The sequence below is a fragment of the Brachycentrus maculatus genome, unplaced genomic scaffold, assembly GCF_059751285.1.
Source record: "Brachycentrus maculatus isolate JH-2025_06_01 unplaced genomic scaffold, ASM5975128v1 h1tg000102l, whole genome shotgun sequence".
In the NCBI taxonomy this organism is placed as follows: Eukaryota; Metazoa; Arthropoda; class Insecta; order Trichoptera; family Brachycentridae; genus Brachycentrus; species Brachycentrus maculatus.
The window spans coordinates 15,261-157,500 of record NW_028280856.1 but is presented as its reverse complement, the minus strand read 5'-3'; the positions used below and the strand labels follow the sequence as shown (position 1 = coordinate 157,500).

The following is a 142,240-nucleotide window of genomic DNA, read 5'->3' as shown; positions in this document are numbered from 1 at the left end:
ACCTTCGACAATTTAAATTCAACAATATTCAACAATTTTAAATGCTGCCAATTATTTTTCAAAGTTGTTAAGACGTTTTTATCGTTAAAATCGTTTTCCATATATTGATAACTATTTGTGGCGTAAGTACCTACCATTTTTTTTTAAATACACTAAATAAAATTACTTGTACACGACCTCCTGTTTAAATTGATTGCATATGTTTTTATGGATTGTGAAAATAACATGTTTCATTTTGTGATAAAACCATCGTCGCGAGTATTCACAGTTGGCATCGAAATTTCAATTTGTACAATTTCCCAGTAATTTCTAGGCATTCAATTGACGGCAATTCTACTTTTAACATACAATATATTTCGGTAATTTATTTTTCAAATACTGGTTTATTTATTATTTATATTTGAAGCTCTAACTTTGTGATTTTCCATTTTATAATTAAAATGTAACTTTGTTTTATTCAATTCAAACCCTTATCCGCACCCCAATGGTGCACAGGGCACTGCATTATACAAACACAGTGTAATCTTGATCTTTAACACACGAAGGAAAGGTGATCAGCCCTCTGCTTCAGGTACCATTCCATGGTTGTATTGAATGAATATTAGAGTGAAAAAATCACTTTTATTCATTTGACCACCCCTAGGAATCGAACCCGGGACCTCCAGAACGGTAGCCGAGCGTGCTGACCATTACACTACGGAGGTGGACAAAATCAAAACTTTGTTTTATGATCGCTATAAATATTTTATTTACTTAATTTAAATTAAGTTATAATAAAATATTTAAAGTGATTTTAAACAAAGTTACATTTTAATTACTGGTTTATTTATATATTGAACCGCAAAAAAGGATAATTATTACAAAAACTTTTTATTTCATACATTATCATTTTAAAATATCTTTTTCAAAATAATTTAAATACTGATACGTCTTTAATGATGACGTGTGACATTGACCATTCTACCCATGATTGACAACCACACTAATTTTCCATGATCGTATTCATAACAGACATCTATGATCGGATTTAGAAAGCTTTTTTTAGAAGCGACCCTGTTTATTGTATGCACGAACCAGCCTTTAAAAGGTCGTAAGCCATGTTAATACCCAGACTTTTATAAATCAAAGCTTTCTTAATCCAGCAAAGATGGCTCAAGTAAACTCACACGTACAAGTCATGAGATTAATGATATAACATATGTAGGAGTTATAAAACATTGAGTAATGTCGTTTTCAATCATGGGTAGAATGGTGAATGGTGCAAGTGTGTGAAGTGATCACTTAACCAGCCTGTGTATGTCTTAAGCCCAGTAAATGTCCAGATTTTTTCTTCGTATATGTTTAGATGTAAAATTTAAGGACGACTTTGTTTATTTTAATGGTTGTTTTGAATACATTATATTTATGAACATGACCCTGTACCTTTCATATAGTATATTATTAGATTAAACCCAATATTTTTAGCTTTTCCACTTTTTTATTTGACCAGCGACCGGGTTTCGTCGTTACCGACATCATCAGACTCATCGACATCACCAGTCTGATGATGTCGGTAACGACGAAACCCGGTCGCTGGTCAAATAAAAAAGTGGAAAAGCTAAAAATATTGGTTTTAATCTAATAATATATTATAAATGCAATTCCATCACGAAGTGTCAGTGGATAATATAAACCTTTCATATAGAATCGAATTATCATTTTTTGCCCAAAAAATGTTAGCTAGATATTTCTAAAACATAAGGTTTAATAAATCTGGTTTACTTCATAAAATGGATTTCACGATATAATAAAATAATAATACGAGACGTATTTTCGTAATTCTTCCCTCGGGTAAGAAGTGCCCATACTATTCCGTATTGGTGCGCCTTCCTCACAATGCCTTGGGGATTCTTTATGAGACGTTAACAATAAATACATTACTAAATTACGCTTTACGCTATTTAATCTCGAGTCGTGGGGTCTCAAATAAATCATATATGTTTTGTTGGAAATATGAGAATTATTTTTCGCCTACACGACTTTATCTAAATGTATGTTTCATTCAAATGTGGTCAGTTCATTCAATCCTTATTACTATTGAGATATTCGAAGCAATGTATAAAATTAAAATTATGATTACATTCTAAAAGATGTTGGTAGGTAGGTACCTACATATATAAAACATAATAACATTTAATAATAAAATTAATGTATATACATCGCTCACTCCTTTCAACAACGTTATATATCAAATATCGTAAATTTTCAGTTGTGCATGTTTTCGGAATGCCCATAAAATGTACTATATCCCAGCAAAAGCGCATATTTTTAACTTAATATTTACTCGCTACAGGGCAAAAAGTTCTTTTCTTTGTGTTTCAAAGAAAAGGTATTGTTTATTTTTTTTTTTTAATATCCTAAATATATTTCAAATAGAGAAAAAAACATCAGGTTTTACCTAAAAATATATGTTGCACAATAAAAAGTTCAATGAGGGACTTGATATTTATTTTTAATACATTTTATTATATTTTAAACTTTAAAGACGTTCTCCTGAAAAATCAAGTTTTTTTATATATCGCTCACTCCTTTCAAGAACGTCATAAATCGAAAAACTTGATACTTCAGGAGATCGTTTTTAAAGTTTAAAAATAAAAAAATAAATGTATTAATTATAAATATCAAGCCACTTATTGAATTTATACTGTGCTACAGATATTTTTAGGTAAAACCTTAAGGTTTTTTCTCCGTTTGAATAATATTTAGTAAATTAAAAAAAATTAAACAATACCTTTTCTTTAAAATGCAAAAACAACATTTTCTGCCCTGTAGCGGGTAAATATTAAGTTTAAAATATGCCTCTTTTGCTGAGATATAGTACATTTTTTGGGCATTCCGAAAACATGCACAACTGAAAATTGACGATTTTTGATTTATGACGTTCTTGAAAGGAGTGAGCGATATGACGTCGTTGAAAGGAGTAAGCGATATATAAAAATACTAAGAATTTGATTTTTTTAATAATACAATATGATTAAATGGACTTGGTTTTTTAGACCGGAATTCTGAAAATTGCCGTGGCAGTCAACGTGTTAATATTATTCTTAAAATACACATCCTCTCACTAGTTCATTACCAGTTCTGCTGTGATGCCTCCAATTAAGCGGAATTATCAAAACTTTGTGCCCTATTCAGAGGGAATACTCGTGATGACTGCTTATTTGCGCTCGGAATCACTGAACTCTTAACGGAACGAAACAAGGGCAAGGGATGCTTATCGGGACGACCCACCCCCTTCGAGGTCGGAGTTAGCAACTGCTAGAACAACCCCTAATCCAAACTTCCCTTCGACAATCACGCGCCATTGTATGAAGTGATAACTCGTCTTTCTTCTCAGTATTTATGTGTACCCTTCTCATACATGGCGGTCTAACCGTATCACAAACATAACTCATATCAGTTACACTAATAAATTTAAAATATTTTATTTATGACATTATTTATGGCTAGGTTGAAATATGTATCGCATCGCACATCCGGAATAAGAAGTTTCCTAGATGTTTCTATAAATATTAATATTTTTTTAGACAATAACGACATAGACGAAACGAATAGTAAAACTAAATATATATATTTTTTTAATAAACATATCGTAGTCGTACAGGAGAAAGTGACCAACTAACAAAACATAAAATGTTCAGGAGGGCCATTTAGGTCACTTTCGCTTGGCAAGAAAATAAACATCAATGCAGTTTTTCATTTTTAACAAGTCAATATATTATACTTCGGAGTTTAAAATCGCTTTCGGTATTTTTTAGGGCAATATTAAAGCTAGTAAGATATCAAATAGTCTATGATCTTGTTTTTGTAAACAAATGCACTTGGTCACTTTCTCCTGTATGACAACTATATATTGTATACATTTATTTAAATCGCAGTTTTAAACATTCAGGATTTACCTAAAAAGATCTGTTGCACAGTTAAAACTTCAATAAGTGGCTTGATATTCATTTTTAATATATTTTATTATATTTTTAAACTTTAAAAACGATCTCATGAAAAATCAAGTTTTTTGATGGTATAACGTTGTTGAAAGCAGTGAGCGATATGTCCTATATTAAAAAGTTGATTTTTTTTACATTTTTTTCATTGCTTCGAAATATCTCAATGATAATACATCAAGGATTGTGTGAACTGACCACATTTGAATGAAACATACATTTAGATCAATTCGTGTGGGCGAAAATAATTCTCATATTTCCAACAAAACATGATTTATTTGAGACCCCACGACTCGAGAATAAAATAGAGTAAAGCGTAATTTAGTAATGTATTTATTGTAAACGTCTCATAAAGAATCCCCAAGGCATTGTGAGGAAGGTGCACCAATACGGAATAGTATGGGCACTTCTTACCCGAGGGAAGAATTACGAAAATACGTCTTGTATTATTATTTTATTATATCGTGAAATTCATTTTATCAAGTAAGCCAGATTTATTAAACCTTATGTTTTAGAAATATCTAGCTTACATTTTTTGGGCAAAAAATGATAATTTGATTTTATATGAAAGGTTATAGGGTTAATTTCATAAATATAATGTATTTAAAACAAGCATTAAAATAAAAAGTCTACCTTACATTTTTTTTATATTTTAACATAGATCAAGAAGAATATGGAAGTCTGGATATTAATAGGGGTTAAGACATTTCAAAGGCTGGTTATGTGATCACTTTACAAACATGCAATTTTCACAATTTTACCCATGATTGACTTGACAACCACACTAATTAAAATTTTGGAACTCCCAAATATATCATTATCTCGTGATACCATGCATGTGAATTCACTAGAACCATCTATGTTGGATTGAGAATGTTATTATTTGGCACTTTTTTTAAAAGAGACCCACTTATTGGCATTTGTGCAATATCCGACTCGGATTATTTTACACATTGGGAAACGCCTGATTTTTGATTTTTTATGCAGCTTGTTCCAAATACTTGTTCACAAATTTGAGTTTCTCCACTTTAAATAAAAATGTATATAAAAATAACGACATATTTAATTGTGAATACCAAGTAATTTTTCCTTTTACGGATAAAATTTATTTAATTTTATTTACCGATTCGGGAAGTAGCTTTGTAATAATATCTATCCATTTTTAATTTAAGTTTTACTTGGTAAATACCGCCACTCCTTAAAATCCATTGTACCAATTTTCGCATCACACATGGTGTTTAAAAATTATGCGGAATGCATTTAAACACATCGCTTACTCCTTTCAAGAACGTCATAAATAAAAAAAACTTGATTTTTCAGGAGATCGTTTTTAAAGTTTAAAAATATAATACAATGTATGAAGAATAAATATCAAGGCACTTATTGAACTTTTTACTGTGCAATAGATCTTTTTAGGTAACACCTGAAGGTTTTTACTCCATTTGAAAAATATTTAGTACATTTAAAAAAATTATTAAACAATATATTTTCTATAAAATGCAAAAACAGCACTTTCTGCCCTGTACCGGGTAAATATTAAGTAAAAATATGTTGCTTTTGCTGGGATATAGTACATTTTCAGGGCATTCCGAAAACATGCACAACTGAAAATTGACGATTTTTTATTTATGACGTTCTTGAAAGAAGTGAGCGACATGTCACAAAAGATTTGAAGTTATGGTGGTATTAATACTTTGGTAGTAAAACTTTCTATTTTTTATATTCATTTTCATTTAGTTAGGTTCTCATTCAGTAAACAAAAACGTAACTCCCATCAAACATCGACACTTGGAGACGTGGCTTCCTGCCAAACCGCACTGATTTCCGATATTTCAGTCAGTGATTCAAGTGGGAACGAAACTAATTTCCATTTGAAAGTCGTCTCACAATGCTCGTGCACCGCTTCAAGAAGGCTTATATGAAATCATGTCACGTAATTTTCCGCCGATGTCATAAAGTGGCTCTAAAGATGTGGCGCAAACGCCAATCGACACTTTAATTAAAATCTGCGATCAACAGTCGATTATTTTTATTTACAACACTTTGAGTGTGTTGGATACTTGTTCACAAAATCGGGATTATCTCTAATTACAAGAGTTAATTTCATATTATTTTTTGACAATTCATCAAAGATGAAGAAGAGTATGGAAGTCTGGGCAATTACGGGGCTGACGACTGTCATAGGCTGGTTTAAGTGATCACTTTACACACGTGTAACATTCACCAATTCTACCCATTATTGACAACCACACTACTCGAATTCTTGGAAGTTCTATATACATATATGAACCAATTTTGAAACATTGTTCTTGAATCACTAGAACTTCACTAGAAACATCTGTTGGTGAGATGAAAGAAGGTTTTTATTGAGCAGAAACTCTTATATTAGTATGTGAGGTCCGAGTCCTGAATTATAATCACATAAATGAGTAACGCCTGAAAATATCATTATAATTTTTATTATTCAAGCTTATAATTTTACCAGATAATTTATTAACAACATTTTGAGTGTGTCCAAATACATGTTCACAAATCTGGATTATCTCCAATCCAATATTGGAGATAATCCAGATTTGTGAACAAGTATTTGGACACCATCAGAATGTTGTAAATAATAATATATATTGCTGGATCATGATGTGTCATAGATTGCACAGTCAGTGTTTTTGACGAGTTCAGCTTGCTCGCTAAATAAATTAATAAAAAATACATCAAACTTTATCGCGGTTCGCGCCCAAATGAGAGGCTGGTGATAATGAAACATCTTCGGACATATCATCCATCATTTCCTATCGGAACTGACAGCGTGGAATAAAATCGATTAACAACGCCCCATCCCTATACGCGAGGTACCTACCCGCACACCGATATACCAATGTGGGAACCGTATACCTCCCTACATGTAGAGAAACTTGCGGAGTATTCAGGAGGAAAGTTTGTGTCTAAAGTCATCTTGGTTTATAGTTACACATCCATAAACACGGGCGAATATTCAGCGAGTTTTCGACATAACGAAACTATGTTTGAGGTATTATTTATGTATTATTTTTTGATATCTCATCGAAGATGAAGAAGAGTGTGGAAGTCTGAACATTTACGGGAAACTCGTTGAATATTCGCCCGTATTTATGTATGTGTAACTATAAACCAAGATGACTTTAGACACAAACTTTCCTCCCGAATACTCCGTAAATTTATCTACATGTAGCCAGCAAATACATCTAAAATGGACTGTATTTTTGTATTCTAACTATGATTTACCCTAATAATAACAAAATACCTCAAGCATAGTTTTGTTATGTTGAAAACTCGCTGAATATTCGCCTGTGCTTATGCATCTGTAACTATAAACCAAGATGACTTTAGACACAAACTTTCCTCCTGAATACTTCGCAAGTTTTTCTATGTACCTATCTATTTTTTATTTAAATACATAAATAATACAGCATTTTGAGTGTGTCTAAATACTTGTTCACAAATTTGGATTATCTCCAATTATAAGATTTAATTTCATATTGTTTTTTAACATCTCATCAAAGATGAAGAAAACTATAGAAGTCTGGGCACGACGTTTCAAAATTGGTTCATATATATAGAACATCCAAGAATTTGAGTAGTATGGTTTTCAATTATTGATATAATTAAGAAAGATGTGTTGAGATGGTTTGGACACGTGAAACGAATGAGTGAGGATAGAACGATAAAGAAAATTTATGAGGCGAATGTAGTGGAAAAATAAGCAAAGATAGGATGTAAAGATGTGGAGGTCCTCACCATAACGTTACATTTCCATTATAAATGACTTTAAGTCATCGGGAATTCTAGCTTGTAAAATTGTTAGGTTTTCGTGCGATTTAATGATTTCATATTGGTTTAACACAGGATTTGCCACGTTTTGTCACAACTTTAATTAAGATTTCGATAGAATACAGTTAACATAACAGATTTGCATTTAAATAATTATTTGTGCAATACTGGAAATGTAAATTTTTGGGTGAACCTCCACAAATAAGTCATAACAAATACACTAGATCTATTGTCATAAAATATTGTCATTGGGAAATGTGATTTACGAAATCGGGAAATCACATAGAAGGAAGAAATGATAATTTCCTAGCAGCACTGCCTCCTAAAACATAGTGTGATTTGTGACTGTCGTATTTATTTGTTTTGAATTTGTAAAAAATTAAACATATATTAACCCGTAAGCTGCGGATCGCATCTATTGTCGTTTTTTTATAGAAGTACCGTTGACTGCGGATCGCATGCATAGTCGTTTTTCAACTTTACGTACTTATATCAACACCTATGGATAATTGTTGCACTTAAATTTGGTTCGAGGCATGGATAAATTAGTTCTCTTTGATTTATTGCCATTAAATATCAAAATTATTTTAATTTAGTGTCAACTTTATCGTGAATACTTCCGGTCGGCTCGTGCTCCGCAGATATGACAGCAGCGCCTTCTATACGGCCGCCATACTTTAGGCTGCGAGTCCGTAAATGTTAATATTTTGTGTAAATACACCATAAAAACATAATAAGTTAAGTGCATTGTGTACTGTGAACATCTATGATGGATATCCGAAAGTTTCACTACAAAAAATAGGCAAAAATATGCTTTTTTTGTCTAAAATATTGTAATGTAAAATAATCCAGCACGGGACGGAAAGTTTGACACTCGAAATCGAACAGCTTAGAGGTTAAAATTATACATAATACAGTAAACAGATCAGACTTGCATTTAAAGGATTTTTTTGCAATATTGGAAACGTAACTTTTTGGTGAGGACCTCCACAGATATGAAATAGGCAAAAAATTCTGAACATTTTAGAAGTGGAACGAAAGGTCTAGCATTGAGTTGTGAGGCAAGTGACAGTCTGTCTCCTCCTGTTGAGTTTTCTGTGGTTGTCTCATCAATAAGGTAGCTGGAGAAGTTTTCATGAATAGATTACAGTCGAACACCCTACTCTATCCACACACAATGCTGCTTAGATAAAATAAAATCCTTTTAAGCCTTGTACATACATCATTATCAATGCAAATAATAGATGAAAAATCGATTATAAAAATAAATATCTTTATTAAAATTAAACACTTGAATATACCACTTAAATGAGTTTTACAACATTTTGAGTGTCCAAATACTTGTTCACAAAATCTGGATTATCTCCAATTACAGGAGTTATTTTCATATTATTTTTTGACATCTCATCAAAGATGAAGAAGAATATGGAAGTCAAGTTTTAAGTTCTAGTGATTCATGAACAAGGTTTCTAAATTGGTTCATATATATAGAACTTCCAAGAATTTGAGTAGTGTGGTTGTCAATAATGGGTAGAATTGGTGAATGTTACACGTGTGTAAAGTGATCACTTAAACCAGCCTATGACGGTCGTAAGCCCCGTAAATGCCCAGACTTCCATATTCTTCTTCATCTTTGATGAGATGTCAAAAAATAATATAAATGAGTTTTATTTTTATTTACGACTAGTTTCGAAAACGACAGATGTTTTCATCTTCTGGTACAAATTATAATCATATCATTCCACAAAGTTAATGCCGAATCGATAAATAATAATTATCTTCGCCAAGAGTAGTTAAATATTTTTTTTTTTTCATTTATAAATATTTGTATGTAATTTATATTTAAGCACTAACCTCGTGATTATCCATTTTATGATTAAAATGTACCCAGACTTCAATATTCATCTTTATATATATAAATATATTGGCATTGGAAATCCATATGCAAACGCGCAGGACTTCGGATATACTAGTATATATTTTTAAATATCTTAAAGTCGGCAAGGTTCCAGCGGAAGGTTTATGTATCTCCTGAAAAAGCTGTATTTTTCCTTTAATACCAATAAATTCCCCGGCTATGAAAACATTCAAAATACTTACGGGGTTTTTTTAAGCCTTGCATAACTCCGCATGTTATCTTACGGGCTCTGCCAGTGAAAGGTTAGCGACTGAAAAATGGCCAAAAAGATAAACTACAGCCTTCAAATAAAAGTGGATTCCTTTTAACGTTCACATGTTTTTCTTGTATTATGAACAATTGCTTCATGTTCCGCGTCTTTATCTTTTTTCTGCGCCGAAATTCTTTTACATTTATTCGTTTTCATTGTCAAATTTGTCATTTTAATAGGTTATGATCACTCAGCGGTAGGGAATACACTCACAAAATATACAAAACTGATCCTGAACATATGCATATCAGATGGCACTGCCATTGCTGAAAAAAAATCTTTTAAGCAGGTTTTTAACTGTCACAGGTACAAAAAGTGTTCAAAAAATAAAATAAAACAATACCTACGTTATTTGTAAAAAGACGTGTGAATTCGAATATATACTCGTATATGTATGTGTGTGTGCGTGTGTGTAGATGTAAACTTTCAAACCTTCTTGAAATACTTATCCGCACCCGATGGTGCATAGGGCACTGACTGCATCACATGCATAAACGCAGCGTTATCTTGATCGTTAACACATGAAGGAAAGGTCATCAGCCCTCCGCTTCAGGCCTACCAGTCCAGGGTAATATTGAACAAACATTAGAGTGAAAAATCACTTAACAAGCTAGTCTTAAATTTGACCTTTCTTAAAAAAAATTGTACAACTCAAAATTGCAACATTATAGTATTTAGTTTTGTTACCTTAATAAAATTTGGGTCACATTGCAATGCTTTGTTTTTAGGATAAAATTCAATATTTCTAATCAATAACTTTAGAAGATATAATATTTGAAACAAACGGACATTAATATTTATTTTATACAAGGATATTACTGTCCGTTCATATTTATTTGACCTCTGATTTATTTACAGTATATTCATATTTATTTTATTTTATTTTCTTTATGTTCATATTTATTTTACCTCTGATTTATATTTAGTTAGCTAACATAACAACTCGATGTAAAATAACTGTAGATTCACTGTTATTAGATTTAATTAGATAAGCTACTGACATTTATTGGAGGAACACATTTTTATTAATTTTTTAAATTCTTATAAAATAAAAAAAAACTAGTCGTTTTTTTTATTCTATAAGAACTAAAACAATAGTTTTTTTTTTCTACAAACATATTAACTGTTACTGCTAACGGTACTGGAACACTTTTGATTAGGAAGACGGAAACGCGCAAATGAAGACAATCTTTTATTTATTAAAAAATCACAAAGTTATAAGAACATAGGGTCACAAATATATCGAAAATTACAAACTTATTAAGGCGAGAAGAACAAAGCGACACCAATATAAAAACAGAGCGAGCGCGGCGTATACACGTTTTGAATATTATTTAATCTGAGCACAAGGATCGCTTCAGAAAGGGTGGATGCTAAAAAGGCACGACTGGCGGCAGAAGAAAAAGTACCGTTAGCAGTAACATTAACCTTATTTATTATTATTGTCCGCCTCCGTAGTGTAATGGTCAGCATGCTCGCCTACCGTTCTGGAGGTCCCGGGTTCGATTCCCAGGGGGGTTTAATAAATATAAGTGATTTTTCCACTCTAATATTTATTCAATATTACACTGGACTGGTACCTGAAGTGGAGGGCTGATCACCTTTCCTTCGTGTGTAATCGATCGAGATAACACTGCGTTTATATGAAGCAGTGCCCTATGCACCATTGGGGTGCGGTAAGAGATTTATTATTATTATTTTGTTATTATTGTTAACCTGTTTATTATTTTGCTAACCATTTGTGATCCCTCTATGTGGCGCCTCATGTATTAATTACTTGAAAGTGTAGTTAGAATAGCAATCAAGTGATCCTCTTAACATATTCCTCGCCTGGAGTGTAATTTCAGGTGTCTACTGTGTGACAATGTAAATCTCCTTTGAAGCAACTTCAATACACGAGGGAATGGGAGGGCATACAAATGACCGTTTAATGCGAAACTTTACTCATTAAATTCACTAATTGGTGGCAAGCTTTCCATGCAACGATCGCGCCTCGAAAGGTGACGTGTGGTTCATGCAATCATCGCTATTGAACTATGTTTGTTTAAAAAAACTAGGTGTAGTATATATAATAAACATATATGTGTGTTCGTCCGGCTCCGTAGTGTAATGGTCAGCACGCTCGGCTACCGTTCTGGAGGTCCCGGGTTCGATTCCCAAGGGGGGTAAAATAAATAAAAGTGATTTTTTCACTGTCGTAGATCACCTTTCCTTCATGTGTAAACGATCAAGATAACACTGCGTTTATATGACGCAGTGCCCTATGCACCATTGGGGTGCGGATAAGGGTTATTATTGTTTATTTATATGTGTGTGATTAGGCCATTTTTGTCTAGGTGTCACAGGTGTAGATTATCTTTCTGTCTTTTATTTATTTTGATACTTAAAATTTTGTTAATAAATTATCTGGTCAAATTATAAGCTAAAATACATAATAGAAATGAAAATAATGTTTTCTGGCGTTTCTCATGCCGCTCACTCCTTTCAAGAACGTCATAAATCAAAAATCGTCAATTTTCAGTTTTCATGTTTTCGGAATGCCCATAAAATGTACTATATCCCAGAAAAAGCAACATATTTTTAACTTAATATTTACCCGCTACAGGGGAGAAAGTGTTGTTTTTGCATTTTGAAGAAAAGGTATTGTTTAATTATTTTTTGAAATATACTAAATATTTTTTAAATTGAGAAAAGAATCTTCAGGTTTTACCTAAAAAGATATGATGCACATTAAAAAGTTCAATAAGTGGCTTGATATTTATTTTTAACACATTGTATTATATTTTTATACTTTAAAAACGTTCTCCTGAAAAAAATGTTTTTTGATTTATGACGTTCTTGAAAGGAGTGAGCGATATGTGTGTGATTAGGCCATTTTTGTCTACCTAGGTTTCTAAATTGGTTTATATATATAGAACTTCCGAGAATTTGAGTAGTGTGGTTGTCAATAATGGGTAGAATTGGTGAATGTTACACGTGTGTAAAGTGATCACTTAAACCAGCCTATGACGGTCGTCAGCCCCGTAAATGCCCAGACTTCCATATTCTTCTTCATCTTTGATGAGATGTCAAAAAATTCAGTAGGTTTTTTCAGTATCAATCACAAGTCAACTTTTCTCATGTTTACTATTCAGTAGATTTTTTCAATGTCGATCACAAGTCAACTTTTGCCATGTTTACCAAGTTTTTTTCAGAAGGAATTAAACATAAATTGTCTCCCGAAATGGCCGATGTAAAAAAGACAGGGATCTCAAATAAAATCGTAAATTGTCATTTAGTGGAGTTTTTCAATGTCGATCACAAGTATTGATTTAGCGTTTAATTTGTAGAACTCCATTTTAATTTTTGTATTAATTTTAAAATCAAACACAGATTTTTTTGAGTCTACTAAGTTGTATTTTATTTAAAAAAAACACGTAAAAATTAATATTGTTACAATTGCTTCGACTAGCTATCGCATTTTCAAACGAATGTCTTCATTCGTTTGAAAATGCCATAACTATGCGAAACAATTGTAACAATATGAATTTTTATGTAATTTTGTTATTATTAATAAAATACAATTTAGAAGACTCAAACAAATCTGTGTTGGATTTAAAAATTAAAACAAACATTTTTCTCATGTTAACCATTCAGTAGATATTTTCAATGTCGATCACAAGTCAACGTTTGCTTATGTTTACCATTCAGTAGTTAATTTCAATATCGATCACAAGTCAACTTTTCTCCTGTCTACCAGGTTTTTCGTTAGAGATTAAATATAAAGCATCTCCCGAAACGGCCGATGTAAAAAAGACAGGAATCACAAATAAAATCGTAAATCGCCATTTTCTGGCCCAAGTCCCTGACGCAAATTGACAGCGATTTTGGTGAATAATGGTTACATTCTCTCTCTAACCCTTTACGACCCTCCATCGATCCGATTTCACGTTACTTCTGGCACACTTAACCCCAGATTCTTCAAAGGTCGCCGAAAGGTTTAAATCATTACGCTTTGATTCAGATAGACGCTGATTTACATCAGAATACCACATTAATATCGCGCAAACCTTAATTTCGTATTGTTCGAAATTGGTGGCCCGAAATTCCAACATTTTTGCGGCGCGTACGCGAAAATAGTTCCCGAAGTTGTTTACAGTTATCCGGAAGAACCGGAATTTCTCATTAATAAGGAAGTTATATTGCTCACTCCTTTCAAGAACGTCATTAATCAAAAAACTTGATTTTTCAGGAGAACGTTTTTAAAGTTTGAAAATATAACACAATGTATTATAAAATAAATATCAAGTCGCTTATTGAACTTTTTACTGTGCAACAGATCTTTTTAGGTAAAACCTGGCGGTTTTTTCTACATTTGAAAATATTTAGTATTTAAAAAAATATACATTTAACAATAGGTACCTTTTCTTCAAAATGCAAAAACAACATTTTCTGCCCTGTAGCGGGTAAATATTAAGTTAAAAATATGCCTCTTTTGCTGGGATATAGTAGATTTTATGGACATTCCGAAAACATGCACAACTGAAAATTGACGATTTTTGATTTATGACGTTCTTATACGTTATAAAAGGAGTGAGCGATATGTGTCGCCCACTTTCAAAATCTGCTAGATCCAATTTTATAAAATTTTAAAATAAATACTCTATCGGAATGCCAATTGTAGGTTTTATTGTTAAAAATATTTATGTACATGAAAACCCTGCTAAAAAATATTTAAAAATAGCGTTGTTTTTCAAATTCCGATATACATGTATTAATAAAACTTGCCTTCTGACCCATATCGGCCAATCAGAGAGCGAGGATAGGTCAAAAATTAAGATGACGTCATTATCGGTTTGTGTCTTGTGTTTTTTTTAAACCATCTCAAGACACCTTTCTTAATTTTATCGATAATGCTTATCTCAGCCTTACATTCCTTGCTTATTTCGCCATTCGAACATCTATCATGCATCGTTTTCTTTCGTCCCTCTTTTGCCAACTCCATGCTTCACTTCCATAAATTAGGGTTGGAACCAGGACTTCGTTGCGTACCGGCAGTACACATTTTATGACCTCTTCTGGTTTTAAGTTCTCAAAATGGCAATCGACCCTTTTCGTTTTCAGGGTCGATATAAATTAATTATTGTCGTCTTTATGTGAGATGTTTACGTCCCACCCTTTACGAAGGCATCCATTATTACACAATTTTCATTCGTATTCCATATATGGCCATCGCCATCGCGTGAAAAGGCACCAAGTATTGTTCTGGGGCGCTCGTGTCGTGAAACACAAAAGGGACCACTCCTTTTGTGTGCAGACAAACAAATGATTGTGATTGGATCCTTTGTTCGCGCCTAATTAAATGGTTTCTACGAAATTCAATTTGATGATAATGAAAAAATATTGTTTTATGAGTTTTGTTTGGTCGATAATGTCATATTTGAGCTTGAGGTATAATAAAAAAAAAGTTTTTGAAAACTAGGTTTGTTTTTTAAATACATTCAAACACATTCACAGTAAAATATGTATTCAACTGTAAAAAAAAACATTTCAAGAAAAAAAAAATCACGATTTTATTCTCATCCACATATTCAACTCTTAAAAAGCGTTTCAAGAAAAATTTGTTTAATTTTTTTATTCTTTCTAACCTTAGCTAACCTTACCTCATCAAAGATGAATAATATGGAAATCTGGGCATTTACGGGGCTGACTTCCAAGAATTTGAGTAGTGTGGTTGTCAATGATGGGTAGAATCGGTAAATGTTACACGTGTGTAAAGTGATCACTTAAACCAGCCTATGACGGTCGTCAGCCCCGTAAATGCCCGGACTTCCATATTCTTCTTCATCTTTGGTGAGATGTCAAAAAATAATATGAAAAATAACTCCTATAATTGTAGATAATCCAGATTTGTGAACAAATATTTGGACACACTCAAAATATGGTTAAAATTTAAATTAAATTTAAAATTTTGCCTAAAACATTTACATTGAAAAAATAAGGATTTCTTATATTGAAAAAAAAAGGAAATAAATGTATCGTTTTTAAAAGAAGAGTTATTGAAAGGTAAGGAGTTAAAAAAAATATGAAAATATTCTTTAATTTATGTTCTGAAAAAAATCCAATTTCTATTTTTTTTATTTTTTAATTAATGACAAATATTTGTTTTTTTATATTATTTTCACAAATAATTCAATTTCATACTATTTCCGTGAGCCTAAGCGGCTCATTATTAGAAATAGGTATCAAATTGCGGTAGAGGAGTTCGAACTCTGACTTAAGAGTCCGCGACACTAACCACGGGACCACAACCCGACACTTATTCCAACATGTATTCCGAAAAGCATTCAACCTCTAGCGCGGCCGTTAGCGTTCTGAATTTGAACTTTATGTCCTCAGCCTAAAGGTATTTCTTTGATGTCTAAGTTTTATTGGTCAAACGGTTGGACGATTTTTAGGTACCATATAATAAAATGTAATAATAATTAATTGTTACCATTATCACCACAATTCGGTTACTGGTGATATTATCTGTGGATATTGTTTTACTTAAACGATTTCGTTTTAATCGCCACCAATCGGTAAAAGGTATGATAATTTCAACCCCTACTAAATTACCTCCGAATGCCCTCATTGTTAGTTCGAGACCCGATCCTGAAGGGACGAAATTAATGTTTTTTTCAGTCAAAGAATTGGCCTTTCCATATCAGCTGTATGTAAAACTTATCGTTTGTATCTAATGAATTTTGTACACCATTTAAAAATGTGGTTTAACAACGGGAAAAATTTGAATTCCTAAATGTTGCTTTTATTAACAAAGTGAAGTTGAAATGTAATAATTTTGTCTCTGATAAGTATCTGGAAACGAGAAAAATTACATCTCAAGTAGCCGCAATAGCTACCGTAGCGACACGACCGCCGCGTAAGACGATCTGCGCACAATTGGCGCAGTAAACACTTTCAGCACACGCTGAAAGTGATAACAAAATAGGTTTGAAAACGGCCATATACTCCATGAACATGGATGAGAAGACGAAGAAGACTTTGATTTAATTCCATGCGGACTAATTGTGGGTTATTTACAGTTCAGTATACGTACATATATCGCTCACTCCTTTCAAGAACGTCATAAATCAAAAATCGTCAATTTTCAGTTGTGCATGTTTTCAGAATGCCCAGAAAATGTGCTATATCCCAGCAAAAGAGGCATATTTTAACTTAATATTTACCCGCTACAGGGCAGAAAATGTTGTTTTTGCATTTTGAAGAAAAGGTATTGTTTGATTATTTTTTTAAAATAAAGTAGTTATTTTTCAAATGGAGAAAAAACCTTCAGGTTTAACCTAAAGAGATCTGTTGCACAGTAAAAAGTTCTACAAGTGGCTTGATATTTATTTTTAATAAATTGTATTATATTTATTAACTTTAAAAACGTTCTCCTGAAAAATCAACTTTTTTGATTTATGACGTTCTTGAAAGGAGTGAGCGATATGTCAAGTATGTTGTGAAGAGGATACTCTTCACTTGATATCCCCTTCCCACGTCCGAACATCGTGTGTGTCGATATCCCGGCGTATTTTGTTCCTTTGTTGGGTTAAGGTTTTGGGTAGGAAATTTTCCGACCGCATTCCACCCGAACCAGCGTAATATTACAGCAACTAATTTAGGTATTTACATAAAAGGATCTTGTATCGTTCCTTAATATAATACCTGTCGGTGAGAGGATTAACCGAACTATGTAATTCTATTATTCGGTATAATGATTTACAGTGCGTTCTATGTGTGGTAGATAACAAGGCGTTCGGCGGATAAAGCCTTAGGTAATAAATCGTAGTCATACAGGAGAAAGTGACCAAGTGCATTTTTTACAAAAACGTAATCATCGACTTTTTGATATCTTACTAGCTTAATATTTCCCTGAAAAAATCCCAAAGGATTTTAAACATGGAAGTATAATATATTGACTTATTAAAAATGACTTTTATTTTTTTAAAGATAAATATTTCTGTTTTATATTATTTACTCAAATATATCGATTTCATACTATTTCTGTGAGCCTGAGCGGCTCATTATTAGAAATATGTATCAAATTGTGGTAGAGTAGGTTCGAACCAAGAAACTCTGGCTTAAGAGTCCGCGACACTAACCACGGGACCAAAACCCGACACATATGAATATGAGTATTTTATAAAACATTTGTATGTGAGTTGAAGACATCGTAGTCATACAAGTGCATTTTTTATACAAACGTAATCATTGACTATTTGATATCTTACTAGCTTAATATTGACCCGAAAAAATTCCCAAAGGATTCTAAACTTGGAAGTATAATACATTGACTTGTTAAAAATGACTAACTGCATTGATGTTTATTTTCTTGCCAAGCAAAAGTGACTTAAATTGGCCCTCCTGAACACTTTTATGTTTTGTTAGTTGGTCACTTTCTCCTGTACGACTACGAAATGTACGTATTTTCGGTTATACTTGTAATGTTATACATTTAATTTTCTTCTAACCCTTATCCGCTCCCAATGGTGCATAGGGCACTGCGTCATATTGACGCTGTGTTATCTTGATCGATACTTACATGTAGGCAAGGCGATCATCACTCATGCGCTTCAGGAACCAGTCCATGATAATATTAAATAAATATTACAGTCAATCACTAATATAAATTTTTTAACCCCCCTGGGAATCGAACTCGGGACCACCAGTTACATTGTCTGCCTCCGTAGTCAACATGTCTTTGGCGGTCTGCCCGGGAACCGTCTGCCTTGGGGTTGGCCGTCCAGTGTAATGTGAAGTTTGGATGGTTCCGTTCTTCCACATGCGCATACCATTGTCTCCTTCGTTGCCTTTCCCACCTAACGACATCCTCGATTTCGCATATCGCTGTTATCCTGGTGTTTCTTATTCAATGTCTCTTGACAGAATAAGGAATTCTGTCAGGAGACATTGAATCTTGATTCCTGAAAGACTCTTGCCAGACATGGTACTAAGGGTCTTCATTTCTGACATTCTTTACTCTTTTTTTGTACATTTTTTATTTAAAAACAATTCAATAAAACACAAATTTTGATCCATATAAATTTATTATCTTAGCCTAAATATTTTATTATTATTTTATTATCAATTTATATCATTCATACGATATATATGTACACTTAATAATTTGTTAGGGAACTCCTTTCTTCAAATGATAATTACATAAATAAACCTTATGGGCGTTTGTGCACTACGTTTGTGAATTTTACCGTCCGGCACGTCAGTTTAAAACGATGATTGGCTTGTATTGGCTTGTGCTTTTGTCCATCTTTCTTCGGATCGGTGCGTGAACACGTTGCGCGTAAATTTGATGACGCTAAACTGTCGTAGTCGCTTTAATTTTTCAAAACCGGACTGCCGGACGCTGAAATTCCGTGTCGTGCAACAAGCGGCCTTTCTCAGTAAAACATTTAAAATTGATTTATTATATTCGCAAATTGCAACGTACGATTTATTTATTTTTATTTTGGAAAATGCATGCCATCGCCAATGCCAGTTTAGTTTACTGTTTAAAAAACGCATAATCTGGAAAAAAAATGTTTTGTCGGCTTTGAAAAAAAACGCTTTGGGGCGATCCAACGGTACCCTAACCACTGCTTAAAAATACCAATTTAAAATACCATTTTTAGATCTTTTATATACTTATTTCGAGGACATTTAACAGAATATAAACAACAGAACAGTGACATTTTTTTTGCCGGAAAAGGGTTGTCAAAATGTTTTTAATGAGTTTTTAGTCGTAAATCTCAATTTTTAAAAAATTTAGTTAAAAAAATGTTTTTATGTTATTTAATAAAAAAAAAATGAATTTCATCAATTAACTAGTATTACACCCGGCTACGTCCATGAAATATATTGTTGTATTTTAAATACTCGTTTTTTGTTGTTGTATTTCGACGTGCGTATTGTTCTAAATTTTGGAAAAATATCGTTGACATTAATTCGTAATTTTTACGAAAAATTTAACATTCAAATCATTTATGCACCAGTCAGTACCTACAAACTTTCTTCTTCAAACCCTTATCCGCACCCCAATGGTGCATAGGGCACAGCATTATATAAACGCAGTGTTATCTTGATCGTTAACACACGAAGGAAAGGTGATCAGCCCTCAGCTTCAGGTACCAGTCCAGGGTAATATTGGATCAATATTAGGGTGAAAAAATCACTTATATCGAACCCGGGACCTCCAGAACGGTAGCCGAACACGCTGACCACTTTCATGTTTACTTAATTATATAGATGGCACTTAGATATCGAAGTCACAATTATGATTTCTTAACTGTTAAACACGGCGGCACAAGATGTGTCGACCTTTCTGTAATATCATCAAATTAGAGAATTCTTATGCAGCACAAAATATCAAAATGTTAAAATAGGTGGTATCTATAATGTTGATTGATAAGTTGGAAAATTTCTATGTACATAGGGTAGCCAGGTTGCAATTTTTAACAAACTCTCAAAATATAAAATAGTTGAATTATAAATTAAAAATCAATTTATAAATGATAAATTTACAATCGGGGACTTTATTTACGTACATTTATCTATAACATAAATCAGCTTCTGATCGATCTAAAAAACATGACATCCTTTATAAAACAAACATACATAAGTATACATATATAATTAAAATAATCATAAAATAAATAAAAAAATTAAAAAAACAAAATAATAATAAACTTTCAGGTATACACTATAGATTGATTGTGTCGCCCACTTTCAAAATCCGCCAAATCCATGTAAGTCGATTTTACAAAAAATGCAAAATTCTCCGGGTAACATTTATGTTTCAAAGATTTGTCTATCTTTAGATAAAATATTATGAAATAGACTATTTTTCTATTTTTTGGAGACACAAACCGATAATGACGTCATATTAATTTTTTACCTATCCCCGCTCTCTGATTGGTCGATATGGATCAGAAGGCCAGTTTCATGAATATAGCGGAATTTGAAATACAACGCTGTTTTATAGTATTTTTTAGTAGGGTTTACAAGTATATAAAATAAAATTAAAAACTAGAAAAACTCTTATCCGCACGCAATGGTGCATAGGGCACTGCATCATATAAACGCAGTGTTATCTTGATCGTTTACACATGAAGGAAAGGTGATCAGCCCTCCGCTTCAGGTTCCAGTCCAGGGTAATATTGAATAAATATTACAGTGAAAAAAAAATCACTTGTATTTATTTTACCCCCCTTGGGAATCAAACCCGGGACCTCCAGAACGGTAGCCGAGCGTACTGACCATTACACTACGGAGGCGGACAAAATATTTTATAAATATTTTAAACGATCAAAACCCGCAATTCGCATTCTGACAGGGTATTTATTTTAAAATTTTATTAAATTGGATCTGGCGGATTTTTAAAGTAGGCGACACAATGTACAGGAATATATTTATGAAATTTATTTTTCTTAATATCTTAAAATATTATCTCGATTTTTATACATTTTAATAGATAAAACTTAACACGAATTATAACGTTATGATATTTTAGTCATTATAATTTAATTTTAGCACTTATACACTTTTTGGTCTCAGGATTACGAAAAACCTAATACAAATAAACCATTTTTTAAATGGTTTTTAAATCAATTATGAATTGCTCTTAAAATCAAAACTGTGAGGTGACGTTATCTTTTTCTTCATTATGTCTGCTCAGTTATTGTAATAATCTCGTAGAACTTCATTCGATCTCTTGTTCCAATTCAACTGATATTTTTTGCACTGCTGAAAGAGAAAAAAATATTTATATTTGTACAAGCTGAAACTTGTTCGTTCACAAGTTTTCAGATAAAATGTTAAGAATTTTTTCATAAATAAGAGTTGAAGCTAAATCGCCTTAATAAAATACAAAATTCACTGTGAAAAGGCCTTAAGCATACTTTTTATAAATCTTATTTCGATATTTGAACTAATCATTGTTATCAAAATCCTTTTTCCATAATAATGTATTTTAACATATCGCTCACTCCTTTCAACAACGTCATACATCAAAAATCATCAATTTTCAGTTTCGCATGTTTTCAGAATGCCCAGAAAATGTACTATATCCCAGCAAAAGCGTCATATTCTTAACTTAATATTTACCGCTACAGGGTAGAAAGTGTTGTTTTTGCATTTTGAAGAAAAGGTATTATTATTATTTTTTTTAATATAAGTACTAAATATTTTTCAAATGGAGAAAAAACTTTCAAGTTTTACGTAAAAAGATCTGTTGCACAGTTAAAAGTTCAATAAGTGGCTTGATATTTATTTTTAATACATTGTGATGTATTTTTAAACATTAAAAACATTCTCCTGAAAAATCAAGTTTTTCGATTTATGACGTTCTTGAAAGGAGTGAGCGATATGGTTTAATGAACTTCTTCAGACCCTTATTCAAACCCAATGGTGCATAGGCAATTGCATCATTTTAACGCATGTTATCTTGGTCGTAAACACATTAAGGAAAGGTGATCAGCCATCAGATACCAGTCCAGGATAATATTGATTACATAAACATAAGAGTGAAAAATCACTTTTATTTATTTCACCCCACCCTGGGAATTGAACCCGGGACCTCCAGTACGGCGGTAGCCGAGCGTGCTGACCATTATAACACTACGGATGGTGACAAAATTAATGACGATAAATATTTTTTGACATCTCAACATAGATGAAGAAGAATATGGAAGTCATGGCATTCACGGGACTTACGACCGTCGTAGGCTGGTCTAAGTGATCACCTGTAACATTCACCAATTTCACCCATGATTGACAAACACACTACTTAAATTCTTAGAACTTCTATGTTGAGATGTCAAAAAATTATATAAAAAATAACTCATCGGAGATTGTCCAGATTTGTGAAGTATTTGGACACACTCAAAATGTTGATTGTAAATAACTTTGAAAAAAAAAAGACTTTAAATTAAAGATATTAATTTTCCAATTACTATCATTAATTAGCCAATTAATGATTTTTTTAATTACCTAACGTCCAAGTGACTATGAAATCTAGCTACGGCTTATGCAAGACCGCTTATCATGACCCTACTCGGCTGTCCAAATTTAAAACACAGTAAGGGACATTTTTTTTGTAGTACGTTCTTTTGCATTCATGGACTAAGTAGAATCTACTTAGTCCAAAAATGCAAAAAAAACGTACTACAAAAAAAATGTCCCTTACTGTGTTTTGAATTTGGACAGCCGTACTCAGGCTTAAACTTTTTATGTTTCATAGCCTGTGCCTACTCGTGAGTGGATTTACTGTTTATGTTTAAAGTTACTATAATTTCATGTAATTCATGAGTGAAAATTCTACGCAAAAACACTCGCTATCTCACTAGAGGCATGAGTTTGTACATTTCATTGATTCTAAGTTAGCAGTGAAGTTAATTAGGTGTATGATTTTTATAATCATGCTGTAGTAATATGCGTTGTGCACTGCCAGTTTAGCTTCCGCTGACAGGTTTATTTAATAGGTTTGATAAAAACCTGTCAGCGGAAGCTAAACTGGTAGTGCACAACGGAGTCCTGGTTCCAACTCTAATGTATGGAAGTGAAACAGGAGTTGGCAAAAGAAGGAAGAAAGTAGACTGAATGCAGTCGAAATGGGATATTTCAGAAGAATGTGCGACAAAACGATGTATGATAGATGTGCGAATAGTTAAATAAGGAAGGAATGCAAATGAATAGAATGCGAATGATATAAGCATTATCGATTACATTAAGAAAGGTGTGTTGAGATGGTTTGGACATGTAGAACGAATGAGTTAGGAAAGAACGGTAAAAAAAAATTATGAGGCGAATGTTAATGGGAAAAGAAGCAGAGGAAGACCGAGAAAAACTTGGCACGATTAAGTATGCCAAATACTTGAAAGTTGTCAGGTTAGGAGTCGTAACAATCGGCGGGTATGTATGAGGAGATGCATGAACGTGGTAGAGGCGAGGAATGTTTGCAAAGACAGAGTGGTGTGGCGTTCTATTCTCTCTGGCTACCCCTGCGGGGAAGCGGCGTGATGGTTAGTTAGTTATTAATATGCGTAGGTGGCTTTATCGCATATCGATATGTATCGAGCATTTATAATGTATCGATCTATCGATGGAGCTTTAATTAATGAACACGCACTTGCTTTCTTTTGCTTTGCCACTTTTCCATGGCCTCCTTGTGCTTCATAAACTCCCTGCACCAATCCAAGTAGACTCTGTGGTAGGATCCATTTAGCGACGGGGGACTGCACCTACAACAAGTAATGTCAGTAGTAATTTTGTGAAAATAATTGTTACCCTGGACTGGTCTCTGAAGCGCAGGAGTGATGACCTTGCCTTCAAATAAGTAACGATCAAGATAATACTGCGTTAATACGATGCAGTGCCCTATGCACCATTGGGTGCGGATAAGGGTCAGAGGAATATTAGTATATAACCACTCACCGAGATTTTTATGTCTACCGGTTTCGAGACAAACCCGTCTCTTCGTCAGGACAGTCACTACATGCAAACAATACTACCCATCATCATAGCACTATTCATACAAATACAACTGCACAGTGCATATCAGACCTCGGCTCTTAATGCATGTTTGTGCTGCAACCCCTAGTGCATGTTGGTCTCCGGGTCGACTAACATCGCATGTGATATACATTTTGTGTAGTTGTAAGTGTGTGAATAGTGCTATGGTGGTGACGGGTAGTATTGTTTGCATGCTGTTGTAGTGATTGTCCTGACGAAGAGACGGATACGTTTTGAAACCGGTAGACATAAAAATCTCGGTGAGTGGTTATATACTAATATTACTTACATTTTTGTAAAAAAAATAAAAGTAAAGTTTAAATATTAATAAAATTGAGAATAAAATAATATCAAGTAATGACGAGTTATTTAATTTGACATCTTAATGTAACGTAGAAGAATATGGAAGTCTGGGTATTTACAGGGCTTACGAACTGTCATAGGCTGGTTAAAGTGAACTACAGTAAACCCCCTTTAACGTTTGCACCAGTTTTTTTTTCCTATAACAGTGTTCCCCGTTAACGCAGTAGCAAGACTACGTCATACAAAATCGTCGTACGAATCGAGTCATTTCTACTGGTTAAAGTGTACAAATACTAAAAAATGTAAAAATCATTAACCCCCTATTACGTTCCCCCCAATAACGCGGAACCTATGTCGACGTTATAGGGGTGTTTTTACTGTAGTGTGCTTCTGTGGAGTACTAGTGCTATTTTTTAAAACTATATATATGAGTTCCACTTATTTGAGAAGTGAGATTGTCAATCAATGGTAGAATGGTGAATGTAACACGTATATAAAGTGAGCAATTAAACCAGCCTTTGACAGTTCGTAAGCCCTGTAAATATCCAGATGTCCATATTCTTCTTCATATACATATGACTAGATCAAAAATATGAATATAACTCTAAGGGCGTTTGTGCACTACGCAGAATTTTGCCGTCCGGCACGTCAGTTAGCGTTTTAAAACGATGATTGGCTTGTGCTTTTGTCCATTTTTCTTCGGATCGGTGCTCTTGATCGGTGCGTGAACACGTTGCGCGTAAATTCGATCACGCTAAACTATCGTAGTCGCTTGTATTTTTCAAAACCGGACTGCAGGACGGTAAAATTCCGTGAAGCGTTCTGAGTCTCCACTTTTTTCCAAACGGTTTCACCAAACCCAGATTTGTGAACAAGTACTTGGACACATCCAACATGTTATATAAAATTTGCTTAAAAAAAACGTCAATGGTTTTGTTGAATATAAAAGCAATTTGACCCGCGATTGAAAAACTACTATGACTGCATTTACGGGCGTTTTACTAGGAAAGTAATTAAACTTTACAAAGTGTGGTCTTTCTCAATAAACTAGCAGTGATGGTTTCTTTTGAATATTTAGATTCATAATATTTGAATAGCAATGCATTTAAGTTAAATTGGCTTTCAGCACAGCAAAATTAGTAGCATAAAGAATGCAATATAGTGCCAGCTCTACAAAGAGTAAGTATTACTTGGTAAATACCACAATTTTTTAATTTCCATGCATTCCGCATCATTTTTAAACATTGGAAATCTTCCTCTTCTGTTTCTTTTTAAAGATCTTCAGGATCTGTTTGTGCCTTCACCTGTCGCTCTTGGGATGTTGACTCCCAGTTGTCTTTTCACGTTTTTAGAGGTCTGCTTCCTTCAGGGTTTCCTCGAAGGGCGATACGTGGAAGTCTGTCTTCTGACAATCTGTTTACATGCTCACTCCAGTGTCGCCTTCGTTGTCGTCCCCACCTTACGATATCTTTCATCTTACACATGCCCTGGATATCAGTGTTTCTTACGCGGTCTCGCAAAATGTTTCCGGTTATAGATCGGAGAGTTTTCATCTCAGAGATTCGAACCCGAGGTTTTGTTCTAGAAGTATCTGCTCTTGCCTCAATTCCATAAGTGGCTATTGGTCGAACACATGTTTTGTATATTTTCATTTTACTTTCCATTATGTGTTTGTTCCTCCACACTGAATTTCTGAGGCATCCGGATATAGCTGCAGCCTTATTGATATGTTTTAGAGTCTCGCCAGAGAGATCCCCTTAGCTTCAAACGTCAACTCTAAGATTCCGTTGTTTGTAACTAATTTGCATTTTGCTGGACTCTTTGGTATGGTAATGCTTTTAGTTTTGTCAAAAGAAATGATACGGATTAAATTTAATTAAATTATATTCTCAATATTATTATCATACGTATTTAAAGCATTTATTTTGTGGTAAGTCATTTTTACTTTTAGTAATATTAGTATAAAACCACTCATTGAGATTTTTGTCTACCGGTTTCGAGACGTACCCGTTTCTTCGTCAGGATAATCACTACCACAGCATGCAAACAATTCTACCCATCACCACCATAGCACCATTCACACACTTTTTAAAGTGAATTTTAATTCACAAAATGTTTGCATGCTGTTGTAGTGATTGTCCTGACGAAGAGACAAGCACGTCTCGAAACCGGTATACATAAAATTCTCGAAGAGTGGTTATATTACTTTCATTTTTGTAAAAAAATATATAAGTAAATTAAATTAAACTTATTCTGTTATCCTACCTGTTGCTGTCGACGATGACGTTGTACAAGGCCACAAGCCGCTTCCCCTGGCGGCACTCGAATAGCCCCCTGTCTTGGTGCGTCAGTCCTACGACCACCAAGCCACGTCCTGCGGTGAGGATGTACTTCCCGGACCTGTTCATTTAGAGCAAAAACACTTAGCCAACAGTGAAAGGAGAAGGAGTCTCTAAAGACTGACTGTCGGTGCCCAAAAACTTACACAAACACTCTCGCACACAAAAGGCGCATAACGCACACGGGCACACAACGCATGAACATGCTCTAAACGCACGCAAAACACACAAATACACGCTACATACATAAACACACACACGCGCGCACGCGCACAACGCACACACGTACACACACACACACGCGCACACAAACAAGGCACACAACGCACACAAGAATCAACACATACAACGCACATATTGCACACAACACAACAACGCATACCACACTCACACGCACACGCACACGCACATGCACACGCACACGCACGCGCACACGCACGCGCACACGCACGCGCACACGCACGCGCACACGCACACGCACACACACGCACACACACGCAAACACTTGCACACACTCGCACACACCAATAGGGCACAAAACGCACACACCAATAGGGCACAAAACGCACACAAGACACGACGCACACAACTCATAGTGCACACACACAACACAAACAACGCACACCAAATCACGCGCTCACGTCCATATACACACGCGCATACATACATACATACACGAACTACGATTTTCTGTTTTGTGTATTATATAATAAATTTAGAATTTCCTCTTTGATTAACAACTTAGACAAAAAGGTTTTTTTTAATAAATTGTTTCGGCAAATGTTACAAATATTTGAACCACGTAAGCGTATGTACCATACACATCCTCTCAACAAGATCTCAATTCAAACTGGAATTTTATTATTAAGGAACTAAAGGGAAGCTTCTCAAAGGATTCCGCCCCTGCACATTTCTACCCTGTCCGAAATCATTCAATTATCATCCCTTCCATACGTGGATTTTCCGAGATTTCCACACAAAAACTATTTCCTGCTCGCTCCCATTTCTTACCGGAAAAAGGTAAATTACTTTTGGAAAAATGATACGATGATGGATTTTGACGTTAATCTAAAGATAACCTGATTTAAAAATAACTAAAAATGACAATATCAATATAACAACATTTTAAGTGTGTCCAAATACTCATTTTACAAATCTGGATTATCTTCAATTATAGTTATTTTTCATATAGTTTCTGCTCAATAAAAAGCCAATGTCGTCTCACCAATAGATGTCACTAGAGTATTCTAGTCATTCAAGCGCAATGTTTCGAAATTAGATCATGTATCCACAAAGTTTTCCTTCCTGCAAAATCTATTTTTTATACGATACCCTCCCCCTCACACACACACTCCACTCTTTTTTTTTTTAACTTTTAATGTTTTAATAGTTATTTTAACATTAATGTAGAATTGTTTAATTGGCTTTATTTTTATTAATGTAACTATTTTTTATTATATACTTTTTTTAAATGTAAAGCTGTGCAATTCCCGAATAATAAAATAAAATAAATAAAAACGTATTTAGAACATCCAAGAATTTGAGTAGTGTGGTTGTAAATCATGGGTAGAATTGGTAAATGTAACCCTTGTGTAAATGTATCACTTACACCGGCCTATGACTGTTGTAAGCCCCGTAAATGTGCCCAGACTTCCATATTCTTCATCTTTGTAAAGATATGAAAAATAACTCCTGTAATTGAAGATAATCCAGATTTGCAACAAGTATTTGGACACACTCAAAATGTTGAAAAAAACAAAACGGTTTCATTTTATAAAGTTTATAAAATGTGACAAAGTATATGCGAAAAACATTCAAGAAACTAATTAGTAGATATTAAAACTTATTGTAATGGATAGGTAGCCTATAAAATTTTAAATAGTTAAACTTTTTTTTATTTATAAACATTTGGAAGCTACTGAAGATTTTCGACCAAAGTTTCTTAGAGCCCTTGTGCACTACACGGAATTTTACTGTCCGGCAGTCCGATTAGTATGAAAAAACGGATGATTGGCTTGTGCACTTGTCCGTCTTTCTCTAGATGTTTTGAAAAATGAAAGCGACTACACCAGTTTAGCGTGATCGAATTTAGGCGCAACGTGTTCACGCATCGATCAAGAGCTCCGCTCCGAAGAAAGATGGACAGAAGCATAAGCCAATCCAATCCAATCATCGTTTTAAAATGCTAACTGACGTGCCGTATGGTGAAATTCGGTGCGCGTGAACTCCATCACGCTAAACTGTCATAGTCGCTTTATTTGAAAAAAAAAACTGCCGGACGGTAAATTCCGTGTAGTGCACAAGCGTCCTTAGAATTACATAATCTTCACAATCCAAATATTCATGCTCGCGATTCAAGTCACTTCAAGAACGTTACTTGTAGAGCATGTCTCGAATATGTATGTAGTTCAACCTACTAAGATGCTTCTATGTGAAGTGATTGTTGAGTGCGGCTAAAGAGGCATTGTTATTTTGGACCCATATTGCTTAAGAACTTTAAGCCAAGGTCTTGACTATCGTTAGATCGTCCCCATAAAATAATAAAGGTTTTCTATTGGTGTATAAACAAGGGTAAAAAAATAAGTTTTTTCATGTTTTAAAATGAATAATCATAAAATAAATGCTTTAAATATTTATTTTAACAAAAATAATATTCATGGTAAAATATTATTTGTTTTTTTTTATCTAATTGTTAAATAATTGGTTTATACAAGTGTTTTATTTTAATGTTTATAATGTTTTTAAAGTTAATAATGGAAAATCGTAAGTTTAATGACTAAAATTTTAACCAAAATAGTATCCATAACAAGATATTATTTACAACATTTTGCATGTGTCCAAATACTTGTTCACAAATCTGGATTATCTCCAATTATAGGAGTAATTTTCAGATTATTTTTTTACATCTCATTAAAGATGAAGAAGAATATGGAAGTCTGGGCATTTACGGGGTTGACGACCGTCATAGGCTGGTTTAAGTGATCACTTTACACACGTGTAACATTCACCAATTCTACCCATTATTGACAACCACACTACTCAAATTCTTGGAAGTCAGCCCCGTAAATGCTAAGACTTCCATATTCTTCATCTTTGATGAGATATCAAAAAATAATTTCAAAAATACTCCTATAGTAGGAGATAATTCAGATTTGTGAACAAGTATTTGGACACACTCAAAATGTTTGAAAAAATATATCTTGTAATGAATATAATTTTTGTTAAAATTTGAGTCATAAAATTAATGATTTTCCATTTTTAACTTTAAAAACATATAAACATTAAAATAAAACACTTGTATAAACCAATTATTTAAGATAACATAATAATATTTAGATTAAAAATGCTAAATAATACTTTGCCATGAACATTATTTATAATGATTAAAGAAAACACTTGTTTTTTACCACTTGAGTTTTATTATGGACTACATGTTTCAGAAGTTAAACTTCCATCATGCAGGTCTGTATGTCTGTATTTTAGTTATTATACAGACCTGAATGATGGAAGTTTAACTTCTGAAACATGTAATCTATAATAAAACTCAAGTGGTAAAAAACAAGTGTTTTCTTTAATCATTGTAACATGTCTTACCACAAAGTTAATGCCGAAACAATAAATAAAATAACATTATTTATGTTAAAATTAATATTTAAAGCACAAAATTTGTGGTTATTCATTTTATAACATAAAGAAATTCATGTTTATAAAACACTTGTATAAAACCACTGACTTCAGTTAATTTATATAAACACCAATAGTTTTGAGAACTTTATGGCAATTTTTAGCAATTTTTAAATAATCATTTTTAATATTTTTTCCTACCTTTCAATGATGTCTTGCCTTCCCCTATCTCTGTCGTATTTCGTCCACGTAAAGTCTTCATTGTTGAACACCTCGGGTAAGTTCAAATAATTCCCCAAGTGAACACTCTGCCCAAACGTCGTGGACACTTGTTTTGGTCTAATAAGTTCGTCACATCCCGACTTCGAAGTATCTGCTACGTCTTGTAATAATCTTAAAAAAAAACATGTTTTATGAAAATATGCAGCAATAAGAAATCATATTTACCTTTCTCGAAACAAGTCATGTTTATATTATTTTTAACATCTCATTAAAGATGAAGAAGATTATGGAAGTCTGGGCATTTACGGGGCTGACGACCGTCATAAGCTGGTTTAAGTGATCACTTTACACACGTGTAAAATTCACCAATTCTACCCATTATTGGCAACCACACTTTTCAATTTCGAATTTGTTTCTGCTCAATAAAAAGATTCTTTTCATCTCACCAATAGATGTCTCTAGTGAAGTTCTAGTGATTCAAGAACAATGTTTCAAAATTGGTTCATAAATATGGAAATTTCAAGAATTTGAGTAGTGCGGTTGTCAATAATGGGTAGAATTGGTGAATGTTACTCGTGTGTAAAGTGATCAGTTAAACCAGCCTATGACGGACGTCAGCCCCGTAAATATGCAGACTTCCATATTCTTCTTCATCTTTGATGATATGTCAAAAATAATATGAAAATAACTCATATAATGTGAGATAATCCAGATTTTGTGAACAAGTATTTTGACACACTCAAAATGTTTTTAGTCATGTTTACATTAATAAACTCGAAAGTGGTGTTATACTTGTATTTTATTTTTATATTTACATTATCATGTCATTCTCCAAAGTTAAAGCCAAATAAAAAATAAACCTGTATTATTAATTGATATGGTTTTATCTTTGGGGAATGATATGATAATTTTAATAAAATAAAATAAAAATTTTAGCATAAGACTACTTTTGAGTTTATTAATGTAAACATGACTTGTTTAGAGAACAGGTATTCTCATCAACAGATGAAAATACAAACTGAAGATAAGTTTGATAAAAGTATCTTTACTTCTTGAAAAAAGTTGGGTTTTCATTACCATAAAGTGACTGCGAATCAATTAATGAATTTTTATTAATTGATTCCGCAGTCAATTTATGGTACTATAAATCCATTTTTAATTGAAATTTTACTTGGTAAATACCATTATATCTTAAAATCATTCGATACATTCCAAATCATTTTGGATTTTAAGAAAGAGTGGTATTTACCAAGTAAAACTTAAATTTAAAACAATCAATTAAATTAGGTAAAGAACTCTTTTATCGGCATTCACGGGACTCTTGATCTATCAACGACTGGTTTAGTCAGAGTTATTGAAAAAAAACTTCTAACACACTCAAAGAATTCCAGATAAATATGTGTCACTGGAATTTTCATTATCTCTGAATAGCATATGATTCATGTAATTTTTACCTTGATTCATATGGAAGGCAAGCATCATCATCACTACTCCATCCGCAGTAAGGATCTCTGATGCACCTGACGCAACCATCGTACTGGTGACGACAGACCCCTTCGAACTGCACCTGGACCACTTTACTGTCCGACGTGACATAGATACTGCCACGGGAACGAGATATTGCCATGGCGATCACTGGTTCGCCGTCCGGGAACACCTTCCACACGTCTTGAAGGAAGCTGTCGCTTTTGCCCTCAGACGTGTACTGGACGACTTTGAAAATTCGACCGTCATCTAAAAAATAATCATGGTTAAAAACAGGTCTTAGCTTCCCTTGGTTAAATTAACAAGACGCGTTACTTTTGGCCACATATAATATACAAGAGCTCTGATAAGAATAAGCTAGCTAAATGCAACTTTAAGCCTTGGGTTGCTCAGACTTCCACCTTTTTTTCGTATAGACTTTGAAAATTCGACCACCATCTATAAAATACTCATAAGTAAAAATATGAGTCTCCAATCTCTTAGCTTCTCTTGGTCACATTGAAAGAAGACGCGTTGCCTTGGGCCACATTGAGATAAAAAGTACACCGATAGAAAAATTCAGGCAAATGCCACGTCTGAAGCCATGGGACTCTTAGACATCCATATTCTTCAAATTGACTTGACTGAAAATTTGACAGTCATGTAAAAAATAATCACTTTTAAAAAGAGAGGTCTTTAATCTCTTAACCTCCCTTGGTCAAATTTAAAATAAGACGCGTTGATTTAAGCATGTTTTCTAAGGATGGAAAGACTGATAAAGAAATACATATATAAAGAAAGGAGAGTCAAAGGAGCACTGCAATCAGTTATAGCAAACAATGTAGTAAAAATAATAGTTTTAGATTATTAACGAAAGCTAAGCTGGCAGTACTCAATAGAGTCCTTGTACAAACATGAACCCTGTAGTGAAACGGCGTATTCGTTGGTTAGTTTTTAGTAAAAACGCTTTAAATAATAATACTGTAGTTTTTTACTATGAAGTTTGAAGTGTTAAGTATGAAAAATGTATATATACAAGTAATTTACATATTCGAGTACATTTATGTTTATATTTAAAAAATAATTTAAATAACCTGATTTAATTCCCTTATACCCTATGACTATTTATTTCGTATACCCACACATAGGCCATGCCTTTGTGGGATCTTTTTCTGTATTCATTTTTATATTTTATTAATATTTTTTTTTATTTGAATTTATGTAATGTAATGCAAAAGAATTTGAAATAAAGAAAGAAAATAATAAGATTGAAAAATTTTAGGAATTAAGCTTTTTTGAACGCCACAAATTTGTCTTTGTATGTATATGGGGAATTGAACATTTTAATATTAAAATTTAATAAAAAATATTTATTTTATAATTAAATAAAACAAGAATGAAAAATCGTAGGCCATTTCGTTAGGTGGTGTGATCAATAAATCAAACAAAGTAGGATGATAATTAAAAATATAAAACCATAACAAGTAAATATACATTCCGGAAAATAAATACGACATAAAAAAAACTGGCATATTGAAAAGCCACAGACAACAGAGTGTGTAAGTCTACAAATATGGCCACCTATGGTATGTACAGGGTGTTTTGTATAATGGAATCCGATTTTTTAATGATAAAAAAATGCAATATTTTCCATATACAAAATAAAATATAAAAACAAATGCTACTTTTATTTGTTAAGGGAGTATTTTACATTAAATTGCAACTTATTTTTCTCTAAAAACACAATTTTGTAATAAAATTTTAAGATTTTCTTCTAAATAAATATATTGTTTTGATAAGAAAACAACTCATGAAAGGTAAGGAGTTAAAAAAAATAAAAATACTTAATGATTAATTAATATATCTTCTAAAATATAGCCTATATATATAAGTATAGCCCTTAGTGCGGTCGCACGCGTTGTGATTCGAACGCTTGAGACCTTAGCCTATTGAGACCTATACCTAATATAATTGTCACAAGCATTGTTCTACCCAGGAACAAAAAGTTTTTGAAGTGAGACTTCTTAGGTGGACCTCATTATTATGCAATAAAGTTTAACAACATATCTCCACATTCCATAAGGTCATTAAAAATATAAACTTAATATAAAAGAGCTATTCATAAATGTATAATAGATCTGAAATAGGTCGCATCTCATCGTATTTAATTGCGTGTCTTTCATTTTGTAAATAAATATTGTAAAATATGCCATCGGCACGGGAAAACCCAGTGAAGTCACATTCTTGAGAATTGTAGTTACGAGTATGATAAAAGTAAAATAAAATAAATAAATAAATTTCATAAATATTTTTTGCGAATACTTTGTGGTATATTTTATAAAACTTTATATATGAAACTAAAACTTTGTTTTTAACCACTTTTATTATTGGTACTTTTCTCCAACCGGTTTCGACAATTACCTTATCTTCAGGGATATACATGTACTCTACTTGTACATGTATATCCCTGAACATAATAAGGTTCTTATGGAAACCGGTTAGAGAAAAGAACTAACAAAAAATGGTTTAAAATAAAGTTTTAGTTTTATTTATAATGTTTTTTTTATTCTTTTTTTAAGAATTTGTTTTGTATTTTTTATTTTATTCAATCGCCTATAACTGTTTTGTGGATAGTTATTTCATAATCATCATTTATTAATTTGGCGTTTTATTTGTAGAACTTCATTTTAATTAACATATTAATTTTAAATCAAACACAGATTTTTCGAGTCTACTAAGTTATATTTTACTAATAAAAACACATAAAAATACAATATTGTGACAATTGTTTCGCCTTGTTAGGGCAAATTCGTTCGATAATGCCCTAACAAGGCGAAACAATTGTCTCAATATTAATTTTTTATGTGTTTTTTTTTAATTTTTTTTGGTACCTGACGCGGAGGGCTGATAACCTTTCCTTCATGTGTAAACGATCAAGATAACACTGCGTTTATATAACGCAGTGCCCTATGCACCATCGGGGTGCGGATAAGGGTTTTATATTTATATATATATATTTTTTTTTAAATACAACTTAGTGAACTCAAAAAATCTGTGTTTGGTTTAAAATTAATACATAAATTTCATGATCACCCGGTATCATGTCGCATCCTATGGGTATGTTTCATATTATGTTAGCTCTGCGTAGAGCAAATAATAAACGCGCGTTATTTATTTTTAACTGTTGAATTCCATTACAGGAACGCCTCATATCAATTATTTGTATGTACAACATGCCCACATATCGCTCACTCCTTTCAAGAACGTCATAAATCAAAAATCGTCAATTTTCAGTTGTGCATGTTTTCGGAATGCCCAGAAAATGTACTATATCCCAGCAAAAGCGGCATATTTTTAACTTTATATTTACCCGCTACAGGGCAGAAAGTGTTGTTTTTGCATTTTGAAGAAAAGGTATTATTTAAGTATTTTTTTAAATATACTAAATATTTTTCAAATGGAGAAAAAACCTTCAGGTTTTACCTAAAAAGATCTGTTGCACAGTAAAATGTTCAATAAGTGGCTTGATATTTATTTATTATACATTGTATTATTGTGTTAAACTTTAAAAACGTTCTACTAAAAAATCAAGTTTTTTGATTTATGACGTTCTTGAAAGGAGTAAGCGATATGTGAGTGTACATATTGGGATTACAGCCGGTAGAAATAATAAAATTGTATTGGTTTTACTCGTTATTTTCGTCCGGATATGAATCTAACGAAAAATGGCGAATTGGTAAATATAAATTTTTAGCGACTTCCAAACGATATTTATTATTTTAACCTTCCCCTCCCGGTGAAATATATTTATTACTACTCGACTTTTAAAATGAGAATATTAATATAAAATATAGGGTTATCCAATAAGAGGTTTCATTTAGATATTTGAAAAAAACTAGTAAATTTTAAGATAAATCAATGAATATTTATTGCATTGTTAAGAGAAAGGTATGCGATTAACGATGGAAAACGATATCAGCCAAACGGCCGCCACGGCTACGGCTGCAGCACCATATCCCTTTCATGAAATTTTCCATGACCAATTCGCACATTTGCGGCTGTATGTCCTCGATAACTTCACAAATTCTATCTTTAAGGTCTTCAATCAATTGTGAAGCATTGGCATAGACCTTATCTTTCACGTGGCCCCAAAGAAAAAAGTCTCAAGGTGTTAAATCGCAGGATCTCGGGGGCCAACTGTGACCACGAGAAATAACACGGCCAGAAAATTTTTGTTGCAAAATTGCGATTGTTTTGTTGCTTGTGTGGCACGTAGTGCCGTTTTGTTGAAAATAAACGTCATCCACATCAATATCTTCCAATTCCGGCCATAAAAAATCATTAATCATAGCTCGGTAGCGCAATCCATTCACCGTAACAGTTGCACCAGCCTCACCAGATCGACGAGGAATCGACAAACCTGGGTTTTCGTCAACACTGCGGGCTACAGCAGCAATATTCTCAATTGTTCTTGAGCGATGCACATGGTTTGGATTCTTCACTTATCACTAAGTTGTCCCAACAGCTCAAAATTTTTAACAAGTTTCACTATTGCTGGCCGAGAAGGCGCTTCACGACGACCAAAAAGTGCTTTAGTTTCGCGAACTGTGACTGCAAAATTTTCACCATTTCTGTAGTGAATTTTAACAATTTCAATGCGTTGTTGATGCGTGTATCGTTGCATTTTTATAAATTGCGTAGTTTTTACTTGTCAAATGTCAAAAGATGACAGCTTCAAAAGTGGCAGCTGCCCAGATAGCCGCCTATTCAAAATGAAACCTCTTATTGGAAAACCCTATATAATAGATACGGCCTCAGAATTTTTGTATTCCTCTGTAATATTGTGGCAACCCACACATCGACTATGGCAACTCAAATCGAGTGAAATAGCGAGCTCCCTACACGAAGCCCGCAACGAACGGAAGCGAGCCCGTTACACTTCGTCGCCGCTCGTCCTCAGATCGACACGTACTTCAACTGTTCTCATATTAGAATCACGCGATTATTCTTAAGTATTTTCTTGATTGTAATTTTATAGAACTGAATAAATTTGTGTTAAAAGTAATCCGCTTTCATCTTGCTTCCCTTCTGATAAATTAAAGTGGTATTCAACTAGAAACCATAATATAATTACGTATTTCGTGAAAGTCTTATAATATAATGTTATTCATTTGCAGTGACGGAAATAAATAATTTGTGAAAAAATCGGGGATAAAATAACCAACACACAAACGTTTTTCAATGTGTGCGTGTTTGCCGTGGTTTGTGTAAATGCGGTTGTCGTGGCGTGTTTACAGCGTCAGTAGTGCGCAGATCGTCTTGCAAAGCAGTCGTGTCGCTACGCTAGCAATTGCGGCTACTTGCGATGTATTTTTTTTCTCCTTTTTAGATTACAAAATTGTTATATTTTAACTTTAAGTATGGCCAATAAAAGCAACAGTTAGGAATATTCACATTTTTCCCATTTTTAAACCACATTTTCATATGGTCTAAAATACAAATCACCGGTGTACGCAGAAATTTTAGCATTGTAAGGGAAAGGGTTATAAATTTAATCTCTAGGCATAATATAAAAATAGAAGAACTTACTTGTAGCTGCGTAAAATATGGTGTAGTTATTGAGATTATTAGACACTTTATCGACAGTTAAACCCGTAAATATGACATCTTTCTGTATATAAACCGGTCCGTCAAAATCAGGATTTATCGATTCATACATCAATGGGTGAGATCTGAAACAAACAAATAAATAAAATATCAGTTTAATTGAAATCAAACATCTTAAGGTAGAGACTGACCGGAGCATTTCGTCGTAACATAACGTCATAGCATCGCTCGCGGCGAGCATCAGCGAGCATCCAAAACTATGGATGAAGCGCTCGGCTCGTTGTGCTGACTATACGAATGCTCGCATCGTAACGTGTTACGTTACGACCAAACGGCTCCGGCCAGTCTCCACCCTTATATCTTTTTTTTCGAAACATATTACATACATAAGTTATATATACATATAATATTCCCGATGAGTAATTTCTATTTCTCATTTTGGGACATGGGATTAAGGTTAACAAGACTGGAACACAGATAATAAAGTTACAAAAAAGTTTTTATTTCAATAACCAAAATGAATACATGGCATAATATAAAAACAATAAACAGGTATAATAAATAGGCATAAGAAGCATATTTAAAAGAAATAAATGAGAATAACATAAGGTAAGAAGCATATTTAAAATAAACAAATGAGAAAATATAAAAATGAGAAAATGTAACAAATTGGAAAATATAAAAAACACAAAGTAAAAACAAAATAAGAAAATATGACTAATCACTACATATATCATTCTTTAAAGTACCTTCTCAGATCATTGATTTTGGATCCCCGAATGGGTTTTATTTTATCTAAATGTAAACTTTATATAAACATGTCCCTTCTGTTTGTTTGTTTGTACTTGATGTATTGCTATGTTAAGCATAGGAAATGTTACTTCTAACCCCGGTTCTCCTATATATTAAAAAAAAGGACGAAAAACCACTTAGGATTTTCCTTAATCAATAGGTAGTACGACATAAAATCCTGAACAGTGTTGCTAAAATTAATTATTCCCTCAATAGTATTTTCCTTCGGATCGATCAATCATTTATTTTACTCTCAAGAAGCATTAATTACCGTTTGTCGGGCATAAATAATGCGATTGTAACTAGGAAAGTAATATATTACCAGTTAACCTTCCTTACCCGGTGTATATAAAAATTGCGTTTGTTCCAAAGGGGGGTATTTGAGAGATATACGAGATGCGCCACAACTTTTCATATATTTATTTTAATTCCCCAGTGGCATTCAAATAAATGTTGTAAACAGTTGTGACGCGCAGTAGTTAAAGTGAAATAAATTAAATGTCTCGGGTAAATATAAATAATATATGGTGACGCGGATAGATTGGACTGCGAATACAGAGGGGGGTGCATTCGCAGTCCATATTATCAAATAATACGAAATATGTAGTTCGCGACAAACGATGCATTGCATTCAACAGCATGGTCACAGATCGACTGCAAGAATTGTGGAAAAATTTTCGAAAAAATGCAGTTCATAATTGCTGTCTCACTTCCAAACAGTTATATATCTCGGTAATTATAAATAGCACACGGTGAGGTGGACAGTTCAACCATTGATCAGGTATCGATGGATTTGGCTGTAGATCGCGGAAATGTTTATAAAAAAATTAATTGAAGATCATACGTTTTGAATATTTTTAAATTACGAAATATTACTGTAATTTTGAATTTTAAATACATAAGTTTTGCTTGGTAAATATCACTATTTAAACAGTGGTATTTACACCACGTAAAGCATTATTCAAAAATGGATAGATATTGTCACAAAGTGACTGCCTAGTCATTTAATGAAAGCATTATTATAAAGATTACAAAAAACATGAATCAAACTTTTTTTCATCTCAACATTTATGAAAAAATAATATAGAAGTCTTGGGATTATTTACAGGGCTTACGACCGTCATAAGCCTGACTTGGGCTTCACCTATGATGGTTGTAAGCCCAGACTTTCAAATTCTTCTTCATCTATATTGAAATGTAAAAAATAACTTAGAATTGGAGATAATCCAGATTTGTGAACAAGTAATTAGATACTCTAAAAATGTTGTGAATCAAACTCCTATAACGATGATAAAGTTTTCGAGTGAAACGTTGTTTTAGGGGGATTTTAATACCCCGTCTTGGGCTAGGGTAGGTTTTAAATTGATAAATCATCAAGAAAAAGGATTTTCATCCATTCCAAACTTCCGTGCGAAGTAAATCAGGCAAAACCGATCAATGTCCAGTAAGAAAGTTGGAATTTATTGTTATTATGGTGATATAAAACGAATCGTACAATGGGTATTCAACCAAACTAGGATAGTGACGCGCATTACCGACTAATGACAAAGTTCGATCATTGATTGTTAGCTTTTACCGTGAGAATTCCGGTCATTCGTTTCATCTAAAAATGATCAGAAATGATTGATTTACGAGGGTATTAATTTTAATTTTTATTAGTATGTTAACTGTACTCAGCTATGAGTTGCTGTGGCTCAGTATGGTTTAATGAATAAAAAGAAAATAATTACATTTTTCAAATACGTTTGATTTCACAATGCTTGCTTATCTGAATCTTTTTAATATTAAAAATCTATGCAACAAAGCAATCGACAAGATTGATCAAATGTTACGAGTCAGCAGTGTCAAAAAGCACGCTGTTTGCAATACATAATGTTAAATGTCGCGTGTGATGCTATTACGTTTAACAGATGGCATTGCCATTTCGGTAAAAAAACAGGTTAAAAAAACATTTGCACTCGTCATCCGTTACACAAATGCAACGTTGCCCCATCAATTTTTCAAAATGATTTCCAAAAAAAAAAACACTGTCCTCTTCTATAATGGATACATATGTACGTATCTTTCCATCCTTAGTTTTTTTTCTATTTAACTAACGCTAAAGGCATTAAGAAAAAAATATATAACGTAGTGTCTTATTCAAGAGACAGCTTGATCTGATTTGAATCGTATCAAAAGTAAAGATAATGGAATACTTACTTCAAGAAGTTGACCACGGAATCCGGCAGCTTAGTGGTATCCTTGACGCACATCCCCGGTCTCGGGTTCGGGACTCTGTCGTCCTGAACAGGGAACCTAGACCTTCCTCCAAAGTTCCACTCAGCAAAAGGGCCGTGGAAAGGACGATCCAACGAGGTAGACGAGTAGGAGCAGATCACAGATCCCTTCATAACGGATCCAGAACCGGATGTGAAAACCGCGTACAGACGAGAATCTTCGGGAAGTCTGTAGACGCTTTCTATAAAAAAAAACATGTTCAAAATATACAGTAATATCTCGCTTAACGCTACCCCTATTTACACTTTTTTATTTTATTTTAATTTTCATTTATTTTTTTATTTTATTTATATACATTTATTTAAATCACAATTTATACATATTTAGAACTTTTTTTTTGCAGACCCGCCAAGCCACCTTCTGTGTCTTGTCGGTGGAGTTCCTTTTTAAAACATTTTTTTTTTGTTTTTAACGATTTAAACCTAATATAGACACAAAAAAGAGAAAAAAATTAAGAATATAAACATTTTAAAATTTTCATAAATTTAACTCTTGATCATTTACCCATGCCTTTATTTTGCCTTTGTTCCATATTTTATTTTGACCTCTAACCTCCGTCGGCAACAAATTAAAAATGTTCGAAACGATATATTGCAGTGTTCGACTCCCATATTTATTGTTAATTCTTGGGACTATCGATGCTGTTTTAATATCGCGGTTCAGTGATTCACCGAACAACCGAAAAACGCAGTCTTTGGATTTTGGCCTTTGCGGTTGATCACGAGTTGCTGAAATAGGACACCAAAAACCCGGTTGATAACGAATCTCTAAAATAGGACGCCAACGTGGCGTATGCGGTTGGTAACGAGTGACTAAAATAGGATACCAACGTGGCGTATCCGGTTGATAACGAGCAGCTTAATTAAATAGGACACAAACGTAGCATAAGCGGTTGACATAGAGTGGCTAAAATAGGCTGCCTACGTTGCGTATGCGGTTGATAACGAGCAACTTAATTAAATAGGACGCAAACGTAGCACAAGCGGTTGACATAGAGTGGCTAAAATAGGCTGCCTACGTTGCGTATGCGGTTGATAACGAGCAACTTAATTAAATAGGACGCAAACGTACCATAAGCGGTTGACATAGAGTGGCTAAAATAGGCTGCCTACATTGCGTATGCGGTTGATAACGAGCAACTTTATTAAATAGGACGCAAACGTACCATAAGCGGTTGACATAGAGTGGCTAAAATAGGCTGCCTACGTTGCGTATGCGGTTGATAACGAGCAGCTTAATTAAATAGGACGCAAACGTAGCACAAGCGGTTGACATAGAGTGGCTAAAATAGGCTGCCTACGTTGCGTATGCGGTTGATAACGAGCAACTTAATTAAATAGGACGCAAACGAAGCACAAGCGGTTGACATAGAGTGGCTAAAATAGGCTGCCTACGTTGCGTATGCGGTTGATAACGAGCAGCTTAATTAAATAGGACGCAAACGTAGCACAAGCGGTTGACATAGAGTGGCTAAAATAGGCTGCCTACGTTGCGTATGCGGTTGATAACGAGCAACTTAATTAAATAGGACGCAAACGTAGCACAAGCGGTTGACATAGAGTGGCTAAAATAGGCTGCCTACGTTGCGTATGCGGTTGATAACGAGCAACTTAATTAAATAGGACGCAAACGTAGCACAAGCGGTTGACATAGAGTGGCTAAAATAGGCTGCCTACGTTGCGTATGCGGTTGATAACGAGCAACTTAATTAAATAGGACGCAAACGTAGCATAAGCGGTTGACATAGAGTGGCTAAAATAGGCTGCCTACATTGCGTATGCGGTTGATAACGAGCAGCTAAAATAGGACTCCAACGTGGCATCCGCGGTTGATACGAACAGCTTAAATAAGATGCCAAAATGGCATATGCGATGGTAAAATTGCTATTTCTTGTCACAAATTATAATAATGTACCCTCACCGAGTTTTTCCATATCAGGACACATTTTCCAATATTTATTTTTTAACTTATGATGAATGAAATTTGTGTATGGAATTAGACATGGCCGAATGATACGATCTATATCAGATCTACGAACTTCCATCGTCAATTATACATGATAAAATAAATAATTGTTTTTTTTGCAAAAAAAAAACATGTGGCTTCAGGCGTTCGTTTGCGTCGAAATCGTGCGGTCGTCAAAGTGTTAAAGCCCAGATTAACAAGAATAAAGGGGTCCTTTGAAGTAAGGACCATTACGCACCCAACTGGTCGTAATGCGGCGTCGAGCAGGTGATCCTCGCCTTGGCGTACGTGGTCCAGTGCCGCTTGTCCCTCGAGCCACCCCTGTCGGCCGAGCACACCCGAGCGGCCACGGAAACGGCCGAGTGGCGCTCGAACCCGGCCGACTCCAGACTGAGCTTGCACGGGTCCTTCTCCCGCATGAACAGATACGTATAGTCGCCGAATTGCTGGATGGATATGAATTCTGGATCTGAAACAAAGACATCCTGTATGATATACCCACACATGCATATAAATAGATATGTATATGTACGTACCATACTACATATCGCTCACTCCTTTCAAGAACGTCGTAAATAAAAATAAAACGATTTTTCAGGAGAACGTTTTTAAAGTTAAAAAATATAATACAATGTATTAAAAATAAATATCAAGCCACATATTTAACTTTTTACTGTGCAACGGATCTTTTTAGGTAAAACCTGAATGTTTTTTCTCCATTTGAAAAATATTTTTTCAAACTCTTATCCGCACCCCAATGGTGCATAGGGCACTGTATTATACAAACACAGTGTTATCTTGATCGTTAACACACGAAAGAAAGGTGATCAGCCCTCCGCTTCAGGTACCAGTCCAGGGTAATATTTAATCAATATTGGAGTGAAAAAATATTTATTTTACATGCACATCTGAAAATTTACGATTTTTGATCTATGGCGTTCTTGAAAGGAGTGAGCGATATAATATTGTAGCGTGCGAATGACTGGGCACCGTAATCGAATTATTCGACTGTCGCGATAAACTAAACTAGCATTTCGATAATCGATAATAGTCATTCATTTAGAAAGAGGAAATTTCAATCCCAGCTATCTTGGATTGAAAATTAAATATCACATTTTGAAATAATCAATTTGATTACTTACAATAAAGGAAATGAAAAATCATTTATAATTTGAGAGAATGATAAAAGAACATGGCAAAAAAGGTTTAGAAATAATTCGTTTTGACAATTCGCTCACTCCTTTCAAGAACGTCATAAATCAAAAATCGTCAATTTTCAGTTGTGCATGTTTTCGGGATGCCCAGAAAATGTGCTAAATCCCAGCAAAAGAGGCGTATTTTTAACTAAATATTTACCCGCTACAGGGCAAAAAATGTTGTTTTTGCATTTTGAAGAAAAGATATTGTTTAATTATTTAATTTAAAATACAAAACATTTTTCAAATGGATAAAAAACCTTCAGGTTTTACCTAAAAAGATCTGTTGCACAGTAAAAAGTTCAATAAGTGGCATGATATTTTGTAATACATTGTATTATATTTTAAACTTCAAAAACGTTCTCCTAAAGAATTAAGTTTTTTATTTATGACGTTCATGAAAGGAGTGAGCGAATTGCCATGCAAAAGACACAATTTTAAGAAATATTGGTATGTACTAAATAAAACATAAATTAAAAATGATACTCAAACCGTTTTTAACCACATTTATTATTGGTACTTTTCTCCAACAGGTTTCGACAAAAACTTGTTATCTTCAGGGATGGAAAAGTTCATTCATGTTTACCTAACAACTAATAATGACAGGCGTCTTGGCGTACTCGGCTAGACGCTCGACAACAGAACTAGCGTCACGGGTTCGATTCTTAGCATATTGAAAAATGAATTTAGGGTGTTTGTGATGTATTTTCAAATTAACATTCCCTATACCTACTACTTAAGTAACTTTGTCCGCCTCTATAGTGTGATGGTTAGAGCGCTAGGCTACCATTTTGAAGGTCCCGGGTTGGATTTCTAAGAGTGTCAAAATAAAAATTACTGATTTTTCAGTCTAATATTTATTTAATATGACTCTGGACTGGTACCTGAAGCGGAAGGCTCATCACCTTTCCTTCGTGTATTTAACGATCAAGATAACACTGCTTCTAAACAATGCAGTGCCCTATGCACCATTAGGGTGCGGATAAGGTTTAGAAGAAGAAGATGACTACTTAAGTGTTTATGGGTTATTCTAAAAAAAGTAATAAAATGTTATCAAACTCATAAGAGAAGAAAATACATTTCAAAATGACAAGGATTCTGTAAATAATAGAATTTAAGAGAAGTGTACGAACAAAAGAAAATGATAAAGGACGATTAAGTATGAAAGTTGAGGAAGTAATATTTCAAACGTTTCTCTTTTGTCTATTTCTATTAGTTTTAAAATAAACCAATTTTAGTTTTTTATGTCTTTGTGGTCCCAAATCGGCACCCCATCGGGTCGATGCGCTGGTAACTTGACTGTTAATCATACGAAAGGAAAGTGATCAGTCCAGCGCTCTACGTATATCCATCGATAAACGTATTGAATACACATATTTGATTAGATTTGTATGACGTAAGCGAAGGATCTCGGGGAGAAGGACGTTACTGCGTTATGGGAAAGGAAATGTAGAAGTTAAAGTGGGTAGCAAACCAGAATAGCATGAATAGCTAGTTCACTCGGGATTACGCACATTTAGTATATTTCATAATATGTACGATGCATATATTATGTATGCAAAAAACGCATCAAAGACACCACTCTATTTAAAAAACTTTTAAACGTAAGGCCTTTAACTCTTACCACTCCTATGTTGAGCCACACTCGACAGTTATTAAGCTAACACTTGTGTCGAATTTGGCACGATGTCATATTGCCCTTATTTATTTAATAAAAAACCCTTACCGCACCACAATGGTGCATAGGGCACTGCTTCATATAAACGCAGTGTTATTTCGATCGATTACACATGAAGGAAAGGTGATCAGCCCTCCACTTCAGGTACCAGTCCAGTGTAATATTGAATAAATATTAGAGTGAAAAAATCACTTATATTTATTTTTACCCCCCTTGGGAATCGAACCCGGGATCTCCAGAACGGTAGCCGAGCGTGCTGACCATTACACTACGGAGGCGGATGAAGTGTAATGGCCCAATTTTTACATAAAATAATATATAAATGAAAAAAAATATCTAAAATAATAAAACAATAAAACAGTTCGGCTGTCCAAACTTGAAACGCAGTTAGGGAATTTTTTTTTAGAAACATTTTTTTTGCATTTTTGGACTAAGTAGATTCTACTCAGTCCTAAAATGCAAAAAACGTACTACAAAAATGTCCCTTACTGTGTTTTAAGCTTGGACAGCCGAGTTGTATAAGCTAAATATTGAGTTCATTTATATAAACACGACTAGTTTTGAGAACTATAGATGCTATAATCAACACGTGAAAATACAAAGTTGCCTGTTGAGGAGGACATCTGTATTTCTCGAAACTAGTCGTGTTTACATTAATAAATTAAAAAATTATTTCATAAAACCGTTTCATTCTTATATTCAAATCATCATTTTATTTCACAAAGTAAATGCTCAATCAATGAATAATATATTTTTTAAATAATCAAATAACAAGATGAAAAAATCTTAAACTGTACAATTTTCTGATACAAAACTAATACCGTATGAAACCCTTTTTTTAGACCTATTTTTGGCACCAAAACTCATTGACATTATTGTATTTTGTAATTGAGAGTATGTTGAAATATAAATAATTTAAACGAAATTTAGACAATTACAGCTAGATAACAATACAGTATTGATAAATGAAATAAGGAAGAGAATTAATGGTTAAACAGTTGATCACAAAATTCAAGATCACTTGCTTAACAAAATCAAATGAAGTTCAATCAATCCAAAAAGTTGTTTATTCTGACAGTATCCGTTTATCAAATAATCACTCGGCTGTTTCATAACCGGTTATCATAGCACGAACATTACCTCACTCTGTCACTAGCATCACTAAGGTTTTGTGCACTGTGGGATTTGGACAGATGTAAAAAGTTAAATTTACCGAGGGAATCGTTTTGAAACTTTTGTTTTAAATTAGTCATGTGGTCCTTTTATTTGTGGAAATATAACTAAGCGTTTTATAAAATAATTAAATCTTTCGCGCCATTTTCAGTTCAAACTATGCGAAAACCGCCATAGGCTGATTTAAGTGATCACTTTACATTCACATTCACACTTTTGTTCCTGCCTGGGAGTCGTCTAGCTTGGGGTTGGCCGTGCAATGCAACGTGGGGAAGTCTGGATGGTTTAATTTTATTTTCAATATAGTGTGTCGAAATTTTCGTTCACAAATTCTGGATTTTGCTTCAATTCACGAGTTTATTTACTTCAAGATTTTTTATGAATGCCTAAACAAACATTTTCATATCATTGTAGTATAGCCACCCCGATTTACGTAATGTTATGTTGATAGCACGTACCTCGTTAAGCCAAAGGTTGCGTATCTCGGGGCGCTATATTTGCTATTACATTTCCGTCATTCACAATCAAAGATTCACAATGGATATTTTACAACGATACCTACCGCTATTATTTCGTGCTTGATTTCTAGAATAATCGTGAATAAAGTTCTAGTGATTTTTTTATTCATTTAATATATTTACATTTTTATTTTTAACATAATACATTTGAATCATTTATACATATGGAGAACTTTTATATTTCGATTCGCTGTGCCTCTCCATAAAAGAGTCTGTTCTCTTGTGCTTGGAGAGGGACTTACACTCGTGGTTTGATGTTTTATAATAAAAGATATAATAGTTTTTTTTATATTTTTTTTAAGATTTAAATGTATAGAGCTTTAATTTTTTTTCTTAAGGATTTTTATATCATCTTTTTTTTGAATAATGAATAATAGTGAATAGTGATTCATGAATAATGTTTCAAAAAAATTAATTCATATATTTAGAACTTCCAAGAATTGGAGTAGTGTGGTTGTCAATAATGGGTAAAATTGGTGAATGTTACACGTTTGTAAAGTGATCATTTAAACCAGCCTATGACGGTCGTCAGCCCCGTAAATACCCAGACTTCCATATTCTTCTCCATCTTGATGGGATGTCAAAAAATAATTAACTGTGTAGGGTTAGAATTCATTGAAACGTGAAAATACGTGCTAATATAAAATACATCATAACGTATTTTTAATTATTCAATAACGGTTTTATCTGAAATTCTAAACTAGTATTGTTCATAAACACGATAAAATAATGTATTAAATCGTTTTAAAACTTTATGCTTTGTCAAAATTAAGTAGTTAACGTTTTAGGAGTTCAGTTAATTTCGAAAATTCGATGTAGATAGTGTCTTATACGCCTGAAAACTAGGCGTAATTTATTTAATATTTTTTTGTTTGTTTATATTTGTAGATAGCGGTCAGTTGATAACATACACCAAATATCTCAAATTATTTTTTGACATCTCATCAAAGATGAAGAAGAATATGGAAGTCTGGGCATTTACGGGGCTGACGACCGTCATAGGCTGGTTTAAGTGATCTTTTTACACACGTGTAACATTCACCAATTCTACCTATTATTGACAACCACACTACTCAAATTCTTGGAAGTTCTATATATATGAACCAATTTAGAAACCTTGTTCTTGAATCACTAGAACTTCACTAGAGACATCTATTGGTGAGATGTAAAGAAGCTTTTTTATTAAGCAGAAACTCTTATATTAGTATGTGAGATCCGAATCCTGGATTATAATCACACACATGAGAAACGCCAGAAAATACCATTTTAATTTTTATTATTAAGCTTATAATTTGACCAGATAATTTATTTACAACATTTTGAGTGTGTCCAAATACTTGTTCTTGTTCCTGTAATTGGAGATAATCCAGATTTTGTGAACAAGTATTTGGACACACTCAAAATGTTGTAAATATCTCAAAATTGACAAAAATGTAGTTAGAGCACTTTACGTAGGGCACGTCGATTTGTAATAAGCTTCCATTCATTCGCGGTCAATTGATCAAAGTTCCACACATTTCTCGGGATAATGTACACTCCTTCATTTCCGTTCTCGCTGTTCCCAGCTAATCGCAACTTATTACGCGAGCCAAGAATTTCATTTTGACCCGATTTTATTTGCTATAAACATGAACAAAGGAGGTACCCTTTTGTTGCGCCGGCGTTCATTTTGTCATGAAAACGTCCAGCATTTTATACGTTTGATGAGAATTTTCATATTTTGTGCAAAGCGAATATTAAAATATCAGGCATTTCACATTCCGCATTAAAATCTTAAATACGTTAATTTAAGCATGGACAACTAAGCTATTTTTTTACGTTTCACCATGTATGGCTGTCATTTTTTTCAAATTTTACTATCAGGCACTCGATAATTCTCCGTACGGATGACATATCAAAATAAATTGTAGGTTAAAATAAAAAAAAATTATTGTCACAATGGGATGTTCGATAATGGGCAGAATAGTAAACGTTACACATGTTTACATAGATACATGATCACTTTAGCAAGCTAAATGCCTGGTTGTTAGGGCGTTTGTACACTACCCTGAATTACACGGAATTTTACCATCGTTAGCGTTTTAAAACGATGATTGGCTTGGATTGGCTTGTGTTTTTGTCCATATTTCTTCGGATCGGTGCTTTTGATCGGTGCGTGAACACGTTGCGCGTAAATTAGATCTCGTAATCTGTCGTAGTCGCTTTCATTTTTCAAAACCGGACTACTGGACGGTAAAATTCCGTGTATTGCACAAACGCCCTTAGGCAGCTAAATTCCTGAGATGCTCAGACTTCTTTGTTCTTTCGTATAAAAATGTATTTTATGTGTTTTTTGTTTTACAATAAAATTGTTACATCTAGTCACATGTTATGAGAACCTAAAATGTTTGAAAAACAAAGAAAATATTTACACATTTTCATGAGTTGATGAGAACATCTTAAGCTCTCGAAACTTGTCATGTTTACACTAATAAACTCAAAACAAAATGGCGTTAGACAAGTGTTTTTTTTAATTTTATTTTTATATTTATTAAACAATCATGTCGTTTCACATAGTAATGGCACTTAATATAAAATATATGATATAAAATAAAAGAATATATTTAAAAAGTGTATAAAATAATTTAAAATATACTGAAAACTAAAAAAATATTTCAGTTTTGTAAATGATTTGTTTAATTTTAATACATTAATAAAACAACTCGTTCAGTTGTTTTTTTTTCAATAAACGTTAAATGCACCTTTTTTTCTGGAAACATAAAAATAATTGTAGAGACTTATTATGGGAAAAGAACAAGAGTGGCTAATTATTTATTTGCTTCGTGTATTTTGCACGAATTAAGTATGAAAATCTGGCATCTAGTCAAATTAGTTGAAAATTTAATTTCGAGATGCTCTGAAGATATTTTCTCGAGTGGTAAAAGAGAAATCAAACCTAATTGACATTCTAGAAGCAGGTAGAGAGTGTTTTTTTAGAGGTTTGGTTTTTAATCTGGCAACATTGTTTCTACAGACTGTCAATTTGACAGTTGACAGTTGATTTGTTGTCAGTACGTTTTGCTATTTTACCATGAATAGACTAAATGACCATTATGCGCGTCGTAGGTTTGATGAATGGGCCGAAAACAATATTCATCTTGATCCTCTTTTTCAACGCATAATTTTGTTCACTGATGAGTTACATTTTTAGTTAAATAGCTATGTCAATAAGCAAAATAGCCGAATTTGGAGTGGAGAAAACCCGGAAGCCTTTATCGAGACACCCTTACATCTATTAAAAGTCACTGTTTAGTGAGCTTTATGGGCAGGTGGAATCTTTGGCCTATTTTTTAAGACGATGCCGGCCAGAATGTTACCGTTAATGGAGAGCGCTATAGAACCATGATTACTGACTTCTTCGTATCTCAGTTGAATGGCATTGATGTGGCAGAGCTCTGGTTTCAAAAATATGGCGCAACATGCCGCACTGCGGGTGGGGGGTTATTGCGAGAAATTTGATTTTTATACCTCTAAAATAAACATCCTATGCTTTAGTAAGTAACAACACTGAGGGATAAAACACTGCTTTTTGGTATTTAATTAACTTTTAAAAGAAATTCAACGTCTTGTCAAAATAAAATTACGCATTTTCCAGTGAGGCTTTAAGTGCAAAATCAAAAACAAAGTTTTTTTTCCTCAAAGTAGGTACCTTGGCACATTGAATCCGGAATAATTCTTGAGGAAAAGGTTCAAGTTGTAATTTAGTCTTCAAGTGCCTACCTCATTTACAAATTTAAATAAAGAAAATTTTCGATGGTAATGTAAGTACCTATATATCAATGTTTTTACGGGGCAAATTGTATAATTTTTTAACGTAAGATTCAAAGGTAAATTTTGAACATTCGTATAACAAGTACCTACATAATTTCAAATTTAAATATTGAAAATGGTCTATGATAATGTAAGTACTTTAACCGTGTTTTTACGGGGCACATTATATATTTTTTTAACGTAAGATTCGAAGGTAAATTTTGAACATTCTTTTAACACGTACCTACATTCTTTTCAAATTTAAATATCGAAAATTGTCTATGACAATGTAAGTAAGTACTTTTACAGTGTTTTAAAGGGGCACACTGAATAATTACTATGAGTTAAATTACGAGTGCAGCCGTTTTATTACACCAAAAACATATTGAAAATTGTCTCGGCAAAGAACGTGCCAAATCTTGTGTTGTTTTTTGCTAGATATGTATTTACATTTTTCTTGAATTTTGCGAACTTTCCGTTTATGGAAACTAAGGCGGGAGTCATTCCAGACTCCGGTAAGGAGCCACGTTTCTCATCCATGTAAGGTAATAGGCGTAGTGCAAGCACCGAGAGAGGGGGATATCTCCTTTACAAAGTATAATCTCCTGTTAACAGTAGCGTTTGAAATTGAAAATTGCCGACGATTTTTGATGTCACGATATACATATACGAACAAATTAAACATACATCTGTATAAAGGTAGGTACCTGTAAACTTTTCATGGGAAATATAATGTCTTTATTTATAAATATTCATAATTTCAATATTCAACAATTTTTACCTATTTAAATACATTAACTGTTTAACCCTTAATAACTAAACATTCGTCTGGCGGACTACGCAATTAAAAACTTAAAACTTAATCAAAAGTATTTATTAAAAATAAGAACCGGTTACATGGCACTCAAGTTTGGTTTATTAGGAATGAATGTAAGAGATATTTAACGATAAATCACTATTCCGCACAGCTACTATATATGTCAATATTGTACGATCCACAAATGGCATTGTATCTACAGATATAGTTTAGTTATCTAGGGTTAATAACACGTCCAATTTGATTTGAAAGGCATCCAAATTTGGTTTGCAAAGCGTCCTATTTGATTTGTAAGTTATTAATTTAATTTTGTTTGTTCATGTCCAATTTGATTTGTAAAGCGTCCAATAGGTTTTGTAAAACATTCAATTTGATTTGTAATTCATTCAATTTGGTTAGTAACATGTCCAATTTGATTTGTAAATCATCCAATAAGGTTTGTAAAACGTCTAATTTGATTTGTAAACCATCCAATAGGGTTTGTAAAAAGTTCAATTTGATTAATTAGGCATCCAATTTGGTTTGTAAAACGTCTAATTTGATTTTTAAGCCATCCAATTGATATTTTAAAACAGTTCAAATTTATTTGTAAGGCATCCAATTTGGTTTGTAGAATGTCCAGTTCGGTTTGTAATTCATTAAAGTTGGTTAGTAAAACGTCCAATTTGATTTATGAGGCAAGCAATTCGATTTCTTTAACGTCCAACTTGACTTGTAAGGCATCCAATTTAGTTTGTAAAACGTTCAATTTGATTTGTAAGGCATCCAATCAATATTGTAAAACATTCCAAATTATTTTGTAAGGCGTCCAATTTGGTTTGTAGAATGTGCAATTTATAATTCATTAAACTTCGTTAGTTAAACGTCCAATTTGATTTGTGAGGCATCCAATTTGGTTTGCAAAACGTCCAATTTGATTTGTAAGGCATCCAATTTGGTTTGTAAAACATCCATTTGAAGTGAAAAATCAGTTTATACCAGATTAGACTGATATTTTAATACTCAGGATTATTAGATAAAAAAAAACATTCCTCTTGATTACTGTGGTGTTACTTTTATTTTTTTATTCTAAAAGAATCTATTTTATCCTATTCCCATTCTTTATGTTGATTCCGAGCCATTTCGCTGGTGGCAACAAAAGCCACGAAAATACTGCCCTATTATTAAGCTGTAGTGGGGAAGACAGGGCTGGGGGTTAAAGCGTAACGGATTGTTAGTTTCTGCGTTCCTTACCCCTAATTGGCAAGGCGCTGATCAAAGGGAATTATTTTTTTTTCTTCACATTACGACCCCAAATTGGGAAATTGTACGAGAAAAGGGAAGATGGAATTTGAGCGCGAAATGAAAAATGTTTGTATTACTTGCGTTTGGGGTGAATCGCTGATGTCTCAAAAGAAGATAATCTTATAAGACGAGATATTTTTGGGACTAAGCACTTTTTATTCCGTGTATTTTATAATTGTGAGAGTGACTATTGATGGCGTAAAGCTGTCCAATATACGATATGCGGACGACAAAACACTTTTGGCCAAATACCCAAAAGAGATGGTATATCCCCTTAAACGAGTAGAGATTGAGAGCAAGGTACTGGGTCTGGAGATTTACCAGAACCAAACCAAGATCATGATCATTGATCGATCTAAGATGTTTGGTGATCTCGGAAACTTACTCGAAGGTTTAGAGATAATAAACGAGTTTCATTGCCTTAGATCTCGAATCATCAACGAAGAAACTTGTGAAGGAGATTTCAAACGTCGTATAGCCATTGCCAAAAGTGCCATGTTTAAGTTAGACAAAATCTAGAAAGACTGGGCTGTGAGTAACAACACCATGATAAAGCTTGTTAGAAGTTTGGTCCACTCCATTGCTCTCTATGCTGCTGAAACATGGATCATAAAAGCAGCAGAAAGAAAAATTGACGGTTTAGAAATATAGTGTTGGAGGCGAATGCCATGGTGGGCTAAACGCACTAACGAGTCCATTCTCAAGGAACTACACTTGGAAGGCTTGACTTTGCTTAATGTCTGCACACGACGGATTTTTCAGTTCGTTGGACACTTTGCACGTGGCAATGAGGATAGCCTGAAACGGCTGGTTGTGATCGGTAGGCTGGAGAGAGAGAGAGAGGGATAGGAAGATCCTCACACGATGGACCGATCAAGTTCTAATAACCATAATATCTCTATGAATATAATAATTACAAGGCTAAGATTTTAAGTATTCCCCATTACATATTTACGCATTGATTTAAAAAATAATATTGATAATAATCAGAATTTATCGGGTACATTGGAGGTATTTTGTGAATATCGGAAACAAATTCGCGTATAAACAGACGTGAAGAGTGTGCGGGAACCGCGACACTATATACGTATCTCACCCTTGCATACTTGCATACTTGCACTGTGCAAGCGTGAGGAGCTCAAAGCTCAAGGTTCTCTAGCTCGCGGCTAGCGGGCAAGCGGCAGTAGCTTTTGGGCTTTCGATAAGAGTGGACCTATGCTTGTTCCGTGAGCGTTGCCAGATGGTTTTTTAATATTTTTCGCAAATAAATTAAAATTATTATAATTTTTTACTTCTTTTATGATTAATTAAGGGGATAAGCTATGAATGTCCGTATTTTTCCTATTTAAAGTCGCAATTTTTTTATTGTGTAGTGACTACCCAACACCAGGACGCGTGTTTTATTTTAGCACCGCAAGTATGAAAGAGTAACTAACTCCTTTCAACTCCTTTTAACTGCCTACCTGCTATTAGATATTTTCAATAGGGAATAGTAATTTACATTTGTATGGAGACCAAAAACGAGAATACGCGCTAACCAAAGGCTCATATATCTTATTGGAAATACTTAATAGATAAATTAGTTAAGCTACATTAGGCTAGTTTGGACGTCTTGTATTACAAATCTCCGATACCCTTAGGCAGTGATCGGCAAACTGTGGCTCGCGAACACATACGGCTCTTTGGCACCTCTTGAGCCACAAACGTGCGCAACTGGCACCCTGTACCAAAATGGAAATATTGGTGAAAAAGCAATATGAATCTTATTCACAGAAATACTTTTAAAGACTTGGAAAGGGAGGCATGATGATTTTCATCACCTTTTTTTTAGATGGGAATTGAATTTATTATTTACCTTTCTTATTTTGTCCGCCTCCGTGGTGTAATGGTCAGCGTGTTTAGCTACCGCGCTCGAGGTCCCAGGTTCGATTCCCAGGGGGGGGGTGAGAATAAATATTAGTGAATTTATACTCTAATATTTATTTCATATTAGGTACTCTGGACTGGTCCCTGAAGCTCAGAAGTCATCACCTTGCCGTCATATAATTAACGATGAAAATAACATTGCGTCAAAACAATGCAGTGCCCTATGCACCATTGGGTGCGGATAAGGGTTAGAGAGAGAGATTATGTAAAAGGTTTATAGATCATTAAGTGGATTTTGTTTGTTCTAACTAAATAAAGATGTTTTATTCAAATCTGTGTTGGGAAAAGAAAGGATAATCTAGTGTGGGTCAATCAGGAACTTCTTAGCATTTTCAACACCTGGAACTGTGTTCCCGAATCATATGATTAACAAAAGTACCACTTTGAAAAACTTAGAAGCAAGGACATGATTTTGTAAGGAATGTGGGTACGTCGCTGACATAGTGGTGAGAACAACATCCCGCAAACGTGTGAATACCCATGTAGTCTGGCAAGCATCATTCTAGATTTAGCATTAGTCTCTCCTATACAACAGTCACTCATTTAGAGCTACCAAGTAACTTATTTATAGAATAAACCAAAGTAAAAAAATCAATATTTTACTTTTCATCTTGGTCCACCTGGACCCATAACAATTTTCAAAACCTAAAAACTGTGTTCCTGAATTATATGATCAACACAAGCTGGAAATAATTGGAAATCAAAACTGGAAGAAAAACTAATAACTTTCTGTTCCTAAAAATTCCGCACAGTAGGTTTTTGTGTTGTGTGCTCTGTTTTACGTATGCGCGCGCGGCTTCATACTGTTTTTGGGTGATTCCATCAGTTGTTATTTGGGTTTGCTATGCAATGCATAATAAAAATAGCATTTAGAATTTTTACGGAGTGTGTGGAAGCTTTTGATGAGGGAATGTAATTAATTATGAGTATTTTAATGTTTTAGAATTTAATTAACCCTGATGATGACAAGGCTCTTGTCGAATCTGGTAGGTAAAAGTGTACTATTAATAAAAAAGTGCTAAAAACAAAGTTTTGTAATTTTATAAAGTTTATAAAATTTGCCACAAAGTATCTGCTAAAACATTCATTCAAGAAAGGAAGAAAAACTACTTACTGTCCATCCATTTGGAGTCATACTTCAAAGTTCTTAGATATCCATGGTGAGTGGTGCCATTGACAAGATCCCATCGCGCGTACAAGGGGTCTGGTGCATCAGCAGAAGTCCTGCTCGCAGCATGAAGGGTCGCTGGACCAAAGGACCCCTTAGGATTCACAGGCGATGAAGAATCAGAGACCAAAGATTCAGGAGGATTTTGGGAATTTTTCACTGGAAAATCTTCCGAGGATTTATCTTCTGGAGTGCTAGGATAGGAGTTTTGTGGGGAGTTTGGAGGGTTGGTTAAAAAGTTTGTAGTGAGGAGGGCGCAGCTGCGCGTGGAAGGGGAGGGGGCGCAGCGCCCTGTGCCTCTGCCTACACGGGCGCGATGGACGTGGCGAGGCAGATGCTTTAGATCTTTCTGTAAATAAAATGAAAAAATAGGTGTGAGACTCTCGCGCGTTAGATGTTATTTTAAGGTTCTAGAAACAGTTGGTTTTATATATAGTTCTCTTTGCATTCATTGACGTTTTTATTATTTTAATTATTTTCTTCATTGATTCGGCAGTCACTTTGTGGTTGAAAAAATCCTAAATCTATATTTTTCTATATGTATTTTCGTAAAAAAAATTCTAAATGTTGAAATGGAGATTTTTTGTCGAAATAACGGCATAGTAAAAAAAATCTCTCAAAAAACGATAAAAATTTTGTTAGTGCGATTTCGGCACGCATATTTTTTGTCAGTTAGGCAAACATTAATATAAGCCCTCCACTTGCTTTCTCAAAATAAACTATCCATTTCATATTTTAAAAAAGTCATCGGGTCTTAGATTTTTCTCAACAATTTGACTCTTTAAGTTTTTTAGGAATGTAGTCAGATTTTCATCCATTAGAACCCCCAAATGTATAAAAAATGGATTGTAATTTTAGGGCATCAAAAATTACACCCTCTAAAATTGCACGCATATACATATGATTGTCCGCCTCCGTAGTGTAATGGTTGGCAAACTTCGCTACCTGGAGGTCCCCGGTTCGATTCCCAGGGGGGAGTCATACAAATGTAAGTTTTTTTAGCTCTAATATTTATTCAATATAACCCTGGACTGGTTCTTAGAGTAGAGGGCTGATCATCTTTCCTTCGTGTGTTAACGATCAAGATAAAACAGCGTTTATATGATGAAGTACCCTATGCACCATTGGGGTAAGGATAAAGGTTTGAAAGACACTATATAATCCATTTCCTAATAAGTTTGTAGGATGCAGAACGATTTTACCCAATCGTAAATTAAAGTTGCATCGATTTTCTGACTTCATAAACATATCAGAAGGCAGTATATTTTGCACTAAAACTTGTCCATTTAACTGTTTAACGAGAATAACACATTTTCCATAGTACAGGGTATCCGATATTTATATATGATAGTGAAACATGGAACTGGCAAAGTAAGGATGAATGCAGAGTGAACGCTGTTGAAATGCGCTTCCTCAGGCGAATGTGTGGAAAAATCACTGTATGACACATCGCTCACTCCTTTCAAGAACGTCATAAATCAAAAATCGTCAATTTTCAGTTGTGCATGTTTTCGGAATGCCCAGAAAATGTGCTATATCCCAGCAAAAGAGGCATATTTTTAACTAAATATTTACCCGCTACAGGGCAGAAAGTGTTGTTTTTGCATTTTGGAGAAAAGGTATTGTTTAATTATTTTTTTTAATTTACTTAATATTTTTCAAATGGAGAAAAAACCTTCTGATTTTACCTAAAAAGATCTGTTGCACAGTAAAAAGTTTAATAAGTGGCTTGATACTGTGTTATATTTTTAAACATTAAAAACTTTCTCCTGAATAATCAAGTTTTTTTTTATTTATGACGTTCTTCAAAGGAGTGAGCAATATGCTCAAACTCTCTCAACACTTTAATATAGTTCAATTTCCTTTTTTCTCTCATTTTTCTCAAAACATTAAAAATTGCAAACGATTCCCTAATCCGAACGACCCACTGCACGAATCACATTCGGATTAGCGAGCCGGCACTGTATCTATTATATAAACCTAATTACACCCTTAAAATTGTCAATACTTACCACCCTGTATATACGCAAGAATAATACTTTTCCACATTATGAAGACGTCACAGAGATAAATAATATTTAATGGTCCTGTATGTAAAATGAAATAGAGTGTAAATAGTCGGCTTCGCTACATTAAGCGCTACAATGAATTTGGGAGCCGAGTTTTGTGACTGTCGTTGAAATTACGATACATAAAACTAATATCACCGCCTTACCCCGCTTTTCTCTATTTTCCTCCTACTATTAACTCCTTTGTGCTGAAAGGAAAAATCAGGGATGCAAAATTATACTTGCGTCTCTTAGTTTTTCAAACAAATTTTAACGGTATTTGCTTTTTATAATATTTTATGAAAATATTACTAAATAGAGGAAATTATAATGAAAAAATAACTATTACTTCTAAAAAAATAAGAGTAAAAGATTTCAGTATGAGAGATCGAGAAAGTAAGAGAGTATTTCAAAAGAATTAAAATAATTTTTAAATTGATTTGATTTGTAGAAATCTGTAATTTATATTTCTGAAATACTAAAATCGAATACTGATTTTTATGGTTTACTAAGTTGTATATATTATTTTAAAAAAAATAATATAAATGCAAAAATATTGAAACATTTTTTTCGCCTTTTCAGGGCATTATCAAACTACTATAGTTTGATAATGCCCTAACAAGGCGAAACAATTGTTACGAATAAAATTATTTTATTTTCATGTTAAAAAAACCTCATGTTAAAGTATACAACATTTTGAGTGTGTCCAAATACTTGTGAGTTATTTTCATATTATTTTTTGACATCTCATCAAAGATCACTTAGGTGTGTAAAGTGATCACTTTAACCAGCCTATGACGGTCGTCAGCCCCGTAAATGCCCAGACTTCCATATTCTTCTTCATCTTTGATGAGATCTCAAAAAATAGTAATATCATATTAGTATCCCTTGAAATCAGCGTTTGATTTTAACATTTCAAAAAATATAAAAACAACAATACAAAATTTACATAAAAAAAATTGTTTATCAAATATTTACACTGTCATTTATTGGTGCTTCAATTGGTAATACTGATGTAATCAATAGTTTGTGATGACTTAAAAATAAATCAAATGTTTATAATTTTTCAACGTAAGCTTAAAAACGTCATTGATAATATTTAATTATATGTACCGTAGAACGGGGCTACTTGAACTTTGATGCGTTACTTGAGCCCAGTACAAAAAAAAATAGATCTGTATTTGGTCTACAATAATGAAAGTATCGACATGATTCCTTGTTTCCCTGACAGGTGACACTTATGCGTTCATTATTGTAGACCAAATACAGATTTTTTTTGTACTGGGCTCAAGTAACACATCAAAGTATAATTAGCCCCGTTCTACGGTACGTAATTTAAAATACTATTATAATAACATATCACCACTATAATCAAACAATCGCAGGACATGAAAAGCGTGAATAATCATAAAACTTTGTTAATAAAAAATACCTAAGATCTATAAGAAGAAGAAAAAATAGAAGAATTTTCCGCTTATTTTTTAAAATGTAAAATTATCTTAATACATAGAAATTTTGCCGCCCTAGTGCTACCTTAATCCACTGAACAGCCCCTAGAGCTTAAGCATAAAACTTTGTTAATAAAAAATACCTAAGACCTATATCAAGAAAAAGAAAAAATAGAAGAATTTTCTACTGATTTTTAAAATGTAAAATTATCTTAATACATAGAAATTTTGCCGCCCTAGTGCTACCTTAATCCACTGAACAGCCCCTGGAGCTTAAGCTTAAAACTTTGTTAATAAAAAATACCTAAGACCTATATCAAGAAGAAGAAAAAATAGAAGAATTTTCTACTGATTTTTAAAATGTAAAATTATCTTATTACATAGAAATTTTGCCGCCCTTACTCTATTTCACTGAACAGCCCCTAGAGCTTAAGGCTACCTACCCGTTACTAAGTTCCTACTTTGTACTCTTACAATCTTCTTTGATTCCAGATTAAGTTGGAGATTAAAAACAAATGAGATTCGGAGCTATTTTAAATTCAATCCGAAGATAATAAAATGCTCAAAATTTGAGTGAGCGTTTTGCGAATCCGAATTATGTTTTATGGTTGCCTTCGAATTATCCGCTTTCGAGCATTAAAATTGCATTTTGTTGTTCTGTAAAATCCGTAATTCTTCTCTCTTGAAAAGACTAATAACCCTTTCTGTAACTTAAAACCCATCCGTAAACCCTTCTGAGATAATTGATTCAATTCATAACAGAAAAATAAAACAAAAATTTACACATTGCAGATATCTTTTTCAAGGTTTATTTGCCGTTTAAAAAGTAATTAAAAACTTGCCCAATTATATCATAAAAACAGGAAAATTATTGTAAAATAATCGTAATCTCGGTAAAAACATACAATGTTAACTCTTATTTTGTTTACAACATTTTGAGTGTGTTCAAAATGTTGTTAATAAATTATCAGGTCAAATTATAAGCTTAAATAATAAAAATTAAGATGATATTTTCTGGCGTTTCTCATGTGTGTGATTATAATACAGGATTCCGACCTCACATTCTAATATAAAAGTTTCTGCTCGATAAAAAGCTTCTTTTCATCTCACCACTAGTGGAGTTCTAGTGATTCAAGAACAATGTTTCAAAATTGGTTCATATATATATATATATATATATATATATATATATGGAACTCCAAGAATTTGAGTAGTGTGGTTGTCAATAATGGGTAGAATTGGTGAATGTTACACGTGTGTAAAGTGATCACTTAAACCAGCCTATGGCGGTCGTCAGCCCCGTAAATGCCCAGACTTCCATATTCTTCTTCATCTTTGATGAGATGTCCAAAAATAAAATCTTCTTTTATTATTTTTTTCTACTCTTTTTCATACTCAATGGTACAAAGGGCACTGCATCGTATTGGCGCAGGGTTATCTTGATCGTTAATTGTATGAAACCAAGATAATCAAACCTGCGCTTCTTTTACCAGTCCAGTGGGATATTAAATAAATATGAGGTAAAATCACTTACATATACTTATATGCACTTGCATAGTAGGAATACACAATAAAACTTATAACTTTGAAACTTAAGTGGAAACATGATAACTGGTCCTGCATAAACCGTAGCTTAATATTAGAGTCACTTGGACATAAGGTAATTTTAAAAAAAACAATACATTTAAAAATGTACTCAATGCTGTCGACTTATCGTTTTTAGTTGTTCACATGTTATCACAGAATTCAGTAAACGTTCGGCATCGCTTGAAGCCGCACATCTCTTCACACCCATTTTTTTGGTATTTTCATATGATTAATTTTTTAGAAAATACGTTAAGAAAATACTTTTATTGATATATTATTTTAACTTTTTACCTTTAAATAACTCTTTTGTTTTCAAAACTATTATATATATTTCCAAGCACTTCTTTTTTCAATAGAAAAACATGGTGTTTTAAGAAGTAAAAAAATACGATAAATATTCCTTTGGTTTGATGAAACTACTAATGGTTACTGGGCCATAATTTGTAAAAATTAAGGGTCGTTTTATATGCAAAAAATTTATAATAAAGTTCAAAATATCCCGCAAATATACACAGGTGAATAATAAAACATAATAAAATAATATCCATAATGAGACCTTGTTTTTAATTTCATGCTTTTTGGATATTCAAAATAATTTCTTAAGCATTAAGTAGAATATCGTGTTCCTTAAATAATCCGGAAATTAGCAGTCAGCGGCAGGCTTCCGAAATACTCATTTAAGGAACTGAAAGAAAACGTGCGCAGTGCCATATTTATTTCTATGTAAAATTCCATCTATTTTCTTCCTCAATTTTTTCTTGATTAGCTAAGAAATCCAAATTTAAACACGTACGCTACGAGTTCCTTAATTAAGCTAGATCAACCTTCTCCCAACACTCTTCTCACCATTAATCGTTCAATTGTGTAACACCACCTGTAGAGGTCCTTACCAAAACGTTACATTTCCATTATAAACTATTTTATTTTTTGACACCTCATCAAAGATGAAGAAAAACATCGAAAATATAGAAAAGTCTGAGCATTTACGCGGCTAACGACCTTCATAGGCTGGTTTAAGTGATAACTTTACACACGTGTAACATTCACCATTTCTACCCATTATTAAAAACCACACTACACAAATTCTTGGAAGTTCTATATATATGAACCAATTTTCAAACATTGTTCTTGAATCACTAGAACTTCACTAGAGACATCTATTGGTGAGATGAAATGAAGCTTTTTAATTAGCAGAAACTCTTATTAGTATGTGAGGTCCGAATTCTGGATTATAATCACACACATGAGAAACTCCAGAAAATATCATTTTCATCTTTTCTATTATTTAAGCTTAGAATTCGACCATATAATTTATTTACAACATTTGAGTGTGTCCAAATACTTGTTCACAAAATCTGGATTATCTCCTATTACAGGAGTTATTTTCATATTATTTTTTGACATCTCATCTTCTTCATCTTTGAGATTTTGTGAACCTGTATGAGGACACATTCAAAATGTTATAAAAATAATCGTAAGTAATCAGGAATTTTAGCTTGTAGAATCGTTACGTTTTGGTGCGATTTAATGATTTCATATTGGTATAACACAGGATTGGTCACGTTTTGTCGCAACGTTAATTAAGATTTTGATAGAATACAGTAAACAGAACAGATTTGCATTTAAAGGATTTTTTTGTGCAATATTGGAAATGTAACCTTTTGGTGAGGACCTCCATACTTAAAAATAAACATTACTTCATGACTACCGGGTTCGGAATAGGTAGTCATTTCATCATCAGGTCAAATGTAGACTTAACTGAAATTACTACGGTCTTCACAGTATTCATATAAAACAAAAAATATTATTATATTTATTATTTGAAAGAGAGAGAATGAAGGTGAGGGAGGAAATATTTAAGAAGAATAATTATAATAATAGGGTACCGTAGCAATTTCACATTAGTCTTCATTTGACCTGATGATGGAATGGTTATGTCAAAACCGGCAGTCATAAAGCAATTTTTTCAAATGGTATTACACAAAGTGAACGATGTATGATAAGGAGAGTTATATCACCATACTACAAAGTTAACAATGCTTTCAATATTAAAAATATAACCCTTTCTCTCCTGATATGATCCACTAGTACATATTGCTTCTTAAAACGTTAATATCTATATAAAACTAATAAAAACTAAATTCATTGTCTTAGTATACCTAGTCCGCCTCCGTAGTGTAATGGTCAGCACGCTCGGCTACCGTTCTGGAGGTCCCGGGTTCGATTCTCAGGGGGGGTCAAATAAATATTAGTGACTTTTTCACTGTAAAATTTATTCAATATTACCCTGGACTGGTACCTGAAGCGGAAGGCTGATCATCTTTCCTTCATGTATAAACGATCAAGAAAAAACTGCGTTTATATGAAGCAGTGCCCTATGCACCATTGGGGTGCGGATAAGGGTTTTATTATTATTATTAGTATACCTCCCTAATATATTTTTCTTTTATGATAAATAAATATTAACAATTTGCCACATAAGAATTACGTAAAATGTTATCTGGATTTAAAGAAAATTATGTTGCGATTTACGAATGCTGGGCCTTAAGCAATAAGGCAATTTAATGGGATAGATTTTTATAAAAATATTAGAAAATCATGTTTTTCTTGTCAGTATTAGGTCTCGATGCATTGCGTAACAAGAAATAAAAACTCATTCCCAACTTGTAAAAAATAAGCTACAGTATCATTAATATCTGCCCGCCAAAACAACGACCGCTTATCTTAACTTAAAAGCTTTAATTCAAAAGCTTTAAACCGTAATTGTTTCATGAATAATTAGTATAGCTTAATTATTGCAAACTTTTAGCGGAATTCTTTTCGTCTAAATTTTCCGAATTTTCTACGAAACCGTTATCCTAAATTAGTAAAACAGATACCAGGACAATAAATAAATTCCGAACTTAATTGCCTTTGAGACACCTTTTGTAAAATATTTTCCCTATAAACGGTGGATTTCTTCGCTCATTTATTAAAACAAAGGACTACCTTAATCCCCGTTCCCTAGCTAATTACGGGGATGATTTATGGGCCTAATTGATTCCATCCACTTCCCGCTAGATGGCGTTAGGTGTCAGTCATGTCAATAATTCATTTACGTTCGGATAATCAAATTAGATTAAAAATAAAAACTAACTAACCATCACGCCGCTTCCTCGCCGGGGTAGGCAGAGAGAATAGAGCGCCACACCACTCTGTCCTTGCAAACATTCTTCGCCTCTTCCACGTTCATGCATCTCCTCATACATACCCGCCGATTGTTACGACTCCGAACCTGACCACTTTCAAGTATTTGGCATACCTGATCGTGCCATGTTTTCTCAGTCTTCCTCTGCTTCTTTTCCCACTAACATTCGCCTCATAAATTTGTTTTACCGTTCTTTCCTCACTTATTCGTTCTAGATGTCCAAACCGTCTCAACACACCTTTCTTAATTTTATCGATAATGCTTATCTCAGCTTTGCATTCCTTCCTTATTTCGCTATTTGCACATCTATCATACATCGTTTTGTCGCACATTCTTCTGAGAGATCGCATTTCGACTGCATTCAGTCTACTTTCATCCTTCTTTTGCCAACTCCATGTTTCACTTCCATACATTAGAGTTGGAACCAGGACTCCGTTGTGCACTGCCAGTTTAGCTTCCGCTGAAAGGTTTTTATTTGCTATAACTGATTTCAGTGCACCATTCACTTTGTTCCCAGCATTCACTCTCCTTTCTAAGTCTTTATCAATCTTTCCATCCCTAGAAAACATACTACCCAAAAACACGAAATCATCTACCTGTTCCAAAATCTCTCCGTTTACCAATATTTCACATTCAGATCTGCATTCTTCTCTTTCAAAAACCATAATCTTAGATTTGCTAACATTCATCAATAAATCACTTTCCTTGCACACATTATACACTTTTGTCACCAACGCCTAAAAATTAATGAAGGAAAAATTAAAAAAATCATTGCGGTTAAGCTAATCTAATGTCTTATTTTTTTTTAACATCTCAACATAGATGAAGAAGAATATAGGCACAATAGAAAAGCATCATAGTAAACGCATTTAAGAAAAATAGCTTTTGATATGTGAAAAAATAAATTATTTCCTTAGAAGTCATTAGATATTAGATTAACAACATTTAGAGTGTGTCCAAATACTTAATACAAATCTGGATTATCTCCAATTATTGGAGTTATTTATTTTACTATTTTTATGACATCTCAACATAGATAAAGAAGAATATGGAAGTCTGGGCATTTACGGGGCTTATGACCGTCATAGGCTGGTGTAAGTGATCATTTTACGCAGTGTAACATTTACCAATTCTACCCGTGATGACGGTCCTTGGCCCCGTAAATGCCCGAACTTCCATATTCTTCTTCATCTTTGGTGAGATGTCCAAAAATAAAATCTTCTTTATTATTTTTTTCTACTTTTTTCATACTCAATGGTGCAAAGGGCACTGCATCGTATTGGCGCAGGGTTATCTTGATCGTTAATTGTATGAAGCCAAGATAATCGATCCTGCGCTTATTTTAACAGTCCAGTGGGATATCAAATAAATAATAATAAAATAAATAAAACCCTTATCCGCACCCCAATGGTGCATAGGGCACTGCGTCATATCAACGCAGTGTTATCTTGATCGTTTACATATGAAGGAAAGGTGATCAGCCCTCCGATTCAGGTACCAGTCCAGGGTAATATTGAATAAATATTACAGTGAAAAAAATCACTTCCATATTCTTCATCTTTGGTGAGATGTTTAAAAATAATATGAAAAATAACTCCTATAATTGTAGATAATCCAGATTTGTGAACAAGTATTTGGACGCACTTAAAATGTTGTGGATATTAAGTTATTGGAATAAAGTGATGGTAGTACGGTTATTATTTTTTCCTTTTCTTATTTTAACCGTTATTTGTACCTAATAGTGCATAGGGCACCAAATCGGGTCCTCGCGTCAACCCGATTTGGTGCATGAAAGTTAATTACACGAAGGTAGGGTAATAGTCTTGCATTTCAGAGAAATATTACTTAATTAAAATACTTCCATTTTCTTCTTCATCTTGATGAGATGTCAAAAGACATTGAAAAAAAATTAACGCTGTTTTAGATAAAAAAATTACTTAATGCTGGTCCAAAAGCTTAAAAATAATGTAATCGATTTTCGATTTGTGTCGTAGAAAAAATCAAAGTCGTAAAAATAAGTGAATTTAAGTTTTTCAAAATATTCATAGCTGATTTATATTCACACAGGGAACTATGGAGTTTCAGAAAGTATACTTGTATGAAAATTTGTACTAAACTTAGGAAAAGTTTTTCTTTGAGATTATTTTAAGTTCAAGTAATGGAACCCAAACGGAATACTAATATTTTATATTCGTAATATTTGAAATCGGTTTCCAAAATACTAACAATATTCGAAAAGGGATAAAACTTGGTATTATGGAAGTAAAATTAAAAAGATTTAAAGTCATCAAAACTTTGAGCTTTATTTTCAGAATTTAATTAAAAAATTTAACTCACTAACTTAACTAAGTAACCATCACGCCGCTTCCCCGCAGGGGTAGGTAGAAAGAATAGAACGCCACACCAATCTGTCTTTGCACGCAATCTTCGCTTCTTCCACATTCATACATGTGTATGTATTATTATTATTATTCCGACGCCTGACCTGACCACTTTCAAGTATTTAAAAAACAAGATCATGCCAAGTTTTTCTCAGTCTTCCTCTGCCTCTACAACTAACCACATTCGCCTCATTTTTTTTTTTAAATTATTTTATTATAACTCGCAAAGCGTCTATTTTAGATGCTTGTCTGCAGGTAGGATAGTAAGGATAGGGAAGGTAAATGTGAAAAATACATCACAAACACCCAGACCAATTGAAAATTAATCTTTCTTGAATTCATTTTGAAATTGGCGGTTACCGAACCTGCGACGCTAGTTTCGTAGTCGAGCGTCTACCCAACTACGCCACAGCGCCTGCGTATTTAACCATTCTTTCTTTACTCAATCGAATCAAATGCTCAAACCATTAAAAACATTTGTCACTTTTGAAAATGTTTGTACTTACATATATAATTAAATCTCTCGGACTGTGTGCGTTTGTTCCACATATGTAAAGCATGTTGTCTCCAATATCTTCAATGATTCGGATGTGGTTCCTGCATTCATAATCCTGCGAAAAAAGAAACATTTTTAAATTACAGTTTTTAATATAACAATAAAATATGTATAGTTTATTGTAACTGCAGACAGTTGGTAGAATTCCATATTGAATTGTTAGGTAACATATCCAAAATTAAACACGGTAATTGGATTGGATTCTACTTTATTTACATATGTGATATGTGACGCGTTTCGTCTGAGTCAGTGTTTGATAATGTCCTAATAAGACGAATCGCGTCACATATCAAATAAGTATGTAAATAAAGTAGAATTCAATCCATTAACCGTGTTTAATTTTGGATATATTGCCAAACAAAAATATATATTTATTATAATTTTTGTAAAGAATATATATCCACATTGGCGGACTTGAGTAATTTTTTAATCGCATTTTTGATATTTTGGAACGCAACACATAATTTTTACAATAAATAAGCTTCAATGACTGACTATTTGTTTTACTCTAGCTCTTTATATATATCGTAGTCGTACAGGAGAAAGTGCCCAACTAAGAAAATATTAAATGTTCGGGAGGGCCATTTAAGTCACTTTTGCTTGGCAAGAAAATTGAAATCAATGCAGTTAGTCATTTTTAACAAGTCAATATATTATACTTCCAAGTTTAAAATTCTTTGGGAGTTTTTCAGTGCAATATTAAGCTAGTAAGATATCAAATAGTCAATGATCTCGTTTTTGTAAAAAAAAAAATGCACTTGGTCACTTTCTCCTGTATGACTACAATATATTAATTGGGTTCTATTCTAGTTACGTCACATATTTAGGCGATTTCGCTGTGAAAGCATTTCTTTGCAAATAAATAAAAAATAAAAAATAAATAAATAAAACTTTTAGAGGAACGCAATTAGGATGAGATCTGTCACAATTTTGAGGTGTAGTAGTAGTGTGGAGTGATGAATATTATTGAACATTTTACCCCGTTTTCATATTATTCGAGACCATTTTTGACGTTTTGGAACCCAGCACATTAATTTTTAATATATCAGCTTCAGTAACTCATATAAATTTTTTTGCTAACTCTTCGTATGTGTATTTATTTTGTTCTTTGCCCAAAATGTTACATGTTTAAGCAATTCCGTAATGGTGCCATTTTTTTTCAAAAAGATATAAAAGCCGTTTACAGTAACGCGGTTTAGATGAGATCTGTCATAGATAAAGGATAGCTACCGCGGTTTATTGCTACTTTTTCCATAGATAAACGTTTAGAAGTGTAAGTCTATGACAATTGAACTATGATCTAAGTTTTTAATTTGAATTTAGCTTTTCTTGATATTTGATAAACCATAGATAACGTTCTGGAGGTCCCGGGTTCGATTCCCAAGGGGGGTAAAATAAATATAAGTGATTTTTTCACTGTAATATTTATTCAATATTACCCTGGACTGGTACCTGAAGCGGAGGGCTGATCACCTTTCCTTCATGTGTAAACGATCAAGATAACACTGCGTTTATATGACGCAGTTCCCTATGCACCATTAGGTGCGGATAAGGGTTTTATTATTATTATAGATAACTTATTATTTATCTAGTTCACAATTGGGTACTATTAGTTTATATTTTATTTATGTCTGAAGTTTCTGTTAGTTTTCATTACATATTAAGAAGAATATGGAAGTCTGGGTATTTACAGGGCTTACAATCTATCGCAGGCTGGTTTCAGCGATATCTTCATACACGTGTGTAATGTTCACCAATTCTACTCATAATTGAAATCTTCCTTCTTCACCTAACCCTTATCCGCACCCAATAGTGCATAGGGCACTGCATCGTATTGACGCAGTGTTATATTGATCGTAACTTACATGAAGGCAAGGTGACCACTCCTGCGCTTCAGGCCCAGTCCAGTGACACGTGTTTCGAAAAATTTTAATTCAAAATGGATTGGTTTTACTACAAACTGACTGCCAAATTAATTAATGATATGAATGCCTCGATTGACACCTTCTATTTTATTGCATTTTCCCAAATAATATAAATAAATATGAATATATTTTATAATTTCACTCGCCTTGTATGCAATTGAACTGTATTTTTTAGAGCAGTTTTCTTTATTAGTATTTTTTTATTCGATATTTATCCGAATACTTAAATACCATAATGATACAAAAAACTCGGAAAACTTAATTAATATCATTTGCAAAGGTAAAATATCGTTTTATCTCGTTTTGCTAAATTACTGGAATTTCAGATGAAAATATGGGGAATTTCAATTCCGTTATTTTATTCCTCTTCAAAGTTTCGGGGTATAATCATAACAAAATTATTTCAAATATTAGATCACGTTATATTTTTAATTAAATTTATAACTTTCTCGTGTATTATGAGGTTTAATTAACGGTATTCAATTAAGACCTGTCTCAAGCGGTACACAGAATCACGGCGATACTTGAAGTTTGAACAGGTTATTCACTTTAAATTGGACGATTCATAAACCAAATTGAACGCCTTACATATCAAAAAGGACGCCTTACATATGAAGTTGGACGCCGTACAAATAAAATTGGACCCTTCAAATTAAATTGGTCGTTTTACAAAACAAATCGGACTTTATATTGTATTTATAAAAAAAAGTTAGAATTTTTTAAGAAATATTCAAAGTAGTACTCATGATTCAAGGTTGTATTGAAAATCTTGTCTGAAAACTTGAGTACGCATCGCGCGCATAGACTATGACAGCGCGCCGCGCTGGTTTACCAACTTGACGACTAATGTCCATATATTTTTGAAAACGATGCCGGCCAGAATGCTACAGTAAACGGAGAGCGCTACAGGACCATGATTACTGATTTCATCGTACCTCAGTTGAATGGCATTGATGTGACAGAGCTGTGGTTTCAACAAGATGGCGCAACATGCCACACAGCGGGTACCACCATCAATTCATTGCGGGAAATTTGAATTTATATACCTCTAAAAAAAACATTATTATTTTCATCAATTAACCAGTGATTTTTATTGTGTCTGATCCTACAGTTTAATACGCTATTCCAGGGTTCTATTATCATCGTATAACAACACATTTCCAAAAAAAAACACCTTAGATTTAAAAAAATATCAACAAAAAAAGCGAGATAAAGTAAAAATAGATGAGATGTCAAAAAATAATATTAAAATAACTCCTGTAATTGGAGATAATCCAGATTTTGTGAACAAGTATTTGGACACACTCAAAATGTTGTAAATAAATTATCTGGTCAAATTATAAGCTTAATAATAAAAATGAAAATGGTATTTTTTGGCGTTTCTCATGTGTGTGATTATAATCCAGGATTCGGATCTCACATACTAATATAAGAGTTTCTGCTTAATAAAAAGCTTCTTTACATCTCACCAATAGATGTCTCTAGTGAAGTTCTAGTGATTCATGAACAAGGTTCCTAAATTGGTTCATATATATAGAACTTCCAAGAATTTGAGTAGTGTGGTTGTCAATAATGGGTAGAATTGGTGAATGTTACACGTGTGTAAAGTGATCACTTAAACCAGCCTATGACGGTCGTAAGCCCCGTAAATGCCCAGACTTCCATATTCCTCTTCATCTTTGATGAGATGTCAAAAAATAAGTAAAAATAGCGTTGAAATAAAGATAATGGTTTGAAACTCACAAAATATGAGCCTAAAAGCTGCGTTTTTTGTTGTTGACAAATTTCCATAATTTTATGCGCGTGTGTTTATCTCGTGAAACATTTCCATCTACCATTATCAGGCAGCGTTCATCCCGCTGGCTGGAGAACATTTGTTACACGGTGCGGTGACAGTGCAAAGATAAAAAAAAATATCCAAGATGGCGACGATATTCATTTGTCACCTAAATCCTCTATCCCCCTCTGCCGTCTTTACACACATTTCCCGCGGTTTCCATAAATTTCAATTTTCTGCTAACATTATTCAAATTTTAGATGATACAGTAAGTCCTCCACTTACGTGAATTTCAACTGTTTTGAAAAGTTTTTTTTTTAAATTATTTTTTGACATCTCATCAAAGATGAAGAAGATATGGAAGTCTGGGCATTTACGGGGCTGACGATCATCATAAGCTGGTTCAAGTGATCACTTTACACACGTGTACATTCACCAATTTCTACCCCTTATTGACAACCACACTACTCAAATTTTTGGAAGTTCTATATATATGAACCAATTTTTGAAACATTATCTCGAATCACTAGAACTTCACTAGAGACATCTATTGGTGAGATGAAAAAAACGTTTTATTGAGCAGAAATTCTTTTATTAGTATGTGAAGTCTGAATCCTGTATTATAATCACACACATGAGAAACGCCAGATTTTAAGTTTTTTTTAACACCCAAGATTTTTTATTTTCTTTTATTTACATAAATTGTATACATTTATTAAAAAAGAACGATTATTAACATTTTATTTTTAAATTGCAAAGACCCACCAAGCCACCTTGTGTGTCTTGTGGGTGGAGTTCTTTTTACATTTATTTTTTATTGTTTGTATCCATTTTAACGTTATCAATACACACAAAAAAGAGAGAGAAAGTTAAAAATATAAACTATTTTACACTTTTCATAGAATTAACTCTTTATCATTTACCTATTTCTTTATTTTGCGTTTATTCCATATTTTATTTTGACCTCTAACCTCCATCGGCAACAAATTAAAAATGTTTGGGACGATATATTGAAGTGTACGGCTCCCATATTTATTGTTAATTCTTGGTACTATCAAACCTTCATTGTGGGTAAATCGTATATCATGGTTGTGTACTAGGAGATATCGATACTTTTGTGGACATTTAAACAAATGTTTTGATTATCGAATTGATAATAAAATAAGACATTCGTTAATAATGGAGAAAAATCAAAATTAAAAAAAAAACCAACATAAAAAAGGTAAAAAGATGGCCGACATTGCACATGCTCATAAAACGTCTTATTCAACGATTAGAACAATTTTATTCAATAGAATGCCCGAACTGTATATGGAGAAAACCGGAAACCAAAATTTCAACAAATGTTTCCTCGTTACATCCGAGATCTCGCTTTAACTGTGCTCGTAATAACAGAGTTCGACTGTATCATAAAATGTATTAAAAGAAATATCAAGCCACTCATTGAATTGTTACTGTGCAACAGATCTTTTTAGGTGAAACCTGAAGGTTATTTCTCCATTTGAAAAATATTTAGCATATTAAAATAAATTATTAAACAATACCTTTTCTTCAAAATGCAAAAACAACACTTTCTGCTCTGTAGCGGGTAAATATTAAGTTAAACATATGCCACTTTTGCTGGAATATAGTACATTTTATGGGCATTCCGAAAACATGCACGACTGAAAATTCACGATTTTTGATTTATGACGTTCTTGAAAGGAGTGAGCGATATGTGATATGTGACGCGTTTCATCTGAGTCAGTGTTTGATAATGTCCTAATAAGACGAATCGCGTCACATATCATATAAGTATGTAAATAAAGTAGAATTCAATCCATTAACCGTGTTTAATTTTGGATATATTGCCAAACAAAAATATATATTTATTATAATTTTTGTAAAGAATATATATCCACATTGGCGGACTTGAGTAATTTTTTAATCGCATTTTTGATATTTTGGAACGCAACACATAATTTTTACAATAAATAAGCTTCAATGACTGACTATTTGTTTTACTCTAGCTCTTTATATATATCGTAGTCGTACAGGAGAAAGTGCCCAACTAAGAAAATGTTAAATGTTCGGGAGGGCCATTTAAGTCACTTTTGCTTGGCAAGAAAATTAACATCAATGCAGTTAGTCATTTTTAACAAGTCAATATATTATACTTCCAAGTTTGAATTTTTTTATATATAACATTGTTAAAAGGAGTAAGCGATATGAACAAAAAATAAATTTAAACTACCACATATTATTACATACCATATAACAACAACAATATTCGATTTACGTGATTTTTCGACTTAGGTATACGATACCTGAAGTAGAGGACTGACTGTATTACAAGGCGTCAAAGTTCACGGATACAAACTTTCATACGCGTATTAAAAAAAATATCGGACACAAAACACCCTTATATTATAATTACCACTTTTTATCATAGATTACCATTTTAGGCGTCTTATTCTGATGGATTACCTTTATTTACGAGAAGCATAACTTTACGATATTAAGTTAAAATTTACTGGGCAATTTTAATATAAAATTAAGGCGCCTACCTACTTGATGTATTGTGTAAAGAAATTTCTAGAAAATACAGGTCGAAGGTTCCTTAAACATTTTCTAACAACTTGGGTAATAAGGATTGAAAAACAAGTTTAATAAAATGCAAAAATACGCAGAATAAACGGTTATTGACCGACTTTCTTATATGTAGTAACTGGCCACATTCTTTGGGGCATTATAAAGAATTTTTTCTTTTATTTTTCAGGGCAACATTAAGAATTTGTGTCTTATTTTTGGAGGAAAATTGAGAATTATGTTTTTTTTTATTTTTCGGGGAAAAATTAAGAAATTCGTCTTATTTTTTGGGGCAATATTAACAATTTTGACTTTTATTTTCGGGGCATTGTTAAGAATTAACGTCTCTTATTTTTAGTAGCGATATTGAGAATTTTCTGTCTTTTACGTATGAACCGTTTAGATTTTCAATATTTACTTTGATTTTAAAACCCACAGTTGGAGAAGAAGAGGATTTTTCTTGGATTTTTAAAAACTTTTTTAGTTAAAAAACTTTTATATCTTTTCGCCAATTTAGTGGGCTCGGTCTACAAGTTGAGATACGGACACACGATAAAAAAATAACTCTTAATAATTAATCTTTTATAAATATTTATTTATATTATATTTAGATATCGCTCACTCCTTTCAACAACGTCCTAAATCAAAAATCGTCAATTTTCAGTTGTGCATGTTTTCGGAATGCCCAGAAAATGTACTATATCCCAGCAAAAGAGGCATATTTTTAACTTTATATTTACCCGCTATAGGGCGGAAAGTGTTGTTTTTGCGTTTTGAAGAAAAGGTTTTGTTTAATAATTTTTTTAAATATACTGAATATTTTTCAAATGGAGAAAAAACCTTCAGGTTTTACCTAACTAAAAAGATCTGCTGTACAGTAAAAAGGTCAAAAAGTGGCATGATATTTATTTTCAATATATTGTATTATATTTTTAAACTTTAAAAACGTTATCCTGAAAAATCACGTTTTTTGATTTATGAAGTCCTTGAAAGGAGTAAGCGATATTGTACCTTTGCATACATATTGTGTTACACTCGCGCACGGCACTATTTGTCACACGCATCTAACAAACATGTACTCGTATGTATGTATAATTGTAAATACATAGGTACACACACATAAACATACACACATACACACGCCACACACATTAATATGGTCCAAAACAACAAATTTACCATAATGGATGACGAAATGGAGGTCCTCAGCAAAACATTTCCACTGTAAATGATTTTTAGTTTTCAGAAATTCTAGCTTGTAAATTTTTTTGGTTTTTGTGCGATTTGATGATTTCATATTGGTTTAAAACAAGTTTGGTCACGTTTTGTCGCAACTTTGAACAGAACAGATTTGCAATATTGGAAGATTTGCAGGATATTTTTGTTCAATATTGGAAATTTAACTTTTTGGTGAGAACGTCCACAAATGTGTGTTTATGATCAGTTAGTTTATAAATAAATATTAAGACGTCCTAACTACTACAGTCTGTTCACAGTTATTTTACCTTTAGTTTTTAATTAATTTTTTGTTATTATTTATTCTGCCAAAAAAATAATTAAATAAAACTAGAGGTAATAATAAAATAATATAATAAAACCCTTATCCGCACCCCAATGGTGCATAGGGCACTGCGTCATATAAACGCAGTGCTATCTTGATCGTTTACGCATGAAGGAAAGGTGATCAGCCCTCCGCTTCAGGTACCAGTCCAGGGTAATATTGAATAAATACAACAGTGAAAAAATCACTTATATTTTTATTTCACCCCCCTTGGGAATCGAACCCGGAACCTACAGAACGGTAGCAGAGCGTGCTGACCATTACACTACGGAGGCGGACAAAATGACTGTGAACAGACTATACCTATGAATTTTTAACATGTGTTTTACGCCTTTTATACAAATTTTTTAGTTTGTAATTTGACGTTAAAAACATTGCGTCAGTGGCTTGTTTGTGTTCCGTCTACTCTAATTATTGTTGGGTAATATATCCATAATTAAACACGGTTTATTCGGTTGAATTCTACATTTATTTATTTATATTTTAATACGTGACGCGTTTCGTCTTCTTAGGACATTATCAAACACTGCAGTGTAGTAAAGCAGTGTTTGATAATGTCCTAAGAAGACGAAACGCCTCACGTATTAAAATATACATAAATAAATGTAGAATTCAACCAAATAAACCGTACTTTATTTATTGTTTCGGCATTAACTTTGTGGTAAGACATGTTACAATGATTAAAGAAAACACTTCGTTTTTTACCACTTGAGTTTTATTATAGACTACATGTTTCAGAAGTTAAACTTCCATCATTCAGGTCTGTATAATAACTGTTATTATACAGACCTGAATGATGGAAGTTTAACTTCTGAAACATGTAGTCTATAATAAAACTCAAGTGGTAAAAAACGAAGTGTTTTCTTTAATCATTGCAAATAAACCGTGTTTAATTTTAGATATATTACCCAACAATTCAATATGGAATTCTACCAACTGTCTGCAGTTACAATAAATACTCAAATTATCATCTTTGAAATTTTTTTAAAAATCAAACTTTGAACATTTCAGCTAAAAGTCCCCTTAAACGTCTTGAAGATGATAAACGATTTGGGGAAATTTTCATTTTTCATCTGCGGCTACCCGCCCCTCTCCTCTGGGACATGGCGCTCTCCCGGCGGCTCGCTACATCGGGAGGCTGTCAGCCCGCTAATCTCGGCCAACAAAGGAAGAAGAGGACTCGCGGCGGCCATCTTGAGCCGAGGGCCGCTCGAGATGTTGACACGAGGGATTAGGGGAGAGTCCTGTGCCGCTGAAACGTTTTACCTTGTAACAGATTTGAAATAAAAGCCCGATTCATGGTGCGATTCTCGAAATCGTCGGTTTGTCATAAAAGTATGCCTTATATTTACATGAAATATATGCGGGGATGTGATTAGTAGTAGATTGTAGTAGATTCTGCTTAGTTCAAAAATGCAATAAAACTTTTTTTTTAAATGTCCCTTACTGTGTTTTAACCCTTTGTGGACGGAACATTATTTTTTGGTCGGATTAGGTTTTTTAAAATATTTTATTGAAAACAAAGGATAGTAAAGATTATTTCTATTTTTTTTAACATTTACAGCCAGTTTGGACAGCCGAGTACTAGTAGTAGTAATAATTGAACAAAACAAGATTTTCACAGAATCAAATCATATAATATTTATGCTTTCTAACATCGGAATGGAGAGTGCTAGTGAACGAAACGTTGAAACGGTTACAAGGTACGACATTGTCCCCTACCTGCGGCAAGATGAGGGTTGGGGATGATGGAAAATCGAAAATCTTCAGGTCTACCGGAGAATATTCTGATGTAATCTGTAAGTCTCGGGATTAGTCTACCGGCTGACCCCAAAATGAAGTATTTCTTTTTTCTAAACTTTATAAAATTAAATAATATTGTTATAACCACTTTTTTTATTATTACAATTTAACCTACCGGTTTCAACAAGAACCTTGTCATCATCAGGGTTTATATTAATTCAAAAACATAAAAATACTCGCGCCAAAAAACTTCCACACACTCCGTAAAAATGTTATTTTTATTATTCATTGCATAGCAACCCCAAATAACAACTAATGGAATCACCCAAAAAAAATAATATGAAGCTGCGCACGCATACGTAAAGTGGAGAACACACACAAAAACCTACTGTGCAGAAATTTTAGGAACAGAAATTTTGAAAAATAGCAAAAATAGGACTGTGACTAATATAATTGATTATTAATAATATTTTAATTTTGTTTTATAGCTATTTTATTTTCCAAAATCTCTAAATTATGCAATGAGTTTACTTTTTTATTGTTGAAACCGGAAGGTTAAATTGTACTCATAAAAAAGTGGTTATAACAAAGTTATTTCATAAAGTTTATAAAATATGCCACAAAGTATCTGCGGAAAACATTCAAGAAATTTCCATTTTCATTTTTAAAAAACAGTATAAACTACACCCTATATCGATTTTTTTAGCAGTACCTGCCTTTTTATTCACAATTGATTGAGTGTTATATAACTAATCTGGGTACATTTATTTATGAGTAATTAATATTGAAATCTCAAAAAGATGAAGAAGAATATGGAAGTCTGCATATTTAGGGGAGTACTTGCAAATATACAATTCAGTACGCGACCGAGAAATTAGATTTTTTATTAAAAATATTCATTAAAAAAATATTTTCATGTTGTTTTTAACTCCTTACCTTTCAATAAGTCTATTCTTTACAAAACCATATATGTATTTGTAGGAAAAACTTCAATACAAGAACGGTGTTTCAAGCAAAATATTCAATAACGTATAAATGTTACCCGGATTTAAAGAAAATTAACTCATTCTTCTACTTTCCAAGGGCCCAATTCTGAAATTTCGTTATAGTAATAATGTAAAACGTATCAAAACACGTGTCACGTTAAAATTTATTTTAAAAAATACATTAACACATGAATTTAGTTAGTCAATAACTTTCTTTTTTTACATGTAAATATATTTTTTACACTCTCTATTTTATGCGTGTGTATATTTTTATCATCATCAAATATATTTTTCCAAGCAAGTTTATCAAAAAGAGCGTATGCTGCAAAATAGCTAAGCCAATGTTGTTTTAAGATATTTTAGTGGTTAATTCGTATTAGCAAAATTGCGTAAGACTCTGTTTATTTGTTTCAATACAAAAATACTAATCAGAAATGTGGTTGATTTATAGGCACATCGTCGCGCATTGTAGGGGTAAGAAAGTTTTCTGAAAATTGTAGAATTTCTGACCTATAAACTACGAACTACATAGTTCGTGAGGGCAATTTCACATTTAATTTGATATTCTTTACGAGTATTGTTTGAGGCGACAATCGCTCCAGGGCCGCAGTTTATTTATAAATTTTATTAAGTTCTTCATTTTCATAAAACACACATTGTAAAAAAGATCTTCAAACCCTTATCCGCACTCCAATGGTGCATAGGGCGCTGCGTCATATAAACGCAGTGTTATCTTGATCGTTAACACATGAAGGAAAGATTGTCAGCTCTCCGCTTCAGGTACCAGTCCAGGGTAATATTTAATAAATATTAGAGTAAAAAAATCACTTGTATTTATCTGACCCCCTGGGAATCGAACCCGGGACTTCCAGAAAGGCAGCTGAACGTGCTAACCATCACACTACGGAGGAGGACAAAAAAGACACCAATATAAATATATCATTTCAAGGTGGTACGGACATGACATGTCACATTGTGTACTTTCATCCATCTTTTGCCAACTGCATGTTGAGATAATCAGCCTTGCATCCTTTTATGTCTACATTCGAACATCTATCATACAACGTTTTGCCGCACATTCGTTTGAGAGAACGCATTTATAGATGTTGGAAGAAAAATGGCGGTCACCCAATGATGTTTCTGTTGCAATATCAATAAATTGGATAAATACTCCATTTATTGGTTCGGCATTCACTTTGTACATCACTCACTGAAATTAAAATTCAAAATTATCATTTGATCAAAGATATTTCTGTCAAGATAAAAGTATCATATTGATTAAAATTTTAATTTAAATCAGTTAAAATTCAAAAAGTTACATCCCAAATATAACGTAATGTTTTACTGAGTTATTTTTTCAAGTTTCTTGTCATTTTATCACATTTCTGATCTAGACACCCGATAAAATACATTTCGTAATATTTACATGAACAATATTTTATATATTATTTCGGCATTCATTTACTTTGTGGTAAGACATGATGAAATTGTCAAAGAAAAACACTTGTTATTTACCACTTATTATGACGATAATAAAATAAGCCCAAGGGGTAAAACACAAGTGTTTTTTAATTAAAATGTAACTCTGTTTTAAAATCACTAAAAAATCTATTTTAGTGATTTTAAAACAAAGTTACATATTTATTATAAAATGGAAAATCACAAAGTTAGTGCTTCAAATATAAATTATAAATTATATACAAGTGTTTTTCTTTTACAATTTAGATAAATACTCGTTTCGAATCCGACTCTGGTCATACCCGCACACTATTTTAGCATTTAAAGTTTGTTGTTTTTGTCACATTTCCCCCGAGACGTCAGAAGTAACAATTAATCTTCGCAAGAGATGTTCTCTGTAGCCGGCGGGGGGCGCCCGAGGGCCAATTGAAAAGGGTCCCGAGACTTGGATTAATGGACATAGCTGCGTCACGAAACAATCCCGCATCTAGTGCTCGCCACTGGCAATGTACGCCGAGCACGATTAGTCTCGTATTGGCGATAATTACAGTCGACAGTCGTTTTGCTAGCTATCTCCGCTTATCTTTGGATGTTTCGTAGTCGGACAGGAGAAACTGACCAACTAACAAAACGTAAAATATTCAGGAGGACCATTTAAGTCACTTTTGCTTGGCAAGAAAATAAACATCAGTCAATGCAATTAGTCATTTTCAACAAGTAAATCATTATACTTCCTAGTTTAAAATCGATTTGGGATTTTTTCAGGGCAATATTAAGCTTGTAAGATATCAAATAGTCATTACAGTGAAACCTCTATCTATCGTTCCTCGAATAATCTTTTTCCCGGATGTGACGTTAATTTCTTCTACCCCGGATTCATTTCATACAAAAATAGATCGCATTGATCGTTTCTCTATCGACATTTTATCGCATTCATCGTTTAAATTACGCTCCAAATTTGAAATTTAAAATAGTAATAATCGATTGTCGTTATTTTTTTAAATAAACCGTGTTAAATATTTATCAATTGGTTTTATTGTCAATTTGCATGATATCCATTTCCGTTTTTTTTGTATTTATTTCTAAAATAAACTGTTTTTGTGAAAATTTGCAAAAAAGTACACTCGAGTTACTGGTATGTCATACAAATTGTTTTCCCGCATTCATAGTTTATTTCGATAGGTCCCTTGAAAAACGATAGATAGAGGTTTCACTGTAATCACATTTTAGTAAAAAATGCACTTGGTCACTTTCTCCTGTATGACTACGATTTGTCCGTGTTCAATTACCAGATCTAGGGACCAATGTACAGTTGTGCGTAAATAAGTTTTAAGCATATCTGTATATTGTATATAAGCCCGGCTAGATCCGGGATTCGGATTCAAAATCTGGATTTCCCAAATACTGGATTTGCACCACTTATTTAATAAACAGTTAATAAAGCGGTATTTATTTATTTAATCCGTCCCTTACTATGCTAAAAACTTTAGCGTGGACCGGTGATATGTATTTGGTACACCATATGAAAATGTGGTTCAAAAATGGAAAAAATTTAATATTCCTAAATGTTGCTTTTATTGACTATAGACGAAGTTGAAATAATTGTATAAATTTTGTAATGTTAGCTCTAGTAAGTGTCTGAAAACGAGAAAAAATACATCGCAAGTAGCCGCAATAGCTAGCGTAGTGACATGACCACCGCGTAAGACGATCTGCGCACTACTGGTGAAGTAAACGCGCGACGACATGCGAATATACACAAATCACGGCACCCACGCATACACTGAAAACCGTTTTTGTATTGGTGATTTTATCCCAGATTTTTCATTTGCAGGACTTACGACTTGTCATAGGGTTTTTTAAGTAAAATCTTTGTACGCTGTATAATATTTATCATTTTACCAATAATTGGCAATCACATTACTGAAATTTATGGATGTATGTATTTATGCCTCAATTAAAAAGACCTAATAAATGCAAGTTCCTCGACAACATCTATTGTTGAAATAAGTATATTTTTATGAGCACAAACCTTCATGAAATGTAAGTTAGTAAATTTATTTAATTATTATATGTACTAGGAGACGCCTGAAAAAACATTTAACATTTTTAAAAACAAGATTTTTTTCGTTATATATTTTATACACTAAAAGAATATCCACAATTTAATATGTAAAGTATGTATTGAAAAAACTTGTAGAAATACATTCGTAGGCAAAATATTTACATCCAAATGATCTGAGAAAATTTCACATTTAATACGTACTATATTCCGCCTTTCAGCCTTACGAATAGAAACGAATTTCTTAGTTGCTACGAACGTGATGTGGGTATTCGTACCGTAGTAGGCTCACTTTTCAACGAATTAACATAGCGTGTAATCTCGCTATTCGTTCCAATTTCCATTCGTCTGACTATTCACATTATTAGATACAATTAAACTTTTTTCCTGATTTATTGTGGCACTTGTCATAACAAAATGAAGAGTGGGTAATGAGTCCAGGACTTCAGGTTCTATTTATATTTATGTCGATAGCTCTAGGGATTGAATCTGGGAACAGATGAAGGGTTCACGTAAGCGTTAACCACTATGCCATATAAAATGCTGATGCCTGCATTATTCTTATTATTTACCGTGCTTAGCGAGTTTGGCGTATTTTAAATTAATGTAATTATAATTAATTTTCGAGACATTTCTACTTACAATCTCAAATTAAAAACGCAGTTCTCTCAAATAAAGAGACTGAGCTCATGTGCTTGGAGAGAAGCTAACACTTGTTAGTTATGTTTGTTGGTAATACAATTTATTTTTATTAAAACAAAACAAATGAATGGTGTTTTCTGTTTTTTTCTTCTTAGATATATACAAATATAAAATTGATAGGTACATTTATATTATTCATTTAATTAATTTTTTGGCATTTTAATGACCTTAATTTTTTAATGTCTATAGGAAGGTTGCAGTTCCCAAATATTTCAATTCTGTTGGAATTGTTTGATATTGCATTTTGGTATCGTAAAGTCATGTTTATATTTCAAAGATAAACATTAATTTAGTTTTAATTAGTTTTCACCCTTAAATAGTTGGAAAATTGCAGTTTTTTAAAATGGTTTATACTTTTGACATGTTGAATATTTAAAATAATAATTTTGTTGGATATTTTATTTTTTTATTTTTAAAATTACTTTAATTATTGATATCTGAAGTGTTTTGATACAGTTCAAGGCGTTTTTACAAATTCACCCCCATCCAACAATGCCATACTGTAGTAAGGAGTACGTGAGATGTGAGTGTGGAACTTTAAATGCTGGTGTATTGTTACACCGCGATACTTTATTTTCTTTTTCGGGCATATGACAAAACATGAATTTTTACACGAAGAAACAATACAGTCACTTTCATGCGTGGTGATTTATATTTATTATTAATTATATTATATTATTATATTACATAAGTTTATTTTATTATTAATTCAATGTATTTTATTAAATAAAACTATCGAAAATCTCAAATCATTCATAAACAAGTGATTTCGGCTCGTTAATGAAAAAGTTTGTGTGTGTGTGTGTGTGTGTGTGTGTGTGTGTGTGTGGGTGTGTGTGTGTGTGTGGGTGTGTGGGTGTGTGTGTGTGGTGTGTGTGTGTGTGTGTGTGTGTGTGTGTGTGTGTGTAGGCGGGCGAATTACTTACTGCCTTTGTGTTGTATTTCGCAATACAACGTAAAAGCAGAAACGAATTGCGAAAAATTACTGTATTCCAAGACGTTTCCCTATTCACAACGTTCGCTCGCTTCATTACTGATGAAATTCGCAGTAATCTAATCAATTCGGATACATTATTTCCTATTCTGAGAGAAGGTCTCTTGCAAATGCAAAGATAATAAATATGATTACCGTAAAATGTCGGAAAATGAGCCAATTTCAATTGACACTGGAATTATATCCGGCGTGCTGAAAGTTCGGTTGAAATTTAAATTTTCATTACTACTTGAAAAGCTGTCAAACTTTTGATATTACTTTCATCTTTCAGCTTTATACCCGATATAATAGTAAGAAATATAGTAATATACGTGAATTATTACGTGACCTCCAAGAAAATTGTATTAAACTTTTTAAATTAATTTAATAAACGGTTTTCCTAAAAAAATGTTTAAACTTGATCGTAATTGGCAAAGTTTGACCGCACTTCGAATTTGTAATACTATTCAATGGAAATGTGTTGTAATACCAGCATAATAGAACCCTGGGATAGTGAACAAATATTACCAACAATTGTATTTGGCTTTAAGACTTTAATTCTCTAAAAAAATGCCATGTCAATAAACTCTTCTTTTCTCAGAAAATAAATATAAGGGTACGTACTTACATCCCCCATTAGCTACTGTTGTCTTCCATAAATTATTGCTGCACGTGTTTAAACTGTCACTTAGAATTGTAAAGCTACATAAGGACCGTAGTCCATTTGATCTTCATATTCGTTTATTAATGCCCTAACAAGGCAAAACAATTGTCATAATATTAATTTTTTATGTGTTTTTGTGAAAAAAATACAACTTAGTAGACTCAAAAAATCTGTGTTTCATTTAAAATTAATACATAAACTAAGGTAGGCTTAGAACACAATAAAGATCACTCTTTCTTCTTCTTTCTAACTCCATCCCAACTTATCGTCTTTGCAGACTGTTGGGCTCATCTCTCCTCGTCTTCAGATTGTAGGTCATTCTATCATATACGACGCCATGTTATATTTCTGTAGCATCCATGAATTTTTTGATCTTCCTCTTTCGGTAAAAGATCCATAGCGATCGCCTGGTTTACAGTATGTTCAGGTTCTCTACGTCATATAAGCCTATACCATCTCAATTGCTTTTCTTCCGTATTTATTTCTTTATTCATTTTTCAAAACATCTTACATACATAAGTCATATATATAACATTCCCGATGAGTAATTTCTATTTCTCATTTTGGAACATGGGATTAAGGTTAACAAGACTAGAACACAAATAATAAAGATATATTTTTATTTAATAACCAAAACTAATGCATGGCAAAATATAAAAACAATAAGCAGGTTTAATCAATGCAGTTGAAAAGCGATCCCTCTGACGAATGTGTGGCAAAATGATGTTTGATAGACGTTCGCGTGATGAAATAATGAAAGAATGTAAGGCTGAGATAAGCATTATCGATAAAATTAAGAAAGGTGTGTTGAGATGGTTTGGACATGTGGAACGTATGAGTGAAAAAAGAACGGTTAAACAAATTTATGAGGCGAATGTAGTTGGAAAAAGAAGCAGAGGACGACCGAGGAAAACTTGAACCAATCAGGTATATCAAATACTTGAAAGCAGCCGGGTCAGGAGTCGTAATAATCGTCGGGTATGTATGAGGAGATGCATGAATGTAGAAGAGGCAAAGAATGTTTGCAAAGACAGAGTGGTGTGGCGTTCGATTCTCTCTGCCTACTCCTGCGGAGAAGTGGCGTGATGGTTAGTTAGTTAGTTAGTTAGTTACATATACTACCACATATTTATATCTTTAATCTCATGACAGTGTACATGTAAGTTCTCTGGAACCAAAATGTGATGTATGTTGCACGTGTGTAAAGTGATCACTTAACCAGCCTATGATAGGTCATAAGCTCTGTCAATATCCAGATTTCCAAATTATTCTCCTATAATGTTGAGATGTCCCAAGATCTATTATCATATAATCTATATAATCATATAATCAATAATAATCTATATAATCATATAATATCATATAATCTATTATCATTTCATTTGATAGTAAATAAACCTGCCATTGCGGTCAAAAAACAATTTTTTAAAGCGTGTTTTTAGCTACCAAATCAACATACAACACGTGTGTATTTGAATAGGTCGTTGTGTCGAAATTTTAAAGCAATCAATAAATAACTTTAGAAGATGTAAGATTTCGCAAAAAACTTAAATGAAAATTCTTATTCAAACGGAATTAAATGGTGAATTTCCCAATTTGTCTTAGTACTGAATTTCGTTTAGTAAATTTATACGGTCTCGAAATTTAGTAAAACCGTAATTAAAAATCGTAATTCAAAATAAATACGATACACGCTTCATATTAATTAGCGGTGCTTGTATTTACGAAGGGTCTGATATTTTTCTTAATCATTTTATCTCTATGTACTTTGCGTAAAATTATTTATACGTAGTAGATTCGAAATATAAAATGCATGCAAAATTTCTTATTTTTTATTTAAAAAAAAGGATTATTGAAAACGGTTACAAAAGTGTTTTTCAAATAATTTTAATTCATTTAGTAGACATTTCTACTTTTATTATCTTAAATTAGTAGCGCAGTTCTGTCCAATAAAGAGACTTAACATTTTTCTTTGGAGAGGGACGTACACTTACTATTTATTGTTTATGTTTGTGGGTAATATAATTTATTTACAACATTTGGAGTATGTCCAAATATTGTATAAACTCAAAATGTTGTAAATAAATTACCTGGTCAAATTATAAGCTTAATAATAAAAATGAAAATGGTGTTTTCTGGCGTTTCTCATGTGTGTGAATATAATCCAGGATTCGGATCTCACATACTAATATAAGAGTTTCTGCTTAGTAAAAAAGCTTCTTTACATCTCACCAATAGATGTCTCTAGTGAAGTTCTAGTAATTCAAGAACAAGGTTTCTAAATTGGTTCATATATATAGAACTTCCAAGAATTTGAGTAGTGTGGTTGTCAATAATGGGTAGAATTGGTGAATGTTACACGTGTGTAAAGTGATCACTAAACCAGCCTATGACGGTCGTCAGCCCCGTGAATGCCCAGACTTCCATATTCTTCTTCATCTTTGATGAGATGTCAAAAAATAATATAAATATAATTTATCATTATTTGAATTATTTTTTGTGTTTTTTTTTGTTTTTTTTTTGTTCTTAGATTAACGTGTATATAATTCATTTTGTCCACCTCCGTGGTGTAATGGTTAGCGTCTTTAGCTACCGTGCTGAAGGTCTCGGGTTCGATTCCAAGAGGGGGGGGTGAAAATAAATATTACTCTTATATTTATTTTATATTACCCTGGACTGGTCCCTGAAGCGCAGGAGTGATAACCTTGCCTTCATGTAAGTAAGTTCAAGATAACACTGTGTCAATACGATGCAGTGCCCTATGCACCATTGGGTGCGGATAAGGGTTAGAAGAATAATTCATTTAATTTATTTTTAAGCATTTCTATGCCTTCAATTTTTTTATATCTGTAGGAAGGTTATTGAAGTTTTGCTTCCAAGTATTTTACACACTTGGTCCCCAAATTTCTGTTGGAATAATTTTTTTTTCAGTTTTATATGTATGATAATAATAATAAAACCCTTATCCACACCCCAATGGTGCATAGGGCATTGCTTCATATAAACGCAGTGTTATCTCGATCGTTTACACATTAAGGAATGGTGATCAGCCCTCCGCTTCGGGTACCAGTCCAGGGTAAATATTGAATAAATATTATAGTGAAAAAATCACTTATATTTATTTGACCCCCCTGGGAATCGAACCCGGACTTCCAGAACGGTAGCCGAGCGTGCTGACCATTACACTACGCAGGCGGACAAATATGTATGATAGATCGAAACAAATATTTCAGAGAATCGTTTGCAAAGATCCGAAGACTTGAAAATGTAACGAAGAAATGCACTGAAACGCGCGAATTCTATAGTACAAAAATGTTTGAAGCAATGATTTGGAAAATTCTAGTCTATATGAATCAAATTAACGGGACATTTATCGGAATATCTTTAGAAAATTCATGGAGTTTTGGAAACATTTTCCTGCATTTCAGCGGATTTGAAGCTAGAATTTTCTATATTATCTAACGAATTTAATTTCAACAAAATATATTTATTTTGTCACATATTATAAATGCAGTAAAAGTTTTGGAAATATATTCCTCCATTTCAGCGAATTTGAAGCTAGAATTTTCTTTATTATCTAACGAATTTATTTTCAACAAAAGATATTTATTTTGTGACATATTAAAAATGCAGTATAAGTTTTGGAAATATATTCCTCCATTTCAGCGAATTTAAAGCTAGAATTTTCTATATTATCTAAGGAATTTAATTTTCAACAAAAAATATTTATTTTGTGACATATAATAAATGCAGTATAAGTTTTGAAAATATATTCCTCCATTTCAGCGGATTTTAAGCTGGATTTTTTTTTATTATCTGGCGAATTTGTTTTCAACAAAAGATATTTATTTTGTGACATATTATAAATGCAGTATAAGTTTTGAAAATATATTCCTCCATTTCAGCGGATTTTAAGCTAGAATTTTCTTTATTATCTAACGAATTTATTTTCAACAAAAGATATTTATTTTGTGACATATTGTAAATGCAGTATAAGTTTTGGAAATATTTTCCCCCATTTCAGCGGATTTGAAGCTAAAAATTTTATATTATCTAACATTACATTTTATAAGGTATTTCATTTTTGACATATTAAAAATACAGTATATCTGATCCATTTATTTTTTAAATAAATAAAATATATGATAGGAAAAGTAATGTGATATCTATGTATATAAATAAAAATGTAAACGGTTCATGAACAAAAAAATGCGAGTGTTTTTGCCTAGAATTTTCAATCATGAATTACATGAAATTATAGGAACTTTGAACACAAAGAGTAAATCCACTCACGAGTAGCTATAAAACTTAAAAAATTGAAGCCTGAGTAGGGTCATGATAAGCGGTGTTGCACAAGCCGTAGCTAGATTTCAGATTCACTTGGACGTTAGGTAATTCTTTTTTTTTTCATTAAAAATCCTAAATTTCCCGATTGCTTTGAAATTTGGACAGAACATTGCATTCAAACATGCTCGTGTTTTTATGTACATCTTTAATAGGTAACTAACTAAGTAATAAGCCATCATCGCACTTTCTATAGGGGTAGGCAGAGAGTAGGCACATAGGTAGTAGGTCTTTACATACTTTCTTCGCCTCTTCCAGATGCATCTCCTCATAAATACCCGAAAATTATTCAAACTCCTGACCGCACCGTTTTTATGTAAAAATATGACATATTTTATCGTACCAAGTTTTCTTCGGCCTTTGTCTGCTTCTATTACCAACCACATTTGTCCCTTAAATTTTTATTAGCGATTCTTTTCGATTCACATGCCTAAACCATCTGAATACACCTTTTTCTATTCGATAATGCTTATGCTTTCCAATCTTTTGCTTTAATCATCATTCGAACATATATTATAGCTAGTTTTGGCGTACATTCGCCTAAGAGATCGCGTTTCGACTGCTTTTAGTCAACATTCCTCCTATAACAGATCTTTTAAATTTGATCTCAATATAATTTAAATATAGTTCGCTTTTTATCTGATATAATACATATACTTATGTCGAAAAAATATGTATTTAAAAAAAAATCCTGTATGTTGTAAATCCTGTATTAAAAAAAATATGTATTTAAAAAAAATTACTGTATTTAAAAAAAATCAGCTAATCTAAACTTTTTCAAATCCGAACTTGGCACATAAGTTCAGATTTCCGAAGTTTCTCTGTATTTTCTCTTTCTCTGTAAGAACCTGATAATTTTGTAATCTTTTTTATATGATTTTTTTAAAGAGAAATATTTGTGTTTTTGTTATTTACAAAAATACTTCAATTTCCTACTATTACTGTAAGCCTAAGCGGCTCATTTTAATGGACATGTAACGTTTTAGTGACGACCTCCATATTTATATACATATTAATTATATCACGTTAGTTTTGTTCACATGTGTGTTTTAAAAATAACAAATAAATTGTTATTTTATTAAAATAAAATTCTTGAATATACTATTTTATCGAGTTTTATTTTTATTTACGACTAGTTTCGAAAACGACACTTGTTTTCATCTTCTGGTGCAAATTAAAACTAACGAATAAAAATATATTTAGGTGTATATTTAGGTTAATAAATATAGGGAGAGGGGTTAAGGAACAACATTTTTTGTAAAAGGAAACATTGATAATAATGGTGACGTATTTTGAAACAGTATATTATTAATTATTGTTTTATTTGAATTTGAATTTTTATGTATTTCTAAATTTTCTAAATTATTCATGACTTGACCTTTATTTGTAACAGAGTGTAATAATTTAAGTGTATGAGAGTCAAATGAGTGGTTAGTTTCCATGATATGATTTGCAAATTCCGAAAAAAAAATTCCTTGTTAGTCAACGGCGATGTTCTCTTATTCTAATTCTTAGACTTCTCGCAGTTTGGCCAATATATTTTGTATCGCAATAATCATGTCATTCCACAAAGTTGATGCCGAATCAATAAATAAAATAAATAAATTGTTATCTTAAATCCGTATGCACAGATGGAAAAGCAATTTATCCCGGTGAGAGTGGAAATGAAATCTGCGAATGGAAAAAACCAATGTGGGAGATGTTTGGAAAATTTCCCATTTCAAACGAAGGTTCCGTTCCACAGTTTGCACTTCATCATCCGCTCAGTTCCACAATCGACACTTCATCATACAGCGAGTTCCACAATTCACACTACATCAAACTTCCACAGCCTCTCTCGACCGGCTGTCGTGTTATAGAATATCGGATATTTATGGTAATAACTCATATTACCGGGGTATATTTTCGGAAAAATAATGGCTTTTAACCTTAATATTCCGCGTAGAGAAAACTGGAAAAATTATTTACAACATTTATAATAATAATAATAATAAAACAATGGTGCATAGGGCACTGCATAATACAAACGCAGTGTAATCTTGATCGTTACACATGAAGGAAAGGTGATCAGCCCTCCGCTTCAGGTACCAGTCCAGGGTAATATTGAATAAATAGTACAGTAAAAAAATCACTAATATTTTTTTTACCCCCCCCTGGGAATCGAACCCGGGACCTCCAGAACGGTAGCCGAGCGTGCTGACCATTACACTACGGAGATGGACACTTTTATAGTGTGTCCAAATACTTGTTCACAAATGTTCAGAATATTGAAGTGTGGGCATTTACGGGGCTTACGACCGTCATATGTATAAAATATAATTTGCTCGGTAAAAATAGTTGAAATTACAATTAAATACATTAGTATATTAAAATATTTCTTTTGTAGCTGTAAAGGGGGTCAGATCTATATATTTTTATTTTCGAGACTCCAACACTGTTGCGTTAATTGCCACTTCAAATTGTGCGAATTTTTATTTAAAAAATAGACTAATTCTAAAGTTTCAAATATAATCAAATAATTTAACGAAAAGGTGTTGTAAAATGTGTCCTTGGCGCGGAATAACAGTAAGGACACATTATTGTAAATTTGAAATTCTAAATATGTATGCAACTAGGAGTTATTTTGTGACGGATGAAGAGTTTTTTTTGACGGATCAAGAGTTTTTTTTTTGACAAAAAAGGGCAGGAATTAGGAGATAACATATCTTTTAACATATCTTTTATGACAAAAATGATGAGGAGCTAGGAGTTATTTTAAAAAAAATATTTTGACAAAAAAAGTAAGGAGTTAGTAGTTATTTTTTACATATTTTTAATGATAAAAAAGTAAGGAGCTAGTAGTTATTTTTTACATATTTTTAATGATAAAAAAGTAAGGAGTTAGTAGTTATTTTTTTTAAATATTTTTAATGATAAGAAAAGTAAGGAGTTAGGAGTTGTTTTTTTACATTTTTTTTTACAAAGGTGAGGAGTTTGGCGTTTATTTTTTACAAATGGAGATAATCCAGATTTGTATTGGAGGATACTCAAAATGATGTATTTAAATTAACTGGTGAAATTATAAGCTAAAATAATAAAAATGAAAACAATATTGTCTGGCGTTTCTCATGTTTGTGATTCCAGGATTCGGACCTCACATACTAATAAATGAGTTTCTGAATTGAAATGTGAAAACTGAATTGAATTGAATTGAAACGACCACATACTGACCGAACTTTTCAAAACTAATAAATAATAAATAAATCGGTGTCTGATCGATGTGTGGAATGAATCCGAAATAAAAGATAAATTTCTCGCTTTATTTTGATTTACGTTTCCATTAAATAGACTACCGTAACCATTTCGGAGTGGACTCATAATGGAAATACATAAATCCTGAATCCACATAACGTAGAGTAGCCTATTGCGACTTCCATATTGGGAGTATAGCTGAAGGAATACCATACAACTTAGTCAAAAAACCTAGCTTCAAAAGCTTTCCATTTAATACACTTCTTCTTCTAACCCTTATCCGCACCCAATGGTGCATAGGACACTGCATCGTTTAGAAGCAGTGTTATCTTGATTGTTAAAGGATACACGAAAGAAAAGTGATCAGCCTTCCGCTTCAGGTACCAGTCCAGGGTCATATTAAATAAATATTAGACTGAAAAATCAATATTTATATTGACCCTCTTGGGAATCGAACCTGGGACCTCCAGGATGGTAGCCTAGCGCGCTAACCACTACACTATGGAGGCGGACTACTACAATGTGGAGGCGGATTTAATATACACGGTAATGACGTAATATAATGATTTATTCACTGTATTTTGTATGTGTCAAATGTAACTGAGACTAAATTTAAAAAATCCCTAATCACAAGGTCCTAAGCAATGATAACTTACGTATTCATTTTATAATTTTGGAAGAAATATTACAAATTTACACGCACAAAAAATGTGACATAAAATTTATTCCAGAATTTTAAAAAATATAGCCACAACAAAAAAAAATACCCTACTATTTTATCGATTCGGCATTAACTTTGTAGCATTCATAAGCTTATGTTTTAATTTTTAAATCAAACACTGATTTTTTGAGTCTATTAAGTTGTATTTTATTTTAAAACACATAAAATTACACATTATTAATATTGTGACAATTGTTTCACCTAGTTATGGCTATTTCCTACGAATGAATTAAAAATTGATAAAATGGAGTTCTATAAATTAAACGCCAAATCAATAAATAAAATACAATCATTAGCTACTTTGTGGCATGTTGATTATTTTATTTATTTATTGACTTGGCGTTTAATTAGTAGAACTCCATTTCAATTTATGTATTAATTTTAAATCAAACACAGATTTTTTGAGTCTACTAAGTTGTATTTTATTAACAAAAAACACATAAAAAATTATACTGTGACAATTGTTTCGCCTTGTTAGGGCATTATCAAACGAATGTGAAGATCAAATGGATTACGGTCCTTATGTAGCTATACAATTCTAAGTGACAGTTTTAACATGTGCAGCAATGTGTGTTTTTTGTTAATAAAATACAACTTAGTAGACTCAAAAAATCTGTGTTTGATTAAAAATTAATACATATTTTATTTATAATTAATCAATCACTTAATGAGTTAGTTTCGAAAACTTACAAACGCTTTCATCTACAGGTGAAAAATGAAAACTATTCAAAAATCAAAAAGTAGTTTTTCCTTACACCTGTAGATTGAAACGTCTGTTAATTTTCGAAACTAGTCGTGTGTAATGAAATAAAACTCATGTAGAGGTAAACAAGTGTTTAATTTTAAAAATAAAAAATAAAATATCCTCATTTAATTAATAACAAATATGAAGAAGAATATGGATGTCTGGGCATGTACGGGGCTGACGACTGTCATAGGCTGGTTTAAGTGATCACTTTAACACTTTACCACTTTATCACTTTAAGTGACACACGTGTAACATTCACAAATTCTACTCATTATTGACAACCACACTACTCAAATTCTTGGAAGTTCTATGTATATGAACCAATTTAGAAACCTTGTTCTTGAATCACTAGAACTTTACTAGAGACATCTATTGGTGAGATGTATAGAAGCTTTTTACTAAGCAGAAACTCTTAGTATGTGAGGTCCAAATCCTGGATTATAATCACACACATGAGAAACGCCAGAAAATACCATTTTCATTTTTATTATTTTAGCTTATAATTTGACCAGATAATTTATTTATAATATTTTGAGTATGTCCAAATACTTGTTCAAATATTGAACAAGTATTTGGACACACTCAAAATGTTATTAATAACAAATAAAGTAAAATATATATTTTTTAAATATCCAAATCAGATATTATGCCTTATTGTATGAGTATGAATTATTATTAGTTTATATCTGATCATCATTCCAATATTTATTCGCTTCTAGTTTTAACATGGCATATTTTTTATATAATCGTTTATCTAACCTAATCCAACCTAACCTAACCAAACCTAACCTGTCAGATTCACATGTCAAATTGGACATATAATTATAATACTTAATCAGAAATCTAATAAATGCGATCTCTCAGAAGAATGTGCGACAAAACGATGTATGATAGATGTGCGAATAGTGAAATAAGGAAGGAATGCAAAGCTGAGATAAGCATTATCGATAAAATTAAGAAAGGTGTGTTGAGATGGTTTGGACATGCGGAACGAATGAGTGACGAAAGAACGGTAAAACAAATTTATGAGTGGAATGTTAGTGGGAAAAGAAGCAGAGGAAGACCGAGAAAAACATGGCACGATCAGGTATGCCAAATACTTGAAAGTGGTCAGGTTAGGAGTCGTAACAATCGGCGGGTATGTATGAGGAGATGCATGAACGTGGAAGAGGCGAAGAATGTTTGTAAGGACAGAGTGGTGTGGCGCTCTATTCTCTCTACCTACCCCTGCGGGGAAGCGGCGTGATGGTTGGTTAGTTAGTTAGTTAGTTACTCTAATCAGCCTTCAAAATATATTTCAGTTTTTAAATAAATTCAAAAGTAAAGTTTGCACTGCACCAGTTTTTGAAGACATTACGGATTTCTAAAAAAGGTTGGAATAAAAAAATGTATTGGTATTTCAAAAAATATTTACCTCAGATTTCCCGCTAATGATGCACTCTGTTACATCCGTTGCCTCCAGGAAAAGAGAATCAGCCTGGAAATGAAAAAAAGGAACATGTAATGGAAAAGTTTTTGTGAAAATCAATCGGTGAAAGCGCTTTTTTTTCAGTATATTCAGGTACTATCTGGTCGAATTCTTAAAACATTATTTTCGATTGATTTTTATAAGGAAATTCATTTTACGTATCCTCACATTATCTTCCGATATTTTGTTGTACTTTACTCTATTTTCTACTGTTTGTACTTATCCATATTCTACAATTTGTACTATTCTCCATTTCCTACTAATTGTACTTTTCTCCACTTTTTACCATTTCTCCTATTTGAACTTTTCTCTATTTTGTACTATTTGTATTATCCTATGTTTATTATTATTATTATTTTTAGCCATTTTCTATCATTAGTACTCTTCTCCATTTTCCACTATTTGTACTCTACTACTGTACAAATCCAACTTTTTGTACTTTTTAGTATTTTCTACAATTTGTGCTTTCCTTAATTTCCTATTATTAGCACTCTTTTCCATTTTCTACCATTAAAACTGTTCTCTGATTTTTACTCTTTGTAATTTTTTTCATTTGCTAATATCTGTATTCTTCTCAATGTCTTACAAATTGTAGTATTATTTTTTACTAATAGTAGTAAATGCGCAGACTTCCATATTCTTCTTCATCTTTGATGAGATGTCAAAAAATAATATGAAAATAACTCTCGTAATTGGAGATAATCCAGATTTTGTAAACAAGTATTTGTACACATTCAAAATGTTGTAAATTTTAGTACTCTCCATTACCTATTATCATTACTGTTCTCTATTTTCTACTATTAATAAGTTTTTACATTTTCTAAAATTTGTTCTTATCTCCATTTCCTACTATTTGTATTTTACTCCATATCCTACAGTTTATTGTTATCTCAATTTCCTACTTAACTTACTTCTACTTTACTTCATTTTCTACCATTTGCACTATTTTTCCATTTGCCAGTAATATGTATTTTTCCTCCATTTCCAACAATTTGTTCTAATCTCAATTTTTTTTTATTTTTTGTACTATTCTCCGACCCTAATGAATGAAAGTGAAACATGGCGTTGGCGAAAGAAGGATGAAAGTAGACTGAATGCAGTCGAAATGCGATCTCTCAAAAGAATGTGCGACAAAACAATGTATAATATATGATGATGTATATTCGATAGATGTTCAAATTGTGAAATTATGAATGCAAAGCTGAGATAAGCATTATCGATAAAATTAAGAAAGGTGTGTTGAGATGGTTTGGACGTGTAGAACGAATGCGTGAGGAAAGAACGGTAAAACACATTTATGAGGCGAATTCAATTGGAAAAAGGAGCATAGGAAGACCGAAAAAAACTTGGCACGATCAGGTATGCCAAATACTTTAAAGCGGTCAGGTCAGTAGTCGAAACAATCGGCGGGTATGTATGAGGAGATGCATGAACGTGGAAGAGGCGAAGAATGTTTGCAAAGACAGAGTGGTGTGGCGTTCTATTATCTCTGCCTACCCCTGTGGGGAAGCGGCGTGATGGTTAGTTAGTTAGTTTTTTGTACTTTTCTCCATTCCATTCGATTTGCCTACGATTTCCTTTCAGAAAAGCATTATAAATCATACGCTCAAGGTCATGTGTAAGTAATCCTTTTAGACCACATTACATATTCATTATTTGAGTCGAAACTTTCATTGCTTTTAAAAAATCTCCCCAATAATATCGTGAGGCTGTTGTCTGACCGCTGAATATCCCTAACTTCTACCCTTATCAATGTTTTTAATGGGTCAAACAGGGATGACAAATCAATTCGGTGTTTTAATAATAAAGATTGTAATTGAGATAAAAATTTAATTAATAAAATATTAAGAGTAAAAAATACAACATTTTGAGTGTGTCCAATAACTTGTTCACAAAATCTGGATTATCTCCAATCAGACTTTGTGGTCTGCAAGTATTTGGACACACTCAAAATGTTGTAAATAAATTATCTGGTCAAATTATAACCTTAAATAATAAAAATGAAAATGATATTTTCTGGCGATTCTCACTTGTGTGATTATAAATCTAGGATTCAGACTTCACATACTAATAAAAGAGTTTCTGCTTATTAAAATATTTATTAATTATTTCTTTTCATCTCACCAATAGGTCTCTAGTGAAGTTGTAGTGATTCAAAGATAAAGTTTCAAAATTGGTTTATATATATAGAACTTCCAAGAATTTGAGTAGTGTGGTTGTCAATAATGGGTAGAATTGGTGAATGTTTTACGTGTGTAAAGTGATCACTTAAACCAGCATATGACGGTCGTCAGCCCCGTAAATGCCCAGACTTCCATATTCTTCTTCATCTTTGATGAGATGTCAAAAAATAATACTCTCCTTATCATTCATTATTCATCGTTCACTTTGTGTAATACAAATTTAATTTAACCACTTTAATTCATGACAACAAAAAAAACACTTTAAAATATTCCCATTGTGATTCATTTGTCTTCATTCTCATTTTAAGAAATTATTTTTTGTACAAATGTCAGACTGTGATCATTTTATTTTAATGACCTGATGATGAAATGATTATTTCGAAACCGTCAGCTACGAATTAGTGTTTATTAAAGTGGTAAATGATAAGAACGGTTTTATTAAAGTGGTAAATATTACCATACCACAAAGTTAACAATGTTTTTAATATACGAAATATACAAAAATAACGTAAGTCTAGTAAACGGTAGACAAGAAAAATCGCAAGACTGAGTACTTTTGCTCAAAGCTCATTTGCCATCCCTGAAATTTGGGATCCTGAAGTAATTTTATTCCCTGCAATTTGTAACTGCCCTTAGCAGACATGCGAACTTGCTAATTCGTGCTGAAAAGTTACTTTCCAAAGGATACGCTAGCCTGTCCGAATTGAGAATTTTTATCTGTACCCTCAACCCCATATTATCCCCATTTAACAGGCCCATGTTAGCCATTTGCATTATTTTAAATACTCCCTTTGATCGACAACAGATTATATCAAAAACTCATTTTCAGTTTACTTTACAGGTTAACCTTTCTCGTACTATTCATCCAAAAATTACACGTGATACGAAGCGGGGTACCAAAAGACCCCGGTTTAAATTTGTATGGAAATCGTAGTACGCGACTCGTAACTCAGAGTCATAGATTCCACGTCCTTTATAACACGCAGCAGAGCGCCGACTAAGCGAGAAGCTGGAAATAGGATCAAACGATAGCGGAGTAATCTAGTCTTGTTCTCTCTTTGTGGTAGAACCGCAATTATTACAGTAAAAGAAATAACATGTCGCTGGCAGACTAAAAGCTATAGTGATCATTTTATACACTTGTGTAACGTTCACCATTCAACCCCATTATTGAATATCCATATTGCATTAAACTTATATTGCTCAATATTTTATAATTTTTTTAAACTTATATCGCTCATTCCTTTCAACAACGTCATATATAAAAAAACATGATATTCAGGAGATCGTTTTTAAAGTTTAAAAATAAGTTGTAAACAACACAAAATTGTATCCAGAATTTACTGTGGATTTACATTTATAAGCTATCAATATTCCTGTCACTACCAATCCAAATAAATACAAGTTTGTAAATCCGTCACGAAATTTTTAGGGATTAGTATTTAGTTCAGTAAGTCAGCTATATCAGATTCAAACCCGACGTTGGACGGTACACAGACGCCCACAACCCCGACCAGCACAGCAGATCTCTCGTGATTTGGAAAAACCATACGTTAATTTATAACTAACTTACTTACTAACCGTAACGCCACTTCCTCCTTGGGGTAGGCAGAGAGCATAGAACGCCACACTAATCTGTTTTAACAAAAAATCTTCGAATCTTCCACATTCATGCATCTCCTCATACATAAACACCGATTATTTCGACTCCTAAGGTGACCATTTTCAAGTATTTTAAATACTTTATCATGCCGAGTTTTCCTCTTATTCTAAGTTTTGAAGTTTTATTGCATTTATTTATTGTAGGTATTTTTCAACATTCAATTTGTCCGCTTCCATAGTACAATGACTAATGTATTCTTTAATTTTTTAAACTTAAATCGCTCATTCCTTTCAACAACGTCATATATCAAAAAACATGATTTTCAGGAGATCGTTTTTAAAGTTTAAAAATATAATAAAATGTATTAAAAATAAATATCAAGTCACTTATTGAACTTTTTACTATGCAACAGATCTTTTAAGGTAAAACCTGAAAGTTTTTTCTCCATTTGAAAAATATTTAGGATATTTAAAAAAATAACTGAACAATAATTTTCTTCAAAACGCAAAAACAACACTTTCTGCCATGTAGCGGGTAAATATTAAGTAAAAAATATGCCGCTCCTGCTAGGATATACGAGTAGAACATTTTCTGGGTATTCCGAAAATATGCACAACTGAAAATTGGCATTTTTGATACATGACGTAGTTGAAAGCAGTGAGCGATATGCAATGCTGGATTACTTTGGTATGCTACTTTCGAATTATCCAGTGTCTGACAGAAAAAAAATTTAAAACTTTATTTTCTGTAAGAAATACATTAATTTATTTGACATTCAGTTTCCGCTGAGTATTCAATCTTCCACCCCTAAAACGCGGGTAGCCTAATTTCCATACATGCAACCTTACCACATACTTCTCGTACATACTGCCTAAAATATATTCGCCATACTTATATACCAGGCGAGCAGCAATGGGGCTGGCTTGATAAACGACCAATCTTACCTCTTTGTAAACCTTTCAGTCTTTCTGCTTCCGGATAAAGCTAAGCGTTTCCGGCTGGCAACCCTTTAATTATTTTCTCATGTATCTTGAGTTTTTGTAAAGCAATTATTTATTTTTGAAATCGTTTTAATAAACATATTTTTATAATATTTATTAGTTGCCTCAGAAAAAACGATTCATTTTGCTTTATACAGTGTACGTCCGCCTCCGTAGTGTAATGGTCAGCACGCTCGGCTACCATACTGGAGGTCCTGGGTTCGATTCCCAGGGGGGTTCAAATAAATATTAGTGATTTTTTCGCTGTTATATTTATTCAATATAATCCTGGACTGGTACCTAAGCGGAGGGCTGATCACCTTTCCTTCATATGTTAATGATCAAGATAACACTGCGTTTATATGATGCAGTGCCCTATGCACCATAGGGTGCGGATAAGCGTTTGAAATTATACAGTGTTTTAAAATAATGCGTAATGCATCGATACAGGTGTCACAATGGATTTTAAGAAAAAGTGGTATTTACCAAGTTAAACTTTAATTAAAAAATACTCCATGTGTCAGGATTTATAGCATATTTAGTTTATATAGAATGTCTTTATATGAAAGGGACTATGTTATAGTGTAAAGTTAATAATAAATTAAGGTTGATCCCTAAAAACAAGACAATAGATACAATATAGTACATTGTATTAAAAAAGAACTCCACCGACAAGACACACAAGGTGGCTTGGTGGGTCTCTGCATTTAAAAAAAAATATGTTAAAATTGTAATTCAAATAAAAATATACAATTTATGTTAGTATTTCTTTTTTAAATATAAATGTATTCAATTATCTTAAATCAATCAAGGTTTGTCACATAATTAATTTATTTGTCTTTTTCGTCATGTCATATTTTCTAAATAAGACACCACAAAATCCAATATTTATGCCCTATTGCTCATTAATTTTGTACATACTTACAACATTTTGAGTGTGTCCAAATACTTGTTCATAAATCTGGATAACCTCCAATTAGGAGTTATTTTTTTACATTAGTTTGGACAAAATTATGATTTTACAATAGATGAAGAAGAATATTGAAGTCTGGGCATTTACAGGGCTTACAAACGTCATAGGCTTAGTTTAGTGATCACTTTACACACATGTAACATTCGCCAATTCTACCCATGATAGACAAACACACTACTCAAATTCTTGAAACTTCTAGATATATTGATCAAACTCGATAACACAGAATGCTCGAGTTCACAATATCCATCAATGGTGGGATGAGGGAAGCTTTTTTTAAGCACAAACTCTTTCATTTATATGTGAGGTCTGAATCCTGGATTATATTCACCAGCCTATGACGGTCGTACGCCCCGTAAATGCCCAGACCGTATTCTTCTTCATCTATGTTGGGAGTAATGCAAAAATTAACTCCCAAATGGAGATAATCTAGATTTGTGAACAAGTATTAGGACACACTCAATATAATGTAGATAAGGAGAGTGTTATTATATCTTTCCCTGGACTAGTACCTGAAGCGTAAGATTGATCACCTTGCTTTCCTATAATTAACGATCAACTTTACATTGCATCAATTTGATGCAGTGCCCTATGCACCATTGGGTGCAGATTGGGTCAGAAGAATTTATTTTCCAAAGAATAATTGAATTACTTAAAAAAAATGTTTTGACTTTTTGGGAATGTTACATAAACTGAAAGTTAAATCTTATTTTTTGACATCTCATCAAAGATGAAGAAGATTATGGAAGTCTGGGCATTAACGGGACCTTCATAGGCTGGTTTACGTGATCACTTTACACACGTGTAACATTCACCAATTCTATCCATTATTGACAACCACACTACTCAAATTCTTGGAAGTTCCATAAATATGGACCAATTTTGAAACATTGTTCTTGAATCACTAGAACTTCACTAGAGACATCTATTGGCGAGATGAAAAGAAGCTTTTTATTGAGTAGAAACTCTTTTATTGGTATGTGAGGTCCACAAAAGCCAAAAAATAATATGAAAATAACTCCTGCAATTGGAGATAATCCAGATTTCGTGAACAAGTATTTGGACACACTCAAAATGTTGTGAAAGTTAAATTTCATTATGATCTTGTACACGTTATTATATTTAGTCTATAATATTTCAAAGAAAATATTTATGTGTGAAAGGAAGTTTTGTTGAGAACATTTCATGGTATCAAAGAGAACTCCGAAGTTTTGGCTCGTGATAAACTTATAAAGTTAAGTTCAAATTTGTTGTTTTTTCATATTGTATAATACACTCACGTTGCCTTACGGTCCCTTAAATCCAGATTATAAAAGTTGAATATATAAAAATAAATGTATAAAATACGGTAATTTTTACGAAGATAATTTGGGAAAGTTTTTGATAGGCGCGTCTTAAAAGGATTTACTGAGGTTTTGTTTGCAATTTTAATAAAAAAATATATTTTTTAAATAATCTCAGCATAGATGAAGAAGAATGTGGAAGTCTGGGTATTTACAGAGCTTACGACCGTCATTGGCTTGGTTAAGTGACACTTTACACACGTGTTACATATACAAATCCTACCCATGATTGACAACCTTACTGACAACAATATAAAACAATTGTCACAATATTTATATTTACGTGTTTTTTTAACAATAAAATACAACTCAGTAGACTCTAAAAATCTGTGTTGGAATTAACAATTATTACATAAAATAAAATACAACTTAGTAGACCCAAAAAATCAGTAATTGATTTAACATTTAATTCATTCAAACCCTTATCCGCACCCCAATGGTGCATAGGGCACTGCATAACATAAACGCAGTGTTATCTTAATTGTTAACACATGAAGGATAGGTGATCAACCCTCCGCTCAAGTCCAAGGTAATATTGAATAAATATAAGAGTGAAAAAATCACTAACATTTATTTGACCCCCCTTGGGAATCGAACCCGGGACCTCCAGTACGGTAGCCGAGCGTGCTGACCATTACACTACGAAGGCGGACAATAATACATACATACAACATTTAATACATAAATTAAAATGGAGTTGCAAAATGCAAACACATTGTTTGCATCAAAAAAATTTAAAACAATTTTACGGAAAACTTCCTTTCTTTCTTTTTCCTCAATCTCAAATTCAAATTAAGCATTGTGTATCCCCAGCCTCGTATTCGGAAAATGAACCCAATATCAAAAGGATGTTTCCCCCACGCGGCAGGTGAAATAAAGGCTCATTAATTTAATAAGCATCGCCTCGGGAGACATCTATCGAGATAATGGAAAGTTTCCCGCCGAACGACAATGGCGGACGGCGGCTTCCGGGCTCTGCCGACGGAAGTACGGGCGCAGCGCCGCCACGCGTTCGACGGCGCCTCGCCGAATTAATAGGGAAATGATACTCTGAGTAGGTACTTGTAATGCATGTAATGGTCCGTCTCCACATAACGACTTACTGCGCGTTTGGAAAAAAATACGATCTGTCGTGATTTGGAAAAACCATACGTTAATTTATACAAACCATACGTTAATTCATACGCCGCTTCCCCCCCTGGGGTAGACAGAGAGCATAGAACGCACACACTTTTTCCACATTCATACATGCCGAATTAATAGGGAAATGATACTCTAAGTAGGTACTTGTAATGCATGTAATGGTCCGTCTCCACATAACGACTTACTGCGCGTTTGGAAAAAAATACGATCTGTCGTGATTTGGAAAAACCATACGTTAATTTATACAAACCATACGTTAATTCATACGCCGCTTCCCCCCCTGGGGTAGACAGAGAGCATAGAACGCACACACTTTTTCCACATTCATACATGCCGAATTAATAGGGAAATGATACTCTAAGTAGGTACTTGTAATGCATGTAATGGTCCGTCTCCACATAACGACTTACTGCGCGTTTGGAAAAAAATACGATCTGTCGTGATTTGGAAAAACCATACGTTAATTTATACAAACCATACGTTAATTCATACGCCGCTTCCCCCCCTGGGGTAGACAGAGAGCATAGAACGCACACACTTCTTCCACATTCATGCATATCCTCATACATACCCGCCGATTATTCTGACTCCTGAGGTGACCACTTTCAAGTATTTTAATACTTGATCATGCCAAGTTCCCCCTTTATTGCATTTATTTATTGTAGGCATTTTTCACTTATTAATTTGTCCGCCTCCGTAGTACAATAATTAGTTTATTAAGCTAGCATGCTGGAGTTCACATGTTTGATTTCCAGGATGAGTCTTAAAAGGTATGAGTGATATTCCCATTCCATTATTTATTAAATATTATCCAAGACTGAGTTGACTAATCAACATGCCTTTAGGTTATTAAAGATTAATAAAATATTGCGATGTAGTGCCTTTTACACAATTTAATAATAATTATGAGAATAAAAGTTAGTAACCATAAAATATTATTTTATTTATTGTTTCGACATTAACTTTGTGGTAAGACATGTTACAATGATTAAAGAAAACACTTGTTTTTTACCACTTGAGTTTTATTACAGACTACATGTTTCAGAAGTTAAACTTCCATCATTCAGGTCTGTATAATAACTAAAATATAAAATATAAAATTGTTCTATAAATAAGGAGAGGGGAAAGTAAGGGAAAGTAAGTAAAGTAAGTAAGTTAGTCCCTTGACTAACCTCTTCCCCTTACTTTCCCCTCTCCTTATTTATAGAACAATTTTATATTTTATATTTTAGTTATTATACAGACCTGAATGATGGAAGTTTAACTTCTGAAACATGTAGTCTATAATAAAACTCAAGTGGTAAAAAACAAGTGTTAAAAAACAAGTGTTTTCTTTAATCATCATAAAATATTAAATAAACAATAGCTTAGTATGAATTACGTATATATCTTTATTTTGAGGTGTGTTGAGATAGTTTGGGCATGTGCATCACATGAGTGAAGAAAGGAAAGTAAAACATAATTATGTGGTGAATGTGGTAGGTAATAAAAGCAGAGGAATGCCGAAAAAAACTTGGGACAATCAAGTATTTCAAATAATTTAAATTAGTTATGTCATGAGTCGGAATAATCGGCGTGTGCGTATGAGGAGATGAATATAAAAGAGGCGAAGGTTGTTTGAAAATACAGATTAGTGTGGCGTGCTATTCTCTCTGCCTACCACTGTGTGAAGGTTAGTATATTTTGAAGAATATATTTATCCCTTTTAAACTTGATGGACAGAACGAAAAATTTGTCAAATAGAACATACTTAATTCTGATTAATATTTTTCTGAATCACGTTGAAACCTTGCCAAAATTCTCGCCACAAAAATTGGATTGACATAATTTAACCGAGAGTGTGCGGAACGGGAGTTGAACTCTCGGCTGCTGGAAGGCAGCCAACATTGCACCCGCGAAACCATTTTGTCAACGCCAAAGGATTTTATTAATTTGACTTGTTTAATTATACGGCTGTATGAAATACAGTATAACGAGGAATACTACATGTGTATTTATTTTATGCTCCAAAGTCTAGACGATGGTTTTGCTAGGCATAAACTGTTGAATTAGATTATGCATTGATTGTTTAATTTTTGATAATTTTAGGGCAATAATATGTGAGAAATTTATGGCCTACAGTTCTTTGCATTATATTATGATCAATATTTTTATTGTATCCAAATACTTGTTCACAAATCTGGATTATCTCCAATTAGCAGTTATTTTTTATATTATTTTTTCACCTAATTGGAGATAATCCAAGATAAGTATTTGTGAACACACTCAAAATGTTGTAAATAAATTGACTTGTCAAATTACAAGCTGAAATAAAAAAATAATAAAAGGATATTTTTTGGCGTTTCTCATGTATGTGAATAATCCAGAATTCGGACCTCACATACTATTGAAAGAGTTTCTTTCGTTTTTTATTTCTTTTTTTTTATATTTATTTATTGATTTGGCGTTTAATTTGTTGAACTCCATTTTAGAACTCCAACTTAGTAGACTCAAAAAATCTGTGTTTGATTTAAAATTAATACATAAAAGAAAGAGTTTCTGTTCAATAAAAAGTTTCTTCAATCTCACCAAAGATGTCTCTAGTGAAATTCTAGTGATTCAAGCACAATGTTTCGAAATTGTATATATATATAAAACAAAGAATTTGGTAGTATAGTTGTTAATCATGGGTAGAATTGGCGAATGTTACACGTGTGTAAAGTGATCACATGACGGTAACAAGCCACGTAAATGCCCAGACTTCCATATTATTCTTCATCTTTGTTGAGATGTCAAAAAAATTTATGAAAAAACTCTTTCAATTGGAGATAATCCAGATTTGTTTAACAAGTATTTGGGCACACTCAAAATGTTGTAAATTTAACCCTTCACTGCATACTGTGTCAAATTTGTTACATACCCAAAAGTTAGTGTTAAAACGTCTTTTGAAAATATAAGCAACTATTCTTTGTTGTTACTGATAAGATACATTCATAACTCAAGTGTATAGTTTATAATTTAGCCAGAAGATGCGCTATGAACGCCAAAATAATAACTTCACTTGTCTCTCCAAAACGAACTGTCAATGCAGTCATGCAGTCATGCAAAAAAGTCACGCAGTGAAGGGTTAAATAACTTCGTTCCTAAAATCAATATGTTTTGGTATGCTTTTAGAATCCATGCCTAAAAGCAAAGAGTTATAAAGTGACATATTTAATGGAACTTTTAGCAGGAGAATATTATGTCATTTTCCCTCGGGATTTCTGGAATGTAATATTTTTTTTATTTCCCCGAGGCATCGTAAAATGGAACTCCGAACATCGGCACTTTTCCGCAGATAAAACATTTACGCATACGACATGTCATAATGATTTTGTTACGTACCGTATTCACGTTTTTAATATATGTACTACCTACCGTGCCTAGCGCAAAGGAAGTACCGTAGAACGGGGCTACTTGAACTTTGATGCGTTACTTGAGCCCAGTACAAAAAAAATTTAGATCGTGGTATCGATCGAAGTATCGTAACAATAAGTGTCACCTGTCAGGAAAACAATAAATCATGTCGATACGTTCATTATTGTAGACCAAATGCGGATTTTTTTTGTACTGGGCTCAAGTAACACATCAAAGTTCAAGTAGCTCCGTTCTACGGTATCTACTTTGTTTTACATTATTTTTTTGCCATCTCAACATAGATGAAGAAAAAATGGGCATTCACGGGGCTTACGACCATCATAAGCTGGTTTGATTGATCACTCTACACACGTGAAACGTTTAACCAATTCTACCTATGATTGACAGACTACTAAATTTTTGGAATTTCTATATATTGTTCAAATTCGAAACATAGTACTTGAATAACTAGAATTTCACTAGAGACATCTGTGGCGAGATGAAAGAAGCTTTTTATTGAGCAGAAACTATTTCCTTCGTAAGAGGAAAACGAAATAAAGGAAAATATAACTAATCATTAACACAAATATATTTCTGAAAAAAAAATGTTGAAAATATGAACACTGTATTTTGATAATTAAAATAATAAAAATTTAAAACACAAACAAAATTCTTTTATTTTTACTGTCTTCGGACACTCATCGCGAAGTGACATTCTGATTGATGTCGACGAGTTTGCTTTTAGTAATCCTGCTTTAAAAAGGAATCATGTTTTATTTGCACTATTGATTATTGATATTTGCTGTTTTTTTTTACAATCAACTATCTCAAATTACGAAATCGCGTATAATATAATTGAACTTCGTTATCTGACGAACAGTCAACAATTTTATAGGATTTTTAGAGGTTCGTTATATCGAGGTTTTACTGTATTATTCAACAAAGTCTTCATGGGTACCAGCAAATGACTTATTCGCTCTACTACCTCCGACTAAATGAATTTGATAAATATTAAAATAGTTTGATAATGCAATTTTTTATGGTCTTAAAAGTGAAAGTTTTCCGCCTCCGTAGTGTAATGGTCAGCACGCTCGACTACTGTTCTGGAGGTCTAGGGTTCGATATCCAGGGGAGGGGGGTCAAATAAATATAAGTGATTTTTTCACTGTAATATTTAGTTAATATTACCCTGGATTGGTACCTACCTGAATGATGGTATGAACACTTATCCGCACCCCAATGGTGCATAGGGCACTGTATCATATAAACGTAGTGTTATCTTGTTCATTAACACATGAAGGAAAGGTAATCAGCCCTCCGCTTCAGGTACCAAACTAGTTTTTAGTTAGTTTGGTACCTGAAGCGGAGGGCTGATCACCTTTCCTTCATGTGTTAACGATCAAGATTACACTGCGTTTATATTGTGCAGTGCCCTATGCACCATTGGGGTGCGGATAAGGGTTTGAATGAATGAAAAAGTGAAAATAAATTTCCGACAAAAATAAACGGTGCACCCTGGATTTACCCCTAAACGAACGCACATGAATTCACATGAATGAGAAAAATTGGGTATTATTTTTGTTTGGCTCAACGCGAAAAATAAGTGACATAAGCTCGTCGAATTGGAAAAATTAGCAAAGTAAAACGAAGTTTGTGTATTTGAAAATTTACAATTTAATTGGCTTCGTATCATTGCCAAGAATTGTCAACACAGTGACAACTCAAAGATAATGTAGCATAACAGCGATGCATTTTTATAAATATCGTGGTCGTACAGGAGAAAGTGACCAACTACCAAAACGTAAAATGTTCAGGAGGGTCATTTAAGTCACTTTTGCTTGGCAAGTAAATAAATATCAATGCAGTTAGTCATTTTTAATAAATCAATATATTATACTTTCAAGTTTAAAAGCCTTTGGGATTTTTTTCAGGGCAATATTAAGCTAGTAAGATAGCAAATAGTCAATGATCACGTTTTTGTAAAAAATGCACTTGGTCACTTTCTCCTGTGTGACTACGATATGTTTTTTCTTGCCATAAAACACGTTTGGGTATTAATTTTTTCAGATAAATAAAAATAATTAGACATGTTTTAAAATTATTAATTATTTATCCCTTATCTGCACCAAATTATGTGAAGGCACTGAATCGTTTTGACGCAGCGTTATCTTGATCTTTACTTACATGAAGGCAAGGTGATCACTCCTGCGCTTCAGGGACCAGTCCAAGGTTATATAAAATAAATATTACAGTGTAAAATCACTAAAAATATATATCACCCCCACCCCTGGGGGTGGGGGTGATATATATTTTGAAATCCGGTACCTCCAGCATGGTAGCTAAACACTCAAACCATTACACTTCGGATCCGGACAGATGAATGTCCCCATTTATATATGTAATTATTTATATTATAATCACATGTACATACTGACTGGCCTATTATTTATTACTAGAGATGTACCGTAGAACGGGGCTACTTGAACTTTGATGTGTTACTTGAGCCCAGTACAAAAAAGAGATTTAAATCTGCATTTGGTCTACAATAACGAACGTACGTGACCTGTCAGGGAAACAATGAATCATGTCAATACGTTCATTATTGTAGATCAAATACAGATTTAAATAAAAAAAAATGTACTGGGCTCAAGTAACACAACAAAGTTCAAGTAGCCCCGTTCTACGGTAACGTTTTTTACAACATTTTGAGTTTGTTAAAATACTTTTTCACAAATTTAGATTGACCTCATATAAAAATATGAGATTCCACTTAATAAAAAGCTCACCAATAGATGTCATTAGTAAAAATTATAGTGATTATTGTACAATATCTCAATATTTGGATCATATATACAGAACTTCCAAGAATTTGAGTAGTGTGGTTGTCAATCAATGTTACACGTGTGTAAAGTAATCACTTAAACCAATTTGTGACGGTAAAAGCCCCGTAAATGTCCTGACTTCCATATTCTTCTTCATCTATGGTGAGATATCAAACAATAATATAAAGTTTTTTTAAATACAGCAGTCAGTTACGTAAACAAAAAAGTCTACAATTTTGAACAATTAATTACCATCAAATCTAAACCAAGCTCGAGAAGCTTTAAAAAAACAAACAGTGTTTGAAGCTGGATTTTTTTTCCAATAAACGTCGAAAATTAAAAGGAAAAGTTTTGTAGGGCCATCTCGGAAACAATGTTATTAAAAAATTAAAATCTCTTAAAAAAACTTTTCTTACAACGTAATTAATATTTCCTCCCTTAATTTCTTTAATCGAATGAACGTTGATTTAATTTTTTTCGTAATAATTATTAGATTACAGCATAAAATACAAAACTCATTGCGTAAATTTTTTTAAAAATCACGTCGAATTTACATTTCTTAAGCGTATTTGGGTGGTTAGCACGTCAAAATTTTAAAGCAACCTGCGAATATGTTGGGAAGATTTAAGATTTTGAATAAACTTACGAATTTTTTGCTGACGCAGTGTTATCTTGTTCGTTACTTACATGAAGGCAAGATGGTCCAAGGTAATACTATTAAATAATTAAAAGAGAGTAATTCACTAATATTTATTTTCAACCCCACCTGGGAATCGAACCCGTGACCTTAAACACGGTAGAAACATGCTAATCATTACACCACGGAAGCGGACAAAATATATTTTATTAAAAAATGTTTTTGTTGCGTTTATAGAAGTAAAGTACCTGAGTAAGGTTGTTGCGTTTATAGAAGTATATGCGTTATTTTAAAATTATTAATGAACAAACAAACCTTATATCTTCACCACTGCTAAACATATCTAAATAGAATATTATTGTATATCATCTCTCTCTATGTAAACGATTGCATGATGCGTTTTTGATAAACTTAAAACATTAATTCTCCAAAAAAATTGCCATGTCAATAAATTCTTCCTTTCCCAGAAAATAAATATAAGGGTACGTACCCACATCCCCCATTAGCTACTGTTATCTCCCATAAATTATTGCTGGACGTATTAAAACTGTCACTTAGAATTGTATAGTTACATAACGACCGTAGTCCATTTGATCTTCACATTCATTTGATAATGCCCTAGCAAGGCGAAACAATTGTCACAATATTTTTTTTTGTGTTTTTGTTGATAAAATACAACTACATAAGTAGACTTAAAAAATCTGTGATTGATTTAAAATTAATACATAAATTAAAATGGAGTTCTACAAATTAAACGCCAAATTAATAAATAATTTATAGAAGTACTTGGGATATTTATAACAAATTTATAAAACAATTTAATTAAATTTACCAAATACAAAGGTATGTGTTAATGACGTTTTCCACAATTTTTTTTCATTAAAAAGCTAAAGTAAATGGATACATTCAAATAACGCTATAAATCAGCACACTTGCTACATTTGTGTTCAATGGAGGAGTATTTCATTTTTTAATGCGACTTTACCTCAAAATTCTGTTTCGCCCACCTCTAACGATGACATTCATTTTGTTTTCACCAAAAGCTATGACAGGGCGAGAATCGTTTGACGTTAATTAATTATTTTGGATTTGTGTGGAGGGCAAAAAAGCGCTTTAAATGTTCGGAATTCATATCCAATAGGTACGACTTATTCTGTGAAAAGAGAGATAAAGGGACTTTAATGTTTTTTAAATGGAATTTGCAAAAAGGGATTATCCTTTATATAAAAAAATTGACATCAACATAGATGAAAAAGAACATGGAAGTCTGGGAATTTACAGGACTTACGACTGTCATAAAAAACTTTTAACTATTTTAACACACTCAAAATATATGTAGATAAGTAAATAAATTAACTGGTTAAATATAAGCTCAAATGAAAATTAAAAATGATGTTTTCTAGCATTTCTGAAGTTTGTTAATTTAATCCAGGATTCGGACCTCACATACAAATATAAAGAGTTTTGCTTAATAAAAGCTTTCTTCATACCGCCATAGACGCGTTAACTCGCGAATACTGTGTTTGATCAATATATCTAGAAGTTTCGAAAAATTAAGTTATGTAGTTGGTAATCATGGGTGCAATTGGTGAATGTTACACGTGTATAAAGTGATCTCTTAAACCAGCCTATGACGGTCGTCAGCCCCTTAAACGCCCAGACTTCCATATTCTTCTTCATCTTTGATGAGATGTCAAAAAATAATATGAAAAATAACTCCTATAATTGGAGATAATCCATATTTGTGAACAAGTATTTGGACACACTCAAAATGTTATAATTTTATAATGAATTAACATTTTTTGACATCTTAGTATAGATGAAGAAAAATATGGAAGTCTGGGTATTTACAGGGCTTATGACCATTAATAGGTGGCATTTGACAAATTATATTATCTGGGTTTATCCGTTATATTATCCAGACTTCCATATGTTGAAGTGTCAAAATATATTTATTTATTATATCGTAGTCATACAGGAAAAAGTGACCAAGTGCATTTTATACAAAAACGTGATCATTGTCTATTTAATATCTTACTGGCTTAATATTGCCCTGAAAAAAAAACCAAAGGATTTTAAATTTGGAAGTATAATATATTGACTTGTTAAAAATGACTATCTGCATTGATGTTTATTTTCTTGCCAATCAAAAGTGACTTAAATGGCCCTCCTGAACATTTAACGTTTTGTGAGTTGGTCACTTTCTCCTGTACGACTACGATATATACTTCATCTATGTTGAAGTGTCAAAATATTTTGTTTATTATATGTACTTCATCTATGTTGAAGTGTCAAAATATATTGTTTATTATATATACTTCATCTATGTATGTTGAAGAGTCAAAAAACGTCTAAAATTACTACCAAAGGAGAAAACCCAGATTTGTAAACAAAAAATGTTGTGATATTGAATTTACTTACCTCGCAGTTTGTTTTGTTGATGTCTGATGTCTGCAAGCGATAGATGTGATCCCTGAAACATTAAGTCGTCATCAGAACTTGTCATTTGCATACTAACTTTCGGGGAGACTGTACAAGATATAAGGGGTGGCGAATTATTGACATAGGGTGAATTGCCTCATACATCTGTGCGTTATCTCATGTCGAGGAATAATTTGTATTGATGTTTGAACGAAATCTACATCCGCATAGCAACTCGCAGCGAGTAGCTTGACTTGACACACGTCTGTTTTCTTGAAAATTTTGCAATTTTGCTAATAATACTTATAAATTATGTTTATATGAAGAGACAATGATATTAAATATTTCTGATGTGGTGCCCTATGATATCACATGAGTATGAATAGAGACTGGAAAATAATTAACATCGAAAACATATTTTAATTGACTCGAAAAAAAATATACTTAATTATAAAAAATAAAATTTTTAAGTAAAATAATAAAACTTAATAAACTAATTAAATAAATAGATTTATTTCTTGGACTTTTCTCCAACCGATTTCGACAAAAACCTTGTCATCTTCAGGGATGGACATGTACTGTTCATCCCTAAAGAGGACATGTCCGTACTGTACGTGTACATCCCTAAAAATGACAAGGTTATTGTTGAAATCGGTCGGAGAAAAATATCAAAAATAAAAGTAGTTAAAAATAAAGTTCTGGTCTTATTTTAAGAAGTTTTATAACATGTTCAACAAAGTATAATATGTATGTATGTGCAAAAAACATTCAAGAAAATAAATTTATCACACTTTACTTCTATTAGTGACTTTTATCTACTCCCAATGGTGTAAAGGGCACTGCATGCTATTAATTCAATGTTAATTTTATCGTTTACCATATGAAAATATAGTGATCAATCTTGCGCTTCACGTACCAGTCCATGGTAATATTAAATAAACATTAGAGTGAAAAAACACTTACATATATCTTTTTTTCACCCCTTAAAATCGAATACGGGACCTTCAGCATACTCCAAACGTGTTAATCACTAGTCATTACTTTAAGGAGGTGAAAAATTATCATTTTTACCACTTTTATTCCAGAATGAAGAATTTTCAATCGCTTTCTTAAATATTTTTATCTCCAGAACAATCTAAAGAATTTTCTGGTGTTTATATCCCTTCAAATTGCATTTTCTATTGGAATTTAAAAATTCCCTCGACGGGAATCGTATAAGCCTAGATATCTGAAAGCTTTATCTGAAGCCTTCGGACGTGTGTCGTATATTGATCACGACTGCATCGCATTCCGAGGAGGTTTTCAGGGCCCACTGAAAGGAAAATATTTTTACCCCTCTGTAATCACGTATCGTGCGTTGATCGGGAACAAATAATCGGATACCTCTCTCTGCCTTCTGCGCTCCTAATACAAATTACGTCAGAATAATTTATTTATTTATTTATTCATTAAAATGAGCGGAACGTATTATTTATTTATATATTTTAATGCATACATTCATATTTACATGAACATACACAGGTTTATTTACATATCGTTAACAATTTTATTATAAGTTGCTTCGGGTTAAATAAAGATAGAATCTACAACATTTTGAATGTGTCGAAAAGGAAAATACTTTTACCACTGTGTAATCACGAATCGTGAGTTGATCGGGAACAAATAATCGGATACCTCTCTCTACCTTCTGCGCTCCTAATACAAATTACGTCGAAATAATATGTATCGCTCACTCCTTTCAACAATGTCAAATCGTCAATTTTTCGTTGTGCATGTTTTCGGAATGCCCAGAAAATGTACTATATCCCAGCAAAAGCGGCATATTTTAACTTAATATTCACCCGCTACAGGGCAGAAAGTGTTATTTTTGCATTTTGAAGAAAAGGTATTGTTTAATTTTTTTTTTAAATCTACTAAATATTTTTCAAATGGAGAATAAACCTTCAGGTTTTACCTCAAAAGATCTGTTGCACAGTAAAAAGTTCAATAAGTGGCTTGATATTTATTTTTAATACATTGTATTATATTGTTAAACTTTAAAAACGTTCTACTGAAAAATCAAGTTTTTTGATTTATGACGTTCTTGAAAGGAGCGAGCGATATATTTATTTATTCATTTAAATGAGCGGAACGTATAATTTATTTATAAATATCAATGCTTTAATTCAAATATACATGAACCATGAACATACAGATTTATTTACATATCGTTTACAATTTTATTATGAGTTGTTACTGTAAAACAAATATTATACAAGGTGGCACAAAATTAATCACCTTATCGGAATATTTTATAATTTTTGCAAATGGCGTCGTACATCAATCATATTTAACATTTGTGAACTAGACAGCTGCAGTATACTTGTTCATAACTCTGGATGAAATCTCCAATTAGAGGAGTTATTTTTCATATTATTTTTTGACATCTCATCAAAGATGTAGAAGAATATGGAAGTCTGGGCATTTAAGAACTTCTATATTCTTCTTCATCTTTGATGAGATGTCAAAAAATAATATTAAAAATAACTCCTGTAATTGGAGATTATCCAGAGTTAGGAACAAGTATACTGCAACTGTCTAGTTCACAAATGTCAAATATGATTGATGAACGACGCCATTTGCAAAAATGATAACATCTCTGATAGGGTGATTTATTTTATGCCACCTGTATAACATTTGTTTTACAATAATAAGCCCGTGTATTTAAAAGTTTGTTTTTTTGTTGTTAAATGTCAATATTGCATTTATTAAAATTTTTCCCTCATTTCATTTTTAATTTTAAAAACAATTGTATTTTTTTACTGAATATGGTTTTTTCAATTTGTTTTATTTTTAATATGATATTACAATCTTAATAAAATAAAACAACTTTGTTTTAACCACTTTTTATTGGTACACTATATCCAACCGGTTTCATCATCAAGGTTTATATACTAAATTCTAAAACATTGAAATACTCATAGTGAATTACCCTTCCCTTACCAAAAACTTCCACGCACTCCGTACCCCATATGAAAATATGATTATTATAAAATAAAACAAAGTTTTATTTTATTTTATGAAGTTTATAAAATGTGCCACAAAGTATCTGTAAAAAACATTCAAGAAAAAGTATTATAATATCCACAAGTGTGTAAATGCCGGTTAAAATTAGACGTACAATAAATATGTAAGTGAATCTCTACGCAAATATTGGATTGGTAAAGTAAAAACAGCCATTTAATCATTCGGACGTCATACGTTTTGTCGGCACTAAAAAAACATCAGGCTGAGAATACATGATAAGCAAACAACTTAATTTTACAGGAAAAAAAACACACTTTGGTCAGCTTTCTGGTTCGAAGCAATAACTTGGTCAGCAGGACTATAAAATTGATTAAGAATATACTCTCAAATACACAAATTTACAAATATCATTTAGGTTGTACTCTCAAATATACGGTGTTTAAAAATGATGCAAACTGCATCGAAACGTGTCATAATAGATTTAAAGTAAAAGTGGTGTTTTCCATTTTTTTCATTCAAACTCTTATCCGCACCCCAATGGTGCATAGGACACTGCATCATATAAACGCAGTGTTATCTTGATCGCTTACCCATGAAGGAAAGATGATCAGCCCTCCGCTTTAAAGACCAGTCTAGGGTAATATTGAATAAATATTAGAGTGAAAAAATCACTTTTATTCATTTGACCCCCTCCCCCCCCGTAGAAATCGATCCCGGGACCTCCAGAACGGTAGCCAAGCGTGCTGACCACTACACTACGGAGGTAAAAAAAAATAGTAAAAAATGGATAGATTTTTATCACCAAGTGACTGCCGAATGAATTAATGAAATCATACGAATTCTTACACAACCGGCTGCGCGAGAAGCCACACGTGTTGTTCGCGCCCAAATTTTTTTAGAATAATTATTTTAGAATACGAATATTCGAAGAAAAACTTTTTTTTCAACACAAACACGGTGTTTTAAGCATAAAATTCAATTACCTTAAATGTTACCTAGTTACGAAACTAGTATTACGAAGTAAGTGTTATGAAGCTAGAAGTAATTTTATCCTAAAAAGCATTTCTTTAAAATGTAAATGTCAATTGCAAAACAAAATTTAAAAAAAGAAAATGGATCTTTCGGATAAAAACAATAGATGGCTTCGTCTCAGACGAGACACTCAAAATACCACAAATTGCATGGTATAATGTGAGTTTTAGTTACCATATATGTATTTAAACAGTCAATTTGACTTGCATAAAACAGAATAGTAACGTAATTTCCGATGGGTATGCAGTGGACGGATTCAATTCGGAAAATGGGTAGCAATATATTATAGTATTCAGAATTGGATATTGAACAAAAGGATTCCAAGCATTCTTCCATACTCCCCTCTGCATACATTACGACTATGTTCTCATATGTACCTATACAATACAGTTATAATATTGTAGATATTATCTATGTGTATATATACCCTTTACCTTCGATACGGTGCCTCTAAATTCATGGTGCCTAACTTAAAAAATTAGCCCATCCTCATATATACATTTTTTTTCAAAATATATGGCATCTAGAGACATCTATTGGTGAGATGAAGAAATTTTTTTACTGAGCAGTATTTCTTATATTTGCATGCGAGGTCCGAATCTTGTATTATATTCACATACTCGAGAAGCGCTAGAAAAGATCATTTTCATTTTTTTTATTTTATCTCATAATTCGACCATTTAATTTATTCACAAAATTTTGAGTGTGTCCAAATACTTGTTAAAAAATCTGGGTCATCTCCAATACAATTGGAGATAATCCAGATTTGTAAAAAAGTATTTGGACACTTAAAATGTTGTTTATACTGTGGTTTCTAGTTGAATACCACTTTAATTTATCAGAAGGGAAGCAAGATGAAAGCGGATTACTTTTAACACAAATTTATTCAGTTCTATAAAATTACAATCAAGAAAATACTTAAGAATAATCGCGTGATTGTAATATGAGAACAGTTGAAATACGTGTCGATCTGAGGACGGGCGGCGGCGAAGTGTGACGAGCTAGTTTCCGCTCGTTGCGGGCTCCGTGGTGTGTTCGTTATTTCACTCGATTTGAGTTGCCATAGTAGATGTGTGGGTTGCCACAATACTAATGGAATGTATCCCTGAAAGTAAAAAAGTTGCCCCGCCCGGAGAGGAGGTGACATGGTTTGTCAAACAATATTTTGCACCATATTTTGCGCTAATATTTTGTCCGCCTCCGTAGAGTAATGGTCAGCATGCTCGGCTACCGTTCTGGAGGTCTTGGGTTCGATTCCCAGGGGGGTTCAATAAATATAAGTGATTTTTTCACTCTGATATTTATTCAATATAACACTGGACTGGTACCTGAAGTGGAGGGCTGATCACCTTTCCTTCATGTGTAAACGATCGAAATAACACTGCGTTTATATGAAGCAGTGCCCTATGCACCATTGGGGTGCGGTAAGGGATTTATTATTATTATATTTTGCACCTGATATATCGAGAACAAACATAGAAATAATCTTTAAAGGTAACACGCACTAAACAAATTGGTTTTTGTGGTATAAATCAGTCCAACATATCATGACTCATAGTTTTTGAAACGTCAAAGGCGTTCAAATTCAAATAATAAAAAACTGTGTCATTAAATTATAACTATGACTGCTTTAAGAGGTAAAAGACCCCCAGGAAGACCACCTAAAGGATGGAGAGAAGACAGCTGGTCTTCCACCTCCCAGGAGCGAACCGGAGAATAACAGGACATAGTCCTAACTAAAGAAGAAGAAGACTATTTTGACAATAATTATGGTTCAAATTGTAAAAGAAAAACACTTGTTTTTCACCACTTGAGTTTATTCTAATACAACGACTAGTTTCGAAAGCTACAGATTCTTACGGGGTCTAATATAAATTTACAATTTTATAATGTCTTACCTCAAAGTGAATGCCGAGATAATAAATAAAATTAAAATAACCAAATGAGACACCAAATCATACTAGAAAAACTATATTCATTTATCGATAAAAAAAATCAGGTGCTTGTTATAAGTATATGTACCTTAGTATGGTATGAACAGTATTTTCATTTACATTTTGGTTATTTTTAATGTAATAGGTGAACACATTTGTATTGTTTTAATTTTTGATAGTTTGATTTACATGCGACACAGTTTCATGAGCCACCCACTACCCACACGTCTGCGAAGTCGTGATATTTGTTTACCGAGACTAGACTGCGCTAGACTGGAAATCTTCAAAACACAATACGTAATAAAATATTATAGAATAATACCGGCTACAATCGAGTTCACTCATCCTTACTCCCTCGATATTATTCATAATTTTTGTATTGAAATGATATTTTTCACTTTCCATACGAGAAACATATACCGTAGTCATACAGGAGAAAGTGACCAAGTGCATTTCTTACAAAAACGTGATCATTTACTATGAAAAAATCCCTAAGGATTTCAAACATGGAAGTATAATATATTGACTTGTTAAAAATGACTAACTGCATTGATGTTTATTTTTTTGCCAAGCAAAAGTGACTTAAATACCCCTCCTGAACATTTTACGTTTTGTCAATGGGTCACTTTCTCCTGTACGACTACGATATCGCATATTTCGAGGTGTTTCGAATCCTCATCTGCACTCGATGTTGCATAAGGCACTGCATCATATAAACGCAGTGTTATCTTGATTGTTAACACATGAAGGAAAGGTGATCAGCCCTTTGTTTCAGGTAATATTGAATAAATATTAGAGTGAAAAATCACTTACATTTATTTAACCCAACCCTGGGAATCGAACCCGGAACGTCCAGTACGGTAACCAAGCGTGCTGACCATTACACTACGGACAGGTTGAGGTTGAGGCCGAGGTTTTTAATTGCGAGGATTCAAACACAATATTTTAAATTTGAACCATATACATATTTAGAAGTTCCAAGAATTTGAGTAGTTTGGTTGTCAATCGTGAGCAGAATTGGTGAATGTTACACATGTGTAAATCGTACACTCAAACCAGCCTATAATGGCCGTAAGCCATGTAAATGCCCGGACTTCCAAATTCTTCTTCATCTTTATTAAGATGTCAAAAATCCTTGTAACTTTCCTCCCAAACCTTAGAATATTCACTTAAAAAATAAAAAATTTTGTATTCTCAATATTATTAATATTTAAAGCATTTACTTTGTGGTTAGTCATATTTACTTTTTTATTTTTTTTACAAAATTGTTAATAATATTAGTATATAGCCACTCACCGAATGTATTATATACTAATTATACGCTAATATTATTAACATTTTTGGTAAAAAAAAAGTAAAAATGACAAACCACAAAGTAAATGCTTTAAATATTAATAATATTGAGAATACAAAAAAAAATATTTTTGAGTGAATATTCTAAGGTTTGGGAGGGAAATTACAAGGATTTTTTGCTATCTTAATAAAGATGAAGAAGCATTAAGTAAAAAAAAAAGTAATATTTGTTGTACTTACATTCCTCCGATGTACAGAAATCCTGCGTCGTCATCCAGGAACAAGGTTCTGTAGTACTTTTCCCCGCAGGAGAAATGTGACACGAATTCTGGAAAATGGAGAGAACATGTGTTACTTTCGATTTCATTTCGATTGCGTTTCAATTTGGGTTAAGTGTGGTTGTTCATACGTGCCTGTCTTCATGTGGCTTTTCTACGAGTATGCGAAGCCCAGTCAACCTTATGCTTCGGACCCTAAATTCAAACGAAGTCTCTTACGAAGGATATTAAGATTGAATGAGAATATTATTATATATATTTTTTTGTAATTCTTATTAGTAACATACTAGGACATATTAGGACCTCACATACCTACTAATAAAAGAGTTTCTGATCAATAAAAAGCTTCTTTTCATCTCACCAATAGATGTCTCTAGTGAAGTTCTAGTGATTCAAGAACAAGGTTTCTAAATTGATTCATATACTAATAAAAGAGTTTCTACTCAAAAAAGCTTCTTTTCGTCTCACCAATAGATGTCTCTAGTGAAGTTCTATTAATTCAAGCATAATGTTTAAAAATTGGTTCATATATATAGAACTTCCAAGAATTAGAGTAGTGTGGTTGTCAATAATGGGTAGAATTATTGAATGTTACACGTGTGTAAAATGATCACTTAAACCAGCCTATGACGGTTGTCAGCCCCGTAAATGCCCAGACTTCCATATTCTTCTTCATCTTTGATGAGATGTCAAAAAATAATTGTAACAGAGTATACATTTTTTAACAATTTTGGTTATACGAGTACTTATATCTAAATAATATTTCTAGGTTTTTTTAAATAATTTTTTACTTGTATTATACCACTCAATGTGTTTTATTTCATTTAACACGTCTAGGTTCAAAAACATTCAATATAAGCGTTATTTAAAAAAAAAATATAATTAGCATGTCATTCCATGCCGAATCAATGAATAATATTACTAGGGTACATATATTTTATGCGGTACCTTTCTAAAAAAGAGACAAGCTCTTGTGCTTGTAGAGGGAATTATCTTGTTTAGTTTTGTATTCGAATAATAAGAGCAATATTGTTTTAATTAAACACTTGATTCGGCTTTATGCATTATGTATATTTAGAACTTCCAAGAATTTATCAATAATTTATCAAGTATGGTTATCAATAATGTGTAGAATTGGTAAATGTTACACGTGTGTAAAGTGATCACTTAAACCAGCCTATGACGGTCGTCAACCCTGTAAAGGTCCAGACTTCCATATTCTTCTTCATCTTTGATGAGATGTCAAAAATAACACAAATATCTGTCCATTAAGTATTTTTTCTGTTCATTCATTTTGGATCCCTGAGTTATAATACTTGCTTCTTAATACTATCTTCATTATACATGCTCCATAATTCTTGCTTCATAATACTAGCTAGCTTCATAAACCTAAATGCGCTTGCGTTGAACAGAAAGTAGGCAATAAATTCACCTTTATGATGATAATGCGTCCTCAAAATGCCATATACATTATCACACTTTTTATTCAAACGGTGTAGACGTTATAAAAACCTGTGGGTAAGGGTGATAAACTTTTTTGATTTTACTATGTAAAAAGTCGTTGCTATTTTCCGTTACGATTCATGATACGAATTGCCAACCTAGAGGGATAACTGACGTTTTCAGGTATTTTCACACAACATTTTGAGTGTGTCCAAACAGTTGTTCACAAAATCAATAAAAAGCTTCTTTTCATCTAGCCAATAGATGTCTTTAATAAAGTTCTAGTGATTCAAGAACAATGTTTCAAAATTGGTTCATATATATAGAACTTCCAAGAATTTGAGTAGTGTGGTTGTCAATAATGGGTGGAATTGGTGAATGTTACACGTGTGTAAATTGATCACTCAAACCAGCCTATGACGGTCGTCAGCCCCGTAAATTCCCGGACTTACATATTCTTCTTCATCTTAGACGAGATGTCAAAAAATAATATTTTCATAAGTGCTTATTTTGGACTCAGGTTCCGTTAGTTTTTCCAAATATTCGGAAAATAAATTATGATAATATCTGGGTTAATATCAGAAAGTAAATTATGATTTCTTCACAAATCTGTGTTTCTCGACTAGAAGGAACTTGACACGATTGAATACTTCAAATGTTTGAAAGTAAATAGATCAGGAGTCAGAACATAATGGGCGGGTATATATAAACAGAATATTATTATAACATATATAACAGTATATATTTGTGAGGAATGAAGAGATAAGGCGTAGGACGCAGCAAATCTTGGTCACAACTGTCGTCAAAAAAAGGCGATTCAGTTGGCTTGGCCACGTACTCCGCATGCCTCCTGAGAGCCTTAATCAAGCTTGCCTCTTTTACAAGGCATCAGGTTCGCGCCGCCCAGGACGACCATTGCTGACAATTCGTCGGCAGTTCTCGTCAGAACTTCGCGACGCGGATCTGACTTGGGAGGATGCAAGGGAGCTGGCAGCCGACAGAAAAGCCTGGAGACAGTTTGTGGACTCCATATGCTCCACCTAGGGAGCGGATATGGTTATTATTATTATTATATATAAACAGATGCATGCATTATCTATTAAACATAATTTATTATGAAATATCGAACAGCAATTATTGGAGATTGTTATAGAATGGCAAGAAATAGAATGTGTTCTCTCCTGAGAAGACTGATGCGATGGACCAGAGGTTCTCAACCCAGTGCCCGCGGGCACCATGAAAAACACCAAAATTGCAGAAGAATTTTAGAGAAAAGATAATCTTTCAATTAAGTGTCCACAAAATTGTGTACATTTGCATAAAATATTATTTTCACTGCGGTATGCTTTTTGAATGTTTATTAATGTTTTTTTCTGATGAATTTAAAATTATTTGCGTGCGCGCACCGCGACACGTCTACACAGGTCGATATCTAAAATCAAACTGAGCAATAGTCGATATTTCGACGGTACGCAGTTTTCGCGCAGTAATAAAGCGTCGATATACCGACGGTCCGCAGTAAAACGGTTAATTAAAAAGTAAATTATTTTTATTTTTTGTTAATTTTATTTTTTTACTACTATGTATGAACCTCTACAGTCGTAAGAGAGCAAGCAAACAAGGCCTCTGCTGGATGCTTAAATAAATTTGTATGGAGAAACAAATACATGCTGAAAGAGAGTAAGGTGAGGATCTATAAAACCTGCGTAAGACCGATCTTGACATACGGCACGGAAACAAGAGCCGACACCGCGAGAACAAAAAGCCTTCTTAGGACATCGGGAATGAAGACTCTACGACCCATTGCAGGCCTAACACTTCGCGACAGAGTTAGAAACTTAGAAATAAGAAAAATCTGCGATGTTGAAGATGTTGTGCGATGGGGAAGAGAAAGAAGACGTTTCTGGAGAGATCACGTGGGAAGAGCGAGTTCGGATCGAGTGGTGAGGGTGGCAGCGGACAGCAGCATAGGTGGGATCAGACCCCCAGGAAGACCACCTAAACGATGAAAGGATAGCTGGTCTTCCACCTCCCAGGAGCGACCCGAGAATGACAGGACCTAGTCCTTAAATAAGAAGAAGAAGAAGACTACTTTGTTTATTAAATAAGTTTGCGATATTGTATGTATGAGTGGTTCATTTGCTGACAGCATTTAAAAATAAGTCGATTAAAAATAGATGGCACCCACAGATATTTTAGAATGTGCTCTGAAGTACAAAAAGGTTGTGAACCCCTGCGATAGAATTTGATCAGAAAGGTACGTGAATATCCTGTGAGTATAAATATTTGGCAAGTTTGAACAAAATATCCCGATGTTTGCTTTGCTCTTTAAACTGTGATATTTACTTGTGTGCAAATGAGTGTTCGCGAGAAACGACAATAGATTCATCTACTCTCAAATCGCATAATACTCATATGGGTAAATATGTAACATATCGCTCACTCCTTTCAAGAACGTCATAAATCAAAAAACTTGTTTTTTTAGGAAAACGTTTTTAAAGTTTAAAAATATAATACAATGTATTAAAAATAAATATCAACCCACTTATTGAACTTTTTACTGTGCAACAGATATTTTTAGGTAAAACCTGAAGGTTTTTTCTCTATTTAAAAAATATTTATTTTACTTCAAAAAAATAATTAAATAATACCTTTTCTTCAAAATGCAAAAACAACACTTTCTGCCATGTAGCGGGTAAATATTAAGTTAAAAATATGCCTCTTTTGCTGGGATAAAGTACATTTTTTGGGTATTCCGTTAAAATGCCTAACTGAAAATTGTCGATTTTTGATTTATGACGTTCTTGAAAGGAGTGAGCGATATGTAAATGTACTCCTATATAGCCGACCAAATTTACGTGGGTGTGGAATTTGAGATGTACTTATGTAAGGCGTACCTTATGTCATGGGTGCAGTTTTTGATTTTTATAAAATGTTTGTTTCCAGACTGACCATCTCTTCGTCAGGACAATCACTACACTAGCATACAAACACGACTATTCACCTCTACCATAGCAATATTCGTACACTCATAACTAATTAAAAAGCTTCTTTTCATCTCACCAATAGATGTCTCTAGTGAAATTTTAGTGATTCAAGAACAATGTTTCAAAATTGGTTCATATATACAGAACTTCCAAGAATTTGAGCAGTGTGGTTGTCAAAAATGGGTAGAATTGGTGAATGTTACACGTGTGCAAAGTGATCACTTAAACCAGCCTATGACGGTCGTCAGCCCCGAAAATGCCCAGACTTCCATATTCTTCTCCATCTTCGATGGTCTATTAAAATCGTTGTTTTCATATACTGCCTGTGGAATTACGCCCGTTAACGAGAAAACAATGAGAATAATTGTACATTATGTACATACACAAATATACCACCGTTAATAGGATCCATTACCTAAATACACAAGTACGCTTTACATACTTATTTTCGCAAACAAAGTACTTAAGTAAATACGCAAGTAAATCAACTTTCCAACTCGACATAAAGCACTCTTTGAAATTCAATATTGAATTAAATTTCGACTGATTACAAAGCCGGTATTTCTCCAACGAACGTACTATATTATTTTCATGTCTGTTTCAGACATACTACAATTAAAACAGCGTGTACATTTATTCAATAATATTTATAGAAATATAAAGTGAGTTATTTAATTTACTACACGAATCATTCAATACTTTAAATAGGTTCGTGAGAGACACCTACATGTTTAGACACTCAATTTATCAGCTATATAAAAACATAGACAATAATGGTGAGGAATTTTGGAAAAGCAAATTTATTTTTTATTAATATTTTATCAGTATTTAAATTTTTATGCATGTCTAAATTTTCTAATATTTTCATGACAATTTACAATGTTTAGAAAAACATAAAAATTTATAAAAGCTAACTAACTAACCATCACGCCGCTTCCCCGCAGGGCTAGGCAGGGAGAATGGAATGCCACACCACTCTGTCTTTGCAAATTTTCTTTACCTCTTTTAAGTTCATGTATCTCCTCAAATATCTTTCTTATTTTTCTTTAAACCCTTATCATCACCCCAAAGTGCATTGGGCACTGTATTGTAGTGACGCAGTGTTATCTTGATCATCAATTGCATGAAAGCAAGGTGATCAGCCCTGCGCTTCTTGTACCAATCCAGGGTGATAAAATAAATATGAGAGTGTAAATCGCATCTCCCGGGAATCTAACCCGGCACCTCCAGCACGGTAGCCAAAGGTATTGTTCATAACAATTTAGAAAATTTTGAAATTTTATACTTAACAATTTATAAAAAATAAAAAGAAAGTGTAAATTTTAAAGTTTAAGTAATAAATAATTTATCATATTATTTTTTGACATCTCATCAAAGATGAAGAAGAATGTTGAAGTCTGGGCATTTATGGGGCTGACGACCGTCATAGGCTGGTTTAAGTGATAACTTTACACACGTGCAATATTCACCAATTCTGCCCATTATTGACAACCACACTACTCAAATTCTAGTTCTATATGCATGAACCAATTTTGAAACATTATTCTTGAATCACTAGAACTTCACAAGAGACATCTACATATTAGTGAGATGAAAAGAAGCTTTTTAAGAATAATGTTTCAAAATTGGTTCATATATATAGAACTTCCAAGAATTTGAGTAGTGTGGTTGTCAATAATGGGTAGAATTGGTGAATGTTGCACGTGTATAAAGTGATCACACAAACCAGCCTATGACGGTCGTCAGCCCCGTAAATGCCCAGACTTCCATATTCTTCTTCATCTTTGATGAGATGTCAAAAAATAATATGAAAATAACTCCTGTAATTGGAGACAATCCAGATTTTGTGAACAAGTATTTGGACACACTCAAAATGTTGTTATAAATAATAGTATATGGTAGTATGTATTTTACCTTTTTTGTTGTGGTGTTTTTCCGACAGGCAGCATTGTTCCTCCCTATAGAAGTGCCACGAGGTCTCATAACTTCCCTGGGACAAATCCACACAAAAGCACAGGATAATCAAGTACAGGAGTCCCGATACAAAGCGATTCCCATAGCTACTGAACCACCCCCCACATCGCCATCCCTCGACACAACCATGAACTGACACCACTATTTCATTATACATCCACATGTAGAAGTATGAACGGAGGTCTGTTTTGGGGTGTAATTTATCGCACTGACTTGTTTGGAAAATTTCATCTTCACTGTCTGATTTCATTGTTGATTTATGGAATAATTGTTTTCACTTATCGTTGGAAAATTCATTTTAACCGTTTTTAGTTTTCTGCGTCAAAATATTTTTTGGCAGATATTCGCTATTCTGTTTATCTAGAAGAAAATTTCAATTCTTAGTAAGCAGTTTTTCTATTTTCGGGGTTTGTTGTGATAATTTCATTAATTTATCAATTGATTTGTCACTTTGTGGTAAAATCCATGTCAATTTTAAATTTATGTTTTTTTTTAAACCCTTATCCGCACCCCAATGGTGCATAGGGCACTGCATCATATGAACGCAGTGTTATCTTGAACGTAAACACACGAAAGAAAGGTGATCAGCCCTCCGCTTCAGGTACCAGTCCATATAGGGTAATATTGAATAAATATTAGAGAGAAAAAATCACTTATATTTATTTGACCCCCCCTGGGAATCGAACCCGGGACCTCCAGAGCGGTAGCCGAGCGTGCTGACCATTACACTACGGAGGCGGACATGTTTTTTTAATTGATAATTATTTTTTTTCTACAAAATACATATTTAAATTTACAGAGTATTAAAAATATAACGTTTCTACCTCTCTAATAAAGTAGATACGTGTGTTTAAAGAGGGAGTTCGTTTTACATTTTTTTACAAACATTATGTAAATTAAATGAATAAAAAAATATTCCTTGGAATGGAGTTTTTAGGTTGGGGTCTTTTTGAGTGTTGTTGCCATTGTTTCTGAAAATCTATTGTGACACGTGTCTTCATGCATTCCGCATCATTTCCTAACACCATGTGTAGTGGTATTTACTATGTAAGTAAAACTTAAATAATCAATTTATTTTGATAGTCGACCTTTCGTAAGTAATAAATTGAACATAAAAGACGGTAATTAAAGGAACCTTTTTTTTTATTTCACTAGGTAAAAACCTCTTTATATTAAATTAATTATGATACATTTTTCGATGCATTCTGCATCATTTTAAAATGCGTACGTTTTTCTCAATATTATTAATATTTAAAGCATTTACTTTGTGGTTAGTCATTTTTACTTATTTATTTTTTTACAAAAATGTTAATAAAATTAGTATATAACCACTCACCGAGATTTTTACGTCTACCGGTTTCGAGACGTACCCGTCTCTTCGTCAGGACAATCACTAACACAGCATGCAAACAATACTACCCTTCACCACCATAGCACCATTTACACACTCAAAACTACACAAAATGTCTAACACATGCGATTTTTGGTCGACCCGAAGACCAACATGCACTATAGTTTTCAATACAGACATGCGTTACGAGCCGAGGTTAAACGTATATTAGAATTAGACTAGGAATACTTAGGAATACCTACAAGTATATAAATAGATTCGATTCCTAGTCTAATTCTAATATACGTTTAACCTCGGCTCGTAACGCATGTCTGTATTGAAAACTATAGTGCGACCAAAAATCGCATGTGTTAGACATTTTGTGTAGTTTTGAGTGTGTAAATGGTGCTATGGTGGTGAAGGGTAGTATTGTTTGCATGCTGTGTTAGTGATTGTCCTGACGAAGAGACGGGTACGTCTCGAAACCGGTAGACGTAAAAATCTCGGTGAGTGGTTATATACTAATTTTATTAACATTTTTGTAAAAAAATAAATAAGCGTACGTTTTTTTTTTTAATTTTGCAGAATGCATCGAAACACGTGTTAAAATATATTTTAAAAACGGCTGATGGTAGTAATTCTGATAAATATATTAATATGACGAAAGGCAGAATAACCTGAAAAATCCATATCAAGATTTTTTATTGATATCTCTCTACTTATCATATATAAAGTATCAACAACAATTTAAACTTTGCTAAAAACATGACGTGATTTCTTTAAGCACTCAACATAAAATTTCAACAACAATTCAAATTTCGTGGGAATAACACGCATTTCCAATGCGAAAATCTTGGAATACCACAATCCCTTAAAAAAGATGACCTAATTTTTATTAAAAATCCTCCATACGAAACATCAACAACAATTCAAACTTCGTAAGAATAAATAAAACGCATTTCCAATGCGAAAATCTTGGAATACCACAATCCCTTAAAAACATGACCTAATTTTTATTAAAAATCCTCCATACGAAACATCAACAACAATTCAAACTTCGTGAGAATAACATGCATTTCCAATGCGAAAATCTTGGAATACCACAATCCCTTAAAAACATGATCTCGTTTTTATTAAACCGTCTATACGAAATATCAACAACAATTTAAACTTCGTTGGAATAACACGCATTTCCAATGCAAAAATCTTTGAATACCACAATCCCTTAAAAACATGATGTCGTTTTTATATAACCGTCTTTACGAAATATCAACAACAATTTAAACTTCGTTGGAATAACATGCATTTCCAATGCAAAAATCTTGGAATACCACAAACCCTTAAAAACATGACCTAATTTTCTTTAAGCCTTCTAAAAGCTTCTCAAAATTCCCCAAATTTATGCATTGTATAAAAATGTATTGTGTATATTGAGTTGTTTGTATCGTTTTCATACACGTGAACTCTTTATGTTATAATATATTACATACTCGTATTTCAAAGGGGATATGACATAACTCAAATGTTGAAAATTACATTAAAATATCGACACGGTATACTAGAGATTTATATTTTGTATATTAAAAGCATTGTTAACTTTGTGTTATGGTAATATAACACTCTCCTTATCATTCATGGTTCATATTGTGTAATATCACTTTTAAAGTACTTCGTGACTACCAATTTTAGAATAATCATTCTATCATCAGGTTAATGTAGATTAAAAAAGAAATTACGGTCTGACATTTATATAATTATAAAAATTATGAAAATTATGAAATTACGAAGAAGACAAATGAATCAGAATGTGAATATGTTTTTAAATGTGGACTTTTAGTTAAATTTAATTGTTTTTTTTTAATTATGGAAAAGTCTATATTAATTATAAGTAAAATGTAACTTTGTTTTAAATTGACAAGAATTTATAGTGATTTCAAATTAAAACAAGGAACATTTTAATTAATGGAAAATCACAAAGTTAGTGCCTCAAATATAAATTATAATTTTTATCAATTGCTTGACTTATTTCAATTTTTTTTATAGATTATCTAAACAAAGACCAGTTTTATTAACTTATAAAATCTCTATACCCGTTGATTTATTAAAATTATGGTCTTCAGTTAAGGTGATTAGCAAATTCAGAATCTACAATGACTTAATGGTAACAATAATTTTTCGCAAAAAAAAGCTGGGATTGCTGGTACCATATTGAACGAGATGACTGTCAATCGGTTATTCTCAAAACTGGTTATGATCGATCAATCATTGACATTAGTCGATCAAAGCCTCGACAATAGCAGAAAGAGATGACTAGTATATTATACAGGACCCCTTATGCCTTTATTCCTTAATATTTATACCTCACACAATGAGTTGGGTTCAAACTTATAAGAGATCTATTATACCCGGAGGTGCACTAACATATTCTTCTCTTCCCTACAGCATTCTTACCTTATTTCCTACCCCGTCCCTCATTCCACTCCGATCTAAACGAATTTTAAAAACATCCCCCAAAGCCGCGTACAAAGGATGACTTGACACATTGAGGCCCGGATAAATAACGCAATATTTTATCTAAATTATTTTTTTATACACATGAATGACTCGCAGCTTTGGGGTTGGGGAACGAATGAAGAAAATCCGAGCTCGTTAGAAGTATTATATACATATTTGGAAGGCGTGCTCAGAGTTCAAACGAAAAATTTTCATATTTTTCATAGATAATTTAATGGATTTTTTCTTCCACTACATATATTTAAAATATGAAATTGCGAAGATCTTAACGTACCATATATTTACATTTTTTTTTTACTAACATTTCATTCGTAGAAATAATATTTTCTTAAGAGTTTTTTTTTTAAATAAACAACTAAATGAGCAGATTACTTTAAGTATCAAATTTTAATACGTAGGTATTATGCAAAAAAAAAAGTTTTCAATTTTAAAATTATGAAGAATTTTAAAAGTAAAAATAATGAGGTTTACATGAAAGTATTTTATTTTAATGTTATTTTATGTAGGCAGAGAGGATAGAATGCCACATTACTCTGTTTTTACAAAGACTATTCTCTAAAATAAACCTTCCTTCTTCTACCATAAATGCTCGGATCTGTTTTTCCGCTATCCATCTCTTGTGATGTGGACTTACACGCCTGTGATATGAATATATATATATATATATATATATATATATATATATATATATATATATATATATATATATATATATATATATATATATATATATATATATATATTTATATATATATATATATTTATATATATATATATTTATATATATATATATATATATATATATATATTTATATATATATATATTTATATATATATATATATTTATATATATATATATATATATATATATATATATATATATATATATATATATATATATATATATATATATATATATATATATATATATATATATATATATATATATATATATATATATATATATATATATATATATATATATATATATATATATATATATATATATATATATATATATATATATATATATATATATATATAAAGCGATTTCAATCTGTTTTTAACCGTAATTTCAACAAAAAAATAATAATTCAATGATATTTCTCTCAAATTATTACAGAGCGATATTTGCAAAGCAGAAAAAAAAGCACAGTTGGGAAGTTTACACATGAAAATATTGAAATTTGTATAAATTGACATGATTCGTTAATCTCTAAGAAGTTTTCCGATTGTGAAAGCGTTAAAATAAAAGCCTTGTCTTGTACGACTTGCGGGCATCTAAAGTTCCCTCGCGGACCCCGGTGACGCAATACGCCCTTCTCCTCTAAATCCTTTAAGCCTCCCTGGACCAGAGTACCGAGTATCCCCACGATGCGGGAATGAATGCAAAGTATTCAATTTACATGAGACTTATTCGGGGACATATTGGTTCGCCACAATCCCCGAATTTACCTTTGCTTACTTCCAATACCCAGTGCCAGATTAAGAGTTATTCGGCCCCAAGCTAAAATATACAAGTAAATGCAACCAATAAGTGTTTTTATTATGAAATAATTTAAGCAGTCAGGGATCCATTTAAACAGTCAGTCATCTTAAATAAATGAACTAAAAAAAACTTTTTTTTAAATTTATATATGGTAAATATAAATCAAACATTGGTGTTTTAAGCCTACTAAACTATATTTTATTGTTAAAAAACACATAAAAAATAAATATGTTACAATTTTCTCGCCTTGTTATGGCACTTTCTAACGAATGTTTTATATTAGTTTGAAAATGCCAGAACAAGGCGAAACAATTGTAAGAAAATTATTATTTACAACATTTTGAGTGTGTCCAAATACTTGTTCACAAAATCTGGATTATCTCCAATTACAGGAGTTATTTTTAAATTATTTTTTGACATCTCATCAAAGATGAAGAAGAATATGGAAGTCTGGGCATTTACGGGGCTGACGACCGTCAAAGGCTGGTTTAAGTGATCACTTTACACACGTGTAACATTCACCAATTGTACCAATAATGTCAATAATGGGTAGAATTGGTGAATGTTGCACGTGTGTAAAGTGATCACTTAAACCAGCCTATGACGGTCGTCAGCCCCGTAAATGCCCAGACTTCCATATTCTTCTTCATCTTTGATGAGATGTCAAAAAATAATATGAAAATTATTATTAATAAGTATATTTTTAACAATAAAATACAGTTTAGTATAGACTCAAAAAATCTGTGTTTGATATTAACATTCAATAAGTAGATTTAAATGGATTCCTACAAATCAAACGCCAAATGTTTAAATACTTTATGGAAATATATTTGTGTTAGTGATAAGATATATTTTTTTTCCTTGAAAGATGCATCTTACCTTATATTTTTATGTATGGCTATACACTGTACCTTTATTGCTTCATTTTTAACATTATGCCTTGTGTTTTCTGATTTGTTACTTCATCAGTTTTTCAGTCATGCAATCTGAATCCCATGCCCCAAAATGAATTATAGAAATAACTCAACGAGAATATTATTCGCGTATATGTGACTTATGTATATAGTATATAATATAATATATTTAAATAAATAAAATAATAAATTACGAATATTCAAATTCAAATTATCTTCACAACGTTTCAAGTGTGTCCAAAAACTTGTTCACAAATCTGAGTTTACTCAACTTAAGAGTTATTTTTATTTGTTTTTTTGACATCTCAACATGGATGAAGAAAAATATGTAAGGCTGAGTATTTACAGGGCGTTTGAATGTAAATCCGGCACTGCCAAAAACCCGAAACAAACTACGCCTTTGCCGGACTTACGTAGAATACATATCGTAAAATGTGAATCTGTTATTACGATAATGAGGGTATGCGGCCGGCTCAAAGCTCCTTCTTATTTTCTGTTATTTTCGTATTACTCCTGAGGACCAATCATGAGAACGCATTTGCTTCCGGAATTGCTTCCAAACCGGATGTGTTTTCAGGTATACGACGTACTAATCATCGTGCTACATTCTTCATACAAGTACCTGACCGGCGTCTTTATTTTTTTCGAACTTATTTTACATTCTGACTTCTCAATAAAGATGAAGAAGAATATGAAAGTCTGGGTTATTATAGATCTTATGACTTGTCATAGGCTGGTTAAGTGATCACTTTGATGATTGACAACCAAAGTTCTTAATTTTTGGAACCACTACATATATAAAATCTCATGACGACTACGGTTGGTAATAGAAGCAGAGGAAGACCGAGTAAAAATTGGCAGGATCTAATATTTCAAATAGTTGAATGTATTAGGTCGAGAGCACATGAAGTTACATGAATGAGGAAGATACGATGATTGTTTGCAAAGACAGATGGCGTGGCGTTCTATTCTCTCTGCCTACCCTTACAAGGAAGCGGCATAATGGTTAGTTAGTTAGCTAGTTTGTTAACACTTTTTTTATCATTCATCGTTCACATTGTGTAATACCACTTTAAAAAATACTACTTCATGACTACCATGAGGTCAAATAAAGACTTCTTCTCCGTCTTAATCCTCATTGCTGAGGGTTGTGACCTTTGCAGAAGCAATGACTCTTCTCCAGTTATCCCTTAACTGCGCTGCACGTAGCGCTCCAACCACTGAGGTGCCTGCTGTTGCCTTAATTTGATCGGTCCATCGTGTGGGGATCTTCCTCTCCCTCTCTTTCCCTCCAGGCTGCCGATCACAACTAGTCGTTCCAGGCTATCCTCGTTGCCATGCGCAACGTGTCCAAAGAACTGGAGAATCCGTCGGGTACAGATATTGGCCAGAGTCAAGCCATCCAAATAAAGACTAACATTGTAAAATGGTCCAATTTTTTAATGTGGTATTACACAAAGTGAACGATGAATGATAAGGAGAGTGTTATATTGCCATATTAACTTAACAATGCTTTTAATATACGAAAAATAATTTTTTTTGTATTTTTTATTTAACGAGTAATATTTGTGTTTTAATTATTTACAAAAATACGTCAATTTCATACTATTTCTATGAACTTAAGCGGCTTATTATTAAAAATACTTATCAATTTGTGGTAGAGTGGGTTTTTGAACCCAGAAACTCTGGCTCAAGAGTCCGCGACACTTACCACGGAACCACAACCCTACCCGGATTTAATGAGTTAATAGGTCAAGTAAGTTTACGATATAATATAACAAGTGTTTATTTTTTAATATTTTTTTTCTGTGTGAAAATAATTTATTTATTTTATTTGCTTATTTCTCGAAACAAAATATATAAACAAAACATTCTTCGAAATGGAGAAAAATAATTTGGAAGATTACTTTCGGGAAAAAGCAGGTTTTTCCAAGTCGTATAAGTTTTTTGAAGATTACCAACTTTAGTGTAGAAGAAAGACTATTCGAACTCCTGAACAAGTCGAATTACATTATGCTATAATACTTGTATGTGAACTGTTCTTCTGAGCTGTTCTTTCATACAAAACTATTTAATTTTTTTCCCTTTTTTCATTCGGTAGAAAGGTCTATTTTTGTAATTTCTTGCCCCAAACTTCTTTTTCCCGCTAAGAATAATGCTATTTCCTTTCGAATTACTTATTTCTCAAATATCAATAAAAAATAACAACTATCTTACTAAACTTTATAAAATAAAACTTTGTTTTAACCACTTTTTATTGGTACACTTCATTCAACCGGTTTCGACAAGAACCTTGTTTTCATCAGAGTTTATTTACTTAATTCTAAAACTTTGAAATACTCATAGTTAATTACCCTTCCTTTCCTTTCCTTCAAAAACTTCCACGCACTCCGTACACCATATGAAAATATGCTTTAAAAAATAATAGTGAAGTTCTAGTGATTCAAGAATAATGTTTAAAAATTGGTTCATATACATAGAACTTCCAAGAATTTGTGTAGTGTGGTTGTCAATAATGGGTAGAATTGGTGAATGTTACACGTGTGTAAAGTTATCACTTAAACCAGCCTATGACGGTCGTCAGCCTCGTTAATGCCTAGACTTCCATATTTTTATTCATCTTTGATGAGATGTCAAAAAATAATTTAAAAAATATGATTTTAAAATATAATTTAAAAAACGGGAAAAAACTCATAAATGTTGTTTTTATTGTGCATTGCGTAGCGAATACGTCAACTCCGAATGACAACTTGTGAGCTAATATCTTACTACTTTATAACATTATTGATTTGGCTAAACATTTTGTTGACAATGTTATGTGCCATTCTGGTCGCTTCGCTTCCATTTTTTCCAGTCTTCGACTAACTACAACGTTCTTCAATGATACTTTTTCCGTTCGGAACGAATTATGAAAATCTCTGCCACAAAAAAACGCATCTTTACTTTAAAATGGTATATCATGTCATGAACTCTTTTTTTGTATTGATTTAGCATTATCTTTTATTTTAATATAAAAATAAAAAAATAAAATACTAAGCGTTTATATTTCGTCGATTTGTTTAGTTTAATAATGTAAACACGACTACTTTTTAGAACTATCAGATGTTCCTTACTTTATTAAATTAACAAACTTGTCTTAAAGTCTTGTTTATTTTATTAGATTAATAAACCCAAAAGTGATCTTATACAACTTTTTTTCTTTTATTTTTTTAATCCTCTCATCTCCTATCTCAAAACCTCAACTAGTGCGATTCGCTATGTTTATTTTAAGCAATTTAACAGTATTTTAATAACTCAAAAATTTCACATACTTAGTGGTTTTTTTCTCTTATTTTCCCTATAAACTTTACCCTAAAAATCCCTTAATCCCTATAAACTTTATATGTCCATACATTTTAAATAGCGGGATAAGGTAGAAATCTTCATTACTATCAGAAGTTTACTAAGATATTGACCCATACAAATAAACTAGCCTTTTAAATATATATTAAATATATAGCTTGAAAGATATCTAAAATTGTATATTTCTTTTAAAAAATGTGCGCAGAAAACACGTGTGCGCACTGAATTGTATATTTAAGAGTATACCATTATCTTCATTCTGTCGAAAAGATGATAAAAATCTAATTGTTTACTGTACAATAGATATTTCATATTTTCGAAACGATAAACGATATTTTTAATTCTCATATTGAATAATAATAATAATAATAAGACCCTTATCCGCACCCCAATGGTGCATAGGGCACTGCGTCATATAAACGCAGTGTTATCTTGATCGTTTATACATGAAGGAAAGGTGATCAGTCCTCCGCTTCAAGTACCAGTCCAGGGTAATATTGAATAAATATTACAGTGAAAAAATCACTCATATTTATTCTTACCCCCCCCTGGGAATCGAACCCGGGTCCTCCAGAACGGTAGCCGAGCGTGCTGACCACTACACTACGGAGGCGGACATATTGAATAGGAATTTAAAAAAAATCGCAACGATTTGCTGTTATAATAAAACAATTATCAAACTGACATTCCTTGAACGGACAAAAGCATTATGTTTGAATAAAATTACAGTTAGTAAAAATTGGCTTTTTATGAGCGTAAACAAACAGAGCTGCCTGCGTTCAAATTAATTTTAAATACCGAGTCGGTATGATATAATGAACTTCATTGCTGATAGAAGCATGGTATTCCACCCTTTACCTTCACAGTTATTTGGCTACGTAGTTCTTTACAGCTCATGAAACTTTAGTAACCTACCTTAAATGTTTGAAATAGGGGTAAGTTTTAGAACGTAGATGACGCCCCTATTTCATTGGTCCCACTTAATAAATTATTTCATCTAGTAAGTGGACAAGGCAATGAATTTAAAATTTTATAATCCACACGATTCTCCCATAAATCGATATGAGTAAGAACCTTTTATAAGTATAAGTAAGTACCTACCCAGAAAATTTAATGAATTGATTAAAAATGTATGGACGTTCCATTGTAAAATTTATAAAAGGTAATTATTACAAATTAGTGTTTTAATAAAAGGTTAGATACGAAACTTAATTGGAAAAATTAAGAAGAAAGTTAATTTTATGATATTTTTTAAGACAGCATAATTTGATCAAATCCGGTGTCAAATAAAATATTTAAAAAAAAATTCGGTTTAATAATATAAAATAAATTATCCTTTCCAGGAGTAAAATAATTGATGTCTGACTTCCCTGGGGAGTGGGTTTTTTTGGGTTTTTTAAATAAAATCTTGGTATTATAAAGATAGAAATTATGTTTAATAATTTAAATAAATCTTACCATCTCTAAATTTTATTTTATGACAAAGTTAAATACAAATATCCACAGATGTCATAACCGTTTATATTTGTTTATTATATATTTTTTTATTCATTGTTTCGGCATTAACTTTGTGGTAAGACATGTTACAATGATTAAGGAAAACACTTATTTTTTACCACTTGAGTTTCATTATAGACTACATGTTTCAGAAGTTAAACTTCCACCATTCAGGTCTGTATAATAAAATAAAATAAAACTCAAGTGGTAAAAAACAAGTGTTTTCTTTAATCATTGTAATATATTTTTTTTATTTCATAGATACATATTTTTTTGCCATATGTATATTAATGTATACTAATTTGCTATATGTTTTGCCATATTTTATTTTATTATTAATTGTTTTTTTTACTAGATTATATACATACATACAGTAAAAATTTACAGTACAAAGGTTTCACAATAAAATAATTACACCTGGACTTTAATTAATTCACTTTCTACCTTGTCCCTTCCAACGAGAAGCAACCATCGACGGACACTGTTCTTAAAGACATTACATCATACCAAATGACAGATTTGTAACTGACTTCGACGTTCATTAACGTTGATGCGTAGATACTCCTTTGAGAAAAATTCGCACCGACGTTCATTTACGTCCATACTCATGGAAAGTTTAAGGTATTTTTTATCAACCGCAAATAAGCGACACGCATAAGAACTTTATATTAAGTGGCTATTAAGGTAGGTACTTGAATTCTGTATTTGAAAAACGTCATTAGTACTTTTTTTATTGTTTATTTTAACGAAAGAACAACTTTTTGCTTTTTAATTCTTTTTCTTCCTCTTATCGGCACCCAATGGTGCAAAGGTCACTGCGTCGTATAGAAGCAGTATTATCTTGTTCGTTAAGGCTGGATAATCGATAAAGTTAGTTAGTTTTAGTAACTCTTCTCCGCACCCAATGAAGCAAAGCGTACTGCATCGTAGTGACGCAGTGTTAACTTGATCGTTAATTACATAAAGTCAGCGGTGATCAGCCCTCCGCTTCAGGTACCAGACCAGGGTAATATTGAATAAATATTTAAGTGAAAACATCTCTCATATTTTTTTTACCCCCCCCCCTGGGAATCGAATACCACATATTTAATCGATATATCACTTAAATTTTCATAAAAAAAAATAAACAAAAAGCAATGCTTTCATATGAAATTATGAATCGAATTATGAAAAATCAGTACAAAAAAGTATAAAGCCATTTTTTCGTTTTTGAAATAAAGTACCTAAAAAATTATTTACAAGCCAAAACCTCATATCTTTACTCAAGAGACATTTTTCCTCAATTTGCAATAGCTGATCTTGCATTGTTCAAAATACATAATTCATTTATACCGCATGGTAGTTCTGTGCGTTGAATTTTGTGGATTTATTCTTAGACTGGATTATTTATGAGAAAACAGAGTTCATTTTTGCCCTGAGTCCTCTTCCGACCATTTTCTACAGTAATAAAGGGTGAATATACCAGTAATCCATATTCAACGGGTGAAATAACAATAAAACTTAATTGACTATGGGCTTAACAATAGAGCAGTGATGAAAATACGTGTTACTTTTCATCGATTTCACGTTTACTATTCGGAAAACATACTTTGAATCCGATGTTACGTTACGTTTTACTATCACAATTAGCCGATATTGCAAAACATGGCGGAATGATGACGTCACGTTCTTAAAAATGCGCGGTATTTTAGTCGAGTATTTTTGTATTTCATATTTACACTATTATTCTAGTTCTTATAATACCTATTGTATTCTTGCCAGTGCCCTTTACTATGACCTAAATTATATTGTTTTATTAAAATTAAACACTTGAATAATCCACTTAATCGAGTTTTATTTTATTTACGACTAGTTTCGAAAACGACAATTATTTTCATCTTCTGGTACAAATTATAACTAACGAATAAAAATATATTTAGGTGTATATATAGATTAATAAATATAGGTGGGGGGGTTAAGGAACAACATTTTTTGTAAAAGGAAACATTGATAATAATGGTGACGTATTTTGAAACAGTATATTATTAATTATTGTTTTATCTGAATTTAAATTTTTATGTATTTCTAAATTTTCTAAATTATTCATGACTTGACCTTTATTTGTAACAGAGTGTAATAATTTAAGCGTATGAGAGTCAAATGAGTGGTTAGTTTCTAAAATACAGTCAGTTTTTTTTACTTCTATTACCACTTAACTAAGGTTACCATATTTTTTATAGACATCTCAAAATAGATGAAAAAGAATATGGAAGTATGGGCATTTGTAGGAATTACGACCGCCATAGGCTGGTTTAAGTGATCACCTTACACACGTGTAACATTCACCAATTCTACCCATTATTGACAACCCTACTATTCAAATTCTTGGAACGTCTAGATATATTGATAAAACTCGAAACGCATTACTTGAATTCAATAGATTTCACGAGAGATATCTATGGTGAGATGAGGCAAGCTTTTAATTAATCATAAACTCTTTCATTTGTATGTTAGGTCCGAATTCTGGATTTTATAGGTATTTTCTAAATTTTTTAGGATTTTTTTTTCATCTTTTATTTTCAATCGTTGAACTACATCTCTCATAATTTAATTTCCTTCAAGTGTGATTATTGTCATTTTTAGCGAAAAAATTATAGCTTTATTGTTAAATACATAAACGAAGGTGATCAGCCCTGCACTTCAGGCACCTACTTCAGCGCAGGGCTGATCACCTTTCGTCCCTTGACCACCCAGGGAAATATTAATTTAATATTAAATAAAATTAAATAAGTAAAAATTATTAATATTGTTTTGACTCTCCAGGCAATCGAACCCTGGACCTCTAGTATGATAGTTAAACGTGGTAATCACTACACTATGAACTCGGAATAAAAATGTTTGCATATAAAAACATGTTTTTGCGGCATTCAATTTGTGGTGAGATATGATTTTAAAAAATTAAAACGCTTGTTTTTTACCAAATACTTTTATCTGCGGGTTTAAATTTAAACCTGCAGATGGAAGCATTTGTAACTTCCAAAACTAGTCGTTAAAATATAATACTCAAATCGTAAAAAAAACAAGTATTTTACTTATAATTTATATGTTTATATTTATACGTTTATATTAAGAGAGAGTAAGAGAGAGAACTAATAGCAATTCTAGCGATTTTCACCATCGCTATTGACCTGTCGTTTAGAGATTCGTTCCACTCATAGAACGTATGGTTACAATATATTTATAACAATCGTGTAACCATTTGTAACACCCACTCATTATTTTATAAGCTCAGGATTTATAAATCAATCATGGCAAGCGGTGGCCAGGCCGCCCGCAAGGTTTATAACTTACTACCCTCCCCTGTACATATTGGAGTTTGGTTTTTCCTGAAATAAATATCTTCAAACTCACGCTCCCTTATACTGGGGGTATTTATTCTCTACCAACATGGGAGTACGTTAAAAGTTTGATAGAAATAACTCATAAATATAAAAAAAATTAGTGTCTAAAAAAAAAAAAAAACCCTTATCCGCACCCCAATGGTGCATAGGGCACTGTGTCATATTAAGGCAGTGTTATCTTAATCGTTTACACATGAAGGAAAGGTGATCAGCCCTCCGCTTCAGGTACCAGTCCATGGAAATATTGAATAAATATTACAGTGAAAAAATCACTTATATTTATTTTACCCCCCTTGGGAATCGAACCCGGGACCTCCAGAACGGTAGCCGAGCGTGTTGACAATTACACTACGGAGGCGGACGAAAGTGTGTCTAAATGCTTGTGTTTTAGCGTGTCTAAATACTTGTTAAAAAAATCTGGGTTATCTCCAGTTACAGATTTTGTGAATAAATATTTGGACTCGTTCAAAATGTTGTAAATAAATTATCTTGTCAAATTAAAAGCTTAAATAATAAAAATGAAAATGATATTATCTGGCGTTTGTCATGTGTGTGATTATAATCCAGGATTCGGACCTCACATACTAATAAAAGAGTCTCTGTTCAATAAAAAGCTTCTTTTCATCTCACCAATAGATGTCTCTAGTGAAGTTCTAGTGATTCAAGAATAATGTTTCAAAATTGGTTCATATATATAGAACTTCCAAGAATTTAAGTAGTGTGGTTGTCAATAATGGGTAGAAATGGTGAATGTTACACGTGTGTAAAGTGGTCACTCAAACCAGCCTATGACGGTCGTCAGCCCCGTAATTGCCCAGATTTCCATATTCTTCTTCATCTTTGATGAGATGTCAAAAAATAATACGTAAATATAACATTTTGTGCTCGCGTTCTTAGTACCATTCTCCTACGCTCAGTAAAATTAAAAGCATAATCGGAGATATTAAACTATCTACATCTATATATATGAATTTATGTGAGAGTTTTCGCCAGTATCTTTGGTTGATTTGAGAAAGCCTTATTTAGCAGAGACCCTTGCCGAATTATATTACATACTGGGAGACGCCTCAAAACATGATTTCCAATTTTAATGTGATTTTAATTTGGCTAATAATTTTATTCATAACATTTAAGGTAGACTTGATAACAATAGAAACTGCCGCAAACTCGCACATGAGGCAACTTACGAATCATATAAATGTACACATAATATATAAAATTCTTGACAGCCTTTAACCTATAATAGGTCATAAGCCCTGTAAAAACCCAGACTTCGTCTATCGAGAAGTAAAAAAAAACACTTTAATGGAGTTAAGTATTTGGACATGTCGATCACTCCTTTCAAGAATGTCATAAATCAAAAAACTTGATTTTTCAAGAGAACGTTGTTAAAGTTTAAACATAAAATACAATGTATTAAAAATAAATATCAAGCCACTTATTTAACTTTTTACTGTGCAACAGATCTTTTTAGGTAAAACCTGAATATTTTTTCTCCATTTGAAAAATATTTAGTATATTTAAAAAAATAATTAAACAATACCTTGACGTGGTGAAACCACGTTTCTCCTCTAGCCTGGCAA

At 32.6% G+C, this 142,240-nt stretch overlaps 1 protein-coding gene across 1 annotated transcript; it reads right to left on the bottom strand.

Moving 5' to 3' along the window:
• Positions 1-20,816: 20,816 nt before the first annotated feature.
• On the bottom strand, positions 20,817-126,551 carry LOC148310251 (semaphorin-2A-like). Its single transcript, XM_088258702.1, has 14 exons — positions 126,132-126,551; positions 119,750-119,837; positions 112,245-112,296; positions 94,711-94,773; positions 67,784-67,888; positions 56,573-56,975; positions 43,316-43,546; positions 41,035-41,293; positions 38,026-38,168; positions 32,427-32,706; positions 30,952-31,143; positions 27,053-27,187; positions 24,102-24,213; positions 20,817-21,718 (listed from the first exon to the last, which is right to left on the bottom strand). The coding sequence occupies exons 1-14, from the start codon at positions 126,439-126,441 to the stop codon at positions 21,647-21,649; spliced, it is 2,445 nt and encodes an 814-aa protein (XP_088114828.1). The 5' UTR covers positions 126,442-126,551; the 3' UTR covers positions 20,817-21,646.
• Between the last annotated feature and the right edge of the window lie 15,689 nt (positions 126,552-142,240).

Coding starts and splice junctions, on each gene's coding strand:
- LOC148310251 (XM_088258702.1), bottom strand. CDS start 126,441: ATGAAATCAGACAGTGAAGATGAAATTTTCCAAACAAGTCAGTGCGAT. Junction 32,707..38,025: donor CATATTTTACGCAGCTACAA/GTAAGTTCTTCT, acceptor ATTATTTTTTAG/ATGACGGTCGAATTTTCAAA. Junction 27,188..30,951: donor AGGCAAGACATCATTGAAAG/GTAGGAAAAAAT, acceptor CTAAATGAACAG/GTCCGGGAAGTACATCCTCA.